The sequence below is a fragment of the Heterocephalus glaber genome, unplaced genomic scaffold (genome assembly GCF_053883595.1).
Source record: "Heterocephalus glaber isolate CG9 unplaced genomic scaffold, H.glaber_assembly_v1.0 deba00001733, whole genome shotgun sequence".
NCBI lineage: Eukaryota > Metazoa > Chordata > Mammalia > Rodentia > Bathyergidae > Heterocephalus > Heterocephalus glaber.
Window position 1 is genome coordinate 8,308,962 of NW_028258444.1, and position 144,179 is coordinate 8,453,140.

Genomic DNA, 144,179 nt, shown 5'->3' on the forward strand with positions numbered 1-144,179 from the left:
TACACAAGTCTGATATTTGACCATATTAGCAACATATTTTTATAATTCTATTAAGACTTTCTAAGCCTATATGTAATGATCATAGGGTCACAGTGGTTATTGTCAAAATCTTTTATTTCTCAGATCAAGGTTTTAGTATAAGCAAAATAAGACTCCCTTACATTGGTCAATTTTAATCACTTGTTCACATCTCCTGTCAGCTAAACACTGTAACAGGACAGGTTGGGGGCCAGGGTTAGCCTAACTAGGGGTGATGGCAGGATGTTCAGACAGACCGACATAGTACATAGAAGGATACCTACATTAGACTGCAGCTGGCAGTCAAGACAAGTGGCTTGCATAATTGGCAAAGAGGTGCAACCACATCAGGGGAAAAGCAGGGAAGTGGGGAATCTAGAAGCAAAAAACACAAATGATCCAAGCAGGACAGCACTTAGCTGTAGGTAGGCCAGTTTACCAACTCATAATGAGACTAGAGTGCAGGAACAAGCTTTGAATGCCTTGGATGATAGAATTGTGAGAGAAATTGGGAATGAGGAAAGTGATCAAGATAGAAATTTAATTATAAGAATTGTGGTACAATGAAGGTTCAGTTGCTAGGACTGTGGAAAAGATCATTGTGAGATCTCACTTGATATTGAACCACTCAGGTAGAGAACTCACTTTAATCATTTAAATTTCATTTCTCTCCTTCATTCCATCCTGTTTGTAAGCATCAGGGTTGGTCCTAAGTTCTAAGACTAGATTCAAGGCTTCAGATAATGAAAAGAAAGGATTGAAGATGACAAGAAGCAATGTAGGCAATTAGAATAACAAATAGAGTCACATATCACATAACAACGTTTTGGTCAACAATGGACCACATATATGACAGTGGTCATGTAAGTTGCAAAATTCCCATTGCCTATTGACATCATAGCCATTGCAATGTCACAGTACAATGCAATGCAATGCTTTGCTGTCACGATGTTGGTGTAAATAAACTATCATGCTGCTGGTTCTACAAACATATAGCACATACAGTTAGTTAACAATTGATAATGAACAACTATGTTACTGGTTTATGTATTTACGATATATTTATCTCTAAAGTGTATTCCTTCTAGTTATATTTAAAAATAGTTTATTGTAAAACAGTATGCTACGTTATTCCAGAAGCAGCCTCATGCATCTCATGTTAACCTCTTGATTGCACCAAGAGGACAGGTGGAGTGACTTATGTAAACCATCTAGTGTTGTGTAAGTATACTCTAAGATGTTTTCATGATGACAAAACAATCTGAGATACATTTCTCAGAATGTATTTCCATTGTTAAGCAACACATGTCTGCACATAATATTGATGGAAGAAATTAAGATTGTTAGAGTGCTTCTTTCATTTTTCACACTAGCAGTATGGAATTATAACACAGAGAAGGTTACTTTAATTTGAATTCCAAACTAGGGAAAAAAGAGGAGGTTCAAAAAGCCCTACCTGTTATTATAGTAAATATCCTTAGTTTAATTTCCACTCAAATTTCTCAACTGTTAAGTATGTTTATATGGGAAAATACAAACATTTTCTTATGGGAAAAAGTCTTAGAAAAAGAACTTGAAATGAACAAACAACTTAAAAAATGAATTCTCAGGCAGGGGATTTAGCTTAGTGGTGCCGTCGCCTGCTTTGCAAGCACAAGGTCCTGAGTTCGATCTTCGGTACCAACAACAACAAAAAAATCTCAAACCACTCTACTCAAAAGAATAATATTCTCATGGATATCGCCAATACCCATGTAACATCAGGACTAGATATTTTACATATCAGAGAACATGTATTAGAAACTATACATACATGTGTCTAGTAAACTGTGAAACATCAGACTTTTTTTAACAAAGAAGATGACATATACATATATATCATTATGTAATATGGATTACCTATATATTGTGTGTTTAGATTATAAACCACCAGAACATATTTTTAGTAAAGGCAAAGATAAGAATTTCAGATTAATTTCCTTCTCAACACATTAAATAGCAGTCCATCAGTACTGTATTGTTTTCTTGAACTGTTTACTGACTCAAGAGATTCTCTAGTTGCTCTACTGGCCCTAAAATAGCACAGCGCTAGACTCTTATTATCTATCAGTCATGCTAGCCTTACTCATAACAACATGAGGCATAAACAACGTGAAGATCAGCTTTTAGATGAACATCTCTGCTGTAACACATACTATCTGACACAGTACCTTGTTCCTAAGAAAATGTCTTTTGCTATGAAGGAAAACCAAGTAAATGTCTTGTCCAAACAAGTCTCATTCATTAATATTTTCTTAGTCCAATTTCCCATTCCTATTGCCTCCTTGTGACTCTGAGGAAAACAATGACTCTAGTTAGGGAGAAGAGATGGTCCTATTCAGCTCTCACTTCTTGACTCCTCAACAAATTGGTCAACCTCCCCTTTATGACCCTTAACATACAATGAAGAATAAAAATACACAACCTTTTAGCAAAGCAGTTCCTCTTCTAGCTAATAAATTTTAGAATGTTGAAAGTAGGAAAGGCTGACACATGGCCACTGCTCCTGTCTGACTGCACAATGTTTTTAGTTGTTGAGAAACAACAGCCATTCATGAAGAAGGCTAATTCACTCCAACATGCTGACTTCACCTGGTCTAATTCAATTATAGATAAATGTTAATGAATTTTTGTTATAAAAATTAGGATTTATATTAAACAAGATGTCTACCTTGGGATATAATTCTATTTTAGGTAATATATTCCAGTGACTTAACAGAAAATGTATTATGCCACGAAATTTTTCACAGGTTATACACTGAAAAAAAAAAATCATGGGAACTGAAAAAGATTTTACTTTGTGTATTTGGGACAAGAGTTCTAGTTTTTAACTAATAGAACAGATATAGTTTTTTAGTAATATATGAGATTTAGTAAAAAATACGGTGAATGTTTAAATTTTTAAAAATTATACTAAAATTCACATTGTCATCAGTTTACCTCAAAATACTTCCACTTGCTTCCAACACATTTATCCCATCGTTCTTGCCACTTCTGAACCAGTTCTGGAAGTTTTCTTTCTGGAGTGTTTTTAGTTGTGCTGTTGTGGCTGCCTAAATGCTTTGAAATGATTCAAAAAATTTAGCTTTCATAGTCATTTTGTCTTTTGGGAAGAGCCAGAAGTCACATGGTAATGTCTTTATGAGCCTGCCTTTCCTTTAGGTAGTACTTGGCAGTAACACACACTGAGTTTTGTTGTTGTTGTTGTTGTTGTTGTTGTTTTTGAGACAAGGTCTCACTATGTAGTCCAAGCTGGCCTGGAACTCAAGTAATCCTCCTGCCTCAGCCTCCTGAGTGCTGGGATTATAGGTGCATGCCACCACACCTGGCAATACACTGTATTTTTTTAAATTCACATTTCATAGCACCTGAGCCCCATCCTACTGCCAGTTTGGGGATGAAATTCTCCTGGGTTGATTATATAGTTTTTGTATGAATTTGTAAAGTATACAGTCCCAGTTACACTTAAAATCATACAAATTATTATTTTAAAAGGGGAAATAGAGCTAGTACTTTTTACTTGAATAACTATTTTAAAGAAAATATACCATTTATTTCGTATTTGACTTATCACATAAAGCATGACAGGTGATGACTTAGTTTTATATAACCTATTCATTCCTAATGACATTAAAGTCTTCAAAAAAAAAAAAGACTTCCAAAACTACTCCAGGAAGTAGTCAAGAATGATGGCTAAGTGTGTTTGAAGCAAGAGGAAATACTTTGAGCTATGTGTTTTACTGTAATCAAATTTTTAAAAAGCTTAAACATTTACTGTGTTTTTCAATCATACCTTGTATTACAGAACAGCTCATAAAATAAATGCCTTGTGATACAAGCACAATACAAAATGAATGGCAAAATCCAATTTTTGTTTTGAGATTACTTTTTTTTTTCCAGGAAGGACTTTAAAGTCTTTGGACTTCCATTGTCGTATCAATTTTTTTTTTTTTTGTACCGGGGATCGAACTCTGGTCTTTGCGCTTGCGCAGCAGGCAGCGGAAACCACTGAGCTAAATCCCCGGTCCAGAGTTGTATTAAATTTTTTTTTTTTTTTTTTTTTTTTTGGTACCGGGGATCGAACTCAGGACCTTGCGCTTGTGAGACAGGCGCCGGAACCACTGAGCTAAATTTTGATTAAGCTCTCTTGGAAACTCATAAAATGTACAGAATACATAGTAAGTGGCAATAGTGTGATGTTTCACTAGACATTAAAACTGCCTATTAGGAACATGTAAAGAATTTGGGTATGGAATAACTCATGGTAACGGAAACAAAATTTTTATGGTTAGAGATTGTTAACTTTGCCTTTGCTTCTTTTTCTTTTCCAAGTCAGCTCTGACTTGAAAAATACAACTGAAGCCAATACAGAATTACAGTGATGATGGTTTGAAACACTATCCCTGGGACCAAGTCAGATATTTCCATGTATTTAAGCTTGCCTTGGAGGAGTTACGAAACCGTGGTCAATCCCATCGAGCTGTGGTGAGCAGAATTCAAGACACACTGCACTCCCACGGCCTCCCCCACATCCCTAAGGACGTGCGGCCTCTGCTGGAGGTGCTCACAGCCACCTTAGAGGTTGCCAGAAGAGGGGCCCCGAGCCCTGGACCGGAAGGAGGCGCTTCCGGTGCGCCGTGGCGCAGTGGCTGTTGGGAGCTTGCGCCTGGGGAGGAGGTTCTGAGAGACTAGAAGAGAGTGCCGCTTGGCCCAGAGCTGCGAGATTTGAGCTCCACCCATTAGTGGCTTCTCCTTGGAAAGGTTTGGAGAGATGAACTGGGTTGGGGGGTCACGGTAAGTAGAGCTTTAGAGCCAGACACTATAGTCCTGGTGTTCTGGACGTTCATTCCTATAATGATGCCTTTTTCCTAGACCCTGGCAGAGAGCTCCCATTTTTAGTTAGAAACAACCTTGTAGAAGTAGGTCTTTTAGGCATTATCCACATTAGGATGAGTTTGTCGCACCATATCCCTCTTCCTAAAACAAAAGCAGCCCAGCTCCTCCCCACTGTCTGTCCAAGGTTTTCACCTGTGGGATCCACTGTGCGCGAGGTTCCTTACCGCTCTGCCTGGCTTCCCAGGTGTCCTTCGTTCTCAGATGATCCCACTGAGCACCCAGCCCCATGCTACAGCCTTGCTTGGTAGGGATTCTGGTTTATTATATACTTTGTGCATGAATTTGAAAAGTATTGATCAGCACAGTCCCCATTGCACTTAAATACATGATGGGGCAGCAGTATCACCATATTTTCAAATTATTGTTTTAAAAAGGCAAGTGTAGTAAGCACTTTTTACTTGAATAACTATCTTAAAATTTACCATTTTGTTTTAAGGATTTATCACAAACTATGATAGGTTGATGATTTAGTTTTATATAACCTATTCATTCTAGTGACATTAAAGTCCACTATGGTAGAAATCATGTAGGTCTGAAATTTCATTTGATAAAAAGCATTGACAGAATTGATTGAAACACAAAGCCATTACATACTTTTGTTGTTACATGTAGACCTAGGACAGTAGTGCTATAGTTAGAATATAAAACAGTTAAATTTAAAAATTTTTTAAGAGGAACATGGCTTTTGTGTCTACCAAGTGTTATAACAATATCTGTTAACCTTAGCATAAGCATTTACTGTATCCTATTGAATACATTAATAGTGTACTTTAGAAATTTATTGGGATTATTTCTTGTTAATGTTCTGACAGCACATTTGCACTTTGGAGAAAAGTGATAATTCAGTTACAGCCTTCAGCAGGATTTAGTTGATACATGATTCCAATATGATGTTTGAATTTGTCATTTTAACATAAATATTAAATAAGAAACAATTTTACAAAGACTTAAGCATTCTTAAAATGTAGGTGCTGCTTATATTCTTTTATGTATGACAAACCTTTCTGGCTATCCTGAGTAATTTTTGGAGAGTGCAAAAGCAATATTCTGTAGGAAATGTATTCTAGGATTGTGGTTCTTGAAATGAGGTACTGCTGCTTTACTTGGAGGCAGTAGACACTAGGAAGCTGTGAAACCACAGAATAGATAAACATGTTATATTGTAGAGTGAAATGTAAAATTCCTGAGAAATGTTGAGATAAACTGTAGTTTCAAATAAATTTTTCTTGAAAGGATGGTCTCGTTAGGGTGAAGTTCCACATTGATAATGAAAAAGTGAGTGCCTTTCCTTTCTACTGTCAAAGTAGGCAAGCATAGTTGATGTTGGCTCTCTAATTATCTAAGTTGCCTCAGTCTGCAACAGTGCTTTTAGTAACCACTAGCACCTGATTCAAGCTACTACAGAATAGAAATTTTAATCCTTATCTGAGTCCATCTGGAGTATCTGTTTACTCTCCTCCGTTATTATCAGGGGTGTTTTCTGGTTGGCAGTTTTAACTGTTAGGAACTTCAAATATAGACAAGTAAATTGACCAGAGAACAATTCCACAGCTCCTTCAGAACAACTTCAGAGCACCCAACATCAGTTCAACAAAGGTATGTGTGTGTGTGTATATATATATACACACACACACACATACCTTTTTAGCACAGTAAGTTTTGCAAGATTTTGAGGAAAAAAACATAATTCTGGTTCCACAAAAAGAACCTTAAGATAGAATGTTGAGATTAGAATTCGGTAAATCACTGATGATAATGCTTAAAAATAGTAGACCCTTGACTTATGAACTCCATTGGTTCCAAGGGCTGGTTGTAATAAAATGATTGTGAGTCAATACAGCTGAGATCTGGATGTTTCCCTGAGTACATGCTATAGATAACAAGAGGCAGGTGAATCTTCCGTTAAAGTAATTAACCCAAGTTTTTTGTATGTCAGGCCAGTCGTAACTGGAGGATCCATTGTATACAACAAGCCCTGTTACTTTTTGTACATAGCTTATTTTTTTCTTAACAAGAATCTTATGATGCAGACACAAATGTTATACTAGTTTTACTAATGGTATATTGAAGCAGAATTAGTTAACATGAAGTGACTTGCTCAGGGTCACCCAGTTAGTAAATAGCAGCCCAGTATCTTTAACACATTAGTTCACGACAGAGACATAATTCGTATATCTTGCTGCTGGGTGACTCTGAACCATCAGGTGGCATGGAACAGTAGTCATGCTTGTAGCACCAGTGATTCAAGCTGGGAGGAACATGTTAAACACTATGCTATGCTACATAAAAGATAAGTATTGTAAAAGTGGCACAAATAAAGGGCTATGGAAATTAAACCAAGAAATATCAAATCACCCAAAGCCCGGAAACATTCAGTTCAGTATTGCACAGAACAAATACTTCAGAAGCAATGAAACATACTCAAAAGGTGAAAAGGTGAAATAAATGATCAAATTGCAGACCTAGTTTTTAGCAAGACTTAGAAGAAATGGAATGGGAAGGAAGGTACAATTTGAAGAACTTGAAAGGATTACTTGGCAGTTAGGTGGGTCTGCATTAAGACACTTACAATAAGGGGCTCTACGTATTTGGTCAACTGAATGAGTAAAGCAGGCTATAACAAGTTATGTTTTGGTAGTAGCAACCTGATTGCATATGCTTACTTGAAGCAGTGTTCTTGTTTTATATTATAGAAACTTAACATCTTAATTGCAGTATCATTTGATAGGAACATCTTCATAATTTTTACAGTTGCAGAGGTCTTCACAACTTTTCTCATATAAAACGACATTTTACCTTTAGCTGCTGTTCAGTTTAGGAATTCTGTAGATCATACATAAAGTGTCCTTTTTTTATGAGAACTAGCTTGGGGAAGAAGTAAGCTTCCTTTGTAAAAAAAAAATTATTTACATGGTTAGCTTTAATGTTGTGGTTTTTGGACATCTTTAAAAGATATCGTAAGATTTCATTTCATAGTCTCAGGGCAAAGAGATTTGGTTGAAGCAGAAACTGATTTAATTCCACATGATAGTGTTTCCCAACTATTGCTGAAACTTGCTACTCAGTGATAATGTCAGATTTTTTAATTTAATGGACTATTTTTATTGAAAACTATTCTTCAGTTTTTTGGATATCAATATGCTCCTTTCTTTTTTTAATCCTTTCTTGACAAAATTAAAATATCAATCCCTTGTTGCCCCTAAGAGTTAAAAACATAGTTTTTTTTTTTTACTTGTTTGGAAATTATTGACTTATAATTCTCACTTTTGTCTTTTACCTGAGATCCTGTATTTTCCTAATCAAATTTACATGCAAAATTGAAAGGACAGATGTAAGCATTGGTTTTTTTTAAACTTTGGAAAAGATTCTTTTATTTTCTTTATTAATCAGTTGTCTTTATTCAATCACCAAATTTAGAGCAAGGAATGAAAGTGGTGAGAGGAAAGGAAATTATAAAGATGGAACAAATTTTTGGGCCATAGAATGCTATTAAGAATCAGATTGAACTATAGATCTACAAATACAATGCAATACATGCATTGAAAGACTTTTTTAATTTAAGGAGTTTATTTTTATAATTGTGATTGAAGAATGCTCCCAGTGTCATAAAAAGGCACAGGTAGAGTTCTGAAGCAGGGAGGTGAAGGAGAGATTACCATTTTGAGGTACAGGTCTGGATCTAGTAGTTCAACTAAGCCAAAAGTTACATGCTGTATAACTGGCACTTTCTGAAAATGTTATAGTGTCTTGGGGGAGGAAAATAATTATATTAAGTTTGAAAATGTTTAAGAGCATAGGCCCATAATTATGATATACAAACTATTATTCACAAACTAGGCAATGTGAATAATAATAGGATAGTTTAAGTGCAGGCTTGACTAATCAGAAGTTCAGACTAAGAAATTCTAAGACAACTCTAAGGAAGGTTCAGATTGACAAAAACAAAGAAACATTGCTTAAATAGTTGGAGATAAAATATATTTAATTATTTAAAATGTGTGTCTATGTGTGCTTGATGGTGAGTTCGAAAGCCAGAGAAGTTGAATTTTTTTTTTTTTGGTACCAGGGATCCAACTCAGGACCTTGAACTTGCGAGGCAGGCAGGGTGCCACTGAGCTAAATCCCTGGCCTCAAGAAGTTGAAGTTTTATCTGTCATTAGATAGCCATTCAAATTCAGGATTAGTGTTATACTAGCATTGTGACTATTAGTTTGTGATGTTAGTGGTACGCAGATTGAAATATAGCTGGGAGACACTCAAACAGTGATAAAAGTTGGGATTCTAGTATAACTGTATACAGGCATTCTTCAAGCCTAGTAAACTCATGTCCTAAAACTTGTTTTGTGGGGACCACAGGTTACGTGAATTGAGGTTGATTATTAAACCTCTATACAGGGACAGATCCAGGTTGTGGGCAAACCCTCGTTATGGACAAACAATATAAAGGTAGATACAGAGCCTTGGAAGGGTTACGTTCAAGTAAAGGGGCCTGACACTTAACGGTAATAAGCTGTACAGTAAATTGGCTTTTGTCTACATCTCTTCATCTGTTACAAGTGGATAATACTTAAATGCACATTCTGGTTTGCCCGAGGTTCATGCCTGTGGTCCTAGGAACATTCCCAGTTTAGCGTTTGTTTTGGAGTTTTCTTTATTGTTAACAAAATATAAGCTACCATTAATAGTTCTATTAAAACAAGCCCGGAGAGATTCTATGAATGTCTTTAAAAGAAAAAATCTGTTCAGTGGTTCTGTTTGTGGGTGAGTCATATGTACAATGAAGAGAGTCCTCATTTTAACATGTGGTTAAATCTGAAAGGCATTCAGTGAGAATCCAGCTTTCTTTCTGACAGCTTTCTTAATCTTGCATAAAATTGCATTTTGAAATTTTATTTTTGCATTCAGAGTGTGTTGGAATATTGTGATTTTTTTGATGGAGGGCCTATTTTTAATTGGTTAATTTTATATTTTGCATTAGAATGAATTTGAACAGTCCTACAATTTTATGTTGTCTAAATTTGGAGAAAAATTTACAAGAATCAGACTACTTATTTGTTATATTCTATTTTGTAAAAATAAGGAATTTACTCTAAGTCAGTGGTAGTGAACCTATGGCTTGCATGCCAGAGTGAGCTGTTTGTATCATTGAAAGCTCTGAAAGGTTCACCATCCTTGCTCTAAGTGGTTTGGCATGGAGAGTGCTTGTGAAAATATTTGGGCTAAATGAAAACAGAATGAGTGGAGGGGTGATGGGGTAAAGGTTGATTAATGGGTACAAAGTTACAGTTATGCAAGAGGAAAAAGTTCTGGTGTGCTTTTGAACAGGATGTTTAAAATGGTTCAAGATAATGTATCTCAAAGAGCTAGAAGGAAGCATTTTGAATGTTTCAAATGGTTTCATTGTAAATTATAAATGTTTGAGGAGATATATCTTTAACCTGATTTAAATATTTTGATTCATAAATAAAATTGTTATGTGTGCATATACCTGTACACATGCATGCATATATCCATATGTATACATGTTCATATATATACACACATGATTTTAGTGATATGAAGTTATTTCCTTTTACTCAAGACAGTAAAGCCTTGGTGTTTCTGGACATATAATGAGCATTGAACAAATATTATTTATTTTTAGGTGGTGATAATATAGTTAGTAAAGCTAAGGTTAACCCAATTGGTTGAATGGAATTATTTGGAAGTTTATTGAGTTTTGGCAATGAAGATCCTTTCAATGTGTGATGTAATTGTTAGCTGCTAAAACTAATATATTCTAGTATTGTTGCTGAAAATTTATATTCTTGACACATTTCAGGATATTTTCATCACTGTCAACATATTACTAGTAAAACATTTCTTTTAATAGGAACAACTAATACGATTTATTAGTGACTTCTTTAACCTTAACTGTGAACTTTGTCTCAGTTCATTGCCTACATTACTTCTTTAAGATTTTAAAATATTTAGAAGTCTGAGGGGTTTTTTTTTTGTAATTATAATATTTCTTACTAAAACTGAAATCTGTAAGCTACCTGTAAGAAAGACTATTTGGAATGTTTGTGTGGAAAATGTACTATTTTAAATATAAAATGAATTGCCAAATTGCATCTAAGTACTATTTTATTAAATTTAATGGAACTATGTTAAATGTTCTGAGAATATTTCTAAATTTTAGAGACAATATGAATGAAACTATGAATATGTTCATTTTCTTCCTGGTTTAATGGTAATATGAACAGCCTGAAATATACTTCTGAATTGCAGTGTCATTCACGTTTCTAAAATCTTTTCCAGTGTATGATTGAGATTGTTCATGTTTATGATTATAGCCTGTAACTGTGGGACAATATTTTCCATATGAAAATGCTATAATTTAGTCCTGAGAACTTAATTAGGTTCTATAATTTTGAGTGACACATGAATTGCTGCTATATTTCACAATTTTTAAAATTCTTTTTGTAATTTATACATCTCTAAAATCCTTCTTTGTATATTATAAGAGAAATGCATTTAAAAGGCATAACATTCTAACATACATCATTACTATTCCTAACACATCAGGTTGACCTGCTTTAGTTTTTTGGAAAACCAATGTAAGTACTTTTTCTAGGCTAGTTACTGTCTTGAATCTTAATAAGTCCACTAGCTAGTAATGTTAGATTTTGATGTTTTATGTTAATATTAATTTTAATGTGGCAAAAAGCATGAAAGTTTTTCATTTTCTGGTCATTGATGTATTAGCTTTCTTTACATTTTACAATCCAGCTTAAGATATTATTATAAAATCTTGACATTCTGAAACAGTTTCTTTACATAGCAACATAACTCCTAGCAACAAATTAATCAGCAAACAAAACAGAAAAGAAAAAGAAACAACAAATTAAGACTGATAATGTAAGGCATTTATGAATATGACACCCATATTGTTTAATTCCTATGTAGTTTCAATAATTCTTAAGGAAAGTCTATGTAAAATTTACAGGTTAGTGTTTCTTTGGCAGCTTTATTGTTTTGATGTCCTTTTTTATTTAAACAGTATTTCTTTAACATTTTCTTTAAATCTTATTAGAAAGAATAGCAAGGGGTAGGAATGCCTGATGAATTTCTGTAGCCATCCTGGTTTTCCTTTTCCCTGTCTCTTGTTTTTTTTCCCTCTTTCTCTTCCTTTCTCTTCCTTCCTTCCTTCTCTCCCTCCCTTGTCTCCTTTATATTTCTCTCATTTTCTTATTTTTCTTTCTTAGCAAAGAATAGTGTAGTGAATATCTTTATTCTTCCTACTAGAATGAGTAACTTGTAGAATGTACTATGAATAACTATGAAGAAGTATGGCCTATTGATTTTCTCTGAAATATATAGGTATAATGGCAACCAGTATTGTTCATTCAAGCTTTCATTGAATGAGATGATTGTAGTGTATTTAACAATCTGTATTCCAGAGTAATTACTGTTAAAATGATGAGCCTCATTCCGTGCTCCGTCTCACCTCTAAGTCTCTAGTAATTCACATTTTAAGACAAAAATTAGAGCAACACTGATAAAAGTTACTTTTGTGAAGCATACATAAATTTCATGAATAAATTGGCATTTGAATGGAATCTTGAAGGTACTGGAAATTTTGAATATAAAAATATGGTGGGAAAAGTCCCTCTAATATGGAGAAAAGTACTGTGTATATATTTTGCTTTGTTTGGACATATGAATTCTTGAAGTAGAATGGTAAATAAAGTTGAAATCTAAGTTGGGACCATGCTAAGGTGAAGTCATGTCCCCCGTGTGATAATAAGAGCTGGGTTTTAGAATGTTTACCCACATAGTAAAATATGTTGGAAAATAGTTGCATGAAATCAAAGAGATACTTTAAAATTTACTAAATCAAAGAAATACTTTAAAATTTAAAAATTGGCTACACATTTAACACTATAGTAGTCAGTGTAGAATGGTTTTAGTGAATGACTTCTGAGGAATCATCTGCAAGTCCTTTTGATTATGTGAAGATTTTGTGGTATGATTTATTTTTTTATCACATATAAAGTTTCAAATAGTTCTCTTACTTTTTAGTGAGTCATTACTATCTTATTTTTTTAAGCAAACCATATACAGCAACTATTAGGAAACACATAATCATCAGCTACTTTATTGTACAGTAGCTTTTTAGAAGACATTTGTAATCTTTAACCTATCATTTGAGCCCTACGTTTGTGACCAGAGGAGAACCCACAAAGAGGATATAGCAACCTCAACTGACCCACTGAACAAGTTCTTTTAAATTTTTTTAGACAGGGAATTGAACCGAGGACCTTCACATAGAGCTACCTCTCCCACCTTTTTTAAAAAATATTTTTTGTTTTGAGATAGGGTCTAAGTTGTCCAAGCTGGGCTCAAACTTGTGATCCTCCTGCCTCAGCCTTCTAGAGTGCTAGGATTACAGGTGTGAACTACCATGCTCAGTTCAGCTTCTTGATTCATGTCACAGAAAAAGAATTGCAGGATGTACCAATGTGAGGCATAGATAGGTTTATCTTCAACTAGGATAACTGAAAAGGACACACACTGAAGCAGGGATTCAGAGTAACCCACTCAAAAAATCATGAGGCCAGCTTTTAAGGATTAGTTGAGATGGGTCGGGATTTGGTTAGTCATTCTCTCAATTCTGTAGTTCTCTGGAGTCCTTTCTGCTTCAAGGAGGATGTGGTTCCCTGAGATTATTGCCTGTGCTTGAGAGTGAGCTCATAATAGGGCAGTCTTCTAGTTTCTTTTCTTTCTGGAACCTGAGGTGACTACAGGTTTAGAGGCTTCTAGGTTTCTCAGGATGAAGGGGTCATGGGGGAGGGGCCTGGGACTGGATATTGTAACAGCTGATAATTAGATGTCCCTGTAAATCCTGAAAACTAGTCATTCTTATATTGGCACACTCAGTCTTGAAAGTAGATGAGATAGTCAGGAGTTACTAATCAAAAAGAAGGGACTGTAAAGCAGCCAGGGGTGGAATTCACTGTCCAGGAGTGAAGATGGTACAGGCAATGTTATCCATTGTTCACTAGTAGCAGCAGTGTTGTCCCTCTGAGGCCAGTTGTGGCATGCTTTGGCATGAACCTGCAGCTGATGAGACTGTCTTGTCTTTGTGCAAACTCTGGTTCCTCAGCCTTCTCAGCAGGTCTTTTGCCTACTCAATTTCCTTTTAATAAGTATTTATTTTTGTTTGAATCAGTCAATTACGCTTTCCTTTTGTTTGTAACTAAGAATTCTGACTGATGCAGTCATCTCTAATGCATGTAATTAAGAGTCACTATATTGGGCAAAGCATTTAGATTATATGAAAAAACAGTACTTTAATAACAGAGATAACCTTAATAATAATTTTAAATGTTCTCAAATTGACTTTTGACATATATGTCAGAATCCTTTTTCACTTTCACTGTGGTCTAGTTATTAGTAGGCTGATCTAGATATTATTGGGCTTAATTTCATAAGTTTTTTCTCATGCACACAGGAGTGGGCATTATGTAGTGCCCAAAATTTGGTAGAATCTATAGAAATGTCCTAGATAATGGAACATCAGCCTGGACAAAATTGATTTATGTATACATGAAGAATATATTTAGACTTTGACTTGTCCCCAGTTTTGTAGAGCTGTATAACATTGAACTAATTGTGCAATAAAAAATGATGGAGACTAAACTAATCTCTAGTGTATTTGTAAGGCCATATAGAGCAGAAGATGAGGGGTTCTTTGCTCAATAAATGCAAAATGAACAACTAAGACATAGCTAATAGATATGTTAAATGACAAGTTTAATAAGTGAAGGAATCTGAGAATATTCAATATCTGTCATTCATGGTGTATGTGAGAACCATTGGTGAACATCTTTGCATTTGAACATCTTTGCATATTCTCAGATGTTGTGTTTGAGACAGTATAAGGTAGTTTTGGTTAAAATTTTCCAAATCAGACTTCCTAGATTTGAGTCCTGCCAGTATCACTTATTAGCAGTGTGACCTAGGGCAAAGTACTTAATTTCTCTGTCCCTTAATTTCTCATCAGTAAGTTGGGTTCAGAAATAGAACCTACCCTAGAGAGTTGCTGTGAAAATTTAATGAGTTTATGCATGTACAATGTCTGAAGTAATTAGAGTAATGCAAGATATTTAGTACTCATCATTGGCAGTTATTTTGATATTATATAATCTCATATAATTCAGATATATTTTATCATTTTACTTATAGTTCTTACATAAATATTAAATTTGACACTATATTTTCAAACATATCTAAAAGATAAGCAGAATGTTTTATAACATTCTACTATTATTGATAGACTAAACATTTTATAACTATTAAATATTGCACTGTTATTTTGGCACAAGGATCATCCATAATGACTAGATTTTTTTTAAAAAGGCACTGTGGTCTGAATATTTGTGTCCCCCTCCCCATTCATATGTTGGGATACTCACCCCAGGGGTGATGGCATTGGGAGACAGGGCCTTTGGGAGGTGACTAGATCATAAGAGCAAAATCCTCCCTGATTGAGATTAGTACCCTTGAAGATACCCCAGAGAGATAGCTCAATCTTTCACCATGTGAGGGCACAGTGACAAGCGATGTTCTATGAACCCGAAAATGGATCCTTACCAGACACCTGATCTTGTTGGCACGTTGGTCTTGGACTTTACAGCCTCTAGAACTGTAGGAGATAAATTTCTGTTGTCAGTATGTAGGCCCAAAGCTGTGATACTTTTTCTCACTCATCATAAAGGTCACAGCTGAAATAAGCTTCCCATTTCCTTAGATCATAAATAGATTTTTATCTGTTCTTTTATTCCCTTTTGAGTTCAGTAGAATTTTGAAATACAAAGAAAATAGTGGTGTTGTCCAAGAGTATCGCTATCAGTTGAGACTGTTACATTGGTGTATCCTTTTCAGTGCATTAATTTCTCTTATCTTGTTTTTGTAATTCAGATTTAATTTTGTGCTAAATTATTCATTTTAAACAGAGAGTGTTTTTAATCAGATCTTGGATTTCCTAAGAAAATTGGGATTAAGGTGCTTATAAAAGAGAGAGATAGCTCACCTCTTTTACCATGCAAGGACACAATGAGAAGCATCATCTATGAGCTCCAGAAAATGGGCCCTGACCAGGCACCAAATCTGTTGATAGGTTGACCTTAGACTTCACAACTTCCTAAGTACATTTTCATAGTTTCTTTTTAGGAAATATTACAGTGATCAGTACAGGTTTAAATTTTAATTTAAAAACTTTAGTTTAACTAAAATGGCAGTCATCTCAGAAACCAAATCTGTAATCTCTCTATGTCTTATCTTTGCTCCCTTTGTAGGACCAGGGTTCTGATCAAGCAGGAAAAAAGAAAGCAAAAGGTAAGGAAAATACTGTTTTTGTGTTAGCCTTATGCAAATAATGTTCTGAAACTTTTTTTACCATTAATAAATTCACATAAGTGAAACTGGATTATTGTCTTCCAACCAGTTTTGACTGACTTCAAGATAATTGTTGATTTTCGCAGTCTTTCTAGTTGTAAGATATATCATAAATCTGGCCATATCTCACTACCCATAGTGTTAGCACTCTAATTTAAATCCTCTTTGGATTATACAGTACTGTCATGCCTTGAGTTCTAAGTTCTACTTCTATTTATCTTGTGTTATTATTGACTATGCCGCATAGTAAATTTGAGCATGCATATACTTACAACTGAGCAGTATGTGTCTAAGAGAAACTTCTGCACATGTGTACTTGAAGACATGTACAAGATTAGGGATTGGGGATTGAGTCACTGTTACTTCTAAAATAGCAAAAAGAGAAAGGAGAAAGAGGAGGAATGGAAGGGAATAACATGAACATTCATTAGCAATAGCTTTGTTAAGTTTTGGCATATCCAAATAATGGTATGGCAGTGCAAATGTGTCAACTACAGGTACTTAGTGTAGATCAATCTCAAGTACATAATATTGAGCAAAAGAAGCAACTAATAGAAGAATCCATGCAGTAATATCCTTTTTAAAAATGTTCCAAAACAGGATGACAAATAAGAAACCAAAACCCAGTGTATTACTATGACCAAAAGTAGTAAAATGTAAAGAAAAGCGAGTGACAATTATGGTAGCTGCTCTCCCTTGGTCCCTTCTCTTTCCTCCTCTCACCTCTGATTGACATCTCAGCCTGCTGCACTGTACAGCTGTTGCTCATGTCAACAATGTCAGTGAATTGAAAGAGTATCTTTCACTCCAGCATTTTAATAGATCATTGACAGTTTGCCATTCCTTTCACATTGAAAGAAACTCCTCCCATGCTTTCTTTGACACATTGTTTCGATTTTATTTATGTCTCTCTGATTGTTCCTATTTTCAAGCTATAATTGATTTCTTAGTCTCTGAAAACTCTTATTTTCTTCAGATTCTTTTCTTATTGTTTCTACTATGTGAGACTTGACAGAAAAATTGAGCCTAGTTTTGTCATATACCTTTGTCCTTCCTAAGAACACAGATTTGGGGTGAGCATAATTCTCTAGAATGAAGGCACACTCCTTTGCAGACAATCTTTGTACTGTCTGTCCCTGTTCCTGAAACCTTCTATTACTATGCTCTTTGGCTAAGTCTGACTTATCCCTATCTTAGAAATCATTTCTTTTTTTTTTTTTTTTGGTACTGGGGATCGAACTCGGGTCTTTGTGCTTGCGCAGCAGGTGGCAAAACCACTGAGCTAAATCCCCGGCCCTTAGAAATCATTTCTTAAGAAACTTTCCCTGTCTTCTTGTCTGCCCCCTACTGACTCCCCAAACCATAATTTACATACTAAGGGTTCTAAGGGTTTTGTACCATTCCTTATCATACTCAGTGATAATTGTGTTGTCTTCCACATTTTGATTTTGTCTATCACAAAATATAGTGCTTTAAGAAGTAACAACTTAATTCCAAGAGACCATCATTATTGACTTAGTAATCCTAAAGGTCCTAAAGGTTATCTCCTTGCTGAACCAATGTGTGATCTTTTAAAGACATTTAACTCCCAATTTGGGGTTGTAAATCACTCAAATGAAAGATGAATGCATATGTTTTTCTGTGATTTGTTTTGTAAAACAGAACATTTACTTTTTTTTGCTTGATACCTGGCAAGTCTCTTGTAGTTTTACAAGTTTTTTAATATTCTTAAACATTGACAGTATTTCAAGATGTTAATGTGAAAAGGCCTTAACCTTTTTAAAATACAATAATGTAATCACTTTCAAATATGACTATTTGCATTAAAGTTTTTGCCAACTTGGTATTTTCTTGCTTTTGACAATTCGCATTTATAAACAAGCTTAGGGAGTTGTATTATGAATTATTTAGTGGAAGAGAAAATTTTGAAGAGAATTTGTTACAGTGTCTAATACATAAAAGTTGCTCAATAAATAATAAATGGCTTTGAACTTGGTAAATTAAGGATGTAATTTAGAAAAAAAAAGAGAATGACAATAGGAATAATTATAGTTCAAACAACCAAAAAAATAAAAACTGGGTAAAGAGTGATAATTATGTGCAGGCCAAGTTTAAAGAAACAAATGGACATCTAGGAGTCATGGAAGGGTAGCAAGGAATTAATTATTGTTTAGATTAGATCTTATAGAGCTATTTTTCCTTCTCACTTCAGTTGAATTTTGTTTTTTGGTACTGGGGATCAAACTCGGGTCCTTGCGCTTGCAAAGCAGGTGGCGGAACCACTGAGCTAAATCCCTGGCCCCTCAGTTGACTTTTAATGGCACTTAACTATATCTTTTAAGGCTTTTTGTGTCTGAAAGATAGCATACTTTAGAGGAAAACAAGTTTTTAATTTGTCAGATTAGCAGTTTTATTTTTTTCCTACATATAATTTCTAACCTTTTGATACCTGGATACCTTTTTAAGGTTACAATTTAAAAGTTACATTTAACAAGAGAAAGATTATAAAAAGCTATGAAATTTAGAATCTTTAGGCATGCTTCAAGTTTGTCATAATTGACTCTAGTTTGTATGTAATCATATAAAGGTTGTATCACAAAAATATAAAAATATTAATGGTTTAATAGCATTAGTGCTTTTTATTTATGATTTTATCCTAAACCACCTACCTTATACATTAATTTTTTTGTGTATTTTAGGAATACTTTGAAAGGAATAGGTTAAAATCAAAAATGAAATTACTGGGAGTTTTGTCTCCTACTAAAAATTCTGCTGTCAGTTTAGACCTTCTCAATCTTTATACAGTAAATCAGATATCTTGTAAGAAAAAAGCACCTGGTAAGTCTTTCCAATACCATTTTGTTTAGACATTGATGTGATTATAATAACATTTAACTTTCCAGTTAGTTTGCATTTTAGAATTCAAAGCAGGTAGAAATTTTATTTTAAAACTTGATTGCATCCTTCAATTAGAATCCTAATTAATATTTGCTTAAAATCATTTGTTACTTAGTCCATTTGTCTTTGTTTTCAGATTATATATGTGTTCTATAAAATTCATTTATTAGATAGAGCTTACTTTACCATACTGGAGCATCAGTTCTTATATTACTCTTTCTAGGCAGAGAGTTAGTAATATATTTACTCATTCACCTGAAAGAAAGGGTGATGGTATAATGGGCCACAAAGGCAACTTGAATAAGGGACTTGAATGCTAAGATTTTTTTCTCCTAGAAGTTATTAGCCTTCTTTTCTCAGGTTTATCATTAAGGCTCAAAATGTGGCCTTAAGAAACTAATATTGCTTACTTCTCCTAGTTTTACAACTAGAGAAAGAGTTGTTTCTTTGTTTCCAAATTTTAAATTTTACACGTGCCAGGTCCTAGTAGTGGAACAATTTCACTTAAAACCTGAGGGTTGGATTCCATTACTGGCTCGTCATTTCATCAAATGACTACCCCTAAACCAATTATTTGCCCAGAAAGGGAGGGTTTTAAAGGAGGATAGAGAGTCTCCACTAGAAATGTATATTGGGAGTGAGTATAAAAAACATTTCTCAATGGGCCGGGGATTTAGCTCAGTGGTTTCGACGCCTGCTGCACAAGCGCAAGGACCCGAGTTTGATCCCCAGTACCCCCCCCCCGCAAAAAAAAAAATTCTCAGAAGAGACGAGTAGGTAAAAGTACTGAACAGACAAAAGTGTATGTCGTCTATAAAGAGAGACAAGTCTTCTCCCTGTATATAGTTTAAAATCCAATGAGGGAGATAAAGCTAATCAAGAACAATAAAATGTGCAAAGTGCTAAAATATAGAAAGTATATAACATTGTGAGAATACATGGCATAACATAACATCTTACAACACAAGGGTAAAGTAGGACTAAATTAGTAGGGCCCCATTCTCGAAGGGTATGTAAGATTAAGAAGGGATGTTTTTAATTATGTGATAGTTGTCAATACTGTAACTTTTTCTAGCATGGCTAGAGTATTTTTAGTAACATTTCTTAAATGTATAATGTTATGCATCAAACAGTGCCTTACAATATTTATCCTTAAATTATAATTTAACATTTTTTTCACTATAGAAACTGTAAAAAAACCAACCCATGTGAATATGAACAGAGACATAAAAATGCCTCTAAGACAGTATGACTTAGAACTTCCAGTGTCACCTCATCATATACCTTCTAAACTCTGCCTTGATGATACAGAAAACCAGTAAGTTTTAGCTGGTATTTTATTACTAGGTGTTTACATTTGTTATTATCAGTATTTTCATTTATTGTAAAATGTACAAGGTGCTTACCTTCACATGCCATTTTTGTTTGCCCAGTGATTTTGTAAAACTGTTAGGACCTTTATCAAACGGCCTACATATTTTGTACACATATTTTTATTTATCATAAAAATGTTTAATTCTTTTAAAACTCAGTAATTTTATGACCTTGGAATGATTTACTTATAATTGTGTATGTTTCACATGCTTGTGTAGAACACTATGAGTTTTAAATGCATAAAAAGTTAATTTTATTGCTTTTTATATTTTTCACCTTAAAATTTTCTTTTCAGCGGTATACACTATCAAAAACTCAGTAACAAGGTGACATATGGCCCAGTTCAGGTGAGACTTTAAGAGAAGGCTCATAAGGTATTTTAACAATTGTGACGTTCCACTGAATACATTTTTGAATGTTGGGGAAAATTATCCTTTAAAAATTTATACACTTTCAATTGATTTTTAAAAAGCTTTCCAACTTAGAAAACCCATACCTTAAGGACATTTTAATTGACTGCTTATGAGAATCCTTTGGGGATGCTGGTAACATGGCTGTGGGGCCTCTATGTGCATAACATTTGATTCTGCCTGTTAGTGAAGAGTTGTAAAAGGAAGTTCACTTAGGGGATTCTTTAAGTTCACATGTTCATTGAGCAACTCATCTCTTCAAACAAGTGACAGTATTATTTTGTATCAGATTGTAATATAGATTGTGATTTATCCCAAGATGATTTTTCTTCCAAGTGTAAAAAGTATTTCTTAGTAAACAAAATTTTAATTAATTTGAAAATGCAGATTGTGATTAAAATTTGAAATTTTGTTTAATATTCAGTAACATATTATTAGCTCTTCTTTCTTCCCTTTGAATTGCCAGAATGATAGTAGCAGTGATGCTGAAATAATCCCTTGAGAATCCTGTACCCTGGCTTGTGGGTTAATGATACTCAGATTTCCTGTCATCAGAGAGTAGCATGTAGGAATGGAGTGTGAGGGAGGGTGCACAGGGGCAGAGGTTAGAAAGACAGAGGGAAGGAAGTTACTAAGTAACATCTTAGTTGATGACCACTTTCATTTAGAGAGTCCAGTGACTGGCTTGCCACTTCCTTGGACTTTTTCTTTTGTAACTATGCCCTTACCATTTATTTTAGTTTTACTATTTGACCTCTTTAGTTTGTATGTTTTTAAGTGATTTTATCTTTTTTCCTGTAGTCATCACAAGTTATGGACTCATATAGTATATTTGAACCTCAGTTCAGCAGAACAGAAAACTGCTGTTTTAGTATACCATCCTTTTCAACAGAGTTGTCTTCCGATAGACATATTCCAAAACAAACTTTCACTCCCAGAACAGTGCCTAGACCTCTGACGGTTGCATTTGAAAAAAAAAATGAGCAGGTACCTTTGAATCACTAGTTCTTAGCATTTTACATCATTATATTTTCATGATATATTTTTTCTCTTTTTATAGATTTGGAAAATGTAGTTTGAAAATTGGTAATAGAAATTTGAAAATAGTTCAGTGTGTTTTATAGTAGTTATGTTTATAATTGCTAAATAACTGGTGATGTCATGGTGTCTTTTAATATACATGAATTTTTAAAAATTTAAATTTCTAGGTTTAAAATTTTTATGTTCTAAGATATCTGCTAGAATATACATACAGCTAGGAGTAGTGGCACATGCCTGTAATCCCAGCACTCGGAGGCTGAGGCAGGAGGATCACCATGAGTTCAAGGCCAGGCTGCACTATAAAGTGAGACCTTGTCTAAAAATAATGGAAAAATAAAAAGACTATACAGAGATATGATCAACTATACAGATATAATTTAAAAATAAAATTGCCTGGGGATTTAACTCAGCGGCACTGTACCTGCCTCACAAGTGCAAGGTCCTGAGTTCGATCCCCAGTACCTCCCAAAATAAAACATAACAAAACATAAAATAAAATTAAGTTACTATATAATGATACTGCCAATGAAGAAAATAGTTATATAAATATGTCTTGTTAAGAATTAGTTTTTAATTTCTCCTATTTTTAGCATGTACCAGTTTTAGGCCTTATTTACCTGTATTATTTATAAATAAATCTGTAATATAAATTCATAAACTATTACATATACTATGTTAAAATTATACATGCTGTACTATATACTTCAATTTTATTAAAGTATGCTTTACTGTTTCTTGGAGATGAATAATTAGCTCTTAAGTTCTTGTGATATTTGACAGCCTAGGGTTTAATAACTTTTGAATGATATAATGATAGACATTCAATTACCAATTCACTTTCAAGACAAAACCTTGCATTCCAGATTAGTTTCTGATTCATTCTTGCTGCTGTATAGTTTGTAGGATAGATGATAAAACACTGTGCTCTCTACTGAAACAATGTCCTCTAGCCTATACATTGTATACACTGAAGGTATACAGTGGACAGATAAAAATTCTAGACAGTTAAAAAGTCTTATGCTTAATATGGCAGAAGACTGAAAAGAGTAGCTGATGCCCTTCTTTAAGTCTCAGGTGTCCTACCTGAAGTACTGGTGAAGTATTTAATTTAATAAAGCATTGGTGAAGTATTAATAGTATTGGTGAAGTATTTAATTGGAGAGATTTCTAGAGTAGTTAGAATTAAAATATTTTAATCACTTTTCTCTCACATTTTATTTTTCTGTCCAGGAGACTGAACCTAGGGCGTGCTAGTCAAGTACACTGTTTCGTCACTGAAATACTCCCTCCACCTCTTTTCTTGCAATTTGTTCGTGTGTTCATACATCACTTCCAGGTCGACTTTGTCTCTGCAACTCTGTCACTGTCTTCTTTCTGAGACTGAGATATATTAGGTAGATGAACCTTAGTATTAGCTGCCCCTGACTTTGGTCCATTTTAAAATTTTTTTCCACCAGAGACCTCCAGTGTCTCTACCTTTCCTTCATTCCATTCTCATGTTTTTTTTCCTGAGATAGTCTCACTGTGTTGCCCAACCTGGTCTCAAACGTTGACACAAGCGATCCTCAGCCTCAGGCTCTCCAGTGTGAGTGCTAGGGTTACAGTTCTGCACAACTGTATGCACACTGACTCTGCTCCTTTTCCAGACTCTCTAAGTAATGATTGCTTTAGATTTCCCATTTTTGTGTTTCATGGCTTATAAATGAAATATACTATAGATGTACATTATTATTAATGTTGAATTAGTCTATTAATGTTTATGTATACCTTCCAGATTAAAAATGGATGCTCATCTGGTTTCCAGGGTCTTCACATACTGTTCCCATTTTGCACTGAGTGACATGGAAATTCAGAAAGGTTAATACAGTGGTCTAAAATTACTCAGTAAATGGAAGAACTGAGATAATTATAGCAGTTTTCTTGAAACAAACTATTCTTTTCTGTCAGAGAAATTCTAACTCAAGATCACAGTGTTCTGGATGTTTTTGTAATCTTTTTTTATACTGACAGAATGTTATTTAACAATCATTCAGATATTGACAGTGATTTCATTGTTAGAAAAGTATTATTTTTTCAATAGGACTAAGATTTCTTTAGAACTAAAAATACACTTAAATATAGGTATAGTTCACTTAAATGATAAATATGAAATGATATTTGATGACAAATGACATTTGAAATGATATTTGATAAATATCAACTGATAAATATCACTTAAATGATAAGTTAAATTGTATGCATATTCATTTGCTGTTTTGACATTTTCTTCCATTTTTTTTCAGCTCAATAATGTTAATTGCTCTGATTCCTTGGTTTCCAAATTAAGTGAATGTCAAGATGTTTTCAGTTCACCATATGAAATAGCAAAATTTGGAACACTATTTGAACAATCAAACAAGTAAGCAAAGATGCTGAGGGAAGTAAGTGTAGCATTGTGTACTCTCAATTACTAATTTGATTTTAGGGTACACAAACATTTTTCATTAGAAATATAAACAGACAAAAGTAATATTTTTAGGAAAAAAATCACTAAATTAATTAAAATAAGTAATTTTTTACATTTCTTTAAAAAAAAATTTTTTTTTGGTACCGGGCATTGAACTCGGGTCCTTGTGCTTGGGCAGCAGGTGGCGAAACCACTGAGCTAAATCCCCGGCCCCAAGACATATTAATTGTACAGATTACTGGGATTCAGTGTGATGCTTCTGTGCAAGCATATTGCTAATCAAATCCAGCCTTCCCTTTTCCACCCTCCCCAGCTGACACCATTTCCAGTCTCTAGTAATCAGTATTTACTTTCAACTTTTATTAGCTTTCACATATGAGAGTCATGTGATACTTGTCCATGTCTGGCTTTTTTCACTTATCCTAATATTTTTCAGTTAAATACATTCTGCTGCAAATGACAAGATTTCATTCTTTATGGCTGAATAATAACTCACTGTGCATAGGTACCACAATTTCTCCACATTTATTTTAGCTACTCTGAATAGTGCTTCAGTAAATATGGATATGCATATGTCTCTTTGATATGCTGATTTCATTTCCTTTGGGTATATACTCAAAAGTGGAATAGCTGATTATATGGCAGGTCTACTTTAGGTTTTTTTTGATCAACCTCTATAGAGTTCTTCATAATGACTTGTATGAATGTACATTCCCTTTAATAGTTACTTTTTTTTATATCCTTGCCAGCATTTGTTGTTTTTTGGAAATAGCCAGAAACTGGGCTGAGATACTCTCACTATAGTTTTGATTTGCATTTCCCTAATGGCTAATGATAGTGAGCACTTTTTCACATTTGTTGGCCATTTCTTCTCCTTTAGAGAAGTGCCTGGTCAGATCATTTGGCCATTATTTAATTGGATCACTTTTTGTTAGATTTTTAGTTCCTTATATATTGTGGATAATATCCCTTTGTCAGATGAATAGTTGGCATGTGTTTTCCCATTCTTTAAGTTGTCTCTTGTCTTCTGTTTCCTTGCTGCACAAAAACTTTTTAGTTTGCTATAATACCATTTATATGATTGTATTTCCTGTGCTTCTGGGGTCTTATCCAGAAAAATTATTGCCTATACCAATATCTTGGAGTATTTCCTCTATGTTTTCTTCTAGTAGTTTCAGAGTTTCAAATCATACATTTAGGTTTTTTGTTTTGTTTTGTTTTAGGTTTTTTTGGTACCAGGGATCGAACTCGGGACCTTGTGCTTGCGACGCAGGCAGCAGAACCACTAAGCTAAATCCCTGGCCCACATTTAGGTTTTTGATTCATCTTAAGTTGATTTTTGTACAGAGTGAGAGAAGTCAAATTTCGATCTTCTACATATAGGTATACAGTTTTCCTAGCACCATTTATTGAAGAGCCTATTCTTGCTCCAGTGTATGTTTTTGCTCCTTTTGATTGGTTGGATGTAGATGAATGTGTTCATTTCTGGGATCTCTGTTCTGTCCAACTGAGCTCTGTTTCTATTTTTATGCTAATATGTTATTTTGGTTACTGTGGCTCTGTAGTATGTCTTGAAATCAGGTATTGTGATGACCCCTGCCTTCTCTTTGCTCAGGATTACTTTGACAATTTGGGATCTTTTGTGTTTCCATATGAATTTTGGGGTGGTTTTTTCTAATTCTTAAAGAATGTCGTTTGTATTTTGATGGAAATTATGTTGAATCTTTAGATCATTTTGTGTAGTGTGGAAATTTTAATAGTATTACTATTTCTAATCCAAGAGCATGAAAGATGTTTCCATCTTTCTGTGTCCTCAGTTTTTTTCATCAGTATTTTATAATTTTCATTGTAGAGGGTTTTTTCCTTGCTTTCATTTATTCCTAGGCATTTTATTATTTATTTTTGGTGGCTATTATGAATAGGATTGCTTTCATTCTTTCTCAGTAGATTTATTGTTGTTTATAAAGAAGTTACTTTTATGTTGATATTTGTCTATTGTGACTTTATTGAGTTTATCAGTTCTCATATTCTTTTTGTGAAGTCTTTAGGTTTTCCTGTATATAGAATTAGATCATATGCAAAGGATAATTACACTTCTTCTCTTCCTATTTGTATGCCTCTTATTACTTGCTTTGCCAATTACTCCAGCTGAACCTTCTAGTATGATTTTGAATGAGGGGGTGAAAGTGGGCAACCTTATCTTGTTCAGATTATTTCTTCGTGGTTCAATTTTTATAGATCATATCCAGACATTTGCCCATATCCTCTGGTTTTCCAATTTGTGAGTGTATCATTTTTCATAATACTTCCTAAAGATCCTTTGTAATTTTGTGGCATCAGTTGTATTGTCCGCTTCTCCAACTGTGATTTCGTTTATTTGAGTCTTCTCATAGGTTTGTCAATTTTGTTAATCTTCTCAAAAAATTAACTCTATTTCATTGATCTTTTGTATTATTTGTTAGTCTGTATTTTATTCATTTCTTCTCTGAACTTTAGAATTAATTCTCTTCTATTGATTTAGGCTTGGTTTGTTATTTTCTAAATCTTTGGGATGCATTATTAGGTTGTTTATTTGAAATTCTATTTTATTTAGCTGTAAGGACTTAGTGCTTAAAGTCCCTTTTAGTACTGCTTTTTTAATTTAATTAAATTTTTAATTTATTAAAAAATTCATGAGTATATGTTTATGATACATAGTGATTACATTCATCTTTGGAGATTGATACATATACATATTGCATCTTTATCATTTTTACTCCTTGACCTGTCTTCCCCTCTGCCTTCTTCCCCAGATCATCTTCCCATACCTACAGAGTCTACCTCCATGTTTCTTAAAATGTTTGTTTTAGTTTGGTCTTTATTTATATTTGGGTCTCTCATATGAGAGAAACCATGTGATATTTAACATTCTGTGACTGATGTATTTCACTTAATATTATGATGTTAAGATCTATCCACTGCCCTACTCAATTTATTGTTCTTTATGGCTGAGCAGTACTCCACTTTTTATCTATTCATTGTTGATGGGCATATAGGCCACTTCCATGATTTAGCTATTGTGAGTTTTGCTGCCAAAAGCATGGGTACCCAGGAGAGGTATAGCTGGTTAAATGGGATTTTTAGTTTTATGAAGAATCTCCATGCTAATTTCCATAGTGGTTATACTAGTTTACATTCCCACCAACAATATAGAAGGGTTTCCTTTCCCCCACAACATTAGCAACATTTGTTGTTTTTTGAACCTTAAATAATAGTCATTTTTACTAGAGTAAGGTAGAATCTCATATTGTTTTGATTTGCATTTTTCTAATGGGCAAAGACCTTGAACATTTTTTTGTGTATTGACCATTTGTACTTCAAAGAAATGTCTGTTCATTTCAGCAGTCCATTTTTTGATCGAGTCTTTTATTTGGAGGGGTTCTGGGTTTTTCTGAGTTCTTCTTATGTTTTGGATGTTTGTCCTCTGCCCAAGGAGTAGCTGGCAACATTTTTTTTTTCATTCTGTAGGTTGTCTCTTCACTCTGGTGGTTGTTTCCTTGGCTATATGGAAGTTTCAAAATTTGATTTAATCCCATATGTTGATTTTTGGTGTTATTCTTTGTACAATTGGGATTCTGTTCAGGAAGAGGTTCTGTTCTGTTCAGGTTCTGTCCTTGCCTGTGCCTATGTCTTTAAGAGTTTTACCAGTACTTTTCTTCTATCAGATTGCATACATATATATATTTATATATGTGTATATATATTTCTATATATTTACATATGTATGTCTTTGTTCATTTTCAGTACAGAGTAAGATGGATAAAATCATTATTCTGCATGTGAATAACCAGTTTTCCCAGCACCATTTGTTAAAGGGGCTGTTGCTTCTTTTGCCTTTATTATTGGCCCCCCTTTCAAAAATCAGATGGTTGAAGATGCTTCCGGTTGTTTCTGCATCCTATATTCTGTTCTATTGATCAATATGTCTTTTTGTCAGTATTGTGCTGTTTTAACTACTGTAGCTTTGTAGAGTAACTTGAAGTCTGGGATTACAGTGCTTTGTGTTTTATCCTTTTTGTCCAGGGTGGTTTTGTCTGTGGGTCTCTTCTGTTCCATATAAATTGTAGAACTGTGTTTTTCTGCTTCTGTGAAAAAAGTTGATGGTATTTTGATATGAATTGCATTAAACTAATATATAATTTTTGGTAATATGGCCATTTTCATGTTATTACTTCTGCCTATCCAAAAATAGGAAATGTTTTCCATTTTTTAAAAAATAAAATAACAGCTTTATTGAACTAAAATTTGCATACAATACATTTTACAAATTTTAAATGTATGATTCTGTAGATTTTAACATGTTGACAGAGTTGTACAACCAGGACCACAATCAAAGACTCTATCCATGTATTACTTTTCTTTTTGCTGGGACAAAATACCTGATACCCAAAGTTAAAGGAAGGAAGGTTTATTTAACTCAACAGTTTGTAGAGGTTTCAATCCATAGGCAGCTGACTCCAAGGCAGGGAGGCATGGCAGAGGGCATGGCAGAGGAGAAATAGTCCATGGCAGGATAGGCAGGAGGCAGTGAAGAAGCAGCATGAAGCCTCCCTTTCTTTTTTATTCCATTCAAAGTATAAGCCTATATTAGTTGGTGCCACCCACACCCAGGGTGGGCCTTCCCATTATCCACATCCAGAACTAAGCTAAACCAATCCATGGACTCATTTATTTACCCTTAAACCATATTCACACACCCTAAATTCAGCCGCATCTGAAAATCCTTATCTGTGAGTGTATGAGGCTTGGGGAAACATGTAGATATAAGTCATAACGTTCTTCCCCTGGTCCCCAAAGACTCATGTACATCTCTTTATGCAAAAGGCATTTAGTCCATCTCTAAGAGTTGCTGAAGTCCTGTCATTTTCAGCATTGCTGAAAAGTCCAAGTTCAAATTCTCTTCTGAAATTTTAGGAAACTCTTAGCTGCCAGCCCCTATAAAAATAAGAAAGTTAAACACTGCCAACATACAGTGGCACAAAATACACATTCCTATTCCAAAATGTGCAAATAGGGGATAGAAAGGAATTGGACCGAAGTGAGACCAAAATCCAGCAGAGTAAACATTAGATCTCATAGTTCTGTGTCTAGCATCTGGTGCAGTCTGTGGCAAGATGTGAATTCTAATCCCACGTCTATGGCACTGCTGGTGGTTGTATCCTTTATGGTTTCTCTCTTGGGCAGCTTTGCTCGATCCTCCCAGCTTTCCTCAGACAATCTGTTTTCCTGGTTTCTGAATCCTTCTGGGGTCTCCACTGCACCTTTGGCTTCACACTCATAGCTTCCCACACTGCTCTTTAAGGGCCACACTGCCTGGCCTCCCAGGCCTCCTTCTGAAATCTGGGTGGAAGCCTTCCTGACCACATAACTCTTGCATTCTGCATGCACCTAAAACCAGCACACGTGGATGATGCAAAGGTTTGCTGCCAGATTGAACAATATCCAGGCTTCTGTTTTGGCTGTAGAGGTTGAGTTCCTGGATTGCTGAGAACCGCTATGAACTCAGTGCAGAGAAACAAATTCTCTAGGGCCACCATTTTGGAACATGGTGCTCTGAGGTTCTCTTCTCAAAGCAAAGTCTTTCACCTTCACAGTTTTGAGACTGCAAAGGGTAGTGCCCTCTTAGTTGTTATCATGTCTTCAGGCAATCTTTTCTCTTGTCCTATTCCTTCTTGGCAGCTAAGTTCTCCTCTGCTCCTTCCTTGCAGGCCATAACTTTAACGAAGTTTCCTTTCTGACCAAACTGAAAACTTTAAAAATCATTTTTCTGGGGTATTTATTCTTGATTCTTAAGTTACAGCTTGCTAAAAGCTCCCACAGTAGCCATGCCATGGCCTCAATATTAGATTGCTTTGAAATTTCTTCTACCAGATCCATTAGTCCACTGTCCTTATTCTCAATTTCCTGTAATGTTTCTGGACACTGGCAAAAGGAAGACAAATTTTCTTCCAGAACATAACGCATATGTTTTGGAGTCCAACTGCCAACACAGTCCTTGTTTCCAACTGATACCTGTTAGCCTGGTCTTTTATCTCACAGTAGAGGTTTTAGTCCATAGGCAGCTTGCTCCAAGGCAGGGAAGCATGGCAGAAGAGAAATACTCCATGATGGGGCAGGCAGCATCAGTGAAGAAGTAGTGTAGAGCCTCCCTTTCTCTTTTATTCCATTTAGGGTTGAGCCTGTTAGTTGGTATCACCCACACCTAGAGGTGGGCCTTCCCATTATCCACAACCCAGAATTATCCTAAACCAATCAGTGGGATAATTTGGTTATTATACAACCTCAATCCAAATTCACACACCCTAGATCCCAGACACCTGTGACAAGCCCCACCTATGAGCACATGAGGCTTTGACAAGGCACAACAACCCAGCAGCTATCATTTCCCAATCTAGGAAACCACTGAGCTTTTCTCTACCTTCATAGATTTTTCTTATTCTGAAAATTAATTAATTTTTAAATTCAAAATAGACTACGCTTAAAGCAACAAAAAAGACCTTACCATAGGCAAAATAGTGGAAATTGTGCATACCATATTGGAGTGAAAACAGAAACCAACAGCAGAACATACTTAGAATACAATAACTATTTTGCTCTCTTTTTTCCTATTATCTGTCTTTTATTGCATACTGTATATATTAACTTTTTCATATGAGGGAAACCATGTGATGTTTAATCTTATGTGTCTGATTTGCTTCATTTAATGTTAATAGCCTCAAGGTGCATCCATTTTCCTACAAATTCCTTAAGTTTATTTTTCTTGTTTTTTGAGACAGGTATCTCTATGGAGGTCAGGTTAGCCTTGAACTCACTATGTAGCCCAGATTGGCCTTGAACTCAATGGTGATCCTCCTGCCTCAGCCTCCCTAGTGCTGGGATTACAGGCATGCACCACCACACCTAGCAAGTTTTTCTTTTTTTTCTACCCGGTAGAGTACTAAATACATTTTCTTTTTCTATTCATCTGTATTGATAGACATACACGCTGTTTCCAAGATTTAGCTAGAATGAATTGTGCTGATATAAACATAGATATACATACATCACTGTGGTATGTTTTTCACTCCCTTTTAAGAAGATACCTGAAAGGGGGATAGATGGTTCAAATGGAATTTTTTTTTAATTTGTTGAAGAATCTGCATACTGATTTGCATAGCTAGTGTATCAGTCTGCACTCCCACCAACAATAAGGAAGGGTTCCTTTCTTCCCACAGCCTCACCAGCATTTGTTATTGGTTGATCTCTTGATGGTAGCTGTTCTTTCTGGAGTGAGATGGAATCTTAATGTTTTCATTTGCATTTCTCCAATGGCCAACAATGTTGAACTTTTTAAATGTATTTATTTATTGGCAGTTTGTACTTCTTCATCTGAGAAGTGTTTATTTCACATGCCTGTTTTTTTAATTGGGTCTTTAAATCTGTGGGTTCTGATTTTTTTTTTAGTTCCTTATATATTCTAGATGTTAGTCCTATGTCTGAAAAGTAGCTGGCAAATTTTTAAATGATTTTTCTCCTCACTTTGTTGGTGGTTTCCTTTGATGTGCAAAAGCTTTAATTTAATGTGTTCCCATTTGTTGATTCTTGGTATTATTTCTTATGCAACATTCAAAAAGTCTTTGCTTACACCTTTGTCTTTGAGAATTTTACCTGTTTTGTTTTGCAGCAGATGGTTTCTGTGATAATGTTGAGATCTTTGATCCATTTTGATTTTAGTTTAGTGCATGGTGAGAGATATGGGTCCACCTTCATCATGTGGATAGCTAGTTCTCCAAGCATCATTTGGTAAAGAGGCTTTCTTTTCTCCAGTGAAAAGATTTGGCCCCTTTGTCAAAGATTACATAGGAGTTGTTTCTGTATCTTCTATTCTATTCAATTCAATTGATCCACAAGTCTGGTTTCATTTGGTGATATCATGCTGTTTTTATGACTGTAGCTTTTTAGTGTGACTTGAGTTCTGAGATTGTGATGCCCCCTCCCTTGCCCTTGTTGCTAGAATTGCTTTTGCTATTCTAGGTCTCTTCAGGTTCCATATAAAAGTTAGGATTGCTTCCTCCAGTTCTTTAAGAATTGTAACTGGTATTTTGAATGTGATTACTTAAATCTATATAACAGTTTTGGAAGTGTGGCCGTTTTAAACTGTATTGGTTCTGCCTATCCAGAAACGGGATACCTTTCCATTTTCTGGTATCTACTCCAATCTCTATTTTCAAAATATTATAATTTTTGTTGTTGAAGTCTTTCACTTTGATTAGGTTAATTCCTAAGTATTTCATTTTTCTTAATGCTATTGTAAAAGATGTTGTTTCCCTAATTTCCCTCTCAGTAAGTTTGCTATTGGAATGCTGTTGAATTTTAAGTGTGACTTTATATCCTGCTATACTAATGAATTTGGTTATTAGTTCTAGAGTCTTTTGGTACAGTTTTTAGGGTCTTCTATGTAGAGGTTCATATCATGTGCAGATAATGTAGTTCAACTTCTTTCTCTTTTATTTCTTTCTATTGTCTGATTGCTCTAGCTTGTATTTTCTATGTTGATTAAAAATGGTGATAGCAGATATCCTTGTCTTGTTCTTGATTTTAGAGGGAAAGCTTTCAGCTTTTCTCTGCTAAGTGTGATGGTGGCCATTGGTTTGTCATAGGTAGCTTTTATTAGATTAAGATAAAGACCTTCTATTCTTACTTACTAAATCAAGGATGGATGCTGAATTTTGTCAAATGGTTTTTCTGTGCCTATTGAGATGATATTTTTTTGTACTTGCTTCTATTTATTTTGTGAAGTGCACTTATTGATTTGCATATGTTAAACTACACCTGCATCCCTGCATCCCTGGAATGGTTTCCAGTTGATGAGGACTTGGGTTGTTTCCAAGCTTTAGCTATTACGAACTGTGCCACTATAAACATGGGTGCACATATATCGCTGTGGTATGATTCTTTTAATTCGTTTGGGAAGATACCCAGCAGGGGAATAGCTGGGTCAAATGGGACCTCTATTCCTAGTTCTTTGAGGTATCTCCATACTGATTTCCACAGTGGTTGCACCAGTCTGTACTCCCACCAACTATGGAGAAGGGTTCCTTTCTCTCCACACCCCTGCCAGCATTTGTTATTGGTTGATTTCTTGGTAGCACCCATTCTTTCTGGGGTGAGGTGGAATCTCAGTGTTGTTTTCATCTGCATCTCTAGAATGACCAGTGATGTTGAACATTTTTTCATATGTTTATTTGCTGCTTTTACTTCTTTGTCTGAGAAATGTCTGTTCATTTCAGATGCCCATTTTTGAATTGGGTCTTTGAATTTGGGGGGTCTGATTTTTTTCTGTTCTTTATATATTCTAGATAGTAGTCCTTTGTCTGAGGTAGAGCTGCTAAAAATTAGTTCCCACATTGTAGGTTGTCTCTTAGCTCTGTTGGTGGTTTCTCTTGCAATGCAGAAACTTTTTAATAAGATGAGATCCCAGTTGTTGATTCTTTGTGCTAGTTCCCATGCTACTGAGGTTTTGTTCATAAAGTCTTTTCCTAAGCCAGTGTCTTTGAGAGTTCTACCTAACTTATCTTCCAGCAAATTTAGTGTTTCTGTTTTAATATTTAGATCTTTAGTCCACTTTGATCTTAGTGCCTGGTGATAGATATAGGTCTAGTTTTAATCTTTGGCAGGTTGAAGTCCAGTTTTTCCAACACCATTTATTAAATAGGCTATCTTTCCTCCAGTGAGGGTGGTTGGTTCCTTTGTCAAAGATGAGGTGGCTGAGTATGTCTGGAGTTGTTTCTGGATTTTCTTATCTATTCCACTGATCCTTGGGTCTGTTTCTTTGCCAATACCATGCTGTTTTTATCATAGAAGCTCTGTAGTATAGTTTCAAGTTGGGGATTGTGATACCCCCTGCCATGTCTCTGTTGCCTACAATTGCTTTTCCTATTCTAGGTCTCTTCTGGTTCCAAATGAATTTTTGGATTGTTTTCTCCAGTTCTATGAAATATCCTGTTGGGATTTCAATCGGGATTGCATTAAATCTGTATAGCAATTTTGGAAGCATGGCCATTTTCACTATATTGGTTCTTCCTACCCAGGAGCAAGGGATGTCTTTCCATTTTCTTATATCTTCTTCAATCTCTTTTTTTCAGAGTGCTGTAGTTTTCTTTGTAGAGGCCTTTTGTTTCCTTTGTTAGATTGATTCCTAGATAATTCATTTTTTTGGATTCTATTATAAAAGGAATTATTTCCCTAATTTCTATCTCAGTGAGTCTATCATTTGTGTACAAGAAGGCTACTGTTTTTTGAGTGTTGACCTTGTATCCAGCTACTCTACCGAATCAATTAAGTCTAGAAGTCTTTTGGCGGAGTTTTTTGGGTCTAATATGGGCATTTACTGCTATGAATTTCCCTTGTATAACTGCTTTCATTGTGTCTGATGGATTCCTGTATGTTGTACTGGCATTGTCATTTACTTGTAGAAACTGTCTAATTTCTTCTTTAATTTCCTCTTTGACCCATTGGTTGTTCAGGAGAGTATTATTCAATTTCCATGTGTTTGTGGGGGTTTTGCGGTTTCTTGTGCTATTGATCTCCAATTTTATTGCACTATGGTCTGATAATATACAGGGGGTAACTTCAGTTCTTTTACATTTACTTAAACATGGCCTGTGAGCTAGCATGTGGTCTATTTTGGAGAAATGACCTGTGTACAGCCGAAAAGAATGTATATTCTGAGGAACACTCTGTAAACATGTATTAAGTCCATTTGTTCAATAGCTTGGTTCACTTCCAGAATTTCATTGTTAACTTTTTTGTCTAGATGATCTGTCTGTCTGTGATAGTGGGATATTGAAATCCCTCACTACAATTGTATTAGTGCTTATTTGGTTTTTCATGTCCACTAATATTTGTTTTGGATAGTTGGGGACATTCTTATTTGGTGCATATATATTCATGATTGTCATCTCTTCCTCTTGGATTGTTCCCTTCACAAGGATGCAGTGACCATCTTCGTCTCTCTTAATTAGTTTTGGTTTGAAATCTGCTTTGTCTGCAAATAAGATTGCTACCCCTGCTTTTTTTCTGGGTTCCTGTTGCATGGAGAACTGTTTTCCATCCTTTTACTTTTAGTCTATGAATTTCTTTTTGAGTTAGGTGTGTTTCTTGTATACAGCGTATTTTTGGATTTTGCTTCTTAATCCATTTTGCCAGTCTATTTCTTTTGATTGGTGAATTGAGGCCATTAAAATTGATGGTTATAAGTGGTAGATATTGACTCATCCTTGTCATGATGTTTTACTGTTGTTCGCGCTTGTATTTTTTACTTTTTCCCCTTTCCCTTTAATTTTTTGCCTTGCCTTGTGACTTCCTTCTCTTGGGCCTCACGGAGTTGTGACTTTCATTGTCTTTTTCTAGGATATTGTTTAGAATTGTTTGGAGTGCTGGTTTGGTGTTCATGAAATTTCTCCGGTGTTCTTTGTCATGGAAGTATCTAATTTCCCCATCGATTTTGAAGGATAATTTTGCAGGATACAACAGTCTAGGTTGGAAGTTATTTTCTTTTAGGGCTTGATATACTTCACTCTGGCTCTCCTTGACTTGAGGGTTTGTGTCGAGAAGTCTGCTGTGATTCTGATGGGCTTTCCTTTATACATGATTTGTTTCTTTTCTCTAACTCCTTGTAGGATTTTGTTCTTCTGTTGGGTTTCTGGGATCCTATTATATGTCTAGGTGTAGATTTTTTTGATCATGACTAGTTGAAGTTCTATATGCCTCACTTATCTGTATGTCCAATTCTCCACCTCTGTCTGGGAAGTTTTCTGCTATTACTTCTGTGAACAGTTTTTTTATGTCTATTGTACTTTCTTCTGTTTTTTCATGGACTCCTATCAGTCTTATGTTATTCTTCTTTACATCATCTAAAAGCTGCTGGATTGATTTCTTGTGGTCCCTTACTGTTTTTAAGAAATCTCTGTTTTCATGGTCCTTCACCACAATCCTGTCTTCTATATCTCATGTTCTATCTTCAGATTTTCTTAATCTGCTCTGCATGCTTTCAATGGAGTTTTTAATCTCCTGAATAACTGTTTGAATCTGTTTCATGGATTCCATTTCTTTCTTATGTTGGGCAATCATGGTTTCCATTTCTTTCTTATGCTGGGCATTCATGGGTTCCAGCATGTTTCTGAGCTCATGTATTTTTTTTATCTGTTTCTGTTCTAGAGCCTCTAATCATGTCTTTCACTCTGCTCACCATCTCTGTAGTTATCTGGGAAATTATTTCTGTTTTGAATTTTTCAAGAACCTCATTCATCTGTTTTGTTACTTCCTGTGCTATCAGTTCAGGGTGTCCAGGTGGTTGATTATCATATTTTTCCACTTTGTTTCCTGCCAAATTTTTTTGGTGGGGTGGAAGTCTGAGTTTGTGCCTTGCTTAAATGTCTTCTCATTTTTGATTTTGGTACTGTCCTTGGTTTAATTCCTGGGTTGATACTTCGAAATTGCTTATTATAAATATCTTTGTTGTTTGTGTTTAGAACCCTTTTGGAATGATTGCTTCTCAGAGGTGTCTTCCAGATATAGCTGGTCTTTAGGTTTTGAGTCTCTAATGACTCTGAGGCTATCTCATTTTTATTATACCAGGAAGGTAATCACAACACCTTAGCCCAAATGATACAATCAGCAACACCATGGCATCGAGCAGAGCTTAGAAAATGACTATTTATGATAGTTATTAATCTATCACCTTTAACTGTGTGAATTAAATCAAAATCGAGGACCAGCCCAACATATGTTTATAGTGAATAAACTCTTCAATATAGCAACTTTACCTTTCGGGATGGGGAGTTAGAAGGAGTTGGGGAGGGAGAGGATAGATAGGTAGAATAGGGAAAGGTTAGCAGTGAGGCCAGAGGACACAGGAAGATCATGCAAACTCTAAGAAACTGTTGAAGAAAGAGGAAAAGGCAGAATGAAAGAAGATGAGAACAGAAAAGGCCAGAACTGTATTTACTTTCCTTTGAAACTAATGACAATCAAGAGAAGGAAAAAGAGAAGAAAAGAAAAATAAAGAAGAAATCTGGATTAGGTCCAGAACAGGAATAAGAAGGGAGATGAAGAACAGTGTGAGACAGCAAGAGAACAAGTGAGAGAGAAAGAACAGAGAAAAGACAGAAAAAGAAAAACATTTGAAAAGAGTAGAAAAAAATAAAAATTAAAAATAAGGTAAAGAAATTTTTGCAAATAACATATAAAAATAAAAATGAAGGGCCTCCTTCAGGGTATGTCTCTGCTGTCACAATAGACAACATGGGCAGCCATGTGCAGATGTAAGTCAATGCATCTCAGCAAGCCAGTAGCAGACCTGTGAGATTCAGGCAGATTTCTGGCTGCTAGTCCCAAGTTGAGCTCCCTGTTGTCCTGCAAGATTGAACTCTGCAAGGTTCTCGTGCACATTCCACCTGCCCTTCCCCTGAAGATAGTCCAGGTTCTGATGGGAGGTGATGATCCCCAAGTACAGTGGTCTGGTGTGCCTTTCTTGCAGAGATTCTCTTCACTTTTCCAGTGGGCTTCAGTTTTCATTGAGGAGCCTAAGAGAGGCCTTCTTTCTGTTGTTCACTTCTGCTCTATCTTCTGGAGCTCAGGACAATGGCCTTTATGACCCCCTTTGCCTCTGTAGTGTGGAACCAGGTAGCAGCGCAGCCAGAAGGCCCCACCTTTGCCAATGTTAACATTGCAGTCAGAAAGAATTGTGCAGGATCCAGAGTGAGCTTGAGTTCTATCTTCTGTATATTACTAAGGGCTTTTATTTATTCTCCATTAATCAGGGCCTGAAGAATTAGAAAAAAAAAGAATTTATAGGACTGGAAAGCAAATCACCCCCAGCAGTTGACGTAAGTACAGAATTTAAGGCATAACACACATACAAAAGCCATTATACAGCTTGTCCTATCTGAAACCAATCTCTGCTGGGAAACCCACTTCCAAACAGTGAAACAAACAACTGTACAGCTTCCCTCTTCAGTGTCTGAGAATATCTGTGTATTTTAAGAATGTATGAGGAGAGGGTGGTCATTTATGTTTTGATAAGCCTTTGATTTTTTTCTTCTTCTTTGGTCCATGGCTGGTCTAACTCTGTCCGTGTTCAAAAGCTCTAGTATTGCATAGAATTATAAAGATGCCAAACTCTTGGAAAAGAGATCCAAATTTATCACTTGACAGAGAGAGAAAAAAACACTATTTTTTGTATTTTACCTGCCATGCAGGGGCACAAATAGATGAGAATTTTACAGTGTTAGGTGTAACTTCAGTCTAAAAGCGAGCATGTAATCTTTTATAGAGAGAGTGAGGTGTGGTGACTTTATATTTATATATGAAAGGCCAACGAGCAGCTCATGCTTAATGATAAACTTTTTTTTTCCAAGAAGAAGATTTTTTTTTTTGAATGTTGGAATCTATATTTGAGATGGGAGTTTGGATGGATTACCCATGACAAGGAATGGGCAGCATGTGTGTCCGTTGGACATGGCAGGGGAGGGAGCTTCCTTTTCGCGGGGTTGCCATGGTGATCATTACTTTTCTCATCAGAATCGCATCTTCATCCGTAGATTACCTACCCCTTCCCTGACAGTCCATAAAACCTTTGAACCCAACAACTTCTTCTAAAACATCTCTTCCGTTTAACATTTTCTTCATACCAACGAAACAGGGTAATCATGTTAATAAACCTAACCTTTGAAACAGATATCCAAATAGGAAGAACAGAAACAACTTATAGCACTTTCAATTTTTTAAAAAAGGTTTTTAGCTTTTTTTCCCCCTTTCCCATTTCACAATGTCTACTTCCTAAGAAGGGTTTAATAATATGAAAACTTTCTTTTAGTGGAAAATATCTATTTGGTGTTTGACACATCAGTAGGTACTTTAAAGGCCTGAATTTTGTAGTAGCTTTAGGAATTATATTTTATAAGAATCAGTTATGACTTTATATTTCCAGACAATAGAGAGTTCAGAACATCATGCTCTGTGTTCCTGCTTGGTTTTCCCACTCTCCCCTCCTCTATCCCTCCTCCCCTTTTGGGTTTACAGGGCTTTGAGCTTGATCTTTTGAAAGTTTTATTCTATTAAATCTTTTCTATATCTTCTGGTTTTCTTTAAAAAGCTTTAGAATGGTTTCTATACCCTTTGTATCACTGTATTGTTCCATATCGTCTCGGGTCTGATCGTGTCCGGATGGAAAACCAAAGCACAGGTGTTGATAGTTGCAATTTACTGATCTCCCTGCAACGTGTCCATCGAAAATACTGGAAAGTCTGGTGCTTGGAGAGGGTGCCATTTTCTCTTGTACATAAGGTCATGATGAGTTTGTGTCAAAAGTTCTTATATATTTCTTTTATAAGCTGAAAGAAGGTCTGTTTTTATGTTTTTTAGGTCTATGAATGGAATGTTGTAAATGCCTGTCAAATAACAAAAATATTGAAAAGTGGGAAAAAATGCCATTTGTGTTATCTTCTGATTTTTCACTTATTCCAATTCTTCTTAGATTAGTCTTTTTTGTATCATCAAACAGGCTTTGGATCCTTTTTTTTTATGCTTTCCTACTGTTTTTAAGGTGTCTTTAGGTACTTGGTCTTTGATGGTATTGTCTTCTGGATCTGAGATTATTTTTTCACATTGGTTGGTTCTTCTGCTCACACTTTCAATATGATTTTTAATCTCAGATTTCTGATTGAAACCTTTTATGGACTCTAATTCTTTGGTAAAATGATCATTCATGTTTTGTTTTGTTTCTTGGGGTTTTTTTTATAGTTCATCTAGCTTTCTGATAGCTCCACCATCTTTTGGTTATTACTTTGATTATCTGTTTGGCTACATCTTCTCTTATCCTGCTGCGTATTTCTTTGAGCAGCTTTCTAACCTCCTCTGTAATCCTTTCAATTATTTCAGGTGTGTAGCTTATGCTGTTCTGACCTTTAATACCCCCTGATTTGACTCTGGGGAGTTGGGAGTTTTGGAAAACATTTTGTTGCTTTTTCTTCTCATGTGTCTATTGTTTGTTTTTGTTTGTATTGTTTTGTGCTGAGGTTTGTGGGTGCTTATAATCTAAAGACTTTTTTTGCCAGTATAGGTCTCTTTAGTTTCTTTATAGTGATGTGCTTTGGGCATAGATAAGTGTAATCCTTTGCCACAGCCCCAAGATGCAGCCACCTTGGTCATTTTGAGAGGTGAGGATATAGTGTGGTTAGGCCCGCATCCAAGATCTCTGGGAATGTACTCTAGCAGTGTCAATGTCATGAAGGTTCTCTGAGCATTAGCTTATAGAGAGGTAGCAACAAGCATGTGACCCTGTTAATATCAAGCTACAGTAGTGTTACCCAAGACGAATTATACATATTAACATACCATAGAAACAGATTATGTACCTATCTTAATCTTAGAGAAAATGTCAGCAATTATGATGTAAACATTAAGGCAATCCATGTATTGACTTATAGTTAATATGTACTAAATTAGACAACTGTGTCTTTGCTAATGGTAGAACACAATTTAATAATAATTTGCAGAGTTAAGATTCAAAAGATTAACAAATCTTTATGTTATACTATTAAAGATATAGGTTTGGGAGTCAGGGGATGCAAAAAAAATATTTTGAAACCTTAAACTATGATACTGGAAGAAGCGGAGAAAAGGTGATACAAAGGGTTTTATTGAGGGTAGGAGTATATCTATAGAATTAGGTAAAGGTAAGATTAAATAAAATCGTCAAGAAAGAAGATAAGAGGAAGAAAAAAGAAATTTTATAAAGAAAAAATATAGAGAAAATAACAGAGAAATACTTAAGGGGGGAAAAACTGAAAGGAAGAAGTGGAAAAAATAGAGAAAAAATGAAAAACAGATTCAAAGCAAGGTGGGGTATGAAGGAAGGTTGTCAAATCCCCAGGACACTGGGAAGAAAAGAAGGAAGGAAAGCAGAGAAAAAGAACAAAACCAAACAACCTAAACCCACTGTTCAAACTTAAGAAAGCAAGAACAAAGAAAAAATAAGAAAATACCAACCAAATGAACAAAAACCAAAAGAGAACAAAGTATTTCTCTGTGATTTCAAACGTGGTTATTTTCTGCCTATAGTTTTGAGGCAGAGTCCACTATAAGATGTGTCCCTGCTCTCGCTGGCACAGAGGGCAATCAAAGCCCAGGTCTGTGCAGCACATAGTCACCAGCAAGAAGGCAGCAGGACTAGGGCAAGGCTGCCAATTCTGGAGCTTTCAGATTCACAGAGATTCAGGGTTGAGGTTGGCTTCTGGCTGTGGGGGCAGGGCTTTGGTCATTTAGCTTAAAACATTCTGGATATGCCTTAAAATACTCTGGGTGTCTCTAGCTGAACTGACCATGGCTCCTTGAGCATCGATGTCACTGAGGGGCTGACCCTCGCCCCCTCAGTGTGGAAACATAATCCTGAGAGCCCTGAAATAAAGTCAACCTGTGGCACTATCCGCACTCCAAGGCATAGGGAAGGTGCCAGGGCTGGAGTCAGTCACCAGCTGTTGCAGCTCACAGCATCCACCAGTGTATACCACTGCTGAGTTTCTTCCTAAAGGCTTTCGGAGACCCCTAGTTTAACAATGTTTGTTGTAGATTTGGCCATCCTTACTCACAAGATGGAAACCAGGAGCTGGAGAGAAGGTGCAGATTGCCTTTCTTTTAGTAACTTTAGGTTCTGTCTCTGTTTCTCTACAGGCCGCAACTTTCCTCTCAGATCCTTTCTGGGTCCAAGGACTATACTCCTCTTTCCTTCCCCAGGTTATTATTTTCTACTGTCTGGATTTGGAATCTTGGAGAGGCTGATTTGTTTGTTTACTGTTCTACCATCTTCCCAGAAGTCCTCTGTTGTTTCCATTTCCTAGTGTCCTCCTCCTCCCTTTTTTTAGAGCAAGGTAGCTTTCATGATAGAGATGTTTCCCTTCTTTCATTAATTCTTAGTTTTTTTTAAGCTATTATAAATGGGATTGTTTTCCTGCTTTCTTAGTGGCTTCAGTTTTGGTGTATAGGAATGCTGTTTTTGTGTGTGTGCATGTGTTTCATTTTGTATCCTGCCAATTTGCTGAATATATTAGTTCCAAGAGTCTTCTGGTGGAGTTTATGGGCTCTTCTATGTTCATGTAATTTGCAAATAAAGATAGTTTTAATTCTTCCTTTCCTATTCAAACTCTTTTTCTTTCCCTTACCTAATTTCTCTGGCTAAAGTGTTAAATTCTGTATTGAGGAGTGATGAGAGTGGAAATTCTTTTTTTTTCCCCATTAAGTTTATTGGTACATTTTAGGTATAAAATACAGTTACATTCATCATTGGGATCTTGTACCATTACATGAGTATCTTGGGTCTTTTATTTTTCCCCTTCCTGTGCCCTCCCTTCACCCCCTCCACCTTTGCCTATTTGCAAAGACCTTGTTTCCATTTTTTTCCTTTTCTCATATTTTTTCTTTTCCTTTTTTTCTTTCCTTTACCCCTCCCACTTCCCCTGCACCTTTAGAACTTTTCTTCCTGTTATCAATTATACATTTTTTAAGTTACAATATCAAGATCTAGGAGACATTACCACAGATTTTACAGAATTTAAAAGGATATAGAAAGCATATTTCAAAAATCTATTTTGAAATAAATTTGACAACTTCTAAGAAGTACCTTGGAAGACAAATTAATGAAACTAACTCTGGAGGAAATATAAAATTTGAATAGCACCTATTAAAGAAAGTATATTCCTAGCTTGAAAACCTACCTATGTGACAACAGCAGGCTCATAAACATTTTAACTGATAAATTATATCAAACAATTAAAGCAGAAAAAAGAAGGAACACTTCTCCCCTCATTTTAGGAACTCAACATTGTGCTAATCCTAAAACTGGATACAGATAATAGAAGAACAAAGTATGAACATAGATAGAAATTTGTTTAACAAAACAAACTATTAGAAGTCAGATCTGGCAGGATGTAGAAAGTGGTTTTGTTATAGGGACGGCAGTGTTGGTTCAGCACTGGAAGATCCACCCCCAAAAGTCATCATTTTAACAGAGGAAAGGAAAAAGCCATATGATCATGTCAGTAGTTGGAGAAAAAGTATTGGACTAAATTCTACGGCTGTTCATGGTAAAAGCTATCAGGAGACTAGAAGTAGAACAGAACTTTCTCAACAGATTAAAGACATGTACTGCATACTTCCAGCGAGAACGCCTTATATAAATGGAGAAGATACAATGCTTTCTCCTTAAGGTGGAGAACAAGCGCGGATATGCTTACTCTTTATCTGTCCATTAAACTTTGAAACCTAGGCCCCACCAAAATAGTCTGGCAATACAATGACACAATTAGGATAGGACTGGCAAGGTAGAAGCAAAATCTTTATATGTAGATGAAATGATCATCTAGAGAGAAAATACTAGGAAATCTCTAGGAGCCCCTAGAACTTGTATTTGAATTTAGCAGGATTAGAAAACACAAGGTATATATAAAAATTCAGGTCTGTGTATACTTGCTATAAATGAAGAATTGGATATTGAAATTTAAAAGTTATGTAGGAGTACAAAGGACCTAGAAAAGTTAAAAAAACAAAAACAGTGTTAGAAGAGGTTTAGTACCTAATTTTAAGACTTCTTCTAAAGCTACAGTAATCAAGGCAGTGTTGGTGTAAGGAAAGACATATAGATCATTGTAATAAAACAGAGAATCTAGAAATAGAACCACACATATATGGTCCACTGAGTTTTGAAAGATTATTTAACTTTAACATTTTATAGAGTATAAACTCAATTCAAGAGCCAAGGAAGAGATAGTGTTTTCAGCAAATGGCACTAGAACACCTGGTATCTGCATATAAAAAATTAACCTCAACCCTTTTTTTCCATATATGAAAATAACTTGAAGGAATCTATGAACCTAAATATGAAAACCTAAAAGTATAAAACATTAAGAAGAAATTATAAGGGAAAATGTTTATGAATTCAGGGTAGGCAAAAACAACCTAGTATACAAAAGACATGATGTATAAAAGAAAAAAATTGATAAATGAGATTCCATCAAATTTAGAACTTTAAATGACATCATTAAAATGAAAAGTAGTCCTTAAACAGACCATATTTATAATGCATATAACCTATGACCAGAATATATGAAGAATTCTTAGAGCTCATTAATAGACAACCCAATTAAAATGTAGACATAAGAAGATGATAAATAGCCAGTACAGCGCAAGGAAAGATGTGCAAATCTAGAATCAGAAAAATACTAATCAGTACAATAGCAAGATTGAATTATACACTCATTAGGGAGATGAAGTTAAAAGTTTTAAAAGCCTTGTCATGACTTTTTCTTTTTGTTGGATTCTCCCCCTTTGCATTTAATTTGTCACGCCCAATGGATTCATTCTGCTGGGTTTCCTGGGGTTGTGATCCTCATTGTTTTTTCCTAGGGTATTGTCTAAAATTTTTTGGAGTGCCGATTTGATATTCATGAAGTTCCTGAGGTGCTCTTTATCATGAAAGTATCTTATTTCTCCATCAATTTTGAAAGATAGTTTTGCAGGGTACATCAATCTGGGTTGGAGGCTGTTTTCCTTTAGGGCTTGAAATACATCATTCCAAGGTCTTCTTGCCTTGAGGGTTTGCATTGGGAAGTCTGCTGTGATTCTGATGGACTTTCCTTTGTATGTGATTTGTTTCTTTTCTCTCACTGCTTGTAGAATTTTATTCTTCTGTTGGATTTCTGGAATCCTAACTATTATATGCCTATGTGTAGAGTTTTTTCATCCAGGCTAGGTGGAGTCCTATATGCCTCACTTATCTGTATGTCAAGTTCTTTTCCCCTCCTTGGGAAGTTTTCTGCCATCAGTTCTGTGAACAGTTTTTTTTATGTCATCTGCACTCTGTCCTCTTTCTTCATTGATTCCAGTCAGTCTTATGTTACTCTTCTTTGCATCGTCTAGCAGCTGTTGGATTGCTTTCTCATGTTCCTTTACAATTTTAAAGCAATTTTTCTTTTCCTGGTCACTAATTGCAATCTTTTCTTCTGTATCTGAAATTCTGTCCTCACATTGGTTCATTCTGCTGTGCAGACTTTCGATGGAGTTTTTAATCTCTTGGAAATCTGTTTGTATCTGTTTTATGGATTCCATTTGTTTCCTATGTTGGGATTCCATCATGTTCCTCAGATCCTCTATTTTTTTAATCTGTGTCCTCTCTAGATTTATTAATCATGTCTTGCACCATGAGCACAATCTTTGCTGTTATCTGAGTAATTATTTCTGATTTCATTTTTCCCAGATCCTCTTTTGTTGCCAGTTCAGAGAGTTCAGGTGGTTGAGTATCAGATTGTTCCATCTCGTTTCCCTTTGAGGTTGCTGTAGGTGATCTGGAAGTCTGTTTTTGAGGCTTGTTTATATGTCTTCTCATTTCCACAAGGGAGGGGGTGCTTCTGGCGCCTGCGCGGCTCACCTTCTCTGCCCTAGGAGCCTGGGATGGCAGTGGGGGAGCTTCCTTCTGGGTGCTGGAAAGGGTGGAAATTCTTGTCTTGTTCCTGATTTTAGAGGGAATTCTTTCTTTCTTTTCTTTTTTTTTTATTTAGTATACATCGGCAGTGGTTTTATCCTGAATGACTTTTGTTGTTGTTGTTGTTGTTGTTGTTTTTGGTACTGGGGATTGAACTCGGGTCCTTGCGCTTACACAGCAGGTGGTGAAACCACTGAGCTAGATCCCTGGCCCTATCCTGAATGACTTTTAATGCTATACAGTAAAGACTTTTTATATCAGTTTTTGTTAAGGTTTTTTTTTTGTATGAATCATGAATCAGTGTTGGATTTTGTCAGACTTTTTCTGCATCTGTTGAGATTATCATGTGATTTTAATCCATGATTCTATTTATGTGGTGTATTATAGTTACTGTTTTACATATGTTGAACTGTTCATGCATCCTTGTGATGGAACCAACATGGTCATGATGCATGATTTTAAAAATTTAATTATATTCTGTTTGCAAGAATCTAATTGAGGATTTTTACAAGTATGTTTATTAAGGAAATTGGTCTGTAGTTTTCATTTTCTTTAAGTCCTTGGCTGGTTTTGGTAGCAGAGTATTGCTAGCTTCAAGCAATAAGTTTGGTAGTGTTCTTTCCCGTTCACTTTCATGAAAGACTTTGATGAGTATTAGCATTAATTCTTTCTTGATGTTCTTGTAAAATTCGGCAAAAAAAAAATCCATCAGGATCTGGGCTTCCCTTAGTGGTGAATTTTTTTTATTACTACATCAGTTTCATTTCCTGTTCTTTTTGGTTCAGTTTTTTTTGGGGGTATGGAGGATGGAACTCAGGAGTTTTCACTTGCGAGGCAGGTGCAGTGCTACTGAGCTAAATCCCTGGCCCTTCTTGGTTCAGTTTTGATAATTCATATGTATCTAGGAAGTTTTCTATTTCTTATGGATTCTCCAGTTTCTTATAATCCTCTGGATGTTGGCAGTGTTGTGATTTTCACCTTTTTTTGTTTTTGTTTTTGTTTTTAATTGCATTGAAGTGAGTCTTTTCTTCCTTGGGTAATGTTGGCTAGGGGTTTATCTGTTTTATCCTTTTAAAGAACCAATTCTTTATGTAAGTTTTATTTTTATAAGTACATGTTTGCAGTACATGATTACATTCATTGTGGGGAGTTGTTACACATTTTAATTCATTTATGTTCTCTCCTCCCCTCTACTCCCCAATCTCTTGATCTCTGTCCCAATTACAAAAGATCTATCTCCCTTTCCTATGGTCTTTTATTTTGCTCTTTAATTATATGTAGTTTGGGCTTCTCATATAAGAAAAACCATGCAATTTTTAAGCTTACTTGTCTGATTTACTTCACTTAACATTATGGTTTCAAGGTGTATGAATCATTTATCCAGAGTATTGCAGAGTAATACATTGCTGTGTATAAATACTACATTTACCTATTCATCTGCTCATGAACGTATAGGCCATTTCCAAGATTTAGCTGTTTTGAGTTCTGCTGTTATAAATATGGGTATTCATGTATCACTGTAATATGATGTATTTTAGACTTTTGTGAAGATACTTAGAAGGGGAATGGCTGGGTTGCATGAAATTTCTATTTTAGCTTTTTGAGGAATCTCCATACTGATTTCCATAGTAGTTGTACTAATATAAATTCCCACCAACAGTGTAGGAGGGCTCCTTTTTTCCCTGCAGCATTGCCTGTATTTATTATTTGATGTTATGATAAAAGCCATTTCTTCTGGAGAAAGATGTATCTTTGTGTCATTTGAATTTGTGTCCCTCTAATGATGTCCAGAGATGCTGAATATTTTTTCATGTATTTGTTGGCCATTTGTACTTCTGAAAAGTGTCTATTTCATTTGACCATTTTTTTTTCCACTGTGGCTCTTATTGGGTGGGGCACTAGTTTTTTTTTATTTTTTAGTTCTTCATGTATTCTAGATAGTAGTTCTCTTTTCAAGGTTAGCTGGAAAAAATTCTTTCCCTTTCTTTACTCTGTTGTTTGTTTCCTTTGTAGTGCAGAAGCGTTTTAATTTGTTATAATCCAGTTTGTTGATTCTTGATGTTACTTGTTTAATTGGGATTCTGTTCAGAACGTCTTTGCCTATGCCTGTGTTTTCCAGAGTTTTACTTATTTTATCTTTTAACAGGTTAACTTGTTTCTGTTTTAATACTTAGATCTGTGGTCCCTTTTGATTTTTCTTTAGTACATGGTTAGAGTTATGGGCTTGACTTCAATCTTCTGCATGTGTATAGCCATTTTTCCACATTGTGCTATGGGGTGTATAATACCCATCTTTATTCTTTAGAATATTTTTATTTAAAATATTTCTATTGATGAATTATTTAAATTTTGAGTTTTATTATATTGAACAATGAATCCTTATAAACAGGAATAATATATCAAAAATAAAGTATTGAATTTTTAGTATTGAGTGTTTATTTAAAAAGCATCAAATTTTTTTAAAAAAGCATCAAATTTTCAACATTGACTGTTTTTTGGTGTACAAAGTCTAAAAAAGAACAACAGAAATAAATTCCTGTATGAACTACAATGAAAATAGCAATAGAACACTACAAAAAATTTTTACTTCAATTATCACACCTAAGGCAATCTACATGCATGACAAAAGTATGTTCCATATACGTGTATCACTCACACTGACAGCATATGTGTTTTGCTTTCCTGGCCTTTTTGTAGGACATGCTTGACATCTTACTGGCCCTGATGTTTTGTCAGGAAGTTCTTATTATATTATACAATGTATAGTTAATGGGAACATAAAATATCAATAAAATAAACTATTAAATTCTCAATATGTATCAAACATTTAGAATAAACATCATTTTCATATCAGCTGTGTACTTGCTTACAAAATCTAAAAGATAACATCAGAAATAGATTCCTGCATGAACAATGGAAATACCAATAGAACTCTATAGCAAAAATAATTTGCTTCACTTGTCACACCCAAGGCAGTCTTCCCACATGACAGTTGTATGTTCTGCACACATGTCTTTCTTACACTGACAGCACATGTACGTAGCTTTCCTTTCCTATATGGCAGCCCATTCTTGTAACCTTTCATCTTCCTGTTTTGTTAGGCACTTCCTATTATATTGTACATTGTGCACTCAGTAAGAAAATAAGACAGTAAAATAAAGTATCAAATATGTAATGAGTGCTTAGAATAGACATCAACATTTTCATATCAGCTGTTTGCTTGCATATAAAACCTAAAGGATAACATCAGAAATAAAACCTATGTGAACTACAATGTAAATACAAAATCTACCACAAAAATAATCTTTGCTTCAACTGTCACATCCAAGGCAGTGTTCACACATAAAAACTGCATGTTATGTACCCAAGTATCACTTACACTTATAGCATATATGTTTTGTTTTCCTGTCCTTTCTTGTAGGGCACAGTTGACATTGTTTTGGTTTTCCTGTGGTCATAGTGGGTCTTTGTGATGCCTGCTCATCTGTCAGGCTCACCAGTGTGCTCCATAATTTTTTTTGCTTAATTCCCTGGGAAGAAACATTGTTTTTCCTCTGCTATAAATGTTCTCGTGAGTTCCAGTCTCAGTCTTCTAAGAAAATTTCTCTATGGTATTTTGCACTTGTTCTTTCTTTGTAAACTATCGAACTATTTATGCCACACATGTTTAGGATCAAGTAAAACACAACCATAGGCCAATGCTTTGGGTTTTGAGTGACATCATAGTTGCTGCATAACTCATCAGCAACATTTACTTTGCCTTTGGTTTTGTTGCAGAAAGTTGCTTCTCAAGATTCTCTTTTGTCACGGTTTCCCTATCAATATTTCCATCATGGTGCAATGTTGACATCAGCAGTTCCAATTTGCTTTTCTTTGCTATATATGTGGCCAATGTTATATCTTCCTGAAATCCCAAGGTTGTACTATATAATTCTGTTTTGAAATTGCAACACTTCATTTGGAATTTCTGCTTTGTTCCTGTATATAGTTCCTATGCTGGTCAACTTGTGCTCTGTTAGCAAATATAACATCAGTTGGAAACTGGTAAACCAATTGTTGAATGTCACATTCCAGTTAGTTTGGGAGATGGGAGCAATAAGTTTATTCACAATATCATTTGGTTTATTACTATACAAATAAAGACCTAGTGGCTGAGTTCCAGGACAAATTTTAAATTGAAAGTATAATAAGTCTTCACATCTATAAGGCCATAAATTTTTAGGCCAAATTTTGAAGGGGTTTTTTTTGGCATATACTGCCTGAAGCTACAGCAACCATGAAATGCTACAAGGTGTTCAATAGCCATGTACTCAGATGGTGTGTAAATTGTTTGACAATTACTCACACATCTCTCAGTGAGTGAATAGCAGCCAGATTATCAGTTCTTTTTCTTTCTTGACAGGTGGTTTTGTCATCAAACCTCAGGCAGTTTTGAAAGAAACCAAATCTCTTCAGTGTCATTGTTACTCTACAGACCTCAAGCCCATACCCATTGCTTTTCCATAAGTCTTTTATATTCCTGAAATTACTATGAGAAAGCCCTGCTAAGTACAGCAGACCTGTGAATGCTTTCAGTTCAGCTAGTGAGGTGTCATGATAAACACATTTTTTAATATGGCTGTTGGTGTATACAGAACGTTTTACTTGTATTTAAGCATTTACATATTTCACAACATCTTGTAGCATTTTGTCTTTTACAGTTTCCAACATTGAATGGTAGTGCTGGCGTCCTGTCCAATAGGTTTCACCCCTGCCAAGATCCTTACTGTATTTTTGGACCTAGTTCTAACATTGGATCATTCCATTTGGTTACATGACCATTTTGTATCATTTTGACTAGCCCCTCTCTCCTCCTCCTCCTCTTCTTCCTCCTCCTCCTCCTCCTCCTCCTCCTCCTCTTCCTCCTCCTTTCTCCTCCTCCTCCCTCCTCCTCCACTATCACCCCACCCCCAACCATGACATGGGATTTATTCCAAGTATAAAGGATTGGTTCAACATTAAGAAAATCAATTGATGTCATCCATCCCAGACTGATATTTTCTAAGGCAAAAAGCAAGTCAACTTTATTTTTGTATGTAGTCTTTGAATGATTTTTTACTGCTTTTCAAAAACTTATTTGTCCTTTTTGTTTGGTTATAAATTTCTTTCAGTGATTCATTTCCACCTTCCCTCCTCTTCTGTATCTCAAACATGCTGAAAATCTCACATTTGCATTTATCATTCCAATTTTCTGTAATGTGCTTACTTTCTGTGTTTTCTATGTCTTTAGCTTATTTATAATTGATTTGCTGGAGACTTACCCAATCAAACGGAAACCTAACCTTCAGTACAAGCTATGTTATGTGATCTTAAAGCACCTATAAATGTCCTATTTGTTTATATATTTGCTTTTAAAATTGTTGATTTTTAATTTTATTAGCATATGTTTATAATACATAATAGTTATATTTATGTTGAGAAATTGTTACTTATATGTAACATATCTTTCTTCTTTTTTTGGTACCAGGGATCAAACTTGGGACCTTGCGCTTGCGCAGCAGGCACCAGAACCACTGAGCTAAATCCCCGGCTCATATGTAACATATCTTGATTATTGTCAATCCCATTATTTCTTTCCTATCCTCCCCCATTCCCTTCCTCCAAAATGTCTGCCTTTTTATTTTCTACCATTTCTTTTTTCTTTTTCTTATTTTTTTTTTTTTTTTTTTTTTTTAGTACTGGGGATCGTCCTTTATTTTTCTTTCACATATTTATATTTTAGGTTTCTCATATACAAGAAACTGTGACATTTAATTTTTATATATCTTATATATTTCAATAAACATGGGCTCCAATTCCATACATTTTTCATGCAACTGATACGGTTTTCTTTATTCTTTGGCTAATATGCCATTGTGTATATATATGCTATATATTCTTTATTCATCTGTTGATGGGCATCTAGGCTGTTCCCAGAGTTTGGCTATTGTGAATTGTAGTGTTATAAACATGGGTATGCACATATCACTGTAATATTATGTCTTTAAATATTTTCAGAATATATCCAGGAGCGGTATAACTGGGCCAAATAGAATATCTACTTTTAGTTTTCTGAGGAATTTCCATACTTATTTACCTAGTGGTTATACCAGTTTACATTCCCACATACAGTGTAGAAGGATTCCTTTTTTCCCCTTATCTTCACTTGCATTGATTGCTTTTTGTATGCTTGGTGATAGTCATTTTGATTGGGATAAGAATAGTTTTCATTCACATTGCTCAATAGCTAAAGATGATAAGCACTTTTTCATGTACTTATTGGCCATCTGTACTTCTTTTGAGAAGTGTCTATTCAGTTCATTTGCCCATTGTTTGATTGGGTCATTTGTTTTGGGGGAGTTACTTTTTGACTTCTTTATATATTCTAGATAGTAGTCCTCTATCAAAAGAGTAGCTGAGAAAACTTTTCCCACTCTGCAGATTGGCTCTTAATTCTCTTGGCTGTTTCCTTTGCTGGGCAGAAGCTTTTCTATTTGAATCCTATTTGTTGATTCTTGATACTATTTCCTGTGCTATTGAGGTTCCATACAAGAAGTCCGTGCTTGTTTCTATGGCTTTAAGTGTTTTCTTTCTGTTATCATCCAGTAATTTTAAAGTTTCTGTTTTTATATTTAGGTCTTTAATCTACTTTGTCTGATTGTAGTACAGGGTGAAATAATTGGATCTAGTTTTAGTCTTCTGCACTTAGATAATCAGATTTCCCAAGACCACTTATTAAAGATGTTATCTTTATTCTAATGTTTGGTTTTGGCCCCTTTGTCAAAATTCTGATGGCTGAAGGAACATGGGCTTGTTACTGTGTCATCTGTTCTTTTCTTTTGGTCTACATGTCTATATTTGTGTCAGTACCAAGAAATATTTTTATTATACCTTTCGTAGTATAACTTGAAATTCAGAATTATGCCTGTGCTTTGCTCTTTTTGCTCAGGATTGCATTGTATATTCTTCCAGATTCATGTAAAATTTAAGACTGTTAAAGTTTTGTGAAGAATTTTGTTGTCATTTTAATAGCGATTGCATCAAGTTTGTAGATTGGATTTGGTAATATGGCCATTTTGGTAATATTAATTCTGTCTGTTCAGGAGCAGAGGATGTCTTTGCATTTTCTAATGTCCTCTTCAATTTCTTTCTTCATAGTTCTGTAGTTTTCACCTGCTTGGATGGGTTTATTTGTAGGTATTTAATTTTTTTGAAGGTATTGGGAATTGTTTTCTAATTTCTTTCTTGGTGGGTTCATTATTCCAGTATGAGAATGCTGTTGATTTTTGTGTATTGATTTGTTTTATCCTGCCACTTTACTGAAATTGTTTATCACTGTAAGCATCTTCTAGTGGAGTTTTTGTTTTCTATAAACAATCTAGTGGAGGGTTTTTTTTGTAAACAATCATCTGCAAGAAGAGATAATCTGACTTCTTTCTTTCCTATTTGTATCCCTTGTATTTCTTTCTCTTGCCTGATTGCTCTGACTATATTAGACTGGTGAGAGCAGACATCTTTGTCTCACTCCTGATTTTAAAGGAAATGTCATTTTTTCCCCATTCAGCGTGAATTTGGCAGTGGATTTGTCCTAAATGGCTTTTATCAGTTTGGGATAAGGCCCTTCCATACTTATTTTCATCAGGGTTTTTACATGTCAAGACTTTGTCATCTATTGAGAAGATTATATAATTTTTATCCTTGATTCTACTTATGTATGTGTTACACTAATTATTTCATGTATACTGAACCATCCTTGTGTCCCTAGGATGAAGCCAACTTGGTCATGCTGTGTAAGTTTTTAATGATTTGTTGAATTTTGTTTCCCAGTATCTTATTAAGAATTTTTGCGTCTGTGTTTATAAATGTTATTGGCCTATAGTTTTCTTCTCCCCCCGCCCCCCCACCCTTTCTCTCTCTCCCTCTCTTTCTTTTGGTCCATACCTGATTTTTGGTTTTAGGGCAATTCTGTCTTCATGGAATGAATTTGAAAGTGATCCTTCCCTTTCAAATCCCTGGTTTTTGTGTGTTTCACGGAATGGCACAGTCTTTGGATCTGACTTGCAAACTCAGCCTGTGAATAGGGAAGCATTTTCCTTTTGTTTTCAGAGTTTTGGATCTGTGTCTACTGGAAGAACTGTGTGGACAGTAGCATTTATGGGCCTGCACTGGGAACACCACTTCTCCTACTTTTCCCTTTTATTTCACCTTTGCACTCTCCCATTTAGGCTGGTGTCTTTACCACCTCATGTTGTTACTCTCTGACTTGGCACATATCTTGGAGCTGTCCAGCTGTGCTGCTTCTCTGGTGCCACCGTGATTACTCCCTTAATTTCTTTTGTTTACTTCTTTACTATCCATTCTACTTAGTATTGATTATCTTTTTCACTAGAATATAAGCTCTCTTGTCTTCCTGTCCCATAGTATGCATACATTAAATATTGATTGAATACATATAAAACATTAAATGATTTACTTCTATTTTATACCATATTTTTTAATGAATTTTATGTTGGAATGATTTGTCTTAGTTTTTAAAGTTCCTTTGTTCTAGAATAAAGAATTATTAATTAGTTCATATTATTTAGTTCATAATTACAAACTCAAAGGTACATAACTATTTAATAGTTATGTACTTGGTAACAGAACTTCAAAATGTATAAAACAAAACCAAAACTGATATCAAGAAGATATAGACAAAATAACAAGTATAGTAGGAGGTTTTATTTATTTTTTCTGTATATCCTTTTATTGGTACATTTTAGGTATACAATATAGTGACATTAATCATTGGAAATTTGCACCTTTACATAATCTCTCTTGGTTCTTATTTTTTCCCCCTTCCCCAGCCCTCCCTTCAACCCCTCCATCCTTCCCTATTTACAAAGACTTTGTTTCTTTTTTTCATTTTCTCATATTAATTCCATTCCCTTCTTTCCTTTCTCCTACCCCTCCCACTTCCCCTTCCCCTTTGCCCCTTTTCTTCCTATTTCACATTATCTATTATACCTTTTAGTCCTTATTTACACTTTCAGTTTCTCACACTAGAGAAACCATTTTGTATTTACACATGTGTGTCCTGTTTGTTTCACTTAACAGTATTGCCTCAATGTGCATCCATTTAGGAATAAATGTCTCTAATTTCTTGTTTTTTATGGCTGAGTAATATTCCATTTTATTAAAAAATCACATTTTCTTTATCCAGTCTCCAGGTAATGGGCATTTGGGCTGTTTCCAAGTTTCAGCTATTACAAACTGTGCTGCTATGAACATGGGTGCACATATATCACTGTGGTATGATTCTTTTAATTCTTTGGGGAAGATACTCAGCAGGGGAACAGCTGGGTCAAATGGGACTTCCAATCCTAGTTCTTTGAGGGATCTCCATACTGATTTCCACAGTGGTTGTACCAGTCTACACTCCCACCAACAGTGGAGCAGGGTTCCTCTTTCCCCACAGCCCTGCCAACATTTGTTATTGGTTGATTTCATGATAGCCATTCTTTCTGGGGTGAGGAGGAATCTCAGCATTGTTTTCATGCATCTCTTGAATGACCAGTGATATTGAACATTTTTTCATATATTTATTTGCCATTTCAAATTCTTTGTCTGAGAAATGTCTGTTCATTTCAGATGCCCGTTTTTGGATTGGGTCTTTAAATTTTGGAGGTCTGATTTTTTTAAGTTCTTTATAGATTTAAGATAATAGACCTTTGTCTGAGGGACCACTGATGAAAATTTTTTCCCACATTGTGGGTTGTCTCTTCACACTGCTGCTGGTTTCTCTTGGTGTGCAGAAGCTTTTTAGTAAGAAGAGATCCCACTTGTTGAGTGTTTGTGCTAGTTCATGGGCAACGGAGGTTTTGTTCATAAACTCTTTTCCTACACCAATGTGTTCAAGTGTTCTACCTAACCTCTGTTCCAGCCAGTTGAGTGTTTCTGTTTTAATATTTAGATCTTTAATCCATTTCAATTTTAGTTTAGTGCATGGTGAGAGATATAGGTCTAGCTTTAGTCTTTGGCAAGTTGAAAACCAATTTCTCCAGCACCATTTATTAAAGAGGCTATTTTTCCTCCAGTGAGGATGTTTGGTTCCTTTGTCAAAGATGAGGAGGCTGAGTGTATCTGGAGTTGTTTCTGCATCTTGTAATCTGTTCCACTGGTCTTCAGGTCTGTCTCTGTGCCAGTACCATGCTGTTTTTATCACATAAGCTTTGTAGTATAGTTTCAAGTTGGGTGTTGTAATACCCCCTTGCCATATCTGTTACCTAGAATTCTTTTGCTATTCTGGGTCTCTTCTTGTTCTCAAATGAATTCTCAAATGAATTTTTGGATTGTTTTCTCAAGGTCCATGAAGTATGCTCCTGGGTTTTCAATTGGGATTGCATTGAATCTATATAGCAGTTGTGGAAGTATGGCCATTTTCACTATGTTGATCCTTCCTACCCAGGAGCTAGGGACATCTTTCCATTTTCTGATATTGTCTTCAATCTCTCTTATCAGAGTGATATAGTTTTCAGAGAAGAGGTCTTTGATTTCTTTTGTTAGGTTGATTTTTAGGTATTTCAGTTTTTTTGTATGCTATTGTGAAAGGAATTGTTTGCCCTATTTCTCAGTGAGTCTGTTGTTCGTGTAGAGGAAAGCTATTGATTTTTGTGTGTTGACCTTGTATCCAGCTACTTTACTGAATTTGGTTATTAAGTCTAGAAGACTTTTGGTGGAGTTCTTGGGGTCTTCTCTATAGAGTATCATGTCCTCTGCAGTAATGTCAATCTGACTTCTTCATTTCCTATCTTTATTCCTTTTATTTCTTTCTCTTGTCAAATTGCCATGGCTAATGTTTCCAAAACTATATTGAACAAGAGTGGTGATAGTGGACATCCTTGTCTTGTTCCTGATTTTAGTGTGAAGGATTTCAGTTTTTGAGCATTTAGTATGATATTGACTGTTGGTTTTTCATAGTTGGTTTTTATCAGATTGAGGTAGAGACCATCTATTCCGATTTTTTATAGGGTTTTTATCATAAATGCATGTTGGATTTTGTCAGATGCTTTTTCTGCCTCTATTGAGATGATCATATAGTTTTTGTCCCTGACTCTATTGATATAGTGTATTAGATTTATTGATTTATGAATGTTGAACCATCCCTGCATCCCTGGGATGAATCCCACTTGATCAGGGTTTTATGATCTTCTTGATGATCTTCTTCATTCTGTTTGCCAGTATCTTATTAAGGATTTTTGCATCTATGTTCATTAGTGAGATTGGCCTATAGTTTTCTTTTTCAGTTGGGTCTTTCTCTGCTTTGGAGATCAAGGTGATGTTTGCTTCCAGGAATGATTTTGGGAGTATTGCTTCCCTTTCAATTTCGTTGAAGAGTTTAAACAGTAGTGACAGTAGTTTCTCTCTAAATGTCTTGTAGAATTCAGCAGTGAAACCATCAGGACCCAGGCTTTTCTTGGTTGGTAAGTTTTTAATTACATTTTCAATTTCATTGATTGATGTTGGGTTATTTAGAATTTTTAGGTCTTCTTCATTCAACTTTGGTAATTCATACATGTCTAGGAATCTGTCCATTTCTTCTGTGTTTTCCATCTTATTGACATATAGGTTCTCATAGTAGGTGTTGATGAGTCTCTGGATTTCTGCTCAGTCTGTTGTAATTTCACTCTTTTCATTCCTAATTGCATGGATTTGGACCTTTTCTTTCCTTTTTCTGATAAGGTTGGCTAATGTTTTGTCAGTTTTGTTTATTCTTTCAATAACTAACTCTTGCCTTCATTGATTTTTTGTATCATTCTCTTAGTCTCCATTGCATTGATTTCTGTCCTGATCTTTATAATTTCCTCCTTTCTATAGGCCTTGGGTTTGTCCTGCTCTTCTTTTTCTAGAAGCTTGAGGTTCAGCATCAGGTTGTTTAATTGGGCTTGCTCTGTTTTGCTAATATGAGTATTCACTGGTATGAATTTCCCTCCTAAGACTTTCATTGTGTCCCATAGATTCCGATATGTTGTATTGTCACTGTCATTTAATTGAAGGAACTGTCTGATTTCTTCTTTAATTTCCTCTGTGACCCATTCATTATTCAGAAGAGTGTTGTTCAATTTCCACATATTTATGAGATTTTAGAGGTTTCTGTTGCTATTGATCTCCAATTTCATCACATTGTGGTCTGATAATATACAAGGGATAACTTCAGTTTCTTTGCACTTACCTAAATATGTTCTATGAGTGAGATTTTTCTCTTTTGGAGAACGACCCATGTGCAGATGAAAAGAATGTGTATTCTGATTTTGTGGGGTGGAACACTCTGTAAACAACTGTTAAGTTCATTTGTTCAAGAGTTTGAGTTCTAGAATTTTGTTGCTTATATTTTTTCTAGTTGATCTATCTATTTGTGACAGTGGGGTATTGAGGTCCCCTACTACTATTGTATTAGTGCATATATGACTTTTCATGTCCATTAGTATTTATTTTATATAGTTGGGTGCACTAGTGTTTGGCCCATAGATATTTATGATTGTCATCTCTTCCTTGTGGATTGCTCCCTTTACAAGGATGTAGTGTCCTTCTTCATCTCTCTTAATCAGTGTGGGTTTGAAATCCACTTGATCTGGAAAGAGGATAGCTACTCCTGCTTCTTTTAGGGCTTCCTGTCGCATGGAGTATTGTTTTCCACCCTTTAACTTTCAATCTATGAGTTTCTTTTTGAATTAAGTGTGTTTCTTGTATGCAGCATATTGTTGGATCTTGCTTCTTGACCCATTCTGCCAGTCTATTTCTTTTGATTGGAGAGTTGAGACCATTAACATTGATGGTTATAACTGATACGTACTGTTTTTATTGTCATGACTTTTTCTTTTTGTTGGAGTCTTCCCCTTTGCTTTTAATTTCTTGTTGTGCCTGGTGAATTCATTCTGCTGGGCTTCCTGGGGTTGTGATCCTCATTGTCTTTTCCTAGGATTTTGTCTAAAATTTTATGGAGTGCTGGTTTGGTATTCATGAAGTTCCTAAGATGCTCTTTGTCATGAAAGTATCTTATTTCTCCATCAATTTTGAAAGATAGTTTTGCAGGGTGCATCAGTGTAGGTTGGAGGTTGTTTTCCTTTAGGGCTTGAAATACATCACTCCAAGCTCTTCTTGCCTTGAGTGTTTGCATTGAGAAGTCTGTTGTGATTCTGATGGTCTTTCCTTTGTATGTGATTTGTTTCTTATCTCTTACTGCTTGTAAAATTTTTTTCCTCTGTTGGGTTTCTGGAATCCCATTATATGTCTATGTGTAGATTTTTTTTATCAAGGCCAGTTGGAGTCCTATATGCCTCACTTATCTGTATGTCAAGTTCTTTTCCCCTCCTTGGGAAGTTTTCTGCCATTACTTCTGTGAAGAGTTTTTTTATGTCATCTGGACTCTCTCCTGTTTCTTCATTGACTCCCGTCTGTCTGATTTTATTCTTCTTTGCATCATCTAGCAGCTGCTGGATTGATTTCTCATGTTCCCTTACAATTTTAAAGCAATTTTTCTTTTCCTTGTCACTAATTGCCATCTTATCTTCTATATCTGAAATTCTTTCCTCACATTGGCTCATTCTGCTGTGTAGACTTTCATTGGAGCTTTTAATCTCTTGGACATCTGTTTGCATCTGTTTTATGGATTCCATTTGTTTCCCATGTTGCGATTCCATCATGTTCCTCAGCTCCTCTCTAGATTTATTAATCTTGTCTTGTCCTATGGACACAATCTCTGCTGTTATGTGAGAAATTATTTCTGATTTCATTTTTTCTTTCTTTCATCTTTTCTTTTGTTGCTTGTTCAGGGAGTCCAGGTGGTTGAGTATCAGAGTGTTCCATCTCGTTTCCCTCTGGGGTTGCTGTAGGTGACCTGGAAATCTGGTTCTGAGGCTTGTTTACATATCTTCTCATTTTGGTGGGGGTAGGGGTGGAGAATGCTGCTGCCACTCGCGCAGTTCACCTCCTCTGTGCTGGAAGCAGTGGTAGGTTGGCCTGGAAGCCTCCTCTGTGCTGGGAGCTGTGGCACATTGACCTGGAAGCCTCCTCTGCTGGAGGTCTTATTTTTTAAGACCATACTCATAGCAACAATAAGGTGAACTCTTATACCATATTGGAGTGAAACTAGGAACTGACAGCAGAAATATACTTAGAATACAATTAACTTTTTTCTTTTTTTTCTATTATCTGTTTTGTATTACATTATTTGTATATTAACTTTATGTAATGGAAACCATGTGATATTGAAGGTTGTGTATCTGATTTATTTCACTTAACATTATGATCTTATGCTTCCATTTACCTACAGATACCTAAAATTTATTTTTCTTTATGGCAGACTAGTACTCTACCACATTTTCTTTATCCAGTCATTTGTTGATGGGCATATAGACTGTCTCCAAGATTTAGCTATTATGAATTGTGCTGCTTTAAACATATGTCACTGGAGTATGATGTTTTTAACTCATTTTAGAAGATGCCAAAAAGGGACAAACTACCTGGGTCAAATAGAATTTCTATTTTTAGGTTGTTGAAGATTCTCTGTACTGATTTTCGTATTAGTTTACACTCCACTAACAATGAAGAAGGGTTCCTTTCCCCACACAGCCTTGTTAGCATTTGTTATTGGTCGATTTCTTGATGCTAGTCATTCTTTTCAGGGTGAGATGGAATCTTAAAGTTGTTTTAATATGTACTTCTTGAATGGCCAGTGATGTAGAATATATTTTCATGTATTTATTGGCCATTTGTATTTTTTTATCTGAGAAGGTTTTTTTCATTTCAGATGCCCATTTTTTTTTAATTGGGTCTTTAAATTTGGAAGGTCTAATTGTTTTGAGTTCTTATGTGTTCTAGATGTTAGTCCTTTGAGGAGCAGCTGGTGAAATTTTTTTTCCCATTCTGTGGATTATCTCTTCATTTTGTTGGTGGTTTCTTTTGATGTGCCAAAGCTTTGTAATTTAATGTGATCCCATTTATTGAATCTTGGTATTATTTCTTGTGCAACATTCAGAAAGTCTTTGCTTACACCTATGTCTTTGAGAGTTTTACCTTTTTTGTCTTGTAGCAGATAGTTTCTGTTCTAGTGTTGAGATCTTTGATCTGTTTTTATTTTAATATACTGTATGATGAGAGATATAAGTCTAAGTTCAACTTTTGGCATGTGGATAGCCAGTTTTCCAAGCATCCTTTGGTAAAGAGGCTTTCTTTCTTCCAATGAAGAGATTTGGCCCCTTTGTCAAAGATTACATAACTGAGTACCTGGAGTTGTTTCTTTATCATCTATTCTGTTCCATTAATCTATACGCCTGGTTTTATTTGCCAATAACATGCTGCTTTTATGACTACCTTTGTAGTATAACTTGAGGTCTGGGATTGTGATGCCCCTCTCCCCCCTTGCCCTTGTTGCCTAGAATTTCTTCTGCTATTCTAGGTCTTTGCTAGTTCCATTTGAACGTTAGGATTGCTTTCTCCAGTTCTATAAGAAATATTATTGGGATTTTGAATGCAGTTGCTTAAATCTATATAACACTTTTGAAAGTATGACCATTTTGCCTATATTGGTTCCACCTATGTAGGAACAGGAGATATCTTCTGGTATCCTTTTTCAGAGTATTATAGTTATGTTGAAGTCTTTCACTTCCTTGGTTAGGTTAATTTATAAGTATTTCATTTTTCTTAATGCTGCTGTGAAAGTTATTATTTCCCTAATTTCCCTCTCAGTGAGTTTATTATTGGCACACAAGAATGCGATTGATTTTTGAGTGTTGACTTTATATCCTGCTACACTAGCAAATGTTTGTAGACTTTTGGTAAGAGTTTGGTAGAGTTTTTAGGGTCGTCTATGTAGAGGATCATATCACCTCCAGATAATGTAGTTTAAGTTCTTTCCCTATCCATCTCTCTTTTATTTCTTTCTCATGTCTAATTGCTCTAGCTTGTATTTTGAGAACTATGTTGGATCAAAAATAGCTTCCTTTCCCCAGCCTTTCCACAGGGAGAGGCCACGGTGCCTTGTTCTTCCCTTTTCTTATTTTTTCCCCCTTCCCCATTCCTTTTCTTTTCTTTTTCCCCTTCCTCTTTCCACCATTTCCCCTTGGGGGTGCTTCCCCTGAGCAGGGGCCGAGCCGGTCTCAGGGAGCTCCCTCCTCACCTGGGCACCAGCAGCAAAGGTGGATTCAGGCCCGGGGTCATCATGGAACTGAGTCGCTGACGACCCAGCCACAACCTTGTGACCCGCCCACAGCCCGGCTCCCTTATCCCTCCTTGCCAGTCTGGTCCTTGTTCCGTGCACCCTCAGAGAGAAGGAGGCAGTGTCTCCGATGCCCCCGAGTCACCCCTAGGAGGCCTACAGCTCTCCAGGGAGAAGGAGGATGAAGAGGAGGAGGTAGTTACATCAAGCTGGGTGGCAGGCAGAACCAAAGGATATCATGAAGTTTCCAGGACCTTTGGCAAACCAGAGATTGTCTTTCTTATTGCAAAAGGCAATCTCTAGGGAAGCCCAGATGTGGAAGGTTTAATGTGCCGAAAATACCTACAAATCAGTGTTTCTCCCTCCCAGAGAGATGAAGTAATTCATGGGCTGGCCAAACTCAAGTACCAATTCAACCTTTACCCAGAAACATTTGCTCTGGCTAGCAGTCTTTTGGACAGGTTTTTAGCTACTGTAAAGGCCCACCCAAAATACTTAAGTTGTATTGCAATTAGCTGCTTTTTCCTAGCTGTCAAGACTGTTAAAGAGGATGAGAAATTTCCAGTACTCAAGGTATTGGCAAGAGACAGTTTCTGTGGATGTTGCCCTTCTGAAATTTTGAGAATGGAGAGAATTATTTTGGATAAGTTGAATTGGGATCTTCACACAGCGACACCATTGGATTTTCTTTACATTTCCCACACCATTGCAGTGTCAATGAGGCCTCAGTTACTTTTCAGTTTGCCCAAATTGAGCTCGTCTCAACATTTGGCATATCTTACCAAACAGCTACTTCACTGTACAGCCTGCAACCAACTTTTCCAATTCAAAGGATCCATGCCTCCTCTGGCCATGGTTAGCTTGGAAATGAAGAAACTTATTCCTGATTGGCTTCCTCGTAAATTGAACTGCTCCAGAAAGCACAGATGGATAGCTCCCAGTTGATCCACTGTTGGGAGCTTGTGGCACATCACCTTTCTACACTGCAGTTTTCCCTGCCTCTAGATTCCGTTTATGTCTACCACCCCCTCAAGCACACCCTGGTGACCTGTGACAAAGGAGCATTCAGATTATATCCCTCCTTTATCTCAGGCCCAGATTTCTCCAAGGACAACAGCAAGCCAGAAGTGCCAGTCAGAGGTACAGCAGACTTCTGCCATCATCTTGCAGCTGCCAGTGGGTGCAAGCACACCTCTGCTAAAATGCAAAGTGGAGGAAATGGAAGTGGATGACTTCTATGATGGAATCAAGCAGCTCTTATAATGAAGACAATGCTGCAGAAAATGTGGCTTCTGTGTGTGGCACTGATTTATCAAGACAAGAGGGACATGCTTCCCCTTGTCTACCTTTGCAGCCTGTTTCTGTCATGTAGTTTCAACATGTGTTACCTTCCAGTGCAAACTAAGCTTGGCTACTTTGTGAATAACCTGTAAAACTAGGAAAGGCTATGGAGGGATATATACCTTATCAGGCTGATTTGAAATGAGCCAGAAAAAGAAAAAAACACACACCCTCTTTTACTTGTGCAGATAATTATAATTCAGCATTGTTTAAAGGCCAAAAAATACCTACCAAAACATTTTTAAAAAGTAAATTTCTTTGTAGTATGTCACTTCTGCTCTTTTCTTTGCTAAAATGTAATTTGCCCCATGTCAACAAATTACAATATTTGGAAAAAAATTCCAAAATTCACAGCTATTTTCCCAGCATCCTGATTTATTTTCCTCTTGCTTTTTCTTGCTTCTTCATTCAATACTAAATAAATTTTATGGATGTTGATCTATGTTCTCTGACTTCCACTGAATAGGAAACCCCCCTAAGTTGTTTTTTTTTAAAGCAAAATTAGTGTGACAGCCATATTGAATCCATGGCTTTGATTCCAGTTAGTGTGGAAAGTGTACTTTGGAATTGTCCTAAAGAATCAGAGGTGATAATAGACAAAGTTCTCACATTACCACATGGATTTTATTTCTCATTTCAATTTTTACAGTTTAAAAACAAAATTACAGCTTTATTTTAAACTTTAAAACGGCATGTAACTAGAACACTTAGATTTGTTGAAAGCATTTTTGCCATGTGTATGAAAGAATTTGTGACAAAGTTAATATATCCAGGTGCTTACCAAAGAAACCTGTATGTAACATCATTAGATTTTTGTAAGTGATCTGTTTTCACTCATTTGTAATCAGGAGTCTGTCTAGATGTTGGGGCAGCTCTATGACTTGAGTCTGTAACATGTAATTCAGAACCCTCATTTTATGTTAGGCTGGTAGGGTTTTCTGATAAAAATTATTCCATGTTGCCGGGGATTTAGTTCAGTGGTTCTGTCACCTGCCTCCCAAGCTCAAGGACCTGAGTTCGATCCCCAGTATAAAAAAATATATATATATTCCATGTCTCATAACCTACCTGTATTTCCCTTGAAGACTTGGATCCTGAGCTCCCTTTGCAGTCTGAAGAAGGTATTGCAGTCAGAACCATGTACCAATGATAAAAGCCTCTGGTAGCAATAAAAAGTTGTCCTCAAAAATAATGATAGCAGATATCCTTGTCTTATTCCTGATTTTAGAGGGAAAGCTTTTAGCTTTTCTCTGCTAAGTATGATGGTGACCTTTGGTTTGTCATAGGTAGCTTTTATCAGATTAAGATAAAGACCTTCTATTCCTATTTCCTTGAGTTTTTTTTTTTATCAAGAATGGATGCTGAATTTTGTCAAATGGTTTTTCTGCATTTAATAAGATTATCCTATGGCTTTTGTACTGTTTATGTGGTAAATTGCATTTACTGATCTTCTATTCCTGTTTTTGAGGTTTTTATCATGAATAAATGGTGAATTTTGTCAATCGCTTTTTATCTATTAAGAGATGATCATATGGTCTTTGTCCTGTTTCTGTTTATGTGGTGAATTACATTTATTTTTATTTTTTTTATTAAATTCTTTTATTGGTACGTTGTAGGTATACAACACAATTACATTTCTCATTGGGAATTGTACCTTTACATAATGCATTTTGGTTCTTATTTTTTCCCCCATTCCTAGCCCTCCCTTCACCCCCTCCACCCTTCCCTATTTACAAAGACTTTATTTCCATTTTTTCCATTTCTCATCTTTTTTCCTTTCTCTTCTTTCCTTTCCCCTGCGCCTCCCACTACCCCTACCCCTTTGGACCTTTTCTTCCTATTTTACATTATCGATTATTCATTCTAATCATTGGTACATTTTAGGTATACAATATAATGACATTCATCATTGGAAATTAGCACCTTTACATAGTCTCTCTTGGTTCTTATTTTTCACCCTTGCCCAGCCCTCCCTTCAACCCCTCCAGTCCTCCCTATTTACAAAGATTTTGTTCCTATTTTTCCATTTTCTCATATTAATCCCATTCCCTTCTATCCTTTCCCCTAGCCCTCCCACTTCCTTCCCCTTTGCCCCTTTTCTTCCTATTTCACATTACCTATTCACTAAATTCACATTCACTAAATATTATAGATTTAGTCCTTATTTACACTTTCAGTTTCTCACACCAGAGAAACTATTTGGAATTTATTCATGTGTGTCCAATTTATTTCACTTAAGAGTATCACCTCAATGTGCATCCACTTACCTATAAATGTCTCTAATTTCTCATTCTTTATGGCTGAGTAGTACTCCATTTTATTAAAAAAACCACATTTTCTTTATCCAGTCTCCAGTTGATGGGCATTTGGGCTGTTTCCAAGTTTTAGCTATTACAAACTGTGCTGCTATGAACATGGGTGCACATATATCACTGTGGTATGATTCTTTTAATTCTTTGGGGAAGATTCCCAGTAGGGAAATAGCAGGGTCAAATGGGACTTCCAGTCCTAGTTCTTTGAGGTATCTCCATACTGATTTCCACAGTGGTTGCACCAGTCTACACTCCCACCAGCAGTGGAGCAGGGTTCCTCTTTCCCCACAGCCCTGCCAGCATTTGTTATTGGTTGATTTCATGATAGCAGCCATTCTTTCTGGAGTGAAGTGGAATCTCAGCGTTGTTTTCATTTGCATCTCTCGAATGTCTAGGTCCATTCTTGAGAGTAAAAGGTATATTTCAGGTCCCCATGTTTCATTACGACACTATAGATTAAGCACAAACAATATAAAATTATGTCAACTCACTATTTTTACATGAAACCTTATAGATACATGATCTAGATATGTATAAATGATTCACTTAAACCCACACAACATGTGTACATTTGCACATCTCCACCTGGGATGTGTATTTCTTGGAAAACTTGTGAAGAAATATTGACATCAAACTTAATGTATTATTTTCACAAGTCTCCATTACATGACAAATTTTCAAAGAAGTTTCAAAATAGGCTTACATACATAAAAGTTTCTCCCCAGTGGGATTTCTTTCATGTATTTAAAAATGTGTATGGCATCATTCCCAATTACTTATTACATAGGTCTCTACCTTGTGAGTTCTTCCATATACTTGAAAATTGTCTGTACTGAGGATTTGCATATTGCTTACATTCATAGGATTAATACCAAGTGTGTATCCTTCCATGTATTTTACATTCACTGAGCCTGCTGAAAGCTTTCCTGAATTGCTAACATACATAGGGTTTCTCTCCAGTGTGACATCTTTCATGTATTTGACAATAATTGTTTCTGTGGAAAGCTTTCCCACATAGTTTACATACATACGGTTTCTCCCCACTGTGAATTCTTTCATGGCCTTTACAAGTACTATGATTTCTGAAGGCTTTCCCACATTGCTTACATACATAGGGTTTCTCTCCACTGTGAACTCTTTCATGTGTTTGATAAGCTCTATGGGTGGGAAAAGCTTTCCCACATTGCTTACATACATAGGGTTTCTCCCCACTGTGATTTCTTTCATGGATCTGAACATTATTCTGTGTGCTGCAGGCTTTCAAATTTTTCTTACATACAAAGCCCTTTTCTCTAAGGTGAGTTCTTTCAGTAAGGTCAGAGTAGGATTTCCCACATTGATCATATTCACAGGGATTCTCTCCATCCTTTGCCCTTGCATGCTTCTGAAAGGACTGGAAATCACTGGAGTTTCTTCCATGTTGATTACATTTATGCACCTCTTCAGATCCCAAATATTTATATGACTTCAGTGCAGTGTGAGGAATGATAGGCACAGTCAGTGAGAAATGACCACTCAGAGGCTTCCTAAGAGCAAGGCTTTCAGCTGGTTTCACATCCACATTAGCATCTGGAGTCCAAAGGAATATTTCTTCATGTTGATTCCAAGCTTTATATTGATAGCATTTCACTACCTCTTTCTTTCTTAGATTTCTCCAGTAAATTTTGTATTCTTCTTCAACTTCCAGGTGATCCCAGGCTTTTCTATAGCAGCCAAGTTGCTAAAGGTTTCCCTCATCACGTCTCTGTAGAGCTTCTTTTGGGATGGATCCAGCAAAGCCCATTCCTCCATGGTGAAGCTCACAGCCACATCTTCAAAGGTCACTGCCTCCATTGCGTGGCCTCTGGGTCTCCCGGGGTCACTCCTATGCGGGCCGCAGCCAGTAGAGGTCACAGCAGGCGGTGGGCAGCGCTCCAGTGGTCAGGCGCCGCCCTTTGTCGCCTTGACACCGCTACATTTATTGATTTGCATGTTAAATTATCCCTAGAATGAATCCTACTTGGTCACTATGTGTGATCTTTCTGATGCTTTTCTACCTTCTGTTTGCCATTATCTTATTGAGGATTTTTGCATCTGTGATCATTAAAGAGACTGGTCTTTAGCTCTCTTTTTTGGTTGGGTCTTTTTCTGGTTTGGGAATCAGGGTAATGCTTGCTTCTAGGAATGACTTTGGGAGTAATATTTCCCTTTCCATTTCATTAAAAAGTTTGAAGAGTATTAGATATTCTGTAAAGTTCTTATAGAATTTGGCAGTGAATCTGTTGGGGCCTGGGCTTTTCTTCGTAGTTTTATTTTAATACCTCTTCAGTTTCACTGACTGATATTGGTTTATTTAAAATTTTTATATCCTTCTGGTTCACCTTTGGTAGTTTATATGTGTCTAATAATTTAACCATTTCTTGATTTCTTCTCTGTGTTTTATAATTCCTTCTTTGCACTAATTTTAGGTTTGAATTCTTCTTGTTTTTCCAGGATCTTGAGGCGCATGATTAGATAATTTGAATGCATTCTGTTTTTCTAACGTTAGAATTAACTGTTTATAATTAAATTATACTATTTATAGTTTATAAATATTTGTAACTAAATTATAAATCCCTCTTACAACTGCTTTTATTGTATCCCATAGATTCTGGTGTTCTGTAATGGCATTATTGTTTGCTTGCAGAAACTGTCTAATTTTTTCTTTAATTTCCTGTGTGAAGGGCTGGGATGTTGCTCAGTGGCACTGTGCTTGCCTGGCAAGCTCAAGGTCCTGAGTTCAATCCCCAGTACCACAAAAAAGAAAAGAAAGACTTTTATGGGCTGAGGATTTAGCTCATTGGTTCCACCACCTGCTTTGCAAGCACAAGGACCAGAGTTTGATCCCTGGTACCAAAAAAAAAATTTTACTCCTTTGCTGTTTGTTTTAGGGGCCAGGATTTAGCTCAGTGGTTCCACCACCTGCCTCACAAGCGCAAGGTCTGGAGTTCAGTCCCTGGTACCAAAAAAAAAAAAAGGAATAACTTCCTGTGTGACCTAATGATCATTCAAGAGGGTATTGTTTGTTTTCCATATATTTGCATATCTTCTGTGGTGTCTTTTGCCATTGATTTCTAGTCTTGTTGCACTATGATCTGATAATATGCATGGGATAATTTCAATTCTTTTGCATTTACTTAAGCATGCTCTATGTGCTAGTATGTGGTCTATTTTGGAGAAAGTCCCAGGTGCTGCTGAGAAGAATGTGTACTTCGTTGTTTTTTAGTGGAACACTGTAAATATCTATTAGATTCATTTGTTGAAAGGTTTGGTTCAGCTCTGATACTTCTTTGATGACTTTTTGCCTAGTTGATCTGTCCCTTTGCGAGTGTGGTATTGAGAGCCCCCATTACAATTGTATTGGTGTTCATCTGATTTTTAATGTCCATTAATGTTTGCTTTATGAATCAGTGCACACATGATTGTTAACTCTTCCTGTTGAACTGTTCCCTTAACCAGTATGTAATGAACTTCTTTATCTCTTCTGATCTAAAATTATTTCACTGTTTCTTGTAGATTCAGCCTCCTTTCTTTGAATTGTGAGCCAGGGATAAAGTGCAGAGTGCCCCATCCTTTTTCTGTGTTATGTTCTGTCTCTTCAATTTCTCTGCAGGCTGCAACTTTCCCATCAGATCCTTCCTGGGTCCCAGGACTCCACTTGTCTCCTTCTTTACTTTCTCAGGTTATTGTTTTCCAGTGTCTGGAAAGCAGCAACAGGCTATTGCTGCTTATCACTCAAATCTTTACATCATTTTTCTCTCATCTTTAGAAGTAAAAAAATTCATTCCCCAAATCAGATGCCACATCCCTGATTTTTTTAAGAAAAAAAAATCTGTTCTGATTGCTATTGCAGTATTTGACTATGGGATAACACCTGTTAGTTTGTAATTTTTGCTTGCTTTTTTTTTTTTCTGGTACCAGGGATCGAACTCAGGACGTTGTGATTACAAGGCAGATGCAGTGCTGCTGAGGTATATCCCCAGCCCCTTTCCTTGCTTTTTTATGTTGTACATTTCTCTTCCATAATAACTATAGATTACACATTTCTCTGTTCTTCACATCTCTTAGTGATTGATTCTTCTGTGGTAGAATGCTTAAAATACTTTTAAAAAGTGATTTACATTTATAGTGTATTTTATAATGTATGAAGTCTTTCACATTTAATAGAAATACATAATAGACATTCTTCTGATATTAATGGTGTGTATTATTACTCTAGATTGTTTTTAGTACAACAAAGTAGCATTATATTACATGAAACAGGAGTAAGCCCCCTAGTGAGGTACAATGTATGATCATGAGTTTATCAACAAGTACCAAACTGAGTTGTTTTATCTCTTTGTCCCCAACACATGGCCTAGAACCTGGAACATGTCTCTATTAAATATTAAGTATGTAATTTAAAAAATAAAATTGGAAGTCAGAGTTTTAGCAGTTTTCATGTTTCTTTTTAAAATTTCATTGGTACCTCCAATCTCTGGAACCATACAATCACAAATAAATTTGTAATTACTGGCAATAAAATTTAAAAATATCTCTACCTCTAGCTATTTTATCATAAATTTGATTCTTTTTTAAAATAAATTTTATTTTATGCCATTACCCCCTCAGGCTCCCCCCCTCCCCTCCCTCCCCTCCATGTACAAAAGCTTTGTTTCCATTTTTTCATAACTTTGATTCTTATACACAAGTGGAATTATCATTATCATATCTAGAATTATCATTTCTGCATTAGAAATTGTCTAGTTTTCCTGATTCTCATCTAATTTTCATCTATTTCTTGACTATTTCTTGTGTACCCATTTATATCCATATTTCTCTTCTTTGTGAAACATAGCTGTTTTTATCTCGTTAGGCTGAAAAATATCTGTTATAATGTTCTAATAACTACTCGATTTGATGATTTTACACAAGGTAACATCCCCGGTTTTCAGAAGGTCTTTCCCTGGTTACATGGAGCAGCAGTGACATACAGTGGCTATCTAGATTATTTGCTGTACATATTACAGAACACATACTGTATCCATATTTTCTTTTTCTAATATAACAAATTGAGCTATACATTAATTTTTCATATTGCAGTATAGGACAGCATATAATTTTAATACTAAGTAAATCGATAGAAGAGCACATTAGGTACATTTCCACCCAAAATAGTATTATTTATTTATTTATTTATTTGTACATTTTAGGTATAAAATACATTTACATTTATGATTGGGTGTTTGTACCTGAGCATGATGTATCTTAGGTCTTATTTTTCACCCATTACCTGTGCACCCTTCATACACTCCACCCTTCCCTATTTACACAGACTTTGATTCCATTTTTTTTTCTTTCTCATTATTTTTCCTTTCCCTTCTTCCCTTTCCCCTTCCCCTCCCACCCCCCCCCCAACCCTTGGACCTTTTCCTATTTCAAATTATCAGTTATTCATTTTAATCATTTTCATCCTTATTTACACTTTCAGTTTCTCACATTGGAGAAACTATTCGGTATTTACACGTGTGTCCTATTTATTTCACTTAAGAGTATAGGCTCAATATGTGTCCATTTAGCTATAAATGTCTGTAGCTTCTCATTCTTTATGGCTGAGTAGTACTCTATTTTATTAAAAAAACACATCTTCTTTATCCAGTTTCCAGTTGATGGGCCCTTGGGCTGTTTCCAAGCTTTAGCTATTACAGACTGTGTCGCTATAAACATAGGTGTACATATATCGCTGTGGTATGATTCTTTTAATTCTTTGGGGAAGATTCCCAGTAGGGGAATAGCTGGGTCAAATGGGACCTCTAGCCCTAGTTCTTTGAGGTATCTCTATACTGACATCCACAGTGGTTGCACCAGTCTGCACTCTCACCAACAATGGAGAAGGGTTCCTTTCTCTCCTCACCCCCTCCAGCATCTGTTATTGGTTGATTTCTTGATAGCAGCCATTCTTTCTGGGGTGAGGTGGAATCTCAGTGTTGCTTTCATCTGCATCTCTCAAATGACCAGTGATGTTGAACATTTTTTCATATATTTATTTTCTGCTTTTAATTCTTTGTCTGAGAAATGTCTGTTCATTTCAGATGCCCATTTTTGAATTGGGTCTTTGAATTTGAGGGGTCTGATTTTTCTCAGTTCTTTATATATTCTGGATAGTAGTCCTTTGTCTGAGGTACAGCTGCTAAAACTTAGTTCCCACATTGTAGGTTGTCTCTTAGCTCTGTTGGTAGTTTCTCTTGCAGTGCAGAAGCTTTTTAATGCAATGAGATCCCAGTTGTTGATTCCTTGTGCTAGCTCCCGTGCTACTGAAGATTTGTTCATAAAGTCTTTTCCTATGCCAATGTCTTTGAGAGTTCTACCTAACTTATCTTCCAGCAAGTTTAGTGTTTCTGTCTTAATATTTAGATCTTTAATCCACTTTGATCTTAGTTTAGTGTGCGGTTATAGGTATGGGTCTAGTTTTAATCTCTGGCAGGTTGAAATCCAGTTTTTCCAACACCATTTGTTAAATAGGCTATCTTTCCTCCAATTAGGGTGGTTGGCTCTTTTGTCAAAGATGAGGTGGCTGAGTATGTCTGGAGTTGTTTCTGCCTCTTCTTATCTATTCCACTGATCTTTGGATCTGTTTCTTTGCTAGTACCATGCTGTTTTTATCAGAGTGGCTTTGTAGTATAGTTTCAAGTTGGGGATTGTGATACCCCCTGCCATGTCTCTGTTGCCTAGAATTGCTTTTGCTATTCTAGGTTTCTTCTGCTTCCAAATGAATTTTTGCATTGTTTTCTCTAGTTCTGTGAAGTATATTGTTGGAATTTCAGTTGGCATTGCATTGAATCTATATAGTAGTTTTGGAAGTATAGCCATTTTCACTATATTGGTTCTTCCTACCCAGGAACAAGGGATATCTTTCCATTTTCTTAAATCCTCTTCGATTTCCTTCAGAATGCGGTAGTTTTCATTGTAGAGGTTTTTACTTCCTTTGTTAGGTTGATTCCTAGATATTTCATTTTTTTAGATGCTGTTGTTTCTCGAATTTCTCTCTCAATGGTTCTGCTGTTTGCGTATAAGAAGGGTATTGTTTTTTGAGTGTTGACCTTGTATCCAGCTACTCTACTGAATCTGTCAATTAGGTCTAGAAGACTTTTGACTGAATTTTTTGGATCTTCTATGTAAAGTATCATATTATCAGCAAATAATGACAGTTTCACTTCTTCCTTTCCTATCTTTGTTCTTTTTCTTTCTTTCTTTTTTCTAATTGCTATGGCTAATGTTTCCAGAACAATATTGAACAGGATTGGTGATAGTGGGCATCCTTGTCTTGTTCCTGATTTTAGTGTGAAAGTTTTCAGTTTTTGACCATTTAGTATGATGTTGGCTGTTGGTTTTTCACAGACAGCCTTAATCAGGTTGAGATAAAGATTTTCTATTCCAATTTTCTGTAGCATTTTTATCATGAATGGGTGTTGGATTTTGTCAAATGCCTTTTCTGCATCTATTGAGATGATCATGGGGTTTTTGTCCTTGACTCTGTTAATATAGTGTATTACATTTATTGATTTATGAATGTTGAAGCATCCTTTCATCCCTAGGATAAATCTGACTTGGTCAGGGTGTATGATCTTCTTGATGACAGTGTATTCTGTTTGCCACTATCTTGTTGAGGATTTTTGCATCTATGTCCATTAGGGAGATTGGTCTGTAGTTCTCTTTTTGGCTTGGTCTTTCCCTGGTTTTGGGATCAAAGTAACACTTGCTTCCAGGAATGAATTTGTAAGCCTTGCTTCCCTTTCAATTTCCTTGATGAGTTTAAAGAGTAATGGCGATAGTTTTTCTTTAAATGTCTTGTAGAATTCAGCAGTGAAGCCATCAGGACCTGGGCTTTTCCTTGTTGGTAAGTTTTTTATTACCTTTTCAATTTCATTGTAATTGGGGTGTTTAGGATTTCTATATCTTCTTCATTTAATTCTGGCAATTTGTATGTATCTAGGAATCTGTCCGTTTCTTCTGTGTTTTCCATTTTATTAGAGTACAGGTTCTCAAAGTAGGTATTGATGATCCTCTGGATTTCTGCTCGATCTGTTGTGGCTTCACCTTTTTCATTCTTAATTGCATGGATTTGAGCCTTTTCTTTCCTTTTTTGATAAGGTTGGCTAAAGGTCTATCAATTTTATTTATTCTTTAAAAAAACCAACTCTTTGATTCATTGATTTTTTTGTATTGTTCTTTTAGTCTCCATTGCATTGATTTCTGCTCAGATCTTTATAATTTCCTTTCTTGTACGAGCTTTGGGTTTGCTATGCTCTTTTCTTTCTAGGAGCTTGAGGTTCTGCATTAGGTTATTTAACTGAGTTCTCTCTCTTGTCCTAATATGGGCATTCACTGCTATGAATTTCCCGCATAGAACTGCTTTCATTGTGTCCCACAGATTCCTGTATGTTGTACTGGCATTATCATTTACTTGTAGAAGCTATCTAATCTCTTCTTTAATTTTCTCTGTCACCCATTGGTTGTTCAGGAGGGTGTTGTTCAATTTCCATGTGTTTGTGGGATTTTTGTGGTTTCTTATGGTATTGATCTCCAATTTTATTGCACTATGGTCTGATAATATACAGGGGATAGCTTTAATTCTTTTACATTTATTTAGATATGTCCTATGAGCTAGCATGTGATCTATTCTGGAGAATGCCCCGTGTGCAGCTGAAAAGAATGTGTATTCTGATTTTGTGGAGTGGAACACTCTATAAACATCTATTAAGTCCATTTGTTCAATAGCTTGGTTCAGTCCTAGAATTTCATTGTTTATTTTTTTTCTAGTTGATCTGTCTATTTGTGATAGTGGGGTGTTGAGGTCCCCCACTACAATTGTATTAGTGCTTATTTGGTTTTTCATGTCCATTAATATTTGTTTTGTATAGTTGGGGGCATTCGTATTTGGTGCATATATATTCAGGATTGTCATCTCTTCCTCTTGGATTGTTCCCTTCACAAGGATGTGGTGACCATCTTTGTCTCTTTTAATTAGTTTTGGTTTGAAATCTACTTTGTCTGCAAATAAGATTGCTACACCTGCTTTTTTCTGGGTTCCTATCACATGGAGAACTATTTTCCACCGTTTTATTTTCAGTCTGTGGATTTCCTTTTGAGTTAGGTGTGTTTCTTGGATATAGCATATTGCTGGGTTTTGCTTCTTAATCCATTCTGTCAGTCTATTTCTTTTGATTTGTGAATTGAGGCCATTAACATTGATAGTTAAAATTGAGAGATATTGACTCATCCTTGTCATGATGTTTGTTGGCTCTTTTATTTCTTATTTTCCTCCCTTTTGCTTAAGTGTCTTACCTTGCATGGTGCCTTCTCTCTGTCGGGCCTCATGGAATTGTGACCTTCATTGTCTTTTTCTAGGATATTGCTTAAAATTGTTTGGAGTGCTGGTTTGGTGTTCATGAAATTTCTCAGGTGTTCTTTGTAATGAAAGTATTTAATTTCCCCATTGATTTTGAAACATAATTTTGCTGGATACAACAGCCTAGGTTGGAAGTTATTTTCTTTTAGGGCTTAAAATAGTTCACCCCAGGCTCTCCTTGATTTGAGGGTTTGTGTTGAGAAATCTTCCATGATTCTGATGGGCTTTCCTTTGTAGGTGATTCGTTTCTTTTCTCTAACTGCCTGTAGAATTTTTTTCTTCTGTTGGGTTTCTGGGATCTTGACTATTATATGTCTAGGTGTAGATTTTTCTTTTTGGTCATGGCTAGTTGGAGTTCTGTATGACTCACTTATTTGTATGTCCAGTTCTCCTCCTCTGGGAAGTTTTCTACTATTACTTCTGTGAACAGATTTTTATGTCAATTGTACTTTCTCCTGTTTTTTCGTGGACTCCTATGAGTCTTATGTCATTCTTCTTTGCATCATCATGTAGCAGCTGTTGGATTGATTTCTCATGGTCCCTTACTATCTTTAAGAAATCTCTGTTTTCATGTTCCTTCACCCAATCCTGTCTTCTATGTCTGATATTCTGTCTTCAGATGCTCTTAGTCTGCTCTGCATGCTTTCAGTGCAGTTTTTAATCTCTTGAATATCTGTTTGAATTTGTTTCATGGATTCCATTTCTTTGTTATGTTGGGCGATCATGTTTTCCATTTCTTTCTTATGCTGGACATTCATGGCTTCCAGCGTGTGTGTGATCTCATCCATTTTTTTATCTGTTTGTGCTCTAGAGCCTCTAATCATGTCTTTCATTTTGCTCACCAATTCTATAGTTATCTGGGAGATTATTTCTGTTTTGAATTTTTCTAGAGCCTCATGCATCTGCTTTGTTACTTCCTTTGCTATCAGTTCAGGGTGTCCAAGTGGTTGCTTATCAGAATTTTCCCCCAGAATTTCCTTTTTGTGGCATGGAAGCCTGGGTTTGTGCCTTGCTTAAGTGTCTTCTCATTTTTGTTTTTGGTACTGTCCTTGGTTTAATTCCTGGATTGATATTTCAAAATTGCTTAATGTAACTATCTTTGTTGCTTGTGTTTAAAACCCTTGTGGAATTATTGCTTTTCAGAGGTGTCTTCCAGATATAGCTTGTGTTTGGGTTTTGAGACTCTAATGACTCTCAGGCTATTTTATTTTCTTTATACCAGGAAGGAAAAGTGATTAGATCAATCACAACATGTTAGGCCAAATAGTAACAATCAGCAGTACCATAGCATCAAGCTTAGAAAATGACAATTTGTGGTAGTTATTAATCTATCACATTTAACTATGTGAGTTAAATTAAAAGCGAGGACCAACCCAACATAAGTTTATAACGAGTAAACTCTTCAATATAACATCTTTCCCCTTCGGGGTAGGGAATTAACAGGAGTTGGGGAGGGAGGGACAGGTAGAAAGATCAGGTAAGATTAGGGGTGAGGCCAGAAGACACAGAAAGATCACACAAACTCTAAGAAGTTGTTAAAGGCAAGAGGAAAAGGCAGAATGAAAGAACAAAGATGTAAATAGAATCACCTAACAGCAACACGGAGGCTAGATATCGAATTTACTTTCCTTTAAACCTAATGATAATGAAGAGAAGGAAAAAGAGAAGAAAAGAACAATAAGGGAGAGATCCAAATTCAGTGCAGAAAGGAACAAATGGGGAGATGAGGAGCAATGTAGGACAGCGAGAGATCGAGTGAGAGAGAGAGAGAGAGAGAAAAGATAAAGAAAGAAAAGTAAAAATTTGAAGAGTAGAAAAAAGTAAAAGTTAAGAATTAAAAATAAGAGAAAAAATTTTTTTTTCTTTTTTGCAAATAGCAAAAAATAAAAATTATGGGCCTCCTTCAGGTTATGTCTCTGCTGTCACAGTAGTCAATGTAGGAATCCATGTGCATATAGGAGTCAATGAGTCTCAGCAAGCCAGCAGCAGACCAAGTACAGTGGTCTGATGTGCCTTTATTGTAGAGATTCTCTTTACTTTTCCGCTGAGCTTCAGTTTTCATCAAGGAGCCTGAGAAGCCCTCTTTCTGTTACTAACTTATGCTCTTATCTGTGGCGCTCAGGACAAGGGTCTTTATAATCTTCTGTGCCTATCTAGTGTGGGACCAGGTAGCAGAAGAGCCAGAAGGCCAGAGACACGTGGTGGTGGGGGGGACGGACACACACCAGCCTTGGAGGCACCCCTGTGGCTAAGCAGACCTCACCGTGGCGTGGGTGGGGCCCAGGACAGCTGCGGAGCTTCAAGCTGCTTGTCTCACCTGGCTGGTCGCGGCTAGGAGAGCCAGTATTATATATTTAAATATTAAAAAATAATTTAAGGGGCCAGGTATTTAGCTCAGTGGTTCCACCACCTGCCTCGAAAGCGCAAGGTCCCGAGTTCGAGCTCCGGTACCAAAAAGAATAATAATAGTTTAAGTAAATATTACTAGCTACTTATTGATTTCTAAAGATTTAACTTTAATGTTGGAATTTATAAATGAATATGGGTTGTACTTTTCTTGGTAAATGATGTTTTTATTTATCCCGAAGTCCAGAAAATGAGGATTTCCTTGCCACAAGACCTGGTGTAACTTCGGGTGAAGATTGGAGAAGCATGAATGAAAGACAGTCAGACTTCATTATTGAAAAACAAGTAGCACAACGTACCTGGGGAGAAAATGGAAAAGAAATTTCAACTTTTCTTAAAGACGTAAACCAGCCAGCTCATAGTATTCTATCAGAGAATTGTGACTCTTTTGTTGGTCAGAACATGATCAATTTATTAAGCATAGATCAACAAGTGATACAGAAAACTTTTGACAAGAGTAGTTATGATAGTTTGGGAAATGCTTGTTTAGTCACTAATTCTGATGAAAACCATTCCACTGGTGTATGCATTGGGAGCATTTTTACAGTTTCAGAGTCAACTTGTAGTAATTCTGCTTTTAATAAAACAAGTTGTCCAGAAAAATGTCAGCCAGTCAAGCACAATCAGAAAGAGCACAACAGTAATGAAATACGTGATCTTAGCACTTTTGAGGATTGTTACCCAGCCAGTTATGAAAATCGAGGTTGGTATTATACTTGGAAAATGTAATGATCTAGTTTTTGTTTTTAACTTTATATATCATATACATATGTATATATTCACACACACATACATTTGGCCCTCTACATCCATAGGTTCCTCATCAGCAGATCAAACCAACCATGTATTGAAATTATTTTAAAACGTTGAGTATTGAATATGTGTGGTCTTTTTTTTCTTGCTATTATTCCTTAACCAATACAGAGTAATAGCTACTTAGATAGTAATCTAGAGAGTATGTAAACCAAATGGGAGGATATGAGTATGTCATATGGCAGATACTAAACCATTTTATCCAAGAGATTTGAGCATACATGGATTTTGGTAGCTGTAGAAGTGGTTGAAGCAAGCCCTGGTTCCCCATAGTTACCAAGGGATGACAGTGTAGTATGTATGTTTGGAGAATGTGAAACCAAAAATAGAATGCCTATTGTATGACACTGTGCACCAGTGATTTCCCTTTGTATGCGTCATGGTAAGGTGCTTTGGTTAAATGAAAATATACTGAGCTAAATTTTTTACTCAATGCATAGTTTTATTTTTGCAGGAAAACATGAAAATGGTTTCCAAGAGAAAACATCACAGAAAAATATCCAGGAAGATCCAGTGAACTCTATGTAAGTTTTTAGTACATCCAGGGAATCATATTAGGATGTAGCATGTTGAAGAGTGAACTACTGCAAAGTGACATAGGCCTGTCACTGAGTGTGAGCCACCAGGTCACAAAGAAGCCTTACTGTATTCACAATCTCGGTAATATCATTCTCATTGAGAATACGGTGCTCACGTTTGCCAGCCCCTAAATACCTTCTTATCTGAATATTACCCTTGAGAAACTGTCTTATGTGTTTGTATATCCATCAGAATGTCAATTTACTTATCTCACTAAGAAATAGAAGGCTCATATGTGTAGGACTGTTTCCTGGCATAAAGAGCATATCTTCTTACTTTAGGATCTCCTGGGAAGGCTATGTTGTTGGCAGAAAATCAGAGTAATAGAATTCGTGTCAGAGGCATACCTATGCATATCAGCAGTTTATGGGAAAGTGTGTGTTGTAGAGCTGTCTCCTTATTACCAACATGTACCTTTCAGAGACTGTCTGCATCCTCCATGTTCAAGATTACTGTCTCTTCCACCCCATCATTATGGCATTTTTTATATGAAAACAATTATGCTCCATCAGATCTTGGTGCAGCTTCTTTCTGCTGTTGTACGAAATGTATTTAATGAGAAATTTAATCTAATCTATTGTTGCTTGATATCTAACTTAATCATTAGTTTTTGGGGTTGCCTTACTGACCCTTTTACATAATGACCTGAAATTACAGTGGTACCTTGGTTCATGAACTTAATTCTTTCCAGGATTCTGGTTGCAAGCCGAATTGGATGAGAACCAGATCAAATTCAGTGGTTAGGATCGATGTTGACCTTGTGTGGAAATTTGATTTGGTTCTCGTCCAATTCGGTTTGTGACCAGAATTGTGGAAAGAAGTAAGTTCATGAACTGAGGTACCACTGCATAGGTAAAGAAACCTTTATTTCAGCTAGTAGTTTCTGAGTAGTTCTCTGTTGGTAAGAATTGCAATTAGTCTTTTTTTTTTTAAACAGTCTTTATTGTAACAGGGCCTGTGCTACAGCACAGGGAGAGCAGTACATAGGAGGGAGCCCTCCTAGAGTAAAATCCCATTGGTCATACCTTTATAACTGGAAATAATTAACTAGAACATACTTTTATCTTGGATGTAGTTTTCTAGGGAAATCTTTGAAATATGTATATGCCATTTTTTTGTATATGCCATTTTTATGAGAGTAGCATATACAATTAAAATGTAGACTCTCAATTCTTTCCATAAAATTAACATACTAAGTTCTTTGTTTTCCAAATATGCAGAAATTTAAGAGTGAAAAACTATATGTTAGGCCTTGAATTTTAAAATATACTTTATGCAAGTGATTTACAACATGGTCCCTAAACCTGGCTGCAGATCTACGTTTACTTGAGAGGGGTGATTTTAAACCTATACAATGCAAAGTTTTACTCATGTATAATAAATAAGCTCCTTGGCATAGAGCTTATACATTTTTATTTTTTAAAAAGCTTCCAATATACTTTTCTGAAGTCAACAATTTGAAATCATAGTTTAAATCATAGTTTCAAAGAGAATAAAATAAACACTAATACTGTCTTATTTATAACCTGTAGGTGTAATAGCCATTTGGCAGAATTGCATCCTAACCAGTCATGGGACATTGGACTTGATGAGGTAAAGCACATTGCCATGTTATCTTTCTGTGAAATTATGTTTTATCATATTTTAATATTTACAGTCTACGGTACTTAAGGTTAGCTTTTATTAAAATTTTTTTCTAGGTACACTTTTCTCATATTTTATTACACTTGGAAAATCATGGCTTAGACTTAGAAGTAAAAACACCTTTTAAGACACTTCAAAGAACTTAAGAGTATGGCCTCAATATGCATCCATTTAGCTATAAATGTCTCTAGTTTCTCATTCTTTATGGCTGAGTAGTACTCCATTTTATAAAAAAAACCCACATCTTTATGCAGTTTCCAGTTGTTGGGCACTTGGGCTGTTTCCAAGCTTTAGCTATTACAAACTGTGCCACTATAAACATGGGTGCACATATATCGCTGTGGTATGATTCTTTTAATTCATTTGGGAAGATACCCAGCAGGGGAATATGTGGGTCAAATGGGACCTCTAGTCCTAGTTCTTTGAGGTATCTCCATACTGATTTCCACAGTGGTTGTGCCAGTCTGCACTCCCACCGACAATGGAGAAGGGTTCCTTTCTCCCCACACCCCTGCCAGCAGTTGTTATTGGTTGATTTCATGATAGCAGCCATTCTTTGTGGGGTGAGGTGGAATCTCAGTGTTGCTTTCATCTGCATCTCTAGAATGACCAGTGATGTTGAACATTTTTTTTCATATGTTTTATTTGCTGCTTTTACTTCTTTGTCTGAGAAATATCTGTTCATCTCAGATGCCCACTTTTGAATTGGGTCTTTGAATTGGGGGACTCTGATTTTTTTCAGTTCTTTATATATTCTAGATAGTGGTCCTTTGTCTGAGATACAGCAGCTAAAAATTAGTTCCCACATTGTAGGTTGTCTCTTAGCTCTGTTGGTGGTTTCTCTTGTGGTGCAGAAAGCTTTTTAATACAATGAAATCCCAGTTGTTGATTCTTTGTGCTAGTTCCCATGCTACTGAGGTTTTATTCATAAAGTCTTTTCCTATGCCAATGTCTTTGAGAGTTCTACCTAACTTATCTTCCAGCAAGTTTAGTGTTTCAGTTTTAATATTTAGATCTTTAATCCACTTCGATCTTAGTTTAGTGCATGGTGATAGATATGGGTCTAGTTTTAATCTTTGGCAGGTTGAAGTCCACTTTTTCCAACACTGTTTATTAAATAGGATATCGTTCCTTCAATGAGGGTAGTTGGCTTCTTTGTCAAAGGTGAGGTGGCTGAGTATTTCTGGAGTTGTTTCTGCATCTTCTAATCTATCCTATTGATCCTCAGGTCTGTTTCTTTGCCACTACCATATTGTTTTTATCACAGTAGCTTTGTAGTATAGTTTCAAGTTGGGGATTGTGATACCCCCTGCCATGTCTCTGTTGCTTAGAATTGCTTTTGCTATTCTAGGTCTCTTCAGGTTCCAAATGAATTTTTGGATTATTTTCTCTAGTTCTGTGAAATATACTGTTGGAATTTCAATCAGGATTGCATTAAATCTATATAGCAGTTTTGGAAGCATGGCCATTTTCACTATATTGGTTCTTCCTACCCAGGAACAAGGGATGTCTTTCCATTTTCTTATATCTTCTTCAGTCTCTTTTTTTCAGAGTGCTATAGTTTTCAGTGTAGAGGTCTTTTGCTTCCTTTGGTAGATTGATTCCTAGATATTTCATTTTTTTGGATGCTATTGTAAAAGGAATTGTTTCCCTAATTTCTCTCTCAGTGAGTCTGTTATTTGTGTATACGAAGGCTATTGTTTTTTGAGTGTTGACCTTGTATCCAGCTACTCTACTGAATCTATCAATTAAGTCTAGAAGTCTTAAGTCTTTTGGCAGAGTTTTTTGGGTCTTCTATGTAAAGTATCATATCATCAGCAAATAATGACACTTTCACTTCTTCCTTTCCTGTCTTTACTCCTCTTATTTCTTTCTCTTTTTCTAATTGCTGTGGTTAATGTTTCCAGAACTATATTGAACAGGAGTGGTGATAGTGGACATCTTGTCTTGTTCCTGATTTTAGTATGAAAGTTTTTCAGTTTTTTTCAGTATGATGTTGGCTGTTGGCTTTTCATAGATAGCCTTAATCAGGTTGAGATAAAGACCTTCTATTCCAATTTTCTGTAGCATTTTTATCATGAATGGGTGTTGGATTTTGTTGAATGCTTTTTCTGCATCTATTGAGATGATCATATGGTTTTTGTCCTTGGCTCTGTTAATATAGTGTATTACATTTATTGATTTACGAATGTTGAACCATCCTTGCATCCCTGGGATAAATCTGACTTGGTCAGGGTGTATGATCTTCTTGATGACCGTCTGTATTCTGTTTGCCAGTATCTTGTTGAGGATTTTTACATCTATGTTCATTAGGGAGATTGGCCTGTAGTTCTCTTTTTTGGGTTGGGTCTTTCCCTGGTTTTGGAATCAAAGTAACACTTGCTTCCAGGAATGAATTTGAAAGTATTACTTCCCCTTCAATTTCATTGATGAGTTTGAAGAGTAATGGCAATAGTTCGTCTTTAAATGTCTTGTAGAATTCAGCAGTGAAGCCATCAGGACCTGAACTTTTCTTTGTTGGTAAATTTTTTATTATATTGTCAATTTCACTCATTGTAATTGGGGTGTTTAGAATTTCTATATTCTCTTTATTTAACTTTGGCAATTCATATGTATCTAGGAATCTGTCCATTTCTTTTGTGTTTTCCATTTTATTAGAGTAAAGGTTCTCGAAGTAGGTATTGATGATCCTCTGGATTTCTGCTGGATCTGTTGTGCTTCACCTTTTTCATTTTTAATTGCATGGTGTTGAGCCCTTTCTTTCCTTTTTTTGATAAGGTTGGCTAAAGGTTTATCGATTTTATTTATTCTTTCAAAAAACCAACTCTGATTTATTGATTTTTTTTTGTGGTGCAAGTTTAAGGCTTGAAAATCTCAAGAGAAGAACAGTGGACTTTTAAATCAAGAAGTAGTGGGGTTACAGAAGAGGCTCTGCTCCATGGAGCTATTCAGAGACTCATTACCTTTGAGTGGTGGTTTCTGTATTTGTTATGGATGTTGATATCAGATAACCAAAGGGAATTGGAAGTGAACTGCCAAACAAATTTTTGTGGGCCTCCATTGGAAGTAATGTATGTTACTGTCTTCCCATAATCAGAAATTAAATTACATGTCCAGACCAACTGCAGTTGAGGCTAGGAAGTTAATCTAGCTGTGTGTGCAAGAAGAATCAGGTTTGTCCTTTATCTTATCTGAATTAACTCAGTATCCTACCAATGGAGAATACATAGAAAACTTTTTCTTTAAATCCATGATGTATTTGCAAATATAATTTATGTGGTAGGTCATTAAAAAATCTAAAAAATTAGCAAAGGAGTGGTTCATATCTACATTTTCTAATTAAAATTCAGAAAATTTGAAGTTGACCAAAACATGCTGCTTAACTTCCTTTAACTTCCTGGAAATTGAAAAATACTCTGGATTATTTTTTTTAAAAAGGAAATAAAAATAAATTACAAGTTATGAAATGTGTGATGAAAATCAAAACCGATGTTTGTATTGTGTAGAAAAGTCATACTGCTAAGCTTTTACTAATTTTAAAAAAAACGTAAGCAATGACCGCAGCTTTAGAAATCAGAAAGAATAAGAACAAAGTGCTCTAGGATCTTGTCTTTTTTCATGTGCATTTACCATAGTTACTTGCTTCCTTTTATTTGTGTCAGTAATTTATTTCTTAGGAAGTGTCTATTTTGTTGCTTGCTGTTTCTAAACCAATTTAAATTTCATTTTATAGTTCTCAGGCTAATTTTTCTTTGTGAAATCATCTTTGTTGAATTAAAGGAATATAAAGGAAGAATATTATAAAATCGACTGATAGTATTGAGAGAGCAATTATGAGTGGATATTATCATGTACACTTGGAAATTATTAATGTTTTATTTTCTTCTAGATTCTGATGGAAGGAGGAACATGTTCTTTAAAAGGCAGGCCAACATTTACTAAGAAAATCTGTCAGTATAACTGTACAAGTGAATTTTATGTTTTTAGAAAACTAACAACTAAATAGAAATCAATTCTGAGTTTAAAATTTTTTTTACCAGCAAGTAAGTATTTTCTAGATATCCTAGTTTATACTAGTAATGCAATTGGCTTTTAAAAAGTACTTTATATTTTTCACAACATATATATGATGAATACACATAGTGTAAATGTATACTTTAATGAAACAAATACCCTTGTACTCAACTATGTAGGTTAAGGAATAATATGAATACTGTACTTTTGAAAATATCCTTAATTTCACTTCCTATCTTGCCCCCTAGAGGTAACTATTATCCTGAATTTGTTTTTGTTTCTGTATGTATGTGATGTAATCACACACAGACTTTCCGTTGCTTCATTTTAAACTTTCTACATATTGAAGGAACTTTATATGTTTGCTGCAACTTTGTGTTTTTCATCTAGTATTATATTTTGAGGTTCATCCCCTCTGATACACTATTTTTTTAGTGCTATATAGCATTCTGGTTTGTGAATATGCCAAAATTTTTGCCAATGATCTTCTGGCAGTAGATGTTTAATTGTTTCAAGTATTTCTCTCTTTGCTGCTCTTGATTGTTCTTCTGTTACACATTTACAAAGTTCCTCTAGAGTAATATTTCTAGGAATAGAATTGCTAGTTCATATAATAGGCACATCTATACCTTTTTTAATATGCAAAATTATTTTCTAAAATATTTATGTCTGTTTAACCTGCCACCGGCAAAAGATAGTCTCAGTCGCATTGTTTCACCACTGCAATGCCAGTTCTCTATCATTGTTGGTAATCTGATATCTCATTGTAGTTTTAATTTATATTTTTCTCAATACTAATTATGTTAATTGGCTGTCTGTATTTCATCTGTGAAATATATTTCATGTCTTTTGCCCGTGTTTCTTTCAGTAAGTCTGGTTTTCTTTATGGCATGTGTCTTTTCTATATCTGTATCTATCTACAGCTGAATTTGCCATATTATCTTTTTTGAATCCTGGATACTAACTGCTTGTAGGCTTATATGTAGCATATACTTCCTATCTGAGTATTTTCATTCTATGCTTACATTTTATGGACAGAGTTTTATATTCAGCTAACTTTTTAGGTATTTTGTCTAGAATAGTTCTTCACATTATCCAGTGTGCTAGGATATCCTAGACACCTTTGGACTTTTTAAAATTTAATTTTAAAAATATATAAAACAGTCTGACTTTCCTTGTTTCTTTAAATATGAGTGTTTTTGTTGGGTTGTGGCTTTTATTACAGTCTCTCTTCACCCCCCCAATAGAACCTAAACCATGTAAAAACATGTACATAGCCATGAATTTTAGTTCTCTGCATTTCTCAATCTATGTATTTTAAGAATGAAATGAATGTGTTTACTAAATAAAATATCCTGTAGGTTCTTTCATGTCATTACTGGATATTTTCATCCTTCATTTATGATTAGTAATCAGTTTGTGTGTATGGACTTGGACTGTAGTTCATTCAATCAGTGCCCTGCGGGTGAGCATTTAGGCCATTTCCAATATCTTGTTCTTATAAATTCTATAGGTACACAGCTTTGTGTATGTATTAAGTTTGGATCTAAATTGTCCCCCAAAGCCTCAAGGCGTTTGAAAGGTGATTGGATTGTGGGAGTGCTGCTGTAGCTGAGTTTCTGTTAGGAATTGGGGTCTGGTTGGAAGAGGTGGGTTACTAGGGCCATCACAAGGAAGGGTGTAAATCCCTCCCTGACTCCTCCCTTCTCTGCCTTCTCTGCCTCCTGGCTGCTATGATGTGAGCACCTTTCTTCTGCCAGACATTTTCATCATGTCCTTCCTGCCTTGGAGCCAGTCCACTATAGACCAAAAATGTGAGCCAAAATAAATTCCTTGAAGTTGTATGTATAGGGTGTTGTGTCTGTGCTATGAGGAAAGTATATATTTCTTTTTGGAGAGGTGCACTTTAGGGGTAATTTCTGGGAGTGGGATTGCTTAGTCAAAGGAGAGTACACTAGTAGTTGGTACATATTGCCAGATTTCCATTTTGATAGATTTTACCAAATTCCTCATTTACACCATTTAGCAGTTGGACCAGCAAATGCATGTTATTCCATAGACTCATCAGCAGGGATTGTGGCCAAATTTAGGAATTTTTGGAATTCTGAGATCGATAGATAGAAATACTGGTTTGCATTTCTCTTTCTGTCTGTGAAGTTAAATATCTTTTCAAAATGTTCTTTTCTTTTTAAAAAATGTTACATTCCTTTTTCTGTGCACTCTCCATTCCTCTTTTGACCAATTGGGTTTTTGCCTTTTCTCTTGATATTTAAGAGCTCTTCTTTTTTTTTTTCATTTAGTTTATTGGTACATTTGAGGTATACAATATAATTACATTCATCATTGGGATCTTGTACCTTTACATAATGTATCTTGGTTCTTATTTTTGCCCCATTCCCTGTGCTCCCTTCACCCCCTCCACCCTTCCCTATTTACAAAGACTTTGTTTCCATGTTTTACCTTTTCTCATATTTTTTCTTTTCCCTCCTTTCCCCTTCCCCTCCCACTTCCCCTATTCCTTTAAACATTTTCTTCCTATTTCACAAAATCAATTATACATTTTTATTTTTACACTTTTTAGTTTTTTACACCAGAGAAACTATTCGGTACTTACACATGTGTGTTCTATTTGTTTCATTTAAGAGTATGGCCTCAATGTGCATCCACTTAGCTATAAATATCTCTGGTTTCTCATTCTTTATGGCTGAGTAGTAATCCATTTTATTTTTTAAAAACCCGCATTTTCTCTATCCAGACTCCATTTGATGGGCAATTGGGCTGTTTCCAAGTTTTAGCTATTACAAACTATGCTAGAATAAACATGGGTGTGCATATATCACTGTGGTATGATTCTTTTAATTCTTTTGGGAAGATACCCAGCAGAGGAATAGCTGGGCCAAATAGGACCTCTAGTCCTAGTTCTCTGAGGTATCTCCATACTGATTTCCACAGTGGTTGCACCAGTCTGCACTCCCATCAACAATGAAGAAGTGTTCCTTTCTCCCCACAATCCTGCCAGCATTTGTTATTGGATGATATCTTGATAGCACCCATTCTTTCTGGGGTAAGGTGGAATCTCAGAGTTGTTTTCATCTGCATCTCTCAAATGACCGGTGATGTTGAACATTTTTTTCATATGTTTATTTGCTGCTTTTATTTGTCTGAGAAATGAGTCTGTTCATTTGAGATGCCAACTTTTGAACTGGGTCTTTATATTTGGGGGGGTCTCATTTTTTTTAGTTCTTTATATATTCTAGATAGTAGACCTTTGTCTGAGGAACAGCTGGTAAAAATTTTTCCCACATTGTAGGTTGTCTGTTAGCTCTGTTGGTGGTTTCTCTTGTAGTGCAGAAGCTTTTTAATAAGATGAGATCCCAGATTTTGATTCTTTGTGCTATTCCCATACTACATGTCAGTGTCTTTGGGAGTTCTACCTAACTTATCTTCCAGCAAGTTTGGTTTTTCTGTTTTAATATTTAGATCTTTAATCCACTTCGATTTTAGTTTAGTGCATGGCGAAAGATAGGGTTATAGTTATAATTTTTGGCAGGCTGAAATCCAGGTTTTCCAACACCATTTATTAAAGAGACTATCTTTCCTCCAGTGAGGATGGTTGGCTTGCTCCTTTGTCAAAGATGAGGTAGCTGAGTATGTCTGGAGTTGTTTCTGCATCTTCTAATCTATTCCACTGATCCTCGAGTATGTTTCTTTGCCAGTACCATGCTGTTTTTATCACAGTTGCTTTGTAGTACAGTTTCAAGTTGGGAATTTTGATACCCCCTGCCATGACTGTGTTGCCTAGAATTGCTTTTGCTCTTCTAGGTTTCTTCTGGTTGCAGATGAATTTTTGGATTGTTTTCTCTAGTTCTGTGAAATATGCTGTTGGGATTTCAATCAGGATTGCATTTAATCTGTATAGCAGTTTTGAAAGCATGGCCATTTTCACTGTATTGGTTTTTCCTACCCAGGAGCAAGGGATTTCTTTCCATTTTCTTATATCCTCTTTGATCTCTTTTTTCAGAGTGCTGTAGTTCTTAATGTAGAGGTCTTTTGCTTCCTTTGTTAGATGGATTCCTAAATTTTCTTTTTTGGATGCTATTATGAAAGGAATTGTTTCCCTAATTCCTCTTTCAGTGAGTCTATTATTTGTGTACAAGAAGGCTATTGTTTTTTGAGTGTTGACCTTGTATCCAGCTACTCTACTGAATCTATCAATTAAGTCTAAAAGTCTTTTGGCAGAGTTTTTTGAGTCTTCTATGTAAAGTATCATATCATCAGCAAATAATGACAGTTTACCTTCTTCCTTTCCTATCTTTATTCCTTTTATTTCTATCTCTTTTCTAATTGCTGTGTGTGGGTGGTCTCTCTAAAGGGAGACCTGAGACCCTGGAGAGATCGACCTTTAAAGAAAGAAAAGGAGACAGCCTGGGGGATGAAAAGCAGTTTATTCCTCTGACACTGTTCGACAATCACAAAGGAAAGAAGTAGGGCTTTTATTCATGTAGGAAAGCAGCTTAGTTATTCTGGCTATTGTCTTTCTGATTTTAACCTCTGGTGACAAGAAGTGACTTTAAATGACTCATAAAAGCTACAGGCGAATTTATAAGTCCCCCATTTCCGCTCACCAATCCCATACATCAAAGAGTACATGAAAGCCCTCTTCTTATCAGATGGTATCAAGAAAGCAGGGCAACTTCAGCAGAAATCAAGCCCACCAGCCCACTGCAAACATCACAGATGTAAATAGTGACTCCTATCTCTCTCACCACCTGTAGAGTCATTGGGTCGTGGTTCTCTGATCTTGGACAATGGTAAATAAGAAAACTAGGAAAACCTGTTTTTCTCCCGTGAAACTTTTACAATGTCTCTCAAAGTTTCCTGGCATTCTTTTAACAAACAGACTTGTGGAGTTTCCCAGAAATGACTTCTTAATTTTCTCAGTCAACAAACTTCTTGTGATCAATTCTTACAACTAGATAACTAAATTCTACAATTTCCCACAGCTGTGGTTAATGTTTTTAGAACTATATTGAACAGGAGTGGTGATAGTGGGCATCCTTGTCTTGTTCCTGATTTTAGCGTGAAGGATTTCAGTTTTTCACCATTTAGTATGATGTTGGCTGTTAGTTTTTCATAGATAGCCTTTATCAAATTGAGATAAAGACCTTCTATTCCAATTTTCTGTAGGGTTTTTATCATGAATAGGTGTTGGATTTTATGGAATGCTTTTTCTGTATCTGTTGAGGTGATCATATGGTTTTTGTCCTTGATTCTGTTAATATAGTGTATTACATTTATTGATTTACATATGTTGAACCATCCTTGCATCCCTGTGATGAATCCCACTTGGTCAGGGTGTATGAGCTTCTTGATGACCCTCTATATTCTGTTTGCCAGTATCTTACTGAGGATTTTTGCATCTATGTTCATTAGGGAGATTGGCCTGTAGTTCTCTTTTTTTGGTTGGGTCTTTCCCTGGTTTTGGAATCAAAGTAATACTTGCTTCCAGGAATGAATTTGGAAGTATTGCTTCCCTTTCAATTTCATGGAAAAGTTTAAAGAGTAGTGGCAATAGTTCTTCTCTAAATGTCTTGCAGATTTCAGCAGCGAAGCCATCAGGACCTGGGCTTTTCTTTGTTGGTAGATTTTTAATTTCATTTTCAATTTCACTCATTGTAATTGGGGTGTTTAGAATTTTTATATCTTCTTCATTCAACTTTGGTAATTCATATGTATCTAGAAATCTGTCCATTTGTCTGTGTTTTCCATTTTATTAGAGTACAGGTTCTCTAAGTATTGATGATCCTCTGAAGTTCTGCTGGATCTGTTGTGCTTTTAGCTTTTTCATTCCTAATTGCATGGATTTGAGCCTTTTTTTTCCTTTTTTTGATAAGGTTGGCTAAAGGTTTATTGATTTTCTTTATTCTTTCAAAAAACCAACTCTTCGATTAATTGATTTTTTGTATAGTTCTTTTAGTCTCCATTGCATTGATTTCTGATCTAATCTTTATAATTTCCTTTCTTGTACGAGCTTTGGGTTTGTCTTGCTCTTCTTCTAGGAGCTTAAGATTCAGCATTAGGATGTTTATTTGAGCTTGCTCTGTTTTCCTACTGTGGGTATTCACTGCTATGAATTTCTCTTGTGGAACTGCTTTCATTGTGTCCCATAGATTCCTGTATGTTCTATTGGCATTATAATTTATTTGTAAAAACTGTCCAATTTCTTCTTTAATTTCCCCTGTGATCCATTGGTTGTTCAGGAGAGTGTTATCAATTTCCATGTGTTTGTGAAGTTCTTGTGATTTCTTATGCTATTGATCTCCAGTTTAATTGCACTATGGTCTGATAATATACATGGGAACTTCAGTTCCTTTGCATGTACTTACACATGTTCTATGAGCTACTATGTGGTCTATTTTGGAGAATGACTGGTGTGCAGCTGAAAAGAATGTATATTCTGATTCTTTGGGGTGGAACACTCTGTAAACGTCTATTAAGTCCATTTGTTCAAAAGCTTGATTCAGTTCAAGTATTTCATTGTTGATTTTTTGTCTAGATGATCTTTCTATTTGTGACAGTGAGGTATTGAGGTCCTCTACTACAATTGTATTAGTGCTTATTTGATTTTTTTTATGTCCCCTAATACTTGTATAGTTGGGGGCATTAGTATTTGGTGCATATATATTTTTGACTGTCATCTCTTCCTCTTGGATCATTCCCTTTACAAGGATGTAGTCACCTTCTTTGTCTCTCTTAATTAGCTTTGGTTTGAAATTTACTTTGTCTGCAAATAAGATAGCTACCCCTGCTTTTTTCTGGGTTTCTAATGCATGGAGAACTGTTTTCCATCCTTTTACTTTCAGTCTATGAGTTTCTTTTTGAACTAGGTGTATTTCTTGTATGCAGCATATTTTTGGATTTTGCTTCTTAATCCATCCTGCCAGTCTATTTCTTTTGATTGGTGAATTGAGGCCATTAACATTGATGGTTATAATTGATACATATTGACTTATCATTGTCATGTTATTTTCCTATTGTTGGTTCTTCTTTATTTTTCTCCCTCTCTCTTTAATTCCTTGCCTTCCCTGATGAATTTGCTTTGTTGGGCCTCATGGAGTTGTGACCTTCATTGTCTTTTTCTAGGATATTGTTTAGAATTGTTTGGAGTGCTGGTTAAGTATTCATAAAGTTTCTCAGGTGTTCTCTGTCAAGGAAGTATCTTATTTCCCCATCAATTTTGAAAGATAGTTTTGCAGGATACATCAGTCTAGGTTGGAGGTTGTGTTCTTTTAGGGCTTGAAATACTTCATTCCAGGCTCTTCTTGACTTGAGGGTTTGTGTTGAAAAGTCTGCTGTGATTCTGATGTACTTTCCTTTGCATGTGATTTGTTTCTTTTCTCTAACTGCTTCTAGTATTTTGTTCTTCTGTTGGATTTCTGGGATCTTGATTATTACATGTCTGGGTGTAGTTTTTTTTTTTTTTTTTTTATCATGGCTAGTTGGAGTCCTCTATGCCTCACTTATCTGTATGTCAAATTTTTTTGCCTTGTTTGGGAAGTTTTCTGTCATTAATTCTATACATTTGTAATTTCTTCTGCTTTTTCATGGACTCCTGTCAGTCTTATATTATTCTTCTTTGCATCATCTAGGAGCTGTTGGATTGATTTCTTATGGTCTCGTACTATTTTTAAGAGTTTCATGGATTCCATTTCTTTCCTATGTTGGACATTCATGGTTTCCGTTTCTTTCCTGTGTGGGGCATTCATGGTTTCCATCATGGTCCTGAACTCATCGATTTTTTTTTATCTGTTTCTGTTCTAAAGACTATTCATGTCTTTCATTTTGCTCACCAATTCTGTAGTTATCTGGGAGATTATTTCTGTTTTGAATTTTTCTAGAGCCTCATTCATCTGTTTTGTTACCTCCTGTGCTATCAGTTCAGGGTGTCCAGGTGGTTGATTATCAGACTTTTCCGCCTCATTTCCCCCAGAATTTGCCTTTGGTGGGCTGGAAGTCTGAGTTTGTGCCTGGCTTAAATGTCTTCTCATTTCTATTTTTGTTGTTGGTACTGTCCTTGGTTTAATTCCTGGGTTGATACTTTGATACTGCTTATTGTAAGTATCTTTGTTGCTTGTATTTAGAACCCCTACAGAATGATTGCTTCTCAGAGGTGTCTTCCAGATATAGCTGGTATTTAGATTTTGAGTTTCTAATGGCTCTGAGGCTGTCTCATTTTCATTATACCAGGAAAGACAACTGATTAGATCAATCACAACACCTTAGCCCAAGTGATACAATCAACAACACATTGGCTATTGTGAATAATGCTGCATGTGAGTGTAAATCTTCCTTTTAGATCCTATTTTTGCTTTTTGTTTATATATCCAGATGTGAGATTGATAGATCATATAGTAGTTCTACTTTTTAACTTTTTGAAGAAACTTCATAATACTTGCTATAATGACTGTATGGTTTTAAATTCCCACCAAAAGAGCAGAAGAGTTTTTATTTATCTACTTCCTCACCAATGCCTGTTTCTTTGATCATGACCATTCTTCTTTTTCTAAATTAATTTTATTTTACACTTTACATATACATAAGGATCACAGTCATTGTACCTATACATGATATATCTTGATTCTTCTTTTTTCCCATTTCTTTCCCCTCCCCTCATCCTCTGTTCCCCTCCTTATTAAAGCTTTGTTTCTATTACTTCCTTCTATTCTTTTTTTCCTTTACCCTGCCTTCCACCCCTCCCTAATTCTCCTTCTCATGTGAACATTTTCTTTCTATTTCACAATATCTATTATACATTTTGATCTTTATTTACACTTTTGGGTTTTCACATCAGAGAAAACGTGATATTTGAACATGTGGGTCCAATTTATTTCTCTTAAGAGTATGGTCTCAAGGTGCATCCATTTACCTAGCAATGTCTTCTTTATGGCTGAGTAGTATTCCATTGTATAAAAAAACCCACATCATCTTTATTCATTCTTCAGTTGATGGGCATTTGGATGGTTCCAAGGTTTAACTGTTACAAACTGTGCCGCCATGAACATGGGTGTGCACATATTGCTGTGGTATAATACTTTAAAAATTATTTTGGAAAGATACTAAGAAGGGGAACAGCTGGGTCAAATGAAACCTCTAGTTTTTGGGGGGTTTTTTGAGGAATATCTACACTGATTTACATAGTTTTTACACCAGTCTACACTCCCACCAATGCTGGAGAAGGAGTCCTTTTTCCCCACATCCTTACCAGCATTTGTTGTTGGTGGTTTTCTTGATAATAACCATTGTTTCTGGAGTCAGACAGAATCTCAGCGTTATTTTAATTTGCATCTCTTGAATTACCAGTGAGGTTGAGCATTTTTCATATATTTATTTGCCATTTCTACTTCTTCATCTGAGAAGTGTCTATTCATTTCAGATGCCCATTTTTAGATTAGGTCTTTAAATCTGAGGGTCTGATTTTTTTGAGTTTTTTATATATTCTAGATATTAGTCCTTTGAGGAACAGCTGGCATAATTTTTTTTTCCACTCTGTGGGTTGTCTCTTCACTTGTTAGTGGTTTCTTTTGCTGTGCAAAGCTTTTTAATAAGATGAGATCCAGTTGTAGATTCTTTGTGATATTTTCTGTGTATTGGGGTTTTGTTCTTGAAGTCTTTGCCTACACCAGTGTCTTCAAGAGTTCTACCTATTTTATCTTCCAGCAGATTTAGTGTTTCTGTTTTAATATTTGGATTTTTGATCCATTTCTATTTTAGTTTAGTGCATGGTGAGAGATATGGGTCTAGTTTTCATCTTTGGCATGTGGAAAGCTAGTTTTTCAGCACCATTTATTAAAGAGCCTTCTTTTTTCCAGTCAAAGATAAGGTGGCTGAATGTGTTTGGAGTTGTTTCTTCATCCTCTAGTCTGTTCCATCGATCCTTCTTAAATCTTTTATTTTGCCAGTACCATGCTGTTTTTATCACAGTAGCTCTGTAGTATAATTTGAAGCCAGGGATTGACATGCCTTCTGCCTTTCCTTTGTTGCCTAGAATTGCATTTGCTATTCTAGAGCTCTTCTAGTTCCAAATGAATTTTAGGATTGTTTTCTCTAGTTCTGTGAGGTATGTTATTGGTATTTTGATTGAGATTGCATTAAATTTGTACAGCAATTTTGGGTGTGTGACCATTTTCACTATATTAGTTCTTCCTACCCAAAAACAAGGGATATCTTTCCATTTTCTGATAATCCTCTATGATCTCCTTTTTCAGAATACTGTAATTTTCACTCTAAACATCTCTTACTTCCTTCAGTAGAATGATTCCTAAATATTTCATTGTTTGGATGCTGTCATGAAAGGCATGGTTTCTCTAATTTCTCTGTCAGTGAGTTTGTTATTTGTGTACAGGAATGCTATTGATTTTTTAAGGGTGCTTTAAACATTTTATTTAACTAAAATACCATATACTGATTTCCATTTATTTTGATACGTCTTGTCCCCATCCTGATTTAGAGGATCTTCAAGCCAATATATATATTTCATAAATATTTGGCCCTTTAGGTGTACACCTGCACAATGCCTCACATCTTTCAGCAAGAAAAACACTGAAGAGTAAAGACCTGACACAGTTAACTAGGTGCAATGAGAATCTGCTCCAAATATTTGTTTCCCTGAGGTAAAAGGACCACACACCTGTTCAATCAAGAAAACCATCCTTACAACACAGGACGATTTTTTATTTTTAAGTAGGGTTTAGGGCACTCAGCCACTAATTAGGTGCTGCATGGCAGAGTTTCATCCCCAGCTTATGGCATGAATTCATAGGGAATAGGTTCCAGCAATTCAGGCTCCTTCCCATTGGTTCTTAACAAAGTATACTTCTCTGGGTGGGGCAGGCTGGTGCTTCAGTTGAACCCAGGTACCTTTCTCTTTGATTTCTTTTTTTTCTGATCATTCTCCTTGCCGTGTTTCAGGAAGCTAGCTAGACTCTGAGTGTTTAATATGCTCAGTATGCACATCAATCCTCTTGGCAAGTATCTTGCCCTTAACTTGCTTGTTTACAACAATGCCAACAGCATGCTGGGTAACATTGTAGACTCTTCCAGTTTTGCCATGGTAACATTTATGTGGCATTCTTTTCTCAACAGTACCCATTCCCTTGATGTCTACAATATCACACTTTTTGTAGATACACATGTATGTGACCAAAGGAAAAACCCCATGTTTTCTAAAAGGCCTAGAGAACATATACCAGGTTCCTTTCCTCTTTTCCTTTGTGTTTGTCATTTTGGGAAATTACTAAAAGATGGCAGTTCTCGCTGAAAGAAAGCTGCTATTGATTTTGAGTCTTGACTTTGTATCCAGTTATGCTGCTGAATTTGGTTATTAAACCTAGGAGTCTTTTGATGAAGTTTTTGGCATCTTTTATGTACAGTATCATGTCATCTGCAAATAATGATCATTTGACTTCATTCCTATCCTTATTCCTTTTCTTTCTCTGTCCTAATTATTCTGGCTAATGTTTCTAGAACTATATTGAATAAGAGTGGTGATAATGTACATCTTTGTCTTATTGCTGATTTTAGTGTGAAAGCTTTCAGATTTTGACCATTTCGTATGTTGTTGACTATTGGTTTGTCATAAATTGGTTTTATCGGATTGAGATAAAGACTATTTCAATTTTCTGTGGGTTTTTTTTAATCATGGGTGTTGGACTTTGTCAAATGCCTTTTCTGCATCTATTGAGATGAATATGTGATTTTTCTCCTTGCCTCTGTTAATATGGTGTTTTAAATTTATTGATTTGTGTATGTTGAACCATCCATGCATCCCTGAAATGAATCCAACTTGGCCATGGTATTATCTTCTTGATAATTTGCTGCATTCTGTTTGCCAGTGTCTTATTGAGGATTTTTGCATCTATGTTCATTAAGGAGATTGGCTTGTAGCTGTCGTTTTTGGAACCTTCTCTGGTTTTGGTATGGGACCATTCTTATTTCCAGGAATGACTTTGGGAGTATTGCTTCCATTTCAATTTCATTAAAGAATTTGAGGGTAGTGGCAGTATATCTTCTCTAAATTTCTTGTAGAATTCAGCAGTGAATCTGTCAGGGCCTGGACTTCTCTTTGTTGGTAGGTTTTTAATTACATCTTCAATTGCATTGACTGATAATTGGGTTATTTAGAATATTTATATCTTCTTGATTTAGCTTTAGTAACTGACATATATATCTAGGAATCTGTCCATTTCTTCCATGTTTTCCATATTATTAAAATACAGGTTCTTGAAATAGTTATTAATGATCTTCTGGATTTCTGCAGGATCTGTTGTGATTTCACCCTTTTCATTCCTAATTGTATAGATTTGAGTCTTTCCTTTCATTGATAAAATTGGCTAAGAGTTTGTCAATTTTATTTTTTCAAAGAAGCAACTCTTCAATTCATTCTTAGTCTCAGTTGCATTAATTTCTGCTCTAATATTTGTAATTTCTTCCCTTATATGAGCTTTGAGCTTGACTTGCTCTTTTTCTAGAAGCTTGAGGTTCAACATTAGGTTATTTATTTGAGCTCATTCTGTTTTTCTGATGTGGGAATTCACTGCTATAAATTTCCCTCGTAGAATTGCTTTTGTTATACCCCGTAAGTTCTGGTATGTTGTTTTGTCATTTTCATTTAATTATAGAAAGTATCTACTTTTGGGCCAGAGATTTAGTTCAGTGGTCCCACCGCCTGCCTCGAAACCAGAAGGTCCCAAGTTCGATCCCTGGTAACAACAAAAAAAGAAACTGTCTACTTTATTCTTTAATTTTATCTGCAACTCAGTTGTTCAGGAGAGTGTTAATTAATTTCCATGTGTTTATGTAGTGTTTGATGTAGTGTTTGTGGTTTCTTTTGCCATTGATTTCCAATTTCATAGCATTCTGATCTGGTAATATGCATGGGGAAATTTGAGTTCCTTTGTATTTATATTAGCATGTTCTATGAGGAAGTATGTGGTCTGTTTTGGAGAATGTCCTGTGTGCAGCTGAGAAGAATGTGTATTTTTATGTTGTGGTGTGGAACACTCTGTAGACCTCTACTAAGTCCATTTGTTCACAGGTTTGATTCAGTTCTGATATTTCCTTGTTGCTTTTTTGTTTAGTTGATCTATTTTTGACAATGGGATATTAAAGTCCCCCATTACAATTGTATTAGTGTTTGCTTGATTTTTCATGTCTGTTAGTACATTTTATGTATTGAATGCACTGGTATTTAGTACAAAAATATTTGATTGTTATCCTTGGATTGTTCCCTTAATTAGGATGTAGGAACCTTCTTTGACTTTCTTGATGAGTTTTGGCTTGAAATCCATTTTTTCTGCAAATAGAATAGCTATCTCTACTTTTTTTCCAGGTTCCTGTCACATGGAGTTTTTTGTTGTTTTTTTTTGTACCAGGGATTGAACTCGGGGCCTTGCAGTTGTGAGGGAGGTGGTGGCACCACTGAGCTAAATCCCTCACCAAGTCTGTGAATCCCCTCTCAGTCTGTGAATTTTTTTGAGTTAAATGTGTTTCTTGTATGCAGCATATTTTTGGATCTTGTTTCTTGATCCGTTCTGCCAGTCTGTTTCTTTTGATTGGTGAATTGAGACCATTTACATTGATGGTACAACTGATATGTATTGACTTTCCTTGTCATATTATTTTCCTGTTGTTGGTTCCCTTTCTTTCCCATCTGTTTAGTTACTTGCCTTGTCTGGTGGATTTATTGTGTTGGGGTTTATCTCTTTGTTATCTCTTTCTAGAATGTCCTTCAGAACATTTTGGAGTGGTGGTTTGGTTGTCATGAATTTCTTCAGGTGTTCTTTGTCGTGGAAGTATCTTATTTCTCCATCAATTTTAAAAGATATTTTTGTGGGGTGCATCAATCTAGGTTGGAGGTTGTTTTCTTTTCAGGCTTGAAATACTTCAAGTTCTCCTTAAGTTAAGGTTTGTGTTGAGAAGTCTGCTGTAATTCTGATGGGCTTTCCTTTATAAGCAGTTTGTTTCTTTACTCTTAACAGCTTTAAATATTGTGTTTTTGTGTTGAATTTCTAGAATCCTGACTATTATATGCCTTGGGATAGATTTTTTTTTTATCATGGCTAATTGAAGTTCTATATGCCTGGCTTATCTGAATGTCCAATTTGTTTTTCATGTTTGGGATGTTTTCTGCCATTACTTTTGTGAACAGGTCTTTCATGTCATTTGTGCTAGCTCCTGCTTTTTTGTTGACTGAACAATCTGATGTTGTTCTTCTTTCCATCATCTATTAGTTGTTGGATTGATTTTTTGAGGTCCCTTGCTGTTTTTAAGACATCCTTCTTTTCATAATTGCTAACCACAATCTTGTCTTCTGGATCTGATAGTCTGTCCTCACATTGGTTCTATCCTGTAAACTTTCAACAGAATTTTTAATCTCCTGGGTACGTGATTGACTCTGTTGCATGGATTCCAGTTCCTTCCTTTGTTGGGTATTCAACGTTTCCATCATTTTCCTTAGCTCTTCTATTTTTTAAATCTGTATCTTCTCTAGATTCACTAATCATGACCTTCATTACGGTCATCTTCTGAAGTTATCTGAGAAATTATTTCTGATTTGATTCTTTCTAGAGCCTCATTCATTTTCTGTGTGACTTCTGCTGTTACTCCTTCAGAGTATCTAGGTGGGTGGCTTTCAAAGTGTTCTACCTTTTTGCACCCTGAGTTTGTCTTTGGCAAGCAGGAAGTCTGGGGTTGCATCTTGCTTCTGTGACTTCTCATTTTCTGGTGTTTTTTTAAAAAATTTGATTCATTCATTGATGCTTGTAAATTGTTTATGGTAGTTATCTTTATTGCTAATATTAAGAACCCTTAGGAAATGACTATTTCTCAGTGATGTCTTCCCATTGTAGCTGGCTTTTGAGTTTTGAGTCTGTTGCAAGATCCTGCCTCTTCAGTTTATTGGAGATGAAGAATTGCTGCCTATTTGGCTTAGCCCTGGTTTTTTGGCACTGGCCTATAATGTTGTTTATGTCCCTCAGGCAATCTCAGTCTTGGCATACAAGGAACAACAACTGATTACAACGATTATGTCACCTTGGCTAAAGTAGTACAATCAGTAATAAAAAATAGCATGAAACACATCCTAGAAAATGACAAACTGTGGTAACTGTTAATTTGCCACCTTTAACCTTTAGCATGATTTGTAGTTATAAAAACAAATCAGAGAATTATGTACAGTACATATTTTTTTCAATATGTGATTTATCCTCCAGGGAGAAAATTTAAAAGGGTTAGGGGAAAAACAGAGAAATAGAAGAAGAGAAAGGGATTAGAAGCAAGGCTGGAGGACAAAGGAAGATTACACAAGCTTTGGGAACTGGTGAAGAAGAGATGATGGAAAGAAGGAAGGAAGAAACAGAAACAAGAACAGAACAAAACTAGAAATAATGTTCTCACTCTTAAACAAAAACAATCAAGAAAAATAGAAAATAAAAAATAAAGAAAATTAAAAAGCAAAGACAGGAAGAAAAGCAGAAAAAAAAAAAGTCTGTGTCTGGGCATGTTTCTGCTTTTACTGGTTGACAGAGGGGACAGACAGAGCCCAGATCTATGGTGATTGATCCCAGCAAACCAGCAGTAGAATTGTGGTGGTGGGTAATCCCAGGAAACCTGAGCCTTTAGTTCTGCTGGAGTTCAGCCTGTTTCTGGATTCTGGCTGTGAGGCTGGTACTGAGTTTTTTGGCCTACAACATTCCAAGTGCTTCCTGCTGACTTGAACTCAGCTCCCTGATGGCTTTATCTTGGCTCCCTGACAGCCTACCAGCTTGAAGTCAGCTGCACCTCACCCTGCCCCTTGAAGTTGCTAGATGGAGCCAATCTGCAGCTGTTCTGAGTTCTGACTGCCTTTCAGCCCTTTCCAAAATGGCTACCAACCAATCACTCTCTCCCGGGGGACATCTGAACCCAAAGAATTCACTAGCCATTCCAGTCTGTAGCCCTGCTCCGTTCCACTGGTGCCTCTCTCCATGGAGACCTCTGGGGTCACCAGTCACCACCTCTGCAGATTCAAGCAACCCCTCTCACTCTGCAAGCCTGAGCTCAAAGAGAAAGTGTCACTTGCCCCCTCCCTTTTCTGGAATATGGTCCCTCTCTTCACTCTCCCTGTGGGCTCTCATTCTTACTTCAGATCCTTGCTGAATCTCAGGGACCCACTTCCCTCCTCCTCCACTTACTCACACTGCTATATTCCAGTGTGTGGATTCCAAATATTGGAGAGGCTGTTTCTGCCATCTTCCTGGAAATCCGATCATGGCCATTCTGAGAGGCATGAAGTGATATCCTATTGTGATGTAGGTCTTTAAAACAGGTGAATCTGACTAATGAATTTCATAGTTTGGATCTTAGCATTCTTGTAGTAAATCCCACCAAATCATAATGCATTATGGCAGTCTTTGTTTTACATTTTTTTCTATTTTAAGTTTTTATTGTAAAATGTTTGGATTGATTTTCACAAGATTTTTCTCTATAGAGTAGGTGAAATCTTTATCAGATTTTGATATTGATGTTATGTCACAGTCAGAAAAAAATTAAAAAGCTACCTGATTGTAGAAATTGAGACTCATTGAAAGCTTTTTAGATATTGAATCTCTTGCCTCTTTTCCATCCCTGTTTCACCGCTACATTACAGGTCCTCATCACTTCATACCTAGAATATGCACTTAATCTGATGACTTGCTTCTGTCTAGGCTCACTTTTCAGTACTCCACCCTTAGTTGTCTTAGTGAACAACTTGAAATGTAGCTTCCCCCCAGGCATGTAGTGCACATCTGTAATCTCAGCACTCTGGAAAGATAAGGCAGGAGAATCACTCAGTTTGAGCCTCAACTGGGAAATTTTAGCAACTTAGTGAGATGTCTCAAAATTAAAAAAAAAATTAAAAATCGGGGGATGTAGCTATGTGCAAAATCCCTGTGCTCAATCCCCAGTGCCACACACACACAGAGACCAACTCTTAAAAATATCTATGTGTGTCCTTGGATACTTTACCATCCATCTCATGTACTGTTTTTTGTCTTGTCTCCTTGGAAAATATTTGTTCACCATTCAAAACCTCCTGTCTTTATTCATGTTTTTACTGTAAATCTTTACATTTCTTTTAACTAAAGCTCATCACACTTGGATCTTTACTATTTTTTGTACCTTCTTTGACTTCTGTTATCATATCTTATTCTGAAAAAAAAATTCTCTACTACATCAGGAACACTTTGAGGCTTATGGCCACATATCCCTAGTAACCAGCATAGTGCCTTACATAGTTGCTCAGTAAGTGTTGAATTGAATTTACATTTTCAGCAGCCTACCCTTTCCTGTCTGTGGTAAGTAGGATGTTCATTCTTTGCTGCTGATGATTGGGTTTATGGTAACTACGGACTCAATTCACCTTTTCAGGAAAGGTCCTTAGATTAGGTTGTTAGTAGTGAAATTTTCCCTTTCCCTTTTCTGGGTAATGTTTTCTGTTGTTGGAATTTGTTCTGTGAAAATAAAGTTCTTTCTAAAATAATGAAATAAGTTTCAGAGTTCAGCTGAGTCCTTTCTGCCTGTCATCTGGTAGAGGTTAGAGCCTATTGCAGAGTGTTCATCCTGCCCCAAGGCGTGGATAGAGAGTACTTATTTATGGCTTATTGCACATAGGAAGGTGTAGGATTTGAAATGTATTGCTGTACATTCCATTACCTACTGTTAGCTCTACAATTTCTAGACATGGTAGGGGGTCATGGCCTACTTTCCAGTTCAGTTTTAAACTTTTAATTCTTAAGATGGCATGTTAAGCAGGTAATGAAAGGATATAGAATTGGATGGTTTGAATAGTTTTTTCACACAGTTTTGATTGCAGAATGAATCATTTGCTCAATTAGCAAACATCTGATGCCTTGGGAGTCAATAAACTAGGCTTTGTCCTCTTTCCTGCAGGTTGACACTTTAAATTATTTGTTCATAAAAATGGTTCACATATTGGAAAAATCAATGCAGTTTTCCCCATTCTGCTCTTCTCCTCTTGTGTACATCCATTTTACTTAGAAATGTAAAATAAATCCCTATATAAGTTAGAAATGCAAGGTACCAAGTATCCAATTTTAGTGAATTTTGGCATGTTTTTAAATGGTGTTGTTTTGTTAGCTAAATATATTTTTACAGCTAGATATGTTCTGCCTCTGTATGTTTTGTAGAGTGTTAATAAATGCCATTCTTCATGAATTAATCCTGTTTTCAGATCTTGATTCTTCACAGGGCAGTCAGTGTACCAGTTACTCTCCAAGGCCGACAGAGAGTTGTTTCAGTTCTAGTTCTGAGATGGTAAGTTATGCTTTTTTACTTATTAGTACGTGTGCATTACTTTGGAATCATTTGTTTTTATTATAGTTTACTTTTACAGTATGAAAAATATTTGAATCAATAATGGAAATAATTTTAAATATCATACAAAAGCATAATTTAAAATGTAAAAACATAAAAAAACACAAAAATGTGACTGAACCTTACTTATTGACATTGATGAAAATGAATGCATTAATCATTTTCAAGTCTTACCAAGATATGTATGAATACTGTACACATTTGTGTATAAACATGGACAATATATAAAGTGTAAGTAGTTACATCTATATATTGTAGAAACTCTATTCCTTGTAAAAGTTTTTTAAAAGGACTTATAATAATTGGAAAAGTAAAATACATTCAAATAGTCTCAAGGCATATGAGAAGAAAACTATATAGTGTTATTGAAGACCAAATTCCAAATAATTGGAATGACGTATTTTGAGTAGGAATGCTGTTTCTAATAAATTACAGATTTAAATGGAATTTCCCTCTCTTTACTCATCCGTCTTCATTCCTTCTACCTTTTATCTTTATTTTGTTATCCAAATTACTCTCGCCAATGAATGACATCAATGACTTCTGTGTTGGCAAATTCACTAGATACCTTTCAGTCTTTCTAAGAACTCCTAATATGAGTAGAAAGTATTCTATTTTTAGAAACATTTTTGTCTATTTGTTTTTATGGTTACACACTGTCTTGGTTTCCCTGGATCCCCATGTGAATGCTACTTTATGCCTTTGCCCACTTCCTCTCTGGCTTTCCATTGTGTAACTGTGTTTAGGGTTTGAAACAGGACCTTTTCCTGATAATGCATCCTCTAAACCAGTAGTGATGTTTTACACTCCAGTGACTTTGCTTATCATCTGTGATAGCAATTCCTAGCAATATGATTTTAGTCCTGATCCTCACTCAGTGTTCAATTCCAATAGCACCTATCTTCTTAGATGTTTCACAGATATCTTCATTTCTTCGTACTTCAAACTGAATACTCATTTTCCCCTAAATCAGTTTTTATGATATTTCTCATATCTATCTACCCAAGCATTCATGCCAAAAACTTAGTAAAATAGTAAACATCATCATTTCTTTCTTTGTCTTATCTGCCTCCCTCAACCACATTTATCGCTTCATCTGTCATTCAGTTCTACCTCTAAAATTGCAGCTTCTGGCATCAGTAAGTATCCTCTCTAAGTTGCAGTCATCTTGTTCTTAAACTGTTTTGGTTGTTTTGCAGGAGATCTCTTTACTTTTCTTGCCACATTTTCTTCTTTAGTTAGTAGACACTATTTTCTTTGAAAACATAAATTGAATCATGTTACTCCCATGTATAAATATTCAGTGGAACCCTTCTCCCATATCTTTCCATCCCACTCTGAGGACTTTCACACTGAGCTACATCCCCAGCCCCTTTTATTTTGTGGCAGAGTCTCACTAAGTAGCCTAGGTTGGCTTTGAACTGTACCCTCCCAAGTGGTTGGCATTACAGGCATGGGTCACTGTGCCCACCAGCGAATTCCTGTTTTACTCCATTGTCTGAACTCTTGACAGTGGCTGGGTCCTGTGTAATCTGCTCATGGTTAACATCTCCAATTTCTTCTATTCTCCTTCTCCTGGTCCACACACTTTGACCTTTCATTTTCTTTAGTTTGTCTCTCTTCTGCTTCAGGGTTTTTATACATTGTTTCCTCAACCTTACTCCTATTCATCCTTTAGAGCTTAGATTAAATATGTCACCTATTCCAGAAGTCCCTGTAAATCTCAATTTAGGCCCCTTAGTTTTGTTTTTAAAGTGGCCCATATTTATTCTTCATAATGTTTTTGTCAGTTTGTAGTTATATGTTCATGTGTAAGAGCATTTGACTGACTTCATTTCTACCCATTATGTGTGTCCACAAAAACAGTGACCTTTTTGTTTCACTCACATTTCAGATGCCATTTATTAAATGTTTATTGCTTTCTGTAATTTGTGTTCATTTTTAATGCTATTTCTTGGGCTTTTGCTATTTCATTGCTGATCACCTAAGGCCTATACCCCATTCTATTTTTTTTTTAACATTAACCCCCGCCCCCATTTTTTAGCTCAAATAGCCAATACTTTCTAATATACGATTTTTGCAAACATTTTTATTAGTCTTAATAGAAGATACATTTGCCGGGGATTTAGCTCAGTGGTTCCACCGCCTGCCTCGCAAGCTCAAGGTCCTGAGTTCGATCTCCGGTACCAAAAAAAAAAAAAGAGAAAAGAAAAAGCAGTGAGTAACCCTAACCCTTAAATAGAAGATACATTTTCATGAAGATGAAAAATTCACCTTAGCAAATTGAAATTTAGACCTATTAAAAGGGCAAGGTTGTCTTTTTTAGTTTTTAAATTTTTTTCTTTTTTGCTTAAATTCTTTTATTGGTTTGTCTGTCTTTTTCAGATCAGTTATTAGCTGATACTCTTCTTATGTTATTTCCTTAGGATATACTGTATCTTTATGGAATGGGCCCATAAAAGGTACATAATAGGTATTTTTTACTTAATGAGTGAATGAATTATAAAAATCACATGTATTAGTTTCCCTTCAGAGATCTTTTGTCTATCCACTCTTTTTTTTTTTTTTTGCTTAAATTCTTTTATTGGTACATTTTAGGTATACAACACATTTACATTTATCATTGGATGTTTGTACCTGTACATGATGTATCTTGGTTCTTATTTTTTCCCCATTACCTGTACACCCTTCACCCCTCTACCCTTCCCTATTTACATAGACTTTGTTTCCATTTTTTTCTTTTCTCATAATTTTTCCTTTCCCTTCTTCCCTTTCCCCTTCCCCTCCCACTTCCCCTACCCCTTTGGTCCTTTTCTTCCTATTTCGAATTATCAGTTATTCATTTTAATCCTTTTAATCCTTATTTACACTTTCAGTTTCTCACACTAGAGAAACTATTCAGTATTTACACATGCAATCACTGTGGATATCAGTATGGAGATACCTCAAAGCACTAGGACTAGAGGTCCCATTTGACCCACTATTCCCCTGCTGGGTATCTTCCCAAAAGAATTAAAAGAATCATACCACAGCAATATATTTGCACTCATGTTTATAGCAGCACAGTTCACAATAGCTAAAGCTTGGAAACAGCCCAAGTGCCCATCAACTGGAAACTGGATAAAGATGTGGTTTTTTTATAAAATGGAGTACTACTCAGCCATAAAGAACAAGAAGCTAGAGACATTTATAGCTAAATGGATGCATATTGAGGCCATACTCTTAAGTGAAATAAATAGGACACACATGTGTGTCCACTCTTTTTAAGTGATTGAAGTGTTTGTTGCCAGCATTTCTTTGTGAAAGGTTAGTACCATGATGCTGCCTATGATTGCAGGTACTAAGAAGAGACAAGATTTCTCTTCTCTTTTATAGCTCTTTTGCATTTTTATTATGAAGATTATTATTATTGTTCTTGCTATTTTGAAATTCATAACCTGCTGAGATGAGTGGTAGATTGAAGACTTTTTAATAGTACATATACTTTATTACCAGCCAAAGTCTCTCCTAAATTTAGCAGTTCCTTATAATGTGGATTTTAAGGATGTCTGTTTTGAAGTGACTGATTCTTTAAAATATAAGATTATTTACAGTAAAATTAATTTCTTTTAGCCATCTGAAAATGAAGAACAAATATTGAAGACTCAAGACCAAAGTGAAGCCTCAAATGAGATATCCACCAAAACCACAGGAACAAATAATAATTTTTATCTAGAAAGTATGGCAGAACTTTCAGATAATAGTATTGATAACAGCAATGCCAAATTTCACAAACAAAATGAGAAATTTTACCAGTATTCAGATAACACCAATCAGTTCCTACAATCTCAGTGTGATTCAGCACATGCATTGAAAAGCAAAGCTAGTAACTGCATTCTTCAGGTTGTAAAATGTGACACAGGGGTACAAACAGACAGAGAACCCGTGATGGAAGAAAAATTAGATGCTGCCATACAGTGTGATATACTTTGGAAATGTGCATGTGGAAGGGATGTGTCTTCTCTTCGCAGTGTTGAAGGGTACACTGAAAGCATTACAGTAGATACCACTGGAGGGCAGGATATCCTTAAGAACAACTAATATTCTAAAATCTCTGCCTAGGATGTAGCATTTCACTTGACAAGCAAGAGTAGATGCTAAGAATTTCTTATTGTATAATAAGGAATGAGAAAATACAGCTAAATTTTCAGGGTTTATATTTATGGTTCTTTGTAAGACATTTTAGTATTTATGCATTTAATTTTTGTATGGGCATTTCTTTAAAAGCTTTAGTGTATTTAAAGTGTTCAGAAAATTATACTTCAAGTTTTTAGAAATTATACTTGTAAATATTCTCATGTTTATTATTCATTATATTATGATATGCTGTTATTTATGGATTAAAATATTCTTAATTGCCTTATTCTTTGTGGCATTTATTTTAAAGCAGTGCAGTTGCATCTTTCAGGAAAAAAAAAGTTCTCTTCCAGAATTTTAAGGTAGAAAATGTTAACTAATATCTAATGTGTTTTATGCCCTCATTATAAAAACTTTGTTAGCTCCTTATTTCTCTTTAATATTATACCCCATTTAAAATGCTGGATTAGGATGAAGAAACCGTGCTGTCTGTACATAATGCAATACTACTTGGCTAAAATGAAGGATGAATTTGAGACATTTGCAGAAAAATGGATACACCTGGAAAATATAATATCAAGTGAAATAAATTAGACACAGCTGCATGAATGCTATATGCTATCTCTCGTTTGAGTAAGGCAGAGTACAAATACATAAAGAGAGAAATAAAGGATTGATGGAAGGAAACAGGGAGGCAGATCTTTGCAAATTGGAAGGGGACCAGGAGATCTAGGGTGAGGGGGACGGGAAGTAAAAAGATTTAAGATGTGTCACGTAAATGTACCAAATAGCCACAGTGAATGTAAGCATTATACATGGTGAACATCAACTAAAAATAACAAAAATGCTGAAAGTCGATTTGGAGAGGGAGAGAGGTGGGTGGGTAGAGGAAGAGGATTAGAAAAGAATCAAGATATGATATGCACATGTACCTACTCCCTAAGGTGAATATACTTCACACATGTACTGTACTAATAAAATTTAAAAATATGTGTGCACTCTAAATTTACACCTGTTTGGATATACAGATGGTCCTCGACTTCTGATGGGGTTACATCCAGATAAACTGATTGTAAGTTGAATATACTATATGTAAAAAGTGCTTAGCTTACCACACATCGTAGTTTAGTACCACAGCACACTGGCATATTTGTTGTTTACCCTCATGATTGCATGGTTACTTGGGAGTTGTAGTTTGTTGTCTCTGACCAGACTGTGGAGTATTGCATTGCATGTGACTAAACCAGGAAAAGACTTCCAAATTGTTTGCTGCTTTATTACCATGGTAAGGTCAGACCATTGTAAATTGAAGACTGTACTATAAAGTACACAGCAGAGGGCATTCTGGTATCTCAATCAAACATAATATTTTTAGAGGCTTCTGTGCTTTTAAAGAAAAGAATGATTGCACATTGCACTTTTATATTCAAACAAATCAATCAGTTTGTGGTATGTAGATGATTTGAAGTAGAACAATTTAGAAATACCAACCGTTAATGTTTAAATAATAGTCTCCAGATTTTTAGCTACTTTTAGGAAGTTATTTTTGCTGCCCTTTTTCATAAAGAATTACTGTCATGGAGAGGAATATGCTTATCCACTGGACATGGATTGGTCATCCTGAGCAGCATTGTGTATGATTATGGCATGTTCTCATGGCAGTGAAGACTGCTGTGTGGGAGAAATCATACTGATGATATGGAATAAGACTGAGCGGTGACTCTTGGTTTGGTTTCAAATATCAAATGATTTTTTTTCCAAATATGAATCAAAGTTTGGTAATATTGAAAACACATTAATTGTGAAAATTTCTACCTAGTTCTATTTCATACATATCATAATCCAGCAGTTAAGCTCAGTAAGGTAAAAATGTTCAGAGCTTACCCAGTAATTTACAGCACAGTAAAGAATTTTAGTCCTGTCCAAAAAGAGGTCTGGTCCTGGTTTCGGAACGATAATCTCTGCCGTGGGTGTCCAGCCTTTGGCTTGCGTGGGCTCCACTGACTGAATAGGAACTGCTTTGGGCTACATATAAATATGTTTTGTTACTTTTTAAAATAATAGTTTTTATAACACTTAAAAGAGGACAGTGGCTTGTGGGCCACTTTGGACATGCCTTCTCGGAATGTCATACTTGATCAATCTTTATTTGCCTGGGAAACTTGAGTCAAGTTAGATGGTAACTGTCATTTAGGCGGAAGCTTTTGAATCAAGCAGTGTCACCTCACCATGTTGGCAGCCCTGGTGCCCGTGTTATGGAGCTCTAGTGAAGGCTGTGTCCTCTACTGCTCAGGTGAGCTGCCTGGGTTAGCAGTACTCTGTACATTGTCCACATTGGTGTAGGAAGAGTGCTGCCTTTGACTCCTGGAGATAAGACAACTGGAAGCTCCCCACTTATTACCTTCCTAGACTCCCATTGTCCTTTGTGTTCCTTCCCTCAGCCGACTTTTACTCTATATTATTTTTCTGCAGTAAACCCTAACTGTGAGAAAGTGTCTTTCAGTGAGCCCTTTGAGTCCTCATGAATTGGGACTAGTGAGTCCAGTGACCCTCAAATGGATGATGCTTATGCACTCTTTTGAAGAGATACTGTTCTTCCAGAGTTTGTCAGAAGGATTACAGTTGGTCACAGTGGTCACTTGCTTAATGAGCTTACTTTTCTTTCCTTTCTTGTCTGTCTCATTTCCCACTTTAAGCCAGTTTTTCTTGAAATCATATCTGAAACAAGATCTATGCACTTAAATTCCTGCCTCGTAGTTTGCTGTTGGAGCCATTCAAAAGACTTGCAGGAAACTTAACAAGTATATGAATGAGTTAGCTTTATAATTGTAATCAAATCTTAATGTTCCTAATTTTTTTTTTTTAGTTTTACAATTCTCTAGTCCCTGTTTTTCCTTTTTGCCCAAAACTGGAAACTTAATAAATGGGTCTAGCAGCATAAGACACAGGTGAAGAGAGAACTTGTGAAATGAAATATATACTGAAAAATCCAAAATGTAGGTGATAAAAAGAAAGTTTGAAAGAGTATGTTAGTAAGGAGCACAAAGTAAAGTTCTATATATGTTTAATTGGTCTACTGACAGTATAGAAGAAAGAATGGAATAGAGCAGTGGTGGAAACCTGTGGCACATATGTTACTTGTTTTTAAGACAAATGATGTGATGTAGGAGTTGTTTTTTCTAAACTAAAACCTCAGCTTTCAGGTTTAACTGCAGTGTTGGCACTTTGAGATAAACAAGTGAGTTTTGGGTTGCAGTTTGGGCTCTCGTCTCTAAAAGGTTCGCCATCACTCAGATAGAGGATAATTTAAGAGATAATGGTTGAGAATTTTCCAGAATTGATCAATCATAATCTGTATATACAAGAAGGACAATGATTTCCAGGTAGGGATAAATAAAGCCATGAAATGCATATTGTATCCCCAGCATAGTAAAATGATAAATCCTTGCAGTCAAATAAAGATCACGATAGCAGATGAAGAGAAGAAATTACCTTTCTAGAAAGGACAGCTGTAGTAGTCCCAGATTGTTTTTTAATAGCAATAATGGAAGTTGAGACAAAGTAATAATAGCCTGGGTGTGATCTCAAGAAACACCAACAGGGAAGTGGACAGTGAGGCAGGAAAGAACAGTGAGTTTATTACACAATCAGTTAACACCTGCTGATAGAAAATAATTGTCATACTAGATTATGTTTACAGCCATGTGACTATAGCTGTTTTTTAAATCACAAAACTAGCCACTACATGCTTTCAGGAAACACTTTGTATGATTTGATGATTTATATTGAAGGTCTTTATATTATACATGGATAGGGCTTTTTCTTTGATTCCGGGAAAGGTGGTTCCTGATTTTTTTCACTGTCTAGTCTTTATGTGTTCAGCTATTTTTTTATTTCTTATATTTCTTTAGGTCATCTTGTTAATGACTTTGTAGCACTTGAAATTGTTTTATCGGAGGCATTTCTACTTCTGCATTTTTTATGTTGGTCTGCAGTGTATTTGTTATGCTGGTTGCTCAGGAGATAGCACATGTTCTCTTATTTCTTCTAAAATGCCTTATTTTAAGCTTTTTGTTAATACCTAAAGCTGTCCTTTTACTTGTACTAGTTGATATTTTTGAATCAGTACACTTAGACATGTTTGAAATGTTGAATGACTGCATATTTCCCATATAACATTTAGTATATAATATGTATAAAACAATGTATAATTATATGTAAATGTCAGCAAATGTGAAAGAACTTCAGAACAGAATCTTGTAAGATAACATGCAAAGTGAATTGAGGTATCCGGTTTAAGGACTGAGTTCTCTTCTGCAACTAGGTCATTAAATGAATTGGTTACTAAATGAAGAATTGTATATAGTATGTACATTACAATATTCAGAACAAAGAAATGGTCAAAGAAAAGTCAAACTTGGTGACTTTGTTTTTATTTGCATAACTCTTACATGCAGTGCTGTAATATATAACAACACAAAACTACAGTACTGTACTGTACAATACAATCAGCAAATATTACTGTACAGTATAAATAAGGTGTACTGTGCCAAAAAAAGACATTGTGCTGTATCAAGATGTAAAGAGCTATATAAAAAGATGGGAGTTTGCCCTTTAAAAACAAGTATTTCCAAAAAAAAAGTTTTTCTCAGCGGTGTCTTTTGTGCAGCAAATGTTCTAAATTTGTATAAAATCTTATTGTGGTCACAAACATTTTCATTTGTATTTTCTTCTGAAAGTTTTTTATTTTTAGTTCTTACATTTAGGCCTGATTTATTTCCTGGTTAACAACTTCCTCAAAACAGTGGCTTTAAATGACATTCATAGTCAGTCTTCATATCCACAGGTTACATATCTGCTTATTCAATAAACTCCAGATCAAAAATATTCAGAAAAACAGTTGGCTTTTTACTGTACCTATATAGACTTAGGTGTCTTTATCTCATTCCCTAAACAATACAATATAATGAATATTTACATAGGACTTAGTTTGTATTAGGCATGGTACGTATTCTAGAGTTGATTTAAAGTAAACTGGGTGATATGAGTAGGTTACATGTCAACACTGTGCCATGCAATATAAGGATTCTTGAGGGAGTTGTTAACCAGGAAATAAACTATTGTACATAACTGGAACACATTTTGGTACCTGGAAGTGAGGTCCTGATATGGTCTTTGGGACTATGTGATGGGGTAAAGCTGGAGGACACAGAAGATTGTTAAAGACTTAAGGGCCTTGAAAATACCATTAGTGGAAATTTTATGGGTTGGAAATGGCTGAAGTAACTCACAGTGAAGGCTGAAAGGAAGTTGAGGATAATATTATTGAAAGTTGGAAGAATGGAGATATTTATTATGTAGTGGCAGAAAATTAAGCAACACTATCATCTGTAGTTACATGGAAATAAAACTAATGAAAAACTAAGATTTCCAAGAAGTGGGTACCTGGCTTCTATCTGCCTATAATAAAATACAAGATGAGAGTGTTAAGCAACAGAAAGAAATTTTATAGGCAAAGAAGCTAAGACTTGCTGAGATAAAAATAAAACTTTATTATTCTAGTCTCTTCAGATGGCAAATGATGCTAAATTTAAGAAACAGCTTTTGGATAAAGATCAAATCAAGAGCACTGTCAGGAAAAAGATAGTGATGATATCAAGGATGTTATTATATAGCCCCATGTGAAGAATTGGATGGTTATCTCAGCTGTCTCCAAAGATCTTAAAGGGCATGGATTACAGATAGTCTCTGCTAAAGAGTAGGGCATTTAAGAATGTCAAGTGTGTTTTCCTACAGTAATTTTACAGGATACCAAAGGTAGAGAAGGGTTTATCTTCATACATTTTATGGATGTTGCTTTTGTCTAAAGGTGTCAATTTCAGTATGATTTGTTGGAGACCTACAAAGTTTTAAGAGAAGTGTACACACAGAGATGCTGCCAGCTTTCACTGAAAAAGACAGTATAACTATGAGAAGAGGCCTTTGGACTTTTGAAGGTGGAGTATAATTGTTCTTTCTTCATTAGGGGTGAGCCTTAATGATTTGCTTCTATCAACAGAATGAGGCAAAAGTGATGTTGCAGGATTTGAAGGCCGTATCATAAAAGATGAAAGTTTCTAGCTGGCCCTTCTCTCTCTCTCAGGACACATATCTGTTGTTCCAGACTTCCATTTAGAAGTCTACTTATCCTAGAACCTCCACGCTGGAGAGACCATATAGAGATGAGTAAGATGTGTAAGGGGCCCGAGCTTTCTCACCCTGGCTTTCTGGTCTCTTTAGTCCATATATGAGATATATGAGTGAGTGAGCAAGCATCCTATCTTTAGGCAGCCCCAGTTAGGCTGCTCTTGCTAGCCACGCTCACATTTTATATTTATGATAAATATATATTCTTATAAGAAACTATCCTGAGGTAGTTGGCTACATGGCATTAGAAAACTGCAACAGTTACCTTTATCATGGGCTGTTCTCTTACTGCTGCATTTATCATTGAGGGCCAGAACTTTTTGTGCTTTTTGTTTTTAATGTAAATGACTCAAAATAATGCTTTTCACACAGTGGACACTCAGTAAGTCCAGTCTGGGTAATAAATGGAGCATAGCCCAGCATACATGTACCCAGCTCTTAAAGCAGCTCTGTTCTAACACTGTAGTTGGATCATTTCACATTCACCTTGACAATTTTTACTTGTTGCTTAATTTTTTTACTTTCTATCTTTGGCTGTAGTTCATAACTCTAATATCTAGTATCTCTCACTTTCTCTTAGCCTTCATGACTTGATGATGATGATGATGATGATGATGATGGTGATGATGATGATAATGACTACTGTTGAGCCATTACATCCCCTGGAAGAGTGCTTAATACATGGTAATCATTTATTGATTGATCCTATACTACTACCTTTAATCTTTACAATAGATCATGAACATTATTATCCCCCTTTTACAGACAAGGAAATTGAAGTTTAAATCAGGTTAGTGACTGTCCCAAGATAGCAGTCAATACTAGATTTAAATCAAAGGTCTGTCTGACTCCAGAGCCTCCATGCTCTTCGTGACTATACTTTGACTGCTTCTGATGTTATCATAGGTTCACAGTAGTTGAACTTTGTACTGTCCACTGACCTCAACCATACTTTGGATTTGATTTGCTATTCAGCCATTATTTTTGAGGAATTTATGACATTCTTGTCCCTGATTTGCCATCCATCTTTTCTTTTAAAAAATTTTATTGATATTTATGAATTCGAAGGTAAATATATAATCCTGAGAAAAATGAACAAGATGGCCCAAAAGAAGTTAGAAACATTTTAAAAATCAAAATATGATAACTGCAACATTCCTTCTTATATCATATTGCCGTTATACTGACGATGTTTGAATTTGTAATTGACAATGATGAACTACTTCATTTTATTATTATTATCATTATTTGGTACTGGGGATTAAACTCAGTATCCTTGCGCTTGCAAGGCAGGCAAGGGTACCACTGAGCTAAATCTCTAGCCCTACTTCATTTTAGATTAAGATCCAATTGAAGACTCATTATTTCCCTGAGCTACTTTGAGTTACAAATAACTTCATCTGACTTTATAGAAAGTTACTCCACTGAAATTACTAAGTGGCATTTCTTAAATTATTTTATAATGGCTTCGAGTAATGATTTCTTTGTGAAACATGTATAAAATTGAAGTGTTTCAGTATATATCTTAATCTGGGAGTCTTTCCTGAGTTTCACAATCAGATACACTGTGTATTTTTGAATGTCACTGCCATATACTGGAGAGATTTGAAAAATGGGGTAGGAAAAAGTTATCGAGTAGATATATTTCTGGTTCAATTATATTTTTATAAAATGAAATGAAAAGTATGATTTTATTATAAGTTTTTCTCCTCTTTGTAAAATAGCTGATGAAATCATGCTATTGACTTGCGAGTCAGAGTTGCAGTGCTGTTTCCAGCCATCTGTGCGTCTGGGGTAGGGGTGCTATTGTAAAATCTAATTTCTCTCTAACTTATAGCTGTAAATTCTATTTATAGCTATAAGATCAGATTATCTTTTTTCTCTTACAAGATGTAGGGAGTTAAATGATTACAGCCAGTTTCATACAGCATCTCCAGACAGCTAGTTATCTGGAGGAGATCTGGGAGCTGCTATTAAAATTGAGACTCAAATTTCAGTGTCATTTGGATGGTTACTGGTAGTATTGAACAGGTAGTCTCAACACATTAAAAATTTTTTTGCAGGATGAAGGAGGTATAAGAAATGTTTACCACAATTCTTAATTTGTAATGTTTCTGCTTTTACAGTTTCTACAAAAATACATTTATAGAGTACCTATGACATGCAAATATCTAAGACTGTTGGAGATACAAATTAGTTGCGACAGCCCCTTTTCAGTGAGTTTTTAATTCCACAGAGAATTCATTCAGCCACTTAATAAATAATACTGCTTGAATACCTAGTATGTGTAGGCATATGAAAAAAGTGATCATACATTGAAAGTAAACCACTCTAGCCTTCTAAAACTCAGGGTCTAATAGGTACTACCAAATACAGAAAATACTGGTAATATTATGATTGCATTTATGGAGCTTGAGTTAAAATATATCACTTTTGTCTGGGAGGCTCAGGTAAGGCTTTCTTGAAACAGGAAGAGAAGGTGGAAGAGGATACAGAAAGATACAGAAAAAATATTGGAAGAAATTGTGACAGAATTTCCCTAATGTCAGAAACAAACCACAGGTCTTAGAAGCTCTGAGAACACCAGCCAGGTTAAGTGTCAAGCCGACAAAAAAAAAGGCATATCATATTCAAATATCAGAAAATCAGAGTTAAATTTTTTTCTTGAAAGAGCCAAAGGAAAAAAATAATTATTTATAGAGGAATAAAGAATTTCCTCAGACTTCTCAGAAACCGTGGAGATGTGAAAACAATGGAGTCAAATATTTAACTAGTTAAGAGGGAAAAAAGTCAGCCTAAAACTGTACCCTGAGAAATTGTTCTTCAAAAGTGAAGCGGTTCTTTCTCAGATAAAAACTGATAGAATCCATCGGCAATAGACCTGCCTTGCAAAAATTATTGGAACTTCACAGAGAAAGAGAATGATAAAGATTAGATGCTTCAATCTGCATAAAGAAAGGAAAAACTAGATACAGAATGAAAAATGTAAGTCAAAAAATCTTTGTTCTTTTTGAGACAAGGTCTCACTGTGTATCCCAGGAGTCCCTGAACTCACTGTGTATCTGTATTTGGGTTCAATCCTGTAGTTTGGCTCCAAGCAGAGGGCCTGGTACAAGGGTGCAGCAGAGGAGTGCTGCACACGTCAGGCAGTCAGAAGGCCAGGGACTAGGACACTTCCGTCCAGGCCACATCCCCGGTGATCAGCCCAGGCCTGATCTCCGAACACATTCAGCCATGGACTCAATTGATGAATTCACTGGTGAGTACAGTGCCTCCTATGATCTAAGTAGCCCAGGCTGGCCTATAACTCGTGGTCCTCCCAGCCCAGCCTGATGAGTTCTTTGATTACAGGTGCCCAGCTAGTAAATTTAAAAAACTATAAATTGATCTTATAATATTCAGCAATAATAGCAACCATGTATTGAGTCATTATAGTTTATGTACAAGTGAGATAAAAGACAATACAGGGCATTGGCGGGAGGAATTAGGAATATGTTGTCTTATAAGGTACTTGAATTATGCCTGAAAGGATACAGTCTTATATGAAAGTGGACTTGGATTAGTTTTATATGTACATTGCAAACCATGGAGAAACCACTAAGAACAGCGAAAGAAGAATAACTGATATATTAGGGGAGAAAGAATCATATAAAATGCTCAAAACAAAAAGGAGAAATGGAAGAAACAGGAACAAAGAACAAGGATAGTAAACGGAAAACAAATGTGGCACATACTACATCACTTCAAATGTTAGTGGTCTATGTGTGCCAATTAATAGACCTTGTTGGAGTGGATCAAGATAAGACTGTTTATGTTCTTTTAAAAAAGTCCACTTTAAAGACAAATATTGAGGGCAAAGGGAAGGGAGAAAGTGACTATACAAACACTAATCAAAAGCAAACTAGACTAGCCGTATTATTTCCAGGCAGTGCACGTATCAGAGCAAGTAAGTTTACTAGACCTCTGTGTACTAAGTCATCCCTGTGAATTTGGGCATGCGTTTGGAGACAGCATTTCAGGCTTTCACTTAAATTCTGACCCTTTCACAGCTGCCTCCAAGTCATACTGTCAGTTCTGTCCAGTAATTATGATCAAATTCATAATCAGGAACCCAACTGGAAGAAAACAGAACCAAAGTTTTCAGCTAGAGGCAATTATTAAAATTTTCTAGGGTAAAGTTCATTGAAAAAAAGAATAAAGGATAGTATTAAAAATTACCTCACAACCTGCTTGGATCTAAATTCATATCTATAAGCTGTGCTACTTAAGTGATTTTACTTATTCTGAGTTTCCTAATTCACACAGTAGTTTTTTTTAAAAAAAATTTATTGGTACATTTTAGGTATACAATATAATGACATTCATCATTGGAAATTTGCACCTTTACATAATCTCGTTTCTTATTTTTCCCCCTTCCCCTGCCCTCCCTTCAACCCCTCCATCCCTCCCTATTTACAAAGACTTTGTTTCCATTTTTTCATTTTCTCATATTCATTCCATTCCCTTCTTTCCTTTCCCCTACCCCTCGCACTTCTCCTTCCTTTTCTTCCTGTTTCACATTATCTATTATACCTTTTAGTCTTTGTTTACACTTTCAGTTTCTCACACTGGAGAAACCATTCAGTATTTACACGTGTCCTATTTTACTTAAGAGTATGGCCTCAATATGCATCCATTTAACTATAACTGTCCCTAATTCATCATTTTTTATGGCTGAATAGTACTCCATTTTATAAAACACATTTTCTTTATCCACTTTCCAGTTGATGGGCATTTGGGCTGCTTCCAAGTTTTAGCTATTACAAACTGCGCTGCTATGAACATGGGCGCACATATATCACTGTGGTATGATTCTTTTAATTCTTTGGGGAAGATCCCCAGCAGTGGAATAGTGGGGCCAAATGGGACTTCCAGTCCTAGTTCTTTGAGGTATCTCCATACTGATTTCCACAGTGGTTGCACCAGTCTACACTCCCACCAGCAGTGGAGCAGGGTTCCTCTTTCCCCACAGCCCTGCCAACATTTGTTATTGGTTGATTTCATGATAGCAGCCACTTTTGTGGTGTGAGGTGGAATCTCAGCATTGTTTTCATTTGCATCTCTCGAATGACCAGTGATGTTGAACATTTTTTCATATATTTATTTGCTATTTCTACTTCTTTGAGAAATGTCTGTTCATTTCAGATGCCCATTTTTGTGTTGGGTCTTTAAATTTTGGAGGTCTGATTTTTTTAAGTTCTTTATAGATTTAAGATAATAGACCTTTGTCTGAGGGACCGCTGATGAAAATTTTTTCCCACATTGTGGGTTGTCTCTTCACACTGCTGCTGGTTTCTCCCGGTGTGCAGAAGCTTTTTAGTAAGATGAGATCCCACTTGTTGATTGTTTGTGCTAGTTCACGGGCAACTGAGGTTTTGTTCATAAAATCTTTTCCTACACCAATGTCTTCAAGAATTCTACCAAAAAAAAAAAAAGTTCTACCTAACCTCTCTTCCAGCCAGTTCAGTGTGTCTGTTTTAATATTTAGATCTTTAATCCATTTTGATTTTAGTTTAGTGCATGGTGAGAGATATAGGTCTAGTTTTAGTCTTTGGCAAGTTGAAATCCAATTTTTCCAGCACCATTTATTAAAGAGGCTATCTTTCCTCCAGTGAGGGTGTTTGGCTCCACAAAGTAGTGTTTTTGTGAGCATTGAAGGAAATCATGGATATAATATATCTGTCACATAGTAAATGTGTTATCTGAGCAAAGAAAATGTGAAAATGGAACTTATAAAAACAAATTCTACCAAATTTTGTTATATTTAATTTTTTTCATATTAGATTTCTCTGTTTATTTGTAGTACTGGCGGTTGTACCCAACCCTTTTTAATTTTTGAGACAGGGTTTGACTAAATTGCCCTGATGGAACTAAAAACTTTCAATCCTCGTGTCTCAGCTTCCTAAGTGCTGAAATTACAGGCATGCACCCCCATGCCAGGCTAGATTTCTCCTTATTGAATGGGAATCTTAAGAAATAAAGTCTCCCATCCAAGTGTTCATGACTATAAATGCATTCATATACTGTGAAGAATTTGCTGTTTGAAGCATCTCTGGTATGCCAAGGTTCATTGATAAAGCATGGTTTTTACTATGAAGGCCAAACTTGGAGAACCACTTCTCTAATATTTGGTGTTTGTGAGTTTAGTATTCACCTACTAAAAATAAAGCATACTAAAATTTCCTTGTATGTGAAAAATTAACTTATTCTGCATACTAATCACCTGGAATTAGTTTTTGTAGGTACAGTGAAAAAAATGCAAGATACATTCAAGGTAAAACAAAGAAGTAGCCTCCACATTTCCTACTGCATTTATATTATGAATTTAATTTCAATATAGCCAATTAGTTAAGGGTCAGTGTCACTTTTTGTTTGGAGAGGATTTCAAAAATTGTATAATGAAAGGACTTTAAATAATAGATTACTGAGAAATTTTCTAAAATTATAGTTTTTGACTGAGACATACATAGAAATTATACATTAAACTGTTGATTTGGAGAATATTTGTGCTTTTCATCAGCTATGCCTTTCAGGAGGATGCTTATTGAAAAGACATGCAAAAAGCAAGCAGGGCATCAGGATAATAGAGGTCAGTGCAAACACACTGGTGAGCAGAGATGGCAATTCCAGCTCACATGTTCCTATCCTAGTAGTTGTCCCTAGGAAGGGACTAACAGTAGCCTGTGTTCTGGGCATCAGGACTGTGGAGGTATCATGGATGTCATATGGATATTGGAACCACGGGCTAACAGTTGCCCAGCCTTTACTACGTGCTGCTGTTCCACACACTTTACATGGTCAATTAATGTGACCCTTGCAACAGATATATGAAGCAGGTAATACCATCCATCCAGCTCCATATTACAGACATGCAAAGTACTTTATCTCAGGTCCATTGTTTAGGTTACCAGACAGCAGAAAAGGTGGGTTAGAAACAAATAATTTTTAGTCTCTCACCTCTTGAAAAGATTCTATGTTATTGTCTCCCTAAATCAAGGGTTCCAGGATTTGTTCAATCCAGGTTGAAGTGAGATATCTGGTTGTCTTTGTGGACACATATGATGCAAGAATTCCTTGGTCATCTGTATTTTTGTAATCAATGTGGCTACGTCTGCCAAGATGATGTCCAAGCTGACCTAGGGAAGAAAGTCCCAGGAAGAGTTGGAGTTGTCACTGCAGAGAAAAGCTCCGAGTGCATGATTATGGGTGATGCACCAAAAACATGCTGAATTTAAGTTTTAGAAGCAGGAAAAACTCAACAGTCTTTACCCCAGGGGACTGGAAAATTAAATTACCATTTTTATGGTAACTAATACAGACATGTACCATTCAGGTGTTCACTGTTCAGGTGAGTGGACAATTTACGTGCAATTTGTGGGATTAGCAGGAGTCATTTTTACCTTACAGCTGACATTCAAATCCTTAGCTAGAAGCAGATCTGGCTAAGCCTCTGAATGACAGTAGTCCTGTGTCTTCAGAGGATCTCCTTGGGCCACTTGTACACTGTAAAGCATAGGATGCCACACAACCGTGGAGATGGGTCTATACATTTGTTATTGAAAGGTGTGGCTGGGGTAGAAAGGCAGTGGAGAACAACAGAGCCTTCCAGAGGGTCTCTCAGCCAGACATTCAGTCAGTATTTTATTTTTACTTACACAGCAAAAACCAAAAATAATTTTGAAGGTAACTATCTTATGTGTGATCAAAAGAAGTAACTATTAAAATGAGTGGGACTGCATTAATATATCAAGGTAGATTGTCTTTGTGGATACTTTAACCTAAATGCTAAAATCCAGTGGAGAGAATAAAAGAAAATAAAAAGTGCAAGGGAAATAAACGAGTAATTAATTCTTTTTAAAACTTTTATTTGATTATTTTCATTTACAGTTCTGGCACTGACACGTTTTTTTTAAAAAAAAGATCTTAATTTTATGTAAAGATTGAACTTCAGTAAAATAACTTAAAAACATTTACATGTATATCACTAAATCTCCATAAAATATACAATACTTTTGATACAGCAAAGGCTAGGATGATTTCAGAAAATGGTACATAGTCATAATTTTAAAGAGAACCCAAAAACCACATGTGGGAATAAATATATTGAAATTTGTCAAGACAGGTGAAATATTAAACACTATGTAACATGCACTCAAATTAAAATACAGTTTGAAATACATATATTTTAAAAGCATAAAACTTCTGATTTAATCTAGATATACATTAAAGCTTCTAAACAGAAATTTGAACATTTATTAAGAATAAAAGATACTATAACATCAAGTCAGATATAGTCCAAAAGCTGCTAGGAAACAGTTTGAATGTGTAGGACATAAATTTGTACTTCAACTAGTTAAACCTGATCTTTTTTAACCTTTACATGAGAATGGAATGATGTTACATTTATTACAATCTTAAAACTTTGCAAAGTACTGGTTTTAATTTTAAGTACTAAATAGTTTCCTGATCTTTTTCTCATTTATACTGATAGAACAAATCCAAACACATGAACTGTCTAAAATAAAATGTGGATATTACTTGTAAATGAAGATATTTATTTGTGAACCAAATTACTCAAGTGCAACAGTCTGTATTTTATACACATAAAGATTTATAAGAATTTTATTTTTACACTTACAAGTAAATTATAAGGTAAGATACTTTTATGTACTTCTGAATATTGACACTCTTACACCTCTGTGATGACTACTGGCACAAAACATTTGTTTTTTTAAAGAGACAATATACAAGAAAGAGTTGGTAGCAGTTAGCTGTTAGGCATTTTTAAATAATTGCTATTTCTAGACAATAGCAGCAGTATTGCTCACCTAGAAGAACTGAATGTATGGCGATTTATACACTGCTGTGATCTGAACCACTTCATCAGATTAGCTTAACATTACTGTACATGAGGCTAAGAAGACTGATAGAAAGTAACCAAATACAGGACATTAAAAGCCAGAGAATAATTCTTGAGTTTTTCTTAAATAGGCAGCAGCTACATGAGCTGTAAATTTTACCCCAACTTAACAGAGTTTGCACTAAAGCATATATTATGAATTTTCTGCTCCTGGGCTGGTTATATCATCTAACTCTTTTATTCCTAGTTAGTAAAATAGTCTGAATCTGGTAATTGAAAACTTATTTCAACAACTGAAAAAAGCCATTTGATAGAATAATTTGATATATCTTTGAAAATAGTAAATTCTGATTATAACAAAACATCATGTTATTGTTCTTAATGGCACTGATAAAATCAAGTCACAACAATCCTCCACTTCCTCACTGTATTACAGAATTAATTATATTAGTAATTAAATTGTGAGACTTTTTTGTGGCATTTTCTAAAATGTTCTGTCCTCTCAGCTCCAGAATCTATGGACTATTAGAATACATTTCAATTTTACTTTACCATTTAAAAGCAAAAGTGAACACGTTATGTTTTTTCTAATCATCTTTTTAACGGATACCGAAATTACAATAAAAGTTTGATAAATTCCTTACTTTGACATCCCATTTTAGAGTAGATAATTTAAAAATAATATTTAGACTGTACTAAAATCTAGTTCAATGGTAAATTATGGCAAAGCCTTTAGTATTCTCATAGCATTTTCTCCACTAACATGGTTCGGACAGAATTTCAAATGGAAGCATCTTATATCTTCTACATATATATTCGAATGTTTGAGATGACTGACTACAGGGCAACAAAGTTATTAGGAATGTGTCCATGGAAGAAAAATCTAACAGTAAACCTTTCTGAGCACTATGTGTTCATATGCAGGCAAAACGATATCTACTTTTAATTCTAGTGATGACCCATCCAGCTAAGCCTCAAAAGCATACATGACCTTTTTCACTGTATTTTCCTCAAACAAAATATACTTCCATTGAATTTTCAGCATGTTTAGAAGGAAATCTGTAATTTTAGTTAATGCTTAATCTGTGCCTGTTTTAATACGGCAGGTCAAATCACACTATACACAAATTATCTTATAAAATATATATATTTGATAATATCTCAGATGGGATGTTTTCAAGTTGATAGTAGCCAGACACAGAACTTAAAAGGTGTATAATATAAAAAAAACCTGCAAATTTCAAACTTTAATTTATAATGCACTATAAATGTTCCTTTTCAAGTAATTGTTTTTAAAAAGTTATAAATAATTCTTATACTGTGCCTCTCTTCTACTTCAAACATATGGAATGTTATTATCACTATATAAATAACAAATAGTCTTTTAAGAAGGGGCTGAAGGGAAGCGGGCAGGAGGGCTGTGGCTAACTGTCCCTGTTATTATGTGCACTTAGGGATATAGAGTTGAAAATACTTTGTGATGTCAGAGAGAACAGGCCATCTTCTGCTGTAAGAAATAAGTTTAATTGCTCGTTTATCATCCCAGCTGAGTATAAGTATATAATTAAGGCTATCTATAGAATAAGAGAATTGAGGCATTTATTCCAACAAATCAGAAAAATAAGTTTTTAAAGAGAATACTGCTCTAAATATTTTTTCTCTCCATAATCTGATTTTATCACATAATAGCTCATTTTCATTTTATCTGTTAAAATAGTATACATATAAGAAATTTCTTATGGGATAAGAAATATCAAAAAAACAGTTTTCCCTATTAAATCATATTTGCTTTTCTGGGGAAAATCAATATTAATATCCCATTAGAAATCAATTGTCAAAGCACCTAATGCAAGGAAAAATTACTTTCCAAGACACTACATTTGTTAATATAAAGTGATCAAATGGATACTTTTTTGGTTGAAAGGTTTTTAGGGCACTGAAGTGACTGTTTAAGTACCTCTGGTGACTCAGGAAATGAACTTTCTCAGCAAAAATTTTTGCTTGCTGATTATAAGAACAAAACATCTTGAAGACTGGCAGAAATACTTTGAATTTACTGAGAGCCACCTTTTCACCCCAAACACAGTACACCAGTAGATGCATTCCTAACTGGCCACAGATGATTCATTCATAGTTTTATTCAACCAGCAATGTGAGCAAGTAATTTTGTATGTACTATACAGTTCTTAATAGAAGGGCAATAATAAAGCATTTAGTGATGAATGAACACAGAAACCAGAGAAAACACTTTGAAAAACATAGTGCAGAAATGTCTTTTCAGTAAGTTAGCATTTCTTACAGACATGTGATATATTAGAACCATTTATGTGTTTCCATAGAAAAATCTCAATTTTTACATGAAGGAAAACCAAGCTAAGCATGATATTAAGAAAAAACAGAGACAAATCTAAGTGTCCTTGATTTTCGGCAAACTGTCAGGGAAAATAAAAGATGTGCAAAATAAAAACTTATTTATGTGCTTATAATTAAAAAGACATAATAAAACATAATTTCTTTAGCAAGAGTTAATAAAAAGTTAAAAAAAAATAAGTCCTATGATTTTAATTAAACATCAATAATAGCAGGACTACTTCTCCCACTGATTTCCTTCCTCTCTTGTTTGTTTCAGAAATTGCTGTTTGATTCAAGAAGGGGAATGATAACATGCTAGCAGCTATTTATATAACACCAATGAAGGCACAAAAGAGTAGGACTCCAGAGCCATGAATGAAGATGCGGTGAGTTTGGCATGAACGAAAGAAGACTCTGAAATACAGTTAAAGACCTGGCACTGTTCTGCATTTACATTTGCAGTTCTGAGTGACTAATGGATTAGGGATCTATAAAAATCTTTTCTTTCTTACTTTGACAATAAAATATACTTATCAAAACTTGCTAGCTTATCTGTGCAAATATACTTATCACTGATGCAAAGGTATGAAAATAATCCCTAAAAGACCTGCTTTTTTTAACGTTCAAAAGATCCTATGTAGAGTCAGTCTCTGAAGAACTTTCAATATCTGAAGTGGAGAGAAAACCAAAATATGGAACCCATAGGAGATAAGGGCAGCTGTGCCCTTGCAGAATACAATTTGGAATTCTTTGAGGAAAGTTTAAAAGGAATTTACTTTTTCAGTTGATCACAGATAAGCTACTAGTCATTTGGAAAAATTAGGGTGAACAGGCCTTGTTTTGACATAAAACACCCTTGGACCAACTCACAGAATCCCTTATAAATGTACATTATTTTGGCTAGGTTAGTAATGACTCTCTTGCCACTAATTATATATTTTTGAGGAAAAAAAAAGGGTCCCACTGAAGTCACTGGGTATAGTATTCATTTCAAACTTTCTCAGGAAGGAATTACATTTGCTTCTGAATTTTTAGATTAAAATCTGATTTTTTTTAACAATTTCTGTTTGTGAAAAAAAATATCAGGGATATTCTAGAGCATGAAAGTTGTTCAGAATGAGACTGGGAAGGACTGCATTAGGAGGAGGGCAGCGAGGTTACCAACTGCAGCCTTTCCCCTACACTTGGTTAGGTAACTAAACTATTCCACATCAGAAGCATCATTGTCTGACAGATGATAGTTACTTCCCTTTACTCGAATGTATTCAATGTATCTTCCTTCATCCGAATCGGAAGTACCACATGTACACAGCTTGTTGTTGAAGAGTGATTCAATTTCCTCTAACTTTTTCCCTTTGGTTTCAGGAAGACAGCCATAAATGAAGAGAAGTCCCACAGCTGCAAATCCAGCATAGAGAAAGAAGGCTCCTGCAATGACAGACAGTATTTATGAATATATATATATATATTTTATATATGTATACATGTATGTATATGCTTTAGTTGGAAAGAACACTTGACTTTGAGTTTTTTCCCCAGTCAATCATGCAATAATCATAGTATGAAATGGGACCAAAATCCACCAACGTGGCTGGTTTAGCTGAATGTTCCAACCCTGTGAATATAATGCAAATCACTGAATATCAAACTCAAGAGGAATAACAGACCAGACTCAGATATAAGTTCTGCCTCTGTCTTTATTGACTACAGGGACTTAGTCCTTCCCACACACTTTCATAGCACTGTGTTGAGAAGTATTATGTCTTAATAACCAGAAAGTATTATCATTATGCACATGCCTGTATCTATCTTGTCTCCTAAGACCAGAGGCTCTCTGAGGTTAGGAGAAAATTATCTTGATTTCCAGAACCAAGTGCAATGGTGACACTGCAGAATTAATGCCCCAGTAGAGTACATGGCAACAGCATTCTAGTTTCTGAGGCCCAAAGTCTACCATGACCTTTCTCTTATCCTGACACCTAACATCCAGTCTGTTAGGAGACCCTATTGTCTACCTGTGGAACACCAGCCAAACATGACCATATTCCAGCACACTTGCAAAATCTGTGCTGTAAAACCCATCCTCCCTCATCTATGCTATTGCAGTAGTTTTTTTAGCTGATCTTTCTCTTAGGTCCTTCTATTCCATTTTTGCCTTAACACTTATCAACTAATGTATGATAAATTTTACTAGTGTGTTTTCTGTTTCCTGCCAGTGGAATGTAAGCTTTGTGAGGTCAGAAATTCTGTTTTGTTCTAAGATTACAACATGTATCAGTGCAGCACAGCAGCAGGTATAAATACTGTCTGGTTGTGTTTTCTAAGTATTAATACTGCAGGGTTAGATGGATGAGATATGTGAATGTATGGCTTGTCTTCTCTACATATTTCCAAGAGGGCTTTTTCTTTATAATCCAATTCATTATTAACATATTCATGATGAGACCATAATTTGTATGTCTTGCTTCTGGGCACCTCTGAACCACTGGTAGTACCTGCGTGACTATCCCACCGGGTGGTACAAGCTGCTCAGGGGGACAATCAGGCATGTACCATTGGTGGTTCAAGGCAGCAGAAGCTTGTTCAATACAGTATGAGAACTCATACTTCTACTTTGATGGGGGAGAACAACGAACTATAAAGGAGTTCTTGCTTACTTTTAGGCCTTCAGTTTAGATCAGTGGTGGTGAACCTGTGGCATACGTGTTGCAGCGGGCTGTTTGTATCACTGAAAGCACTAAAAGGTTTGCCATCACTAGTCTAGGTCATCCTGTCTATGATGTGGAAGAAGGAAGAGGAAAGACTAACATGACAGATGGCTGGAGAAAAGATGGCGGATGAGGGTGGGAACACTGGGAGTTAGGTCTTGGCAGTCTTCTGGACAGTTATTTATCTGCCTTTCTCTCCTTAGTTTCCCTATGGAGTGAAAAAGAATGGATTCTTGGCTCATATTTAAGTGCTAGCAATTTATGATTCTATAAATGATAGAGCTAAAACCAGGAACAGGATTAAGAGGGTTGGTTTAGAGATATTAGACAGCGTACTTGCTCTTCTTTTTCAGTAGGAGTCATCTCCTTGAGGGCGGAGCCTATGGTAGGTTTGTCTTTGGTTTGCCACCGAATAACACAGTGCCTGACACACTGCAGTCTATAGCATGGATGTCCAACCTTTTAGCTTGCCTGGGCCACAGTGACAGTAGAAGAAGTACCTTGGGCTACATAAAAATTAAGAAAATTTGGCTGGGCACAGTGGCACATGTCTAATCCCAGCACTCTGGGAGGCTGAGGCTGGAGGATTGCAAGTTTAAGTAACACCTGGGCAACTTAGACCCTGTCTCAAAATTAAAAAAAAATTTTTTTTAAAGGGGCTGGGGATATACCTCAGTGGTAGAACACCCCTGACTTCCATCCCTAGTACTGCCAACAAAAGAAATAATTAAGAAAACTTACATGTTTCCTTAACACAGGCAACACACACATGAAGCAAGGTTGAGATATTATCAGAAACTGCTGCTTTTTCTGGCCAAGTTGCAGAAGTGCACATCATTCCTGATGCGTGTGGGTTTCTGCTGGACTGTGCAGCAGGTGCAGAAAGTGGGGTTAGCACTGCACTCTGCCCTGCCTGCTGAGCACTCCAGTGCTGAATGTGCAGTCAGTGTTGTAGTACTGAGCAGTGGAGTCTGGAACACCCCATTCTTGGCTGTCCAGGGTGCGTGCAGCCAGTGAGCTGGACACACCCAGGCTAGAGAATGGGAATGTGCTTATTAACTGCCAGGCGGAGTCCAGATGGGGGGTCAGATCTGAAATAAAGGGCTGAAGTGGACACCGTAGAGACATATTTCCAAATCAAGCTTTAAGCTGCTTAAGTGTGCGTGTCAAAAGAAATGAATAAAATTTCTCAGTTTCTCCAATGAGAAGCAGCAGCACAGTAAGGGGCAGATACATAAAGACTACTTAGAAATTTGCCTCAGGGGGATCTGAAGAAACCTACAGATGAAAATGTTGCTGAATAGGCTACTCCAAAAAATTGAAACAGGTAAATTATGAGAGATTAGAAAAACATGCAAGGGCTTACTAAATCAATTTGGTAGTTTAAATAGAGCCATAGACTCTTTAAGGTGCTGGATTTGTATAGATCAAACTCTCTGCTTAATGAAACCAATTTTCTTATAAATGTATTTCATTTTATTTTGGTTCATAGTTAAGTACAGACCACAGCTTGTATTTTTTATGGCCTATACTTAAAAAATAATCAGAAAATAATATGAGGTCATCTGGATCCATGGCACAGCAAAGAGAAAGCAGCTCCACGGCTCTGTGGAGAATGTGGCCCTGAAAGTCACAGGCATCACGATATATGAGCATGGAACACTCGGGCAATATTTAAACATTTGTTCTGAACTTCATTTCCTGATCTATGTAATGGGAAAATAACTCCTGCTGCATTAAACTATACAGAATAGAATTATCTTGCATGCCCCTTAAGAGTTTTGGATATTAATTGCTCAGAAACGTGATAATCAGCATCATTTAATTCTACCAAATGACTAGGGAGAGTTGCTATTAAAGATAGAAGGGGATTAGTATATCATTAATTAAGAATATTTTCATGAAAAGCTAGCTCTTCAAGAATGTGATGATTTTTACAGGAGATGGGGAGGGGTAAAGACACAAAGGCCTGTGCTCTGAAGGCAGATTGTCAAAAATCTGGACATAGAAACAGAAATGGAATCCTTAGGGAAGAAGAGCAAAGAAAAGGGGTAATCATGATGACACAGAAAAGAGTACAGATGGTGAGACATTTTAGACTAAACCAGACTGCTAAGCCACAAAAATCCATAAAAAAACAAACCCAGTTTGGCTTTATAAAATGTATTTTTTCTTTATCATTATCATCTTTCGTAATTTTGGAACAGCAGCCTAATTGGAACTAACAAAATCTGTCAGTAAAACCTTAGTCAAAAACAGCTGGATTAGGAAAATTCTTAAAGATGACACAGATTCTTCAGGTTCCACACCCAAATAACCCCAAGGAAATTCTAATCAAATACAAGCCTCTTAATGAAATCTGAGAAATCTAAAGCAGGCAGATGCACAAACTGCCTGCTCAGTGTGGGTTCCCCGGTGAGATCTGTGGTTCAGCCACAGAGGAATGTGGGCAGGTCTGCTCTGTGTCATGGCCACATTGATAATGTAGCTTGCTCACTCATTCCTTCCTTCTCAGAATGAAAATGAGAAAAGTCTGTAACAAGCAGTGCAGATATTCCTCAGGGTTATTCTGCAGGAAATAAATCTCATTAAAGCCTTATATTAAATTCAAGATTAAAACAAGTATTTAACTGAATTATACAAAGTGAGGAATGAGAGACCACATATAATTTAATTTCAGTGACTCAACTCAGGACCTTTGACATGAGGCTCCCCATGGCCCTGTTTTAGCCATAGGTGCTATATGTAAAATGGTATATTAGTGATCTTTTAAAGAAAACGTTTACCAATAAACATTGTTGAACAATGTATTAGGCAGCCCTTTCTAACCAATAGGGTTTAGGAAGGAATCAAAAAGAGGAGGAAACAAAGCCATAGGTATTTCCAAAGAATACCATCAGGATGTATACTTATTAGGTCAGGAATAAAAACACATAGCTTACAGAAATCATGCAGATTAAAATACACACACAAAGGAAAACCTCATCCACATTGAAATATTTTCCCACTCTTAGAGAACAGCGGACTGATGTCTTGGGGTGCTGACAGAAGAGAAGCTTACTGTGAAGGAAAATGCTACATTTTTGAAAAAAGTGTACTTATGCCCCATTTCAGCACCACTCTATTACCTCATTTTTCTGGCAGAATAGAGTCAAGAGGAGCCTTGTTATCCAAAGTATTACATTGTAGACTTTCATTTGGACTAGGAGTTTCTATAAAAAAACCCAACATAGTCTCTCAATCACAAATTACGGCCTATCTAAAAATATAATAGGAAAAATAAGATCTTACCATAGTATGTAAGATATTCTGCTGTGTGTAAAAATGTCAGTGAAACCAAAACATTGAAAATCCAGTTTATTCCAGATGAACATGCATTTCCTGTACTTCTCGCCCAGAGGGGATATATTTCAGAATTCACGGTCCAAGGCATTGGTCCCATCCCTAGGGGGTGGATCAAAAACTTCAGTAATACAGCACACAAGGAATTCAAAAAATAGTAGCCTGTCTCTTCTAAAAGAAATAATTTAATGATAATAAAAACAGCAAGGCCTCTGCTTACCAGGTGCAAAGAAAACAAGATATAAAATAAGGCCCAGAAGTGCAGTCCAGGAGTATGGGGTAGGGCAGAAATTGTAAGCCCAGAATACTTCTTCTGTTTTGAACTTGGTTTCATTTTCACACCTGAAAAATAATCCAATTTAAGTATTAGTGTTTTAGGATATAGTTGCAGAAATTCATGTGATCATATTGGATGTATTTGGAAATCCCTTAGTATCTTCAGAGTCCAAAATGTATCAGATGTGTAAGCTAAATATAATTCAACAGCAACACACAAAAACACTTTCTTTCCCATTTTGTATAAATTAGACCTTATTCCTGATCAGTCTTTGGAAGCTGCACTTAACCCTTCAAGCACTGCTAATCAGCATATTGTGGTGGAAAGGCCACTGTATGTGCAGTCGGTTGAGATCCAAATTCCAAAACTGAAGCTTCTGCAGCTGTAAAAGGGGGATGATACTTTACAGCCTATTTTAAAGATTAGAAAGGTCACCTGTGAAGGGGTGAAAGGGTAGATTAGGGAAGCAAACAGTTGAGCAACAGTTTTTCAATCTGATTTCAAATACCTATCTCTCCTTCCTGTTGTGTCTTGTTTTTCCAGTCACTCCTGATGACCTAATTTCCTTGTTCTGTAGAGAAGCAAAGTGTCCTTAATTTAGATTAATTCTCAAGTCAAACCTAATTCTTTTCACATGACCTGTTCCTAAAGGTGCTATCAGCCTCAAAAATATCTTTATCCCTTATTATCAATTTAGAATATATTTTTGCCCCATGAGACTTATTTTTGTTAAAACGTTTATGAACTTGTCATTAAAAACCCATTTGTCTTTTTCCACCCTCTTTCATATCATGTGCCATATTCATTTATTTTCCTTCTGGCTCATCTAATGAAGTGGCCTTATAGTTCCCTGTTTATTTTCAAAGTATAGCAAGGGTACTTTATACTGGATTTGGAACTAATATTTTACTTCAAGACACCAAATTTTGGGCATTCCTTTTCTGACCACAGCCATTTTATTTCCTCATTTCTGGTAATTTACACTATACCCAAATCATAGGTTCTAAAATCCTGTCAGTATTCATTCACCTCATTACCCAGCTTAGACTATGCTAAAATTGCCTTCACTGGACTCTAGAATTGATGCTTGTCTGTCATTCTTGTCATTTTAGTTTTCAGCCCTGTACATTAAATTCCTCAATTACCACTTTTTTTGTAAGTTGTCCAAAATTAGGAAACAATGCTTTGGGCTCCATTAAAAGTTCATGCTGTTTCCATCTGCTTTCTAAGTAAATGTACTTGGTTACTTTTTTAAAAAGAATCGAGGATCTTCAATTGGAATATCAATTTTTCTGTATTCAATCTTCACTTTTCTATCAATTTTTTGAAAAAAAAGGGACACAAGCTCTTCTCCATCCAGTGGTGTGTCACTTACCCTGCCGAAGGACTCCTCATCCTATCAAGGTATCTCACGCTCCTTCCTCTGCAGTCCTGTTCCATCAGTCTCTTCCTTCCTAGCCTGCCCGCCTTCCTTTGTGAGCTGCCTCTTCCGTATCCATCACACATGATCTCACCATTCTCTCATACTAGTATCAGCTCTCCCCAAACCACACAAGCTCTGGATCCTCACTGCCCACTTTTTCTTTATAGCCTGGTTCTCCCGATGTCCTACATGCTGGCTGACATGGGCTGTTTGCCTGAATCTTCTCAACCAACAGTCATCTATGATCTGATATTCTGCAATGGTTGATATTTGTGGCAACCCTTCTTTCTTTCTCTTTCTACTATGCTTTTATATGTCTCTCCAATATGTATGACCTCCATATCTTCATTGCTTTTTAAAATATACTACCTTTCTGTCATCTCAGCATCTAAAAATATGTGTCTCCTAAGATTCTATTTGGACCTATACCCTCTCTGATAATAATCCATCTCATTTTAGAATTTTATAATCTCCTAAGTATGCTTTTTGATAGTCACCTTGACCTTTTTCTTATGTTCCACTGATGGGACTTAGGTATGTACTGAACATCCACATCCAGATATCTTGCTATGGCCTCAAACATGGTTACAATAAAATGCACTGTCTTTTCTAGGTGGCAAGGGGGGGTTCTTCTGAGTTCAAATCATGATTCTTACTGGTTGTGCTAATTCACTTAAAATGTATATATACTGAGCGTGTTTTACACATCAGCCATCTCAGAAAACACAAGAGGACCACTGCTGTGCTTATGAACTCTCTCTCATCCCTAAACCCAACTGTCTACAAAACAGGGCCTGCCTTCTGTATTTATTCTGTTATGTGTTTAGGAGTTTGGAGGGTACAAGAATGGTCCTGTTTCCTGCTCTGTACAGTGGGGGAAAGGACTGTATCGCAGGTGTTTAGAAAATTCGGTGTTCCCACGTGCAGGAGCATAATGCCCGCACAGGCTATGTGCACAGAAGTTACTGCTTTACTCGTGCCACTTGTGGCAGTTCTCCTTTAATTAACGTCACTATCCCCACGCTGAAATGGCTTAAAACCTCAGCATTATCTTCTCTATTTTTATACATCTTAGATCCTCTCTACTTTCATCTGAGGTAAGCAGTGGCTGAGACTGTGCACTCTGACCCTAACTTCTGAGGCTGAAAACTGGGTGCACACCCAGTGCGAAGCGAGGATGCATGTGACTCCAGTACTTCTCAAAGCTGTGTCCTCTCTGTGAAATAAAGGATTTCCTAGCACATATCTCACAGAGATATTCTGAGGCTTACATAAGATAATGAATACAATTTCACATGGCATGGACCAGAAATCATAATTATTACATAACTACATTCTGTGGGCACTTGCCCAGCACACAGGAGGTGATGGGTTAGATCCCAGCACTGAAAACAAAGAAACAAACACACCAGTCATAATTTCTATTTACACTAATCCCACCCTGGTCCAAACCCTATTTGTCTCTCTAGCGGGCACCTTCTCCACAGCAGGCTCTGGAGTAGCCCCCACAATGCCTGTTTCCTAACGTTCATGCCTAGAATGTGCTCCTTTCCAACAGAATAAGACCGATGTAACAGGATACACTGTTAAGTGTGTAGGGTTACTGTGCCAATCAGCTGAAGTACCTTGTTTCCTTGCTGGCTCTGGAGAACCCACCTCTACTGGAAGGCCCAGGAAGCAGCTGAGGGCCCCTCAAGTTGACAGCCTGCAGGAGACTGCATTCCTCTCTAGGAAACTACAAGTCACCAAATTTGACTAAGGAAAGTGAAACATTCCCAACCTGAGGAGCCTTGGATGAAACCACAGCTCTGGTCTACACTCTTAAGAGTATCTGGATCCCAGATAAACTGTCCCTAGACTCCTGGCCTGCAGAAACTGGGACATAATAAATGTGTGTTGTGATAGAACAAAAAATAACCTCTTAATTATCTTTAATGCTTCCAGCACTGCCTTTTTCAAGTTGCTCTGGCCATCTCACTGTTCACAACCTTCATTCCCCTTATCCCAGCTGTCTTCAAAATAGGGCCTGCCCTCTCTTGCATTTGTATATTCAGGCCTACTCTCCAACCGAGCCAGACTGCATATTTTCTGTGCATGTCTTCCAGACCCAGTGTCTACTCATGCCATTCACTTAACTGAAAGGAAATGCTTGCTTCTAATGTCTGCCCCTCAAAATCTATCTCAAATCCCAAGATCCTCCCTTTCACCTGCCTGAAACCTCTCCTCCTTTCCTTTGTATTCTTCTCATTTATACAGTTATCATGCAGTGCTCAGTATTGTCCTCTGTGAGCAATATTCTTTCTTCTACTGAACTGAGACCCTGCTCCAGGCACTACAGCATAGTACAGGGGCTAAGCTCACAAGGTCTCAAGTGAGATACAGATTTGTATTTCAGTTCTGCCACTTACTAGCTGTTAGTCCCAACTTACTTAACCTCTCTGTGCCTCAATTTTCCTGTAAAAGAGCTGCTAATAAAGTTGTTAGAAAAATTAAATAAGGTGGTAACTGCTTGGCACAAAGAAAGCAACTGTCATGTTTGGCAAAAGGATAGTCACTTTTGAATTAAAAAAAAAAATCCTAACATTAGTCCATCATAGTATATATAGGGGTAAATGGTCACTGAATGATAAAGTATTTGCATTTCTTTGTGAGAAAAAAGAAAACATTAGAAATCTCCCAATACAATCCCATGATTAATAAATCCCCACCTTAATTTCTTACCAATAAAATACTCGAGTTATTAAAATCTGAAAATAAGAAAAAAGAGAAAAAATGGCAGTCAGGAAGGCTCCTAGAGGAAGAAGATTTACAAATAATCAAATAACTAAAATCCAGTGAAGAACTCTATTTACTATTTTCATTTCTATCGCAGTTCCTTGCACGAAGTCCTGCTGTGGTAATGGTAAATAGCATATTTTAAGGTGAACTGTGTCCTTGCCCACGTAGCTTGCCCCATCTGGCTTTCATGTTTCTGTGCAGAAAAAAAGGCTAAGTAACTCCTTGTAATCCCTGTGCCAACTCCAGGAGAGCACTGCAGGCACGGACTTGGCAGAGCCACATATTCAGCTATGTGTAGACAGCTAATGACTAAATGTGACATCAGTCTTGACCTTTAAAATCTAAACACTCGAAATCCCAATCAAAAAATAAAGCTGTATATTCCAAACGTTACTGCAAAATACTCTCATGCTTTTCAGGCTTCGTGGCTGCTGGTAGATGAACATAATGCTCCTGGGAAGGAATAAAAATACTCTGACATTGGTGTGTGGATTGGGATTGGAAAGTCATGCTCTTTGATATGGCTCCTTTTTACCACATCCCAGAGCAAGACCAGAAAATGACAATAATGACAGGAAGCTATGCAGAGGGCACTGCGGTGGACAAAGCAGCAGAAGCCTATCAAGGAGGAGACATATGTCTCATTTGGCAGAACTCATCTTTAATGGCAGAATGACTAGACGAAACCCAGTATGTAGGCCAAATAAATCAGTTCCCTGCTCCAGCCATGGAGCAGCCACAGTGCTTCCTTTAGTAACACATTTAGAAATTAACAGCTCTCTCTGAAAGTGGAACAATTCTGTCCTCCCACTCCACAGTCACTCCATAAGCCAGTTCATATGGAGTGGTAGCTCTGCCTCTTTCATGTTACCTCTCCAGATATCCAGTTTTTTATCATTTATTTATTTTATTTGGTACTGGGGATTGAACTCAGGACCTTGCGCTTGCAAGGCAGGCACAGTGCCACTGAGCTAAATCCTCAGCCCCAGATATCCAGTTTTCAACCAAAGAAATAACTACAGGAACTGAGCAGTGCAAATATACAACTGCTTTGGCAACAATTAAGCATGCTTCCTACATAGCACATGTTTTTTGTATTACTCCCTTATTCACTATGATGAAATTATTTAAGTACATTGTGTTTATGTAGGGGAGGAGGAGAAAAATTTTTGGAAAAGGGGAGAGCATCCTATATGAAAACGTGTTTTTTGTTTTTGTTTTTTGCTGGTGCTGGTGATTGAACCCAGGGTTCACACATGCTAGGCAATCACTGTACCACTGAGCTGTACCTCAGTCCCCTGATTACTGAAATTATTATAGTTGTGCACCCATCTCCAGGTCTTCTCCCGGGGACAGGTGACAGCATATTGTGTTACTTGCTAACTCACTACTAAGGACTGAGCAAAGGATTTCATATCCATTTTCCAACCCAGGACTGACTTCTATAGGCAAAATCATGAACCTCGAGAAAGAAGATATTCCTGAAGCTTAATTCTAACAGTTCTTTACCTATGGGAATCAAAATACACAGCTGGAATTTCAAAGTGATGGAGTGGTACCTAGAAAAGGACACCTTTGCTCTAATCTGAAGAAAAATAAAGAATGCTCATCAGACAGAAGACTAAGATGATGTAAATTTACTACACAGAAACCCAAGATGTAAGAAAATTTAACTTTTGGGCATCCCATCAAAGCAAGCAACCAGGAAAAGGTACTATTACAAACTTGAATCAGTAGTTCCCAGACACTTAACTATCATTCAGTGGGTATAGTCCTTTTTTAATAACCTAAAATGAAATAAACACATCAAGAGTGACAACATAGCATTTAAAGTCTAATGAATTACATGTTTGTAGTTGAATCATTTTAAAAAAGTATGATTCCCTGGGGTAATTTTCTAGTGGCCAGCCTTTTTTTCTATTTTTGGTTTTGTAACAAAATATTGTCACATGAAGGACTGTCACATGTAGGCAAACTGGAATAAAAAAAGTCTACAGATTTTTGTTAACTGCTGTTTTTGGTAAAAAAAAAAAAAAAACCTTTAGAATCACTGAGGCAATTATATCACAGATATGGATAAAATTAAAAAGCATTAGAGGTTTGGAGCTAAAGCTAGTTTTATGCTGATTTAGTGAAGATTTATATTTAAATCTGCATCTAAACTCTTATCAGTAGGCTGGCTAGCTTTCCATTCTAAGGGAAACAGATGGACAGAACATGGGTGGACAAGCAAGTAAAAACCTAAAGCCAATGAGGATAAGAGTTCTAGTTCTGGTAACAGTTTAAATTGGTATAATCTCCTTTTGTAAAGAAATTTGGCCATGGGAGTCCTCATACCCTTTGACTCAGTCTCATGTCTAAAATCTACCTTTAGGAACGCATCTAAATGGGAAAATACTAAAAGTTGTACTTTTCAGTATACTGTCATTTATCACAAGATTAACATAGGTAAATAATTAGAAAAGAAACTACAAAGGGTAGTTCTTGTCAGTTATGGTACTATAACAACAATAAAGCAGTCGTTAAGTATTATAAACAAACAATACAATGGATATATGCTGAATCAGGATAGAAGTGAGGGCATGTGGGCCCTGTGGCCTTTCTAGTTCCTCTAAGACTTGTTCCTGAAGTTTTGTAGTCAACATACAGAACCAGCCAGGATAGAGAAGCCCTGAACTCTGCCTTGGGGAGAGTCCACAGTGGCATAGAAGGTTCAAACCTATTACTATAGAATAAAAAAATTCCACTGCATAACTTCATAAGAAAATACTTCATTGTCCCCTTTTCTGACTGTATCATCGTATTTCCTGAAAGCCTGCCCATGCCCCATGTCATAAGGACTCCCTGGAAACATGAAAGAAATGGCAAAGATGGTGGGGATGAGATACAAAGTACAAAATAATATCTAGGCTTTACAGAAAATTGGAGGTAGAAAGTAATTTATTATGATAGATCTTCAAACTTTTTAACTTACGAGCTACAAAAGTGTCACTTTGACAAGAGGGGAGAAACTTTAGTGACTCTGGTAATGTTAGGCTTTTTCCCTATTTCTGTTCCTCCTAAAATTTTCCTAAGCATTAAAGTTATTAGCATCCTGCTTCAGCTGCCACTGCAAGGAAGAGAAGTCTTGCCTTTGAATTATATACCTTCTCCTTCCTCCTGCTGCTTCGCACTGACCAAAGGCCTTATAACTGTTTTCCTTATTTATACTGTACTCACCAGACTGCTTCTCCTCGGAGGAGTCTTGGGTTCAGCTCTGCCCACATCTCAGGACTGCCTTCCTCCCTTGAACAAATGGCAATGCCCTGCCTGCAAAGTGCCTCCTTGGCAGTACCCTTTGAGGTGTCTTGGCATATACAGGGTGCATGTTTTATACCAAAGAGTGACCTGGCGAACACTGCACATTCTCTGAGAAAGTCAGAATGTGAAATATTCAGAGGACAGAGTAAGACAGAAGTGGAATCACAGAGAAAGAAAAGAATAAGCAGAGGCTAAGAGGCAGTAAAAGCTATGAGGTAAAGAAGGGTCATACAGTTAATAGTGATGGAGGGAAGTGCAGAAGAGAGAAGCCAGAAGCAGACTGCGGGCTGGCTGACAGACACAAGGCTAGATCTCCAGACACAAGACTGGGCAGAGTTAAGACTTTTCTTTCCTACTGCCCTCCTCCTTACTAGTTATACTACTTTTAACATAAAATTTCCACTAACTGAAGAAACCCAGAGAACCCTAAAGTTAACAAAATGATGGCTAAGTTCAGGACAGAGTACTGATTCTGATTTTATAACCCTGCAAGTCCCCAAAGATTATATCATAATGGCTACATAGCACCATTCCTTCAAGAGCATGCCCCCAATACTGAAAATACAGTGTCAAAAAATAAGATGACATTCCTTTTCACTGTCACCTAGGAGTAATGTACTTTTTCCAACTACACTGCTCATAATTTTTGGAGCTCTTTTGGGAATCATATTTAGAATTTATTCTGCGACTCAAAAACCAGCCTTACTTTTCACTTTATTTCTGGTTTCCCTTCCTCATCCTTTTATTCGTTAGAGTAACTGTAGGTGAAAATGAGTCCGGCCCAGATTGATTCAAGGTGGAGAAATGGTCGAATCAAAACAACTGTGAGACTACGGGCACAGCTCTGTGGTAGAACATGTGTTTACCATGCATGATGCCATGAGTTCAATCCCCTATACCCTCTGTAAAACAGTAACTGCATATATTGCCTATTCCTTAATTCTGATTCCTTGGCTTGTCATCTTTCCTGTTATCAGTGGTCTTAAGAAACATTTCCCTTCCTCATTATTAAACTCTCAACCAGAAAAGTGAATTATCCCATTGATATAAGCAGACTTTTTTAGAAGGCCTGCCAATTGAAACTCTCCTATACCTGTATAGAAGCTGCTAAAGGAGATGTGCCTCAGCATGCTGCATTCCAGTCACTGGTAATTAAGCTAAAAGCCTCTTGTTCTGACACCTTAAATAATGCCAAGTGCCTGGCACAATGTATGCATATTTGTGAAATAAATGAGTGATGAAGAAAGACAATTCAGTAGGGCCAACTATTTATAACTGATTAGATAATTTAACAGTACTTTAATAACTAAAAACATTTTGATGCCAAAACACAAAATTAATAACAGTATATCACCACCAAAGTTATTCCTCTGGAATAGGGTTATGAATGGCCCACTAGACCTTCCCTCTCAAGTTCCAATTCAGAGACTTGAGGTTTTTGCACACTTAAGGGTTCATAGATCCTGATGGAATTCTTTTACTCCTCTCTGGTTACTTGGGGGATTTATGACCTTCAGTACATTGACAGTAAATGCCAGTAAGGACACAACACCTGCCATTTTTCCTTCTCATACCCTAGGTTTCATATGCACAATACTTCACACATCAATTGCTCAATAAATGTTTACCAAGTGAAATACTTTTATCAGTTCTCATTAAGTTCATCCTTGCTCATGTGACACCAATTTCTCACTTGTAAGCATCAGAGACGACAGCTATTATTTGCTATCAAAATTTCTTAAATTCTAAGAAATCTGTATTTAAAAACCGATGTGAGTAAGGTTGGGTGAAATACAAGCAGATCATAACTTACTCTCCTTGTCACAAAATCTAACCTTACTCATGCAACGACTGTTAACCTAAAATGTTACTGGCCATATAAAGAGCATCTCTTTCCCAAACCCCAGGCACTGCGCATCTCAAGCCTTAAGAATTTCAAGCCACACCAGTGGCTGGGTTTTATTTTCTTTCTATTGCAAGAAAGAATGCCTATACAGGATCTTTGACTTGTTTTCAACTGCAGGTGCATGAGAATGAATGCATACTGATTCACCTCTGAAGGCTGACTTGATGCGAACAATGGCATCCTTTGTTTTTTTAGATTCTTTTCATTGTACTCTACAGCTGCTGTTCTTGAGTATGAGTTTTATGGCTTCCTTATGAGAGCTGTGGTCTCAACAGAAGTGCCCTTGAGTAGATGTGAATCTTCACTCGATGGAACTAACATTTATATGGAGCCTGACTGTATACAAATACCTTAAAATGTGTGAATTCAGTTAATTCTCCTAATTCAAAGCAAAATTATCATTGTTCCCATTTTGTACATAAGTTTTTTAAAAACACAGTGACGCTAAGATTACATAGCAGAGGTAATATTTGAAACCCGGTCTTCCCATTTAACATTATCATCCTTCCAGATACATATGAAACCTCTTTCCTGAGGTGCCTTACATTTTATTGAATTGAAATGGAAAAAGAGCTGAAAACTGCTTGAAATCTCCCCTAAATTAGCATTCTTCCTCACATCAGGAGGAAGTAAGCCACTGAGATTATCCACTGTAAGTAGAGTAAAATGCTTCTAAAGGAACATTACGAATTAATAATGAGCAGCGTTTTGGCATATCTGGGCTTCTGTTTTTTATATATTTTCTTTTGGCTTGGCATCCATTCCTCAAAACACAAAACAATAATTATGATAGAAAGGGTGCTTGTATGAGCTGGAAGTAAAAATAGCACATAACAATCTCACTAACTGGATCACTCACTTGAGGGCACTGATGTCAACACTACAAATGTACTACAAGGGGACCAGGCATTCTGATCCAATAAAGAGGCACCGTTTCATAGTCTTCTAACACACACTAAAGCACAGAGCTACATGGTTTCCTCACATACAGTCATAACAGCAAGGAATTAAAAAACAATCAAAGGATATTTCCCCAGAAGTTTAGAGTATGAACACACATCTAGAGGGTCTCCACAAGTGTTTGAAAAACAAACTGTGCTATTAGGTATTGACAGAAGAATTTTGTAAATACTAAGGGAATGGAAAAGTCATTATCATAAAACTATAAGCTGGAAGGCTGTTTCACATTATTTCATCTCAAATTATTGCTCAAGTAAAAACATAATAGAGTCACAGACTAAGCATTTTAACTAAAATTGTCTTTTTTTTCCTCACTTCCTGATTCATCTAGAAACTTCTGAAACACTACTATCAGCAAATAAAACTGCAAAACTGAGAGGCTCTGTGTCAACCCTTCTGAATCAAAGACAATTTTTCTACCATGTCTATTAAAATCTGTCCTTTTCTTCTGCTCTGTACCTGGTACTGAAGCACAGCACACATATCACTCTTACAACGCCACCCAAACTCCTCAAAATAGCCCTGCTTCACATAGGAGGGCCCTGCAGCCTAGGCCAGCCAGCCTTGACCCTCTCCTACATCAGCACCAGTGTGCCTCAGGGGCCAGGACAGTGATGTGTAAAGTCGTACGACTCAGAACAGTACACAGCCGGGGCTCAATAAATGTCTGCTTTATGAATTAATCATTTTCCCATTTGTTAAATGTAATGCAATACTCCCTTGTAGTCTTGAAGCTTATTTCCAGACCAATTTTATATGAGAAAATAAGTACTGTAATTTATCCTTTATTTCTGGTATGAAATTTTATATATTTTGATAGTCTATAGCAGGTATTGAAAATATTAACTCCAAATAACCACTCCTTTAATAAATCTATTTCAATACTACAAATTAAGTGATGCTTAAATTAAGTGCCAATTACATATGGCCCAAAAGAAAGCGACAGGTGAAAGGGAGAGTTTTAATATTTCCCAAAACACACAGAGAAAAATTATACAACACAGAAGAGCTGTTAGTAGACATCTGTGGTATTTTTCCTTGGAAAGAAAGAAGGGTCTGGTAGCAATAGACAAAAGTGAGTCGGTGGGCTTGTACAAGACTGACAAATTCTGAAGTCACATTTACCTGTATATGTAGAAGAGTCTAAGAGACCAGCTCTACCTCCAGGAAATGCAGAATGTTCTGAGCAAATGAATTAAGCAACAGGTGCAACTGAAATAGGAGCGGAAGTAACCAATGTTTTGGCTTTCTCTTGCTTTCTATATGAGCTTGTATTCTTTGGGTCAAGCTAAGCACAGTCATAGGATTATGCCTAGAGATAAGGCCAAAGTGCTAGGAGATCAAGAAAATATCTTAGAGGGGAGCACAAATTCTAACTTAAGGATGTCTTGCTATGCTATATTGTAAAGGGGCAGGTTTTTTTATTGAGAAAACCCTTGTATTTGCCCTGGGCATACGTTTTCCCAAAGGCTTTCTGAAACTGATAATATATTCCAGAAGTCCATTCTGCAAGGAAAAGGAGGTTCTAAAGAATCTGACATAGACAGAAAACACAAAATTTGTAGGTGGGACTTAGGGATGGTTGTACCAGTGTGGCTGCCCAGACTACAATAGAAAATCCAGAGGATAAAATTTTAGGAAATGGAGAAACTTTAAAGAAAGAAGTTAAGACAGAAACAGACCTAGCCAGTGCACCATTTTTATACAGACTTTATTGACGAGGTTAGATATCTCTTGGAACAGGTGCAGAGTACTGTCTCCCTGTAAGGCAGTGCTGACTGAAATGAGGTTTTCTTAAATGGCCGACTTTCAGCTCGTTCTCGTTCCACTTGTACTTTTTCCTGCAGAGTGCCCATAACAGCCAGAAAATTTATACATGAATCAAACAATATTTACATTTCTTCCCAATTTTTTTCTTTCTCAAAAAATAAAACTGAAACCACATAATGTAATAAAATAATGTGATATAGCTAGATGCAAAGGTGAACCTCTGAGCCATGTATTAGGAGCGACCCAAGCTAGTTAAAGGGTACAGAGGAAATGGAGATGGGTTTGGCTCTGTGGCCAGCTCTATGTGGAAGGTAACATGCAAGGCCAGCACTGTGACAGACCTCGATCAGAGTTCTGGTTAGCCACTTACTGCAGTTCACCAGTGGCGTTCATAAAGGTATTTACACTATTGAAAACTTGGTTTAAAAATTTAAGAATGCATAGCATGTAATAAAACAACATGAACTATTGTTGTTAATGGCCAAAGATAGAAAGAAATATATTTTACCCGTTAAAGTTTTACAAATGACAACCCTGTGGATATGATGTATTTTCTAAGGAGAGGTAAATCCATTATCTGGATTTTTAGGGCAGAATTTTCTTCCTTTAGCTCATCCCCCCACCCCCTTTCAGCTCATTTTATTTATTTCCTCCAGCCATATAGCACTTCGGTCATTCTTTTTACATTGACACACTTCCTAGCTTCCTCTTTAGTTATTATTGAAACAAGTTTTCTCTTCATGCAATAATGAATAAACCTAGTCATTTCCACTTAGTAATATAAATAGTCTTTTGGAACATTATGATAAATGTTAGTATGGAAATGAAACAGGAAGGGTAAAAGATGAGAGAAGGAGGTGACCTATGAATAAATAAATGAATCATGATTTCAGATGAATTGAAACA

At 35.9% G+C, this 144,179-nt stretch overlaps 2 protein-coding genes and 2 pseudogenes across 5 annotated transcripts in view; 2 read left to right on the plus strand and 2 right to left on the minus strand.

Annotated features, from left to right (window-relative positions):
* Positions 1 to 4,535: 4,535 nt before the first annotated feature.
* Redic1 (regulator of DNA class I crossover intermediates 1) lies at positions 4,536 to 114,573 on the plus strand. Of its 4 annotated transcripts, XR_015446880.1 has the most exons (13): positions 4,536 to 4,851; positions 16,296 to 16,335; positions 19,095 to 19,233; positions 20,479 to 20,611; positions 20,963 to 21,014; positions 24,401 to 24,516; positions 77,978 to 78,498; positions 79,063 to 79,132; positions 80,720 to 80,780; positions 84,721 to 84,754; positions 103,114 to 103,196; positions 106,869 to 113,368; positions 114,139 to 114,573. XR_015446880.1 is itself a non-coding variant. In XM_087199942.1 (12 exons), the coding sequence occupies exons 1-12, from the start codon at positions 16,270 to 16,272 to the stop codon at positions 107,334 to 107,336; spliced, it is 1,929 nt and encodes a 642-aa protein (XP_087056068.1). In that variant the 3' UTR covers positions 107,337 to 114,261. The 4 variants fall into 4 exon arrangements, 2 of the variants coding, with proteins under 2 accessions (XP_087056068.1, XP_087056067.1); XR_015446879.1 differs by lacking the exon at positions 4,536 to 4,851 and having other exon boundaries at positions 16,270 to 16,335; XM_087199942.1 differs by lacking the exon at positions 4,536 to 4,851 and adding an exon at positions 21,879 to 22,064 and having other exon boundaries at positions 16,270 to 16,335; positions 106,869 to 114,261.
* On the plus strand, positions 62,550 to 63,924 carry LOC101705569 (cyclin-I pseudogene; annotated as a pseudogene).
* LOC147821481 (uncharacterized) lies at positions 66,918 to 67,720 on the minus strand (annotated as a pseudogene).
* Positions 114,574 to 125,756: 11,183 nt separating the features above from the next.
* Positions 125,757 to 144,179, minus strand: part of Slc2a13 (solute carrier family 2 member 13) — a 322,693-nt gene continuing 304,270 nt past the window's right edge. Inside the window, exons 8-10 of the mRNA XM_004855003.4 lie at positions 131,080 to 131,201; positions 130,809 to 130,961; positions 125,757 to 126,237 (exon numbers count right to left, since the gene is read on the minus strand). Coding sequence (XP_004855060.1) covers positions 126,011 to 126,237; positions 130,809 to 130,961; positions 131,080 to 131,201 — 502 coding nt within the window. The 3' untranslated portion in view covers positions 125,757 to 126,010. The remainder of the gene's footprint in view (positions 126,238 to 130,808; positions 130,962 to 131,079; positions 131,202 to 144,179) is intronic.

Coding starts and splice junctions, on each gene's coding strand:
- Redic1 (XM_087199942.1), top strand. CDS start 16,270: ATGTCTTATCTTTGCTCCCTTTGTAGGACCAGGGTTCTGATCAAGCAG. Junction 22,065..24,400: donor TTGAAAAAAAAAATGAGCAG/GTACCTTTGAAT, acceptor ATTTTTTTTCAG/CTCAATAATGTTAATTGCTC. Junction 84,755..103,113: donor AGGAACATGTTCTTTAAAAG/GCAGGCCAACAT, acceptor TCCTGTTTTCAG/ATCTTGATTCTTCACAGGGC.